Raw genomic sequence first — 144,179 nt, 5'->3', positions numbered from 1 at the left:
TCGAAGACCAAATGCCTTCAATTGGTGTATTTTTCAAATTTAGATGAACTCCTCTAGTACATAAAATCAGGGAATTTTGTCTTAAACAGAATTCCAACTCCAGACAATATTCACTAAAAAGGCCTAAACGCTCAAATAAGTCATGTATTTGCAATAAAATTTCACAGTAAAAATGGCAGGTGTCGGGGTGTCGGGCTCAACGTAGAAGGTTTACAAAGAAGAGCTTCTTATGACCGAGAGCCACTGTAACTGGCTCCAGAAGGTTCCCTACACTGACACATGAGTCACTTTCAGCAACAAAATAATTATTTTGGTAAGTGGTTATAATAAATTGAATTACAAAATTCATCAGTGAGTACATAGCAACATTGAAGGAGACAAAGAAGGAGGGATAGAGAGAGACAGAGTTAGTTCTGTTACTTCTTCTAATAAGGACACTACAGCTATCATACAAGGGCACCCATGGCCCCCACTTATCTTTCCTTCCTCAGGTGCCATCGCAAACACAGCCATACTGGGGAGTTAGGACTTCACCACAGGAAATTGGGGAAATACAAACATTCAATCCACAACGCATTTTACAGCAAGAAGACCTGCAGATCACCATCTGGCCCATCTTAACCTAGTGGCCAACTCAGTATCACCAGTCACCCAACAGTGTGACATCATCGTGCCCCCTGCAGCTGTCCCAAAAACTTGGGATGCACACTCCCAAGTGTGCAGCAGCGGACTTGTCTGGAATGCTTGCCCTGGACCTCTTCATGAAGTGAAACCCACAGGTGGGACATTTTGTAAAATGGATAGCTTGAACTATCGAAAAAAATATCAATATTATCCAAAGCTGGAAGACTGAAAGAATTGGAAAAAAATATCAATATTATCCAAAAATTAAATGAAACTTGAACTATTGAAAAAAATATCAATATTATCCAAAGCTGGAAGGCTGAAAGAATTGGAAAAGATTAGTACATTGTAAAGCTAAGGCTGTCTGCTGGGGGTGTTTCTGGAAACTCAAGGAATATGTTTTTTAATCTTAAAAAGGGATTGAGCTACATATCAAATATCCAGTACAATGGACAGAATTTGCTTGCATCATGAATTGCACAATTTTATTTTTAAAAATGTATCTTGGGGCACCTGGGTGGCTCAGCAGTTGAGCATCTGCCTTCAGCTCAGGTCATGATCCCAGGGTACTGGGATCGAGTCCCACATCAGGCTCCCCACAGGGAGCCTGCTTCTCCCTCTGCCTGTGTCTCTGCCTCTCTCTATATATCTCTCATGAATAAATAAAATCTTAAAAATATACATAGATGATAGATAGATAGATAGATAGATAGATAGATAGATAGATAGATGATAGATAGATATCTTTGGAGCACACTGGTAAATTTAAATATGGGGCTATATATAATTACAAAATATTATTGAATTAATGTTAATTTAGACGTAACCACTGTAAGCTGATTATATATGTTCTTACTTTTAGGAGATTCAGAATGAAGTAATTTGAAATGTCAAATGTGGCAAAACGCTAGAGAAACAATAACTTGATATTTCGAGTTTTGTCAAGCATATCGATTCTCAGTGCCCGTGAGTATATCTTATTCTGCACCTTTTGTTCGTTAGTGGGTCCAGGGCCTCTCCTGACATTTTCTGTTTCATTGTTCTTTATGCCTCGGAGTGAATGATTTGATTTCGTAATTGAAAGCACATCTTTATAAACAACAGCTTGCTGGTAATCAATATGTAATATAGGTAACACAAATGTAAACATCAAGGCATGAGATGGCCTTTGCTTTGGAAATACATTGTCTAGGAGAAGAGTCGTTAGAATTAAACAACGAAGGGCAGAGCAAAAAAATCTCCTTCGACCAAAGTTTCTTGATGACATGACATGTGCCAGTCACAGTTTTAAGTGTGGAGGGTGTATCATCAAACAAAAGAAACAGAGGTTCCTATATGACGTAGTCCTATAGGATCCACTTTCCCGGACTCTCATGCTTGTTCAGTGAAATATGGAACTCCCTCCCCCCAAAAAAATGGCTTGTATAGTGCCTAAGATAACAATAATTAATCTGGTTAATTTACTTTTTGAACCATGTCATAAATAAATGTTTCCGCAAATATATTTCTCCTCCACATAACCAATTTTCCCTGATTTTCACGTAGGAAGGGCATTCGAATGGTTTAAATACTACACTCTCCCTTAAGAAGAGTAATTCTGTAAGTATGTGATATTATTATGCCTTGGGGAATCATAAACTGCACCTCTTTAAAAAAAATCTCTTACTGTTCTTGGAAAAACTACTATGCCAATTGATCAGTGCCTTAGGGAAAAAAAAATTGGGGAGAGGGATCCAAGGCACAGTTCAGGATAGTAATGGAAGGTGAATGACAAGCAACTGGCAGTTTGCTGTGACTCGTGTGTATTTATCAATTTTTCTAACCGGGAAATCGCTGGACCAAATGTGATTTTTAAATTTTTTTTTTTAATTTTTATTTATTTATGATAGTCACAGAGAGAGAGAGAGAGGCAGAGATACAGGCAGAGGGAGAAGCAGGCTCCATGCACCGGGAGCCTGACGTGGGATTCGATCCCGGGTCTCCAGGATCGCGCCCTGGGCCAAAGGCAGGCGCCAAACCGCTGCGCCACCCAGGGATCCCCTTTTTTTTAATTTTTTTTTTTTAATTTTTATTTATTTATGATAGTCACAGAGAGAGAGAGAGAGGCAGAGATACAGGCAGAGGGAGAAGCAGGCTCCATGCACCTGGAGCCTGACGCCAAATGTGATTTTTTAAGGTTCTGTTCATGTATAAAAAGATAAGACATTTCTCACAGCCTCACTTGAAGCATGTTGTTTCAATGTTCTTAACAGAGTTCTCCTGGCCTGAGCCCTAGCGTTGCTGAACATGAGACCAGAACATTCCGTACTGATTTGTTCTCAGCGTGAGAGCAAACCTGATTTCATCTTCAACCTACTGCTTTAATCTGTTCCAGACTGCCAATGCACGCAAAATTATGCAGATCACGGGGCTAATAAATGGCTTTTCTCACTTGCTTGCAATAGCCTTTCTTAAATTTGCTTTATCTATGATCACAGTGTATGAAAAAAAAAATGCATTATAACAGTATAACCATTCCAGTCGATGCACTCGGGAGCTTTCCTTTTTTTTTTTTTTTTTTCCTATGTGACTCCTCCTCTTTATTTTGCCCCAATTTCCTGAGACATCATACAGGCCATGAATTAACTTTAGAGTTGTAAAACTGTGTATTCCTAGGGCACTGGTTGGCTCAGCAGTTGAGTGTCTGCCTTTGGCTCGGGTCATCATCCTGGGGTCCTGGAATCGAGTCTCTCCTTGGACTCCCTACATGGAGCCGGCTTCTCCCTCTGCCTGTGTCTCTTCCTCTCTGTGTCTCTCATGAATAAATAAATGAAAAAAAAATCTAAAACTATGTATCCCTGATTTGGGGCTCTGAAAATATAATTATCACACATTTAATATCTCAAACATGAATATGCAATACTACCAAATGGCCTCCACGTAACTATTAAAAAACACTTTAAAATATCAGTTTAAGCCATTTTAATATAATGGTAATGTTGGTTCTAGTGGTGTAAAATTTGGGGAACTTAAACAAGGTTTCAGATAGAGATATTTTAAAACATTTATGTGCTTAAGTACCATTAATATTAAATATACGATTAAGTATAATTGAATAACCTGCACGTATCCAAAGGGTACCTTGAAATAGGCTCCGACATATTATATGCACTCTTCAAACTAGACTTCAACTATAGATAATAAATGTAGCCTTCACCTCAAAAGTTTCTTCATGGCAGTGAAATTCCTCCTTTACCCATCCCTAGATAACTACTGCTCTCTCTACGCCTACGGATTATTTCACATTTCCTAGAATTTTTATACTGATGAAGTCACAGAGATCACATTCTTTTTTGTCTGATGTCTTTCATTCAGAATAATTATCTCGACATCCCCTCATGCTATTGCCAAAAAGCAAGAGCTCACTCCATCGTTGAGTCGTATCCTACACATACACATCCCACTTTCTTTTTTTTTATATAAATTTATTTTGTATCGGTGTTCAATTTGCCAACATATAGAATAACACCCAGTGCTCAACCTGTCAAGTGCCCACTTCAGTGCCCCTCACCCAGTCACCCCCACCCCCTGCCCACCTCCCCTTCCACCACCCCTAACACATCCCACTTTCTTTATCCAGTCTCCTGTTGAATGGGAACACTTGAACTCTTTCCAGTTTGAGGTCATTACAAATAAAGCTGCTGTGAACATTCAGGTGTGTACATCTTTGTGTGGAAATATTGGTTTGTTCAGGTTTGTTTTCTCTTAGGTAAATAACGAGGAAAGGACTGCTTGGACCATGTAGTAGGTACCCGGACTTTAAGAAATTTCTGGCACCCTATTTTCCAGATTTGTACCATTTATGGTCCTATCAGCTACGCAGGTGTGTTTCAGTTCTCTCACATCCTTGACAACGTTCTTTTCAATTTCAGCTATTCTGATAGGTACGCAGTGGCACCTCAGTGTAATAAAACCAGAATTCTTCTAATAAGTAAGGACACTGAGAGTCTTTTCATGGGGTTGTCATCCATAAATGTTCTTTGGTAGAAGATCAAATCTTTGGGCTTTTAGAAAATTGGGATGTTTTTTTCTTATCATTGAGTTTTGAGAGTTCTTTATGTATTCTGTATATATCCTTTATTGTATGTGTAATTTGAAAATATTTTCCCATTTTGTGGCTTGAATTTTTTGCCTTTGCATTTCATACTGAAGTGATTTCTTATTTCCTCTTTTTTTTTAAGTATAGTTGACACACAATGGTACATTAGTTTCAGGTGTACAACATAGTGATTCAACATCTCTATACCTTGTAGCTTAAATTTTAACAACAGTGTCTTTCAAAGAACGCACATATTTGATTTTCATGAAGTTCAAATTGCCAATGCATTACTTTATGGGTAGACTTTTGGGTGTCATATTTTAAAATATCTTCCTGATATAGGTTCACAAAGATTTTTTTAAACATGATATTTTTAAAGTTCTATATGTTAAAGTTTTACATTTCAGGTTATGATCGATTTTGGATTTTTTTCCTCTGGTGTGAAATACTCATGAAAATTCAGTTTTCCATGTGGATATCCCATTATTCCTGCATTATTTTCTAAAAAACATTATCTTTTTTCTGATTCTCCTTTGTACCTTTATAAAAATAAGTTGTCTATTCATGTACAGATCTATTTCTGGAGTCCTTAATGGGTTCCATTTATCAATTTGTGTGGCTTTATGCTAACATCACATTTTTATTAACTTATAATTTTTTATTTGGCTCATAATAAGTCTTAAGATCAGGTCACACCAGTCTTTCAACTTTGTTCTTTTTCAAAGTTGTCTTAGTTATTCGAAGACATTTTACTTGGTGGCTGGGATTTTGATTGTGTTGACTCTGCAGATCTGGGAGGACCTGGTATCTCAACGGTGTTGTGTCTTCTGACCTGCAGCGTTATTTCTGTCTCTTCCCCTGGTTGGGTAGTTTCCTCACTGGCATTAGCTGACTGGTCCTCAGCTGGATACTCAAGGGAACCTTCCACTAGTATCTGGACTTATTTCCAGGAGATCTGTCCTTCCTGAGTTACTCTGTCCTGCCCACATAGGTGCCTTATTCCTCAGTTACTCCTCTCAATACAGACACTGCTAGGCCCCATTTGGTGCTTTCCACCTGCTTTGCACTCTGAAATTCTTTCAAAGAAGAAAATCACCTTATTTTTTTCTGGCCTGTCGCTGATCATTGTCCATGCCTTGACATCCAGGGCCTAAAAACTATCATGTCATATTATGTGTCCATATGCAATATTTCCTTTGTTAATCTGCACACTGTTGTTTCATCTTGGCTCTGACAATTGCTTTGGCTTAAAATCAAGCATTGCATTTGAAGTAAAAAATCTTTAGACATACTGAGTTGCTTATTCCCTATGTTCACAGGATACGTGATTTTAAACATTCTGTGCAACTATTTATCTGTGAAATAAGACAGTAAGAATTGCCCTGCTTAATCTCAGAATTTTTGTAAGATTGAATGAGTGACACTGAGAGGCCATGCAATGGATTGTCACATCCCCTGTAACTAAGGACTGGGATGAGGATGGGGACAGAGAAAATGTTCATGACTCGTACGCCATCGCTAACAAGGCAGAGGGAGCTAGGAGCCTCGTGTTCCCTGAACACACATGCCTTCCTTCAGCAACCAACACTCTCACCCGTGACCTAAGATTAAACATGTTGTCTAGTATATTGAGAAGATTAATGCTATTTTAATAGCTGATTGCCATTTTAATTAGATATATTTGGGGGATGGAATGATTCCTTTGGAAATGAAAGAAAATAAATAGTTTGAAAAACTACGCTCTATGGTTCAGGAAAGAAAACACACACACAGACACACACACACACACACACACACACAGTCAGAAGCCCTTTAGTTTCTTGGCAAAAAAAAAAAAAGAAAAAAATAAATAAATAAAAAAAAAGAAAAGACAAAGACAAAAGAAAAAACTAGCAGCTAACCATAGTAAATACCGGGTATTTGAAATTATTCCATGATAGTTAATTCTCCTTAAAATCCACTGAGTACAGATAATCATCCTCACTTTTGCAGAGGAGAAAATTGGGGGTTTTATTAGTTTGCTGCATATCACAAATAATAATAATGTGGAGACAGTTTTCTCCCACCGTTTTCCTCCCTTATGAGAGAGATACACAAATTGTTGAAGGAAAAATATCAAATAGCTTTAAAATTCACCTGACTTTCAAGAAATCTGTTTATTTTCATTTTATTTGAATCAAAACCAATCCATATGTCAGAAAATACAGTATTTATTTTCTTTAAAACATATTAACAGCAGAAATTTATCTTCCTGTATATTGACTCAGCAGCATCAAACATAAAATAGGCATAAAATCAAGGTGGAAGAAATGAACCCTATTTCATGTTGTTGAGGCTTATGATCATCATGGACTTGTATAACTTTTTAAAATCCAGACCATGCAAATAACTATACTTTAAATCTCTTTTGAGATTATTTTTCTGGATTATAACTTAATATCCGCCATAGCAATGAGTGCTATGATTTGACTTGATGTGGAATTTTATTATTTTCTTCTCCTGACGTAAAACATATTTTTTTTTTGGTTTTTAAAATGCCATAATGTCAAACAAAATATTCACTACAAATCATTAAGTGAACATACCCTGACCATGGCCTCTGAATTCAGTTATAAATGTACTCAAATACTGTCTGCCCCTTTTATGTGATTGTGTTCTTGTGCTCTTAAATTCTCTGAACAGTGAGTTTCTCATTTGTAAATCTGTCTTATAGTAATGTATTGATGATCATGGAAAATGGAGGGTGGTCATTCAAAATTGGTCCCCTTTCTATGTTTTGTGAAAAAAATCTAAAATACAGAAAAATTGCAAATAGCATAACAACTTCATAGATCAGGATCTATAAATAGCAACTTCTTTTTGGCAGTTATGCCAAAAAAAAAAAAAAGTTGGATGTGAGGACTGAGACATGATTATTTCTCATTATAAAACCTAAATTATTAGATAAATGAGTAGATACAATAATAAAAATAGAATATATGAAGGAGTCAACTAATAAGAAAAAAACAATGGTGGTGGTAAGGGAGAAATCAAAATTATATGCTTAATACATATAAGCTATATTTGGGGGGCAATTACGGTCACTATCTATGATTGAAGTTTTTATAAATTAGCACTACTTTGAAAAAATAGGAAACATATGAAAGAAGGTATTGACCTTCTATGTCTCTAGAGAAATAGAGAAACCTTGGTCATGATCTCAGGGTCCTGGAACTGAGCTTCACATCATTGACATCAGGCTCTGAGCTCAGCAGGGAGTCTACTTGAGATTATCTCTCTCCTTCTCACTCTGCCCTTCCCCTTGCTCATGTGCACATGTTTCTCTCTTTCTCTCTCTCTCATTCTCTCTCAAATAAATAAATAAATAAAACCTTAAAAATTGTAGGGAAATAGTTACATGAAATTTTCCACTTGTAACCCCATTACTCAATAAATATGCATATCCATAATTACTTTTTAAAATTAAGGAAAATTTGTCATAATTTTTGCATAAAAATGATGGCTTTCCTTCCATATCCTTAAAGCTAAAACAGATATAATTACCTTAGAGTACCCATGGCATTTCAAAAATACATATTGGTAGCTATGTCCAGATAATTAAATTATTTAAAAACTTCAAACCTGAGATGATTTACTGCCATATTTCTGAAAATGTGCCTTTTCATAAGTGTCTTGTTTACTAATAGAAGTTCTCTTTAAAAGTTAACTGAAAAACAAATATTTTAGAGCACTAATATGTGAGTAGAATTCATGGAAATAATTTCATCTTAACTTGCAATGACAGTTCGCTGTTTTGAAGTTAATGGCCATTTTTATTTTTCTTTTTTTTTGAGAAGGAAGCTAAGTGCTGAAAACTAATAAGCAGGAAAATAACTACAAAAATTATATAATCAATGTTAAGGCATCACTAAGGTAAGGAAAAGGAGTTGCAAGAAATTGCTCAAACAAATAACCATTTGTATCCATGCAAAGATCTGCACTCAGTGTTCATCACAGCACTATTCAAGATAACCCCAAAGTGGAGACACCTCCAATGTCCATCAAGTATTGGATGGATAAACACATGCAGTACACCCATATGATGGAATCCTACACAGAAATTAAGAGAGACACAAGACTGATACATGGGGTACCTGGGTGGATCAGTCAGTTAAGCATTTGCATTCAGCTCAGGTCATGATCCTAGGGTCCTGGGGTTGAGCCCTTCATCAGGCTCCCTATTCAGTGGGAATCTGCTTCTCCCTCTCCCTCTGCCCCTCCCATGGCTCATGCTTGCTCTCCCTCTCTGTGAATTAAATAAATAAGATCTTTAAGAGAAAGTAAAGAACAACTCAAAATGGCAATATTTTTATGATTAGTTGGGAAAAAAAACTACTATAGGAGTTTAGTTCATTTGAATGGGTTTTTGTAACCAAAACTTCATTTCTTAAGTATACTCAAAGTAAATGCTAATGGCTTATAAATACAAACTTGGATTTTTAAAAAATATACTTTATCATCAACGAATTCGTTTGTGATCTAGAAATGTCATAAGAGGGATGTGAGAAAACACTAATTTGGAGAATATAATTTCTATTCTATAAAAATGTAATTTTTAAAAAAATTCAATAAAGTATTTTTAAAACTAGCATCCAAAAGAGTGAGTACTAAATGAAAAGAAAATGCTTTATAATGTATGTGAGAACATTTCTCACACTAGATGTAGGAGAATCTCTAAGATATTGAATTTCAACAAGCAGAAAGCATGATAAAGTAATCAATGCCAGTGACTAATATGGGAAACAAATACCTATCCATTAGAGTAAAACCTCTGAATTGCCTTTTTTTCCCCTCTTTATAACAATCAGATTTTATTGAGTGATTCTAGGTCCTAAGTAATATGCAACAGCAGTCATATCTCACAGGCATGCTATTAAAGAGATAAATGTTAATTTTTTTAAATAACCTTCACTCAGCCTCTCCTTATATCAACATCTCACATAGCCATAATATGCTCATTCCTACCAAGAAATTAGCATAGTAAAATACAACTACCTATAGATTTTGGCCACATTTCACCAGCCTTCCCAGACTGTATCTTTCTTTGTTCCATATTTAACCCGGGATATCACATTGCATTTAGTAGTCTTATCTCCTTAGTGCTCCACAATCTAAGATAATCCCTAAGTCTTTCCTTGTTTTTCATGACCTTGGCATTTCTAAATAGCCATTTAAAATGAGACAATCCTCTCATTCATTTGGGGAATATAAATAATAGTGAAAGGGAATATAAAGGAAGGGAGAAGAAATGTTGGGAAATATCAGGAAGGGAGACAGAACATAAAGACTCCTAACTCGGGGAAACGAACTAGGGGTGGTGGAAGGGGGGAGGAGGGCGGGTGTTGGAGGGGAATGGGTGACGGGCACTGAGGTGGACACTTGACGGGATGAGCACTGGGTGTTTTTCTGTATGTTGGTAAATTGAACACCAATAAAAATTAATTAAAAAAATAAATAAATAAATAAAATAAAAAAATAAAATAAAATGAGACAATCCTTCACCAAAAGCCTTCAAAGGACCCTGTGTGAAGTAACAGTTGAAAAATACTTCAAGAGTCAGATACAATAGATACAAATACATGTGACATCAGTGATTATGATTTCTGGCTCCTCCATTCATAATAGAAATTATACCTGATTGAAGAATAAAGACTAAATTTCCATATCAAAGTAGACAGCAACAGACTAATTGCATCACTGCATAGCAACTTTAGGTAAACTTTGGATATATGGATAGAGAGTAACTTACTGTATAGCTATGATTTGTCAGTAATTCTAGCTTCTGTAGAAATTGGGTCACTCTATTAATGAATACGTATAAAAACAAATGGTGCCAATAAAGATGCGTAGTCAGTATCAAGTACTGATGGCAGTCGGTTTCTAAATTATCTTTCCTGAAAAGAACACTCTTTACGTGCTCAAAGAACATTTTTCCTGATTTCAATACCATCTCCCATTTTTACGCTTGCCATCTTAGAATGATTACAGCCATATCTGACTATAATGTTAGAAACCTCCACGGCCTTTACTGAAGTTTTATCTACTGCGTGATTGACACCCTTAGCACACAGGGTTGGCATTTCACAATGAGCAAATGTTTATTGAGCCCTCACCTACAAGGCTGGAGATTGAGGCATTATCATCTTGTTCAATCTCTAAAGAATCTTGTTTAAAAAAAAATGTTATTTTCTCCATGCTTTGATAGCTGAGGAAACCGCATCTCAGAGAGCAAAGTAACTGCCCACGTCACATGGCTTGCGTGTGATGGGATCAAGAGAAACAGTATGGAATGTTGGCTGCAAACCCAACCCTCACTGAACTGCATCACAGAATCTATCTGGCCTGGTAACACTGTTACAAGGCACACACCAACTTTCCAATATTATCATCCTTTTTCCAATTCAAAAATTGCATTCTTCATCAGGTTCTACTTTGGATGTGCTCTGCATTTGGCCCATTCGTATACAGGATAGAATTGCAACATGACACTGAAAAAATCTAATTAGTACCAGTGTCTTATTATTTATGAGACTTTTCCTTTCCATTAATGACCTGAAAATCACAGAGTATTCCTCTCCTTCTTCTACCTTCTCCCTGCTTGTGTTTTGCTATTCTCTTGTCTGGACTGAACTGTCTTGAATCAGTATCTCCCTTTTGTCCAGACACTATGACTGCTTCCATGATCCCCCTAAATCTGAGGCCAGACTCTCTGTCATCTTTCAGATTTTCTTGTCTTTCCTTTTAAAGCCTCCAAAGCCATGGTTTTTACCTGCATGTTTTCTATCTTTCTACATCACTGGTTCTTACCAACTTTTATTTTTTAGCTGCTTGTGTCAGGTCCCATAATTCCATAAATGACATACAAAACATTATTTATTGTAACATAACTAAATAGTATTTCTCAGGCAAAACTCAAGAAATAGGGATCCCTGGGTGGCGCAGTGGTTTGGCGCCTGCCTTTGGCCCAGGGCACGATCCTGGAGACCCGGGATCGAATCCCACGTCGGGCTCCCGGTGCATGGGGCCTGCTTCTCCCTCTGCCTATGTCTCTGCCTCTCTCGCTCTCTCTCTGTGTGACTATCATAAATAAATAAAAATTGAAAAAAAAAAAGCTATAAAAAAAAAACTCAAGAAACAAATCCTAGAAAATCAAGATTAAGATAATTTGATAGATAACAAGTAAAAAGTAAAAACGGATGATCACTGAGAGGCTCTCACTCAAGAAGAACACTTTTCTTAAATATTTATTTATTTATCTGAGGGAGAGGGAGAGAGAATGAATATTAAGGAGGAGGGGCAGAGGGAGAAGGAGAAAGAGAATCCCAAGCAGGCTCCCCACTGAGCACAAAGCCCAACACAGGGCTCGATCTCATGATCCTCAGATCACAACCTGAGTGGAAACCAAGAACTGTGCACTTAACCAACTGTGCCACTCAGGTACTCCAGGAGGAACAGTCTTAAAATGGAATATAAAGTACAGGCTTTTATATGTTTTTGATATTTACTTAGCATAGGAAGAAGATGAAATATTTTGAAAAGTAGGAAAATAGATATTCAAAGACAACCTATGTGCCATATGGAAAACAAAAAAGAAACGATTCACTACTATTGTAGGTTGAGTAATACTGTCTAAATAGCAAGTATGCAAATGTAAAATTACCATGGAAAATATGATTTAAAGACAATTACACTGAACAGAAACTACCTGTCCAACCTGTGCAATTCTTCAGAATTAATATAAAGGAAAAGGATTTATTCATGTGAACACTACTTTATATATCCCACAATTATTATTACTTCATATAGAATAGTGAAGCCTAATTAAATATTCTATATGGAAGATTAAATTAAACTTTTAGTTAATATGCATTCATCTAGTTAAATGACTTCATAAGAATCATTATTAAAATTAAAATCAGCATGGGGCGCTGGGGTGGCACTGTAGGTTTAGCATCTGACTCTTGGTTTCAGCTCACGTCATAATTTCAGGATCATGAGTTCAAGTCCCATGAGGAGCCCCACCATGTCTCTGTGGTCAGCAGGGAGTCTGCTGGCAGATTCTCTCCCTCTGCCCCTCCCCCAAATCACATGCATGTGCATGTGCTCTCTCTCTCAAATAAAGCAATAAATCTTTAAAAAAAATAAAATCATCATATTTTTTTATATAGACCAACAAAAGTTCAAGCACAAAAGAAAAATAATTTGGAATTCATAATTAAAAACTTTTATGACTCAGAGAACCTACTAGGAGAGTGGAAAGACAACCTGGAGAATGGAAGAAAATAATAATAATTTATTGCATTTACCTAAAAGGGAATTGTATCTAGAATATATAAAGAATACTTCCAACTCAAAAAGACAATCCAATTTAAAAATGGGCAAATTTGAATACATGTTTCTCAAAAAAAAAAAGGATGTGCAGGGATGTCTGGGTGGCTCAGCGATGGAGTGTCGGCCTTTGGCTTAGGGCATGATCCCAGAGTTCCAGGATGGAGCCCTGCAGGAAGCCTTCTTCTCCCTCTGCCTGTGTCTCTGACACTCTCTCTGTGTCTCTCATGAATAATAAATAAAATCTTTAAAAACAAACAAACAAAAGATATACCAACTGGCAATAAGTATATAAAAAGATGAATGACATCATTAGTCATCAGAGAAATCCAAATGTGAGGAACACAGTCTGGCAGTGGGTCAAATGCTTGAACCCAGGGTTACCATATGACTGGGCAATCTCACTTCTAGATCCACATCCAAGATAAATAAAAACACAAATACACACACACACACACACACACACACACACACACACAACTTTTATGTGAGTGTTAATAGCAGTGTTATTCATAATAACCCAAAGTTAAAAACAACCCAAATGTCCATCAACTGATAAATGGATAAACAGAAAGTGTATATCCATATAATGGAATAAAAGTGTTATAAGCATGCATTGGAATAGTCCGGGGGCATAAAAAGGAATGAAATACTTATGCATGATACAGTGTCATTAAGCTTGAAAATATGATGCTAAGTGAAAAAAGCAAGTCACGAAAGATCATTTAGCATATGATTCTATTTATATAAAATGTCCAAAATAGACAAATCTAGAGAGACAAAAATGATTTCCAATTATGTAGAGGTGAGAGAGTAGGTGGTGGGTGACAGATAAAGAGTACAGGATTTTCTTTTGGAGGTCATAAAACGTTCTAAAATTGTGCTGATGGTTGCACATATTTGTGACTATAGAAAACAACTTCAACTGTACATTTTAAGTGGCTGCATTTTACAGCATGTGAATTCTATCTCAATAAAGTCATTGAAAATTTATTAAAAAAAATTTCAGCAAGTTTTTAAAGTCCATCCAGTATTACAATTTCAATATGTAGCATAATGTAAAATAAAGATCTTACTAATATATTCTAAGAGACATTTTTGTTAACTTCATTAAAATTATTTCACTTGATCTATCTGATAAAAGCAATGATAAAAAATAGCAATAATAACTAAAACTTTTGGACTCTTAAATGGAAAGCATTATTCTAAGAATTATGCACATATTAGCTCTTTTATCCAAATAACCACCTGATAAAGTAGGTTCTATCAATTACCTCTACTTAGGACATGAGCACATCAACATACAAAGATGTCAAGAAACATATTTCAGAACCTTAACTGGTATAGTCAGACGACTATAAAAAAGATGTAATTTGTCTTTTTCATCAGAAGTTTCGTTGCAGTAAGGGTTTTTTTCAGCATTACCAAGTATTTAATGTCATGGTGTATTTCTATATTTTCCAGAATTTACAAATGATCTGGATAAACAGGCTTTATAGAAGTTGTATTAGATGAATATCTATTATTGACTACAACTAGCTATATCAATAATATGATACAGGGTTTTCTAAATAAAGTATGACATCCCTTTTAAAGAGATCAATATAAAAACAAATTAACAAATGACAAATAAAACATGAAAAACAGAACTCACAATCTAAAGAAAAACTGAACAGCAACCCAGAGTTTTATATCAAAATAAATTATCAATCAAATATAAGGTAGAATAAGGACACATTCAGTCCTACAACATTTATCACTCATATATCCCCTTTAGAAAACTATTGGAGGAGATGCCTCTCCAAAATGGATCAGAAAGCCAGCAAAGCATAAGTCATAGGATCTAGAGAGATCTCTAGGACCTGAGAGATCCACAGCAGGATAGCAGCAGAAGGAATCTACAAGGTATGAGTGAAAAGAAATTTAAGAATCGCAAAAATCCAGCAGGTCCACAAAACAACTAAGTCCAAACTGAAATCAGAATGGAGTTATCCAAGATCACAGAACAGTGGCTTATTTAAAACCATATCTAAACTGAGAGAACACCCAAGCACTTGAAATAAATCAAGAAGGGCTACTTTTCATATAGATTTGTTATGAAGAACAAATTATCAATAGCTACACAGAAAACACATACATGCACATAAATGTACAGGCATGCACACTGAGACAGAATGAGAGAATCATGTACCACACACACAACAGTATTTGTCAAAATAAATGAATTTTAGTATATGACATAAGTTGTGAATGACACTTGCATAGCCATAATAGTAAAAAAACAAAACAACTTTTTAGCAAAGTCAATGGAAAGTATGAAAAGGATGTAACTAAAGAAAATGTGTGCAGCTGTTTTATGGAAAATGCTGATGGGGGAGGGTGTTAAAAAGTAAAATCTGTATCTTGCACTGTTGGAAGTCAGTTGATAATACGTATAACTAAAAAATCCAATAAATCACAATATAATTATGTTCTAGAAACATGGATGTGTGTGTGTGTGTGTGTGTATCTATGGGTGTGACTGTATATGGATATGACAATATGCAACTGTGTATATGGTAATATGGACATGTGTATATGAATATAGTAATAGGAATGTGTGTGTACATATAGATATGTATGCGTGTGAACACAGATACGGTAATACAAGTGTGCACGTATATGCGGACATGGTAATATGGATGTGTTTATATAAATATACAGATTAGGTAATATGGATGTGTATACACACATACACGGATATGGTAATATGGTTATGTTTGTGTGTGTGTCCCAATCACAGGTGAAAGGGACTACCTTTGAATTTGGTTGTGGGGAGGAGGACTAGGACTAAAAGGTTTTTTCCATTATATCCTTTTATGAGTATTTGCCTGCTACATATACACACACTCGATGAAAAGTAAAAATTGCAAAAATTATAAAATTAATTTGGAAGAGTTCTCAAAGAAATATGTACCCCCAGAAATAGTTTTTTATCTTTTTTTTTGTTTACATACTTTTTGGTTTGCTTTTCTATTTTTTTGTGTTGCTTTTAAAAATAAGATCTTACAGATAAGCTTCAAGACCTCTCTCTTCTATCAATTTAGATGGATAAAATCCTGAGGATAAGGTGTATCTTTCTTATCTATAATTTTATATATGATCTATCAATGTAGAATACAATGTTTTGATAATTCCTAAGTATTTACATAAATGTTAAATAGTTTCATAAGTGAATCCAAGGTCTCCTGAAAGAATTAATAGATTGTATACATTATTTGAAAGCACATCTGAAATAGCACCGAGGTTAAACTATGATTTCTTGACATTATATTATATAATAAATTCTATGCATTTTACTTACAATAGTCCACAATTTCTCACTTTGTACCTATTAGGTCGTGTTTTATGCAATGAAAATATCTTGCTGACTTCATTTCTTACACAGAGCAGATCAAAAGCCAAGAGGGCTGTGTCAGCAGCAAAAAGTAAGAAGCCATGAGACAGGTGAATGACCCAAGAAAGGCCTAAAACACCTGCTGTCTAGAATCACTTAATGCACAGGCAACAGCCCTTAGACCAAAGCTACCACCATATGTTACTGGAAGTCCACAATGGTAACAGAATCAAAGTTCCATCCACTCAGGGAACACAGGAAACCGTGTTTCGATGTTTAAAATGAAAGACTGAACAGAAAAAAAAATAATAATAAAATAAAATAAAATAAAATAAAGGACTGACATTTTTAAGTTGATATTTCTGGTGTACATCTTCAGCGTGATTTTTTCCAAGGATGTCAGAAAACAAAATATCTACAATTAGGAGTCTCCATTGAAGAGAAAGTTTTCAATTGAAAAAATGGAGTGTATATGCAGAACATTGAAATTGTGAGGTAGAACATTTAGGAAGATCTTGTAAAAGTTGGAAATAGCATCTTTGAACACTCTCCAAGTAATATAAGGCAGGCCAAGCCTGTAAAGTAATTAAATCCGTTAACAGTGGTTCCATGGAAAACAAGAAGCAATCAGCTTTCTGAAACAAATATTTGCTATGAAGCATTACTGCAAACAGAACACAATTCACGTGTGGAAATAAACAGAGTTATCTCGAAATTAGCCTGGAACTTCTTGCTTACATTTTGTCAATGTTGACTTGCATTCTGTTTCCACCCGAAACCGCATCAAGCGATTCTCCCAATAGGCCAGATAGAAATTCTATTAGCTTTTATGGTCCCTGACCCTTATCTGCCCTGGAACTGTGGGAGAATCCGAGACAAGTGAGAAATCCTGACCCCCCGCCCCCGCCCCTAACATACTAGCACTAAATTTAAAACAGATTTTTTTTTCCTATAAATTTAGGTAGATCAAGAATTACCAAATCTCCCTGGTTAGATTCTAGGGTATTTTTTTTAAGCTTCTAATGGTTGAAGTAAATTACTCCCTTGGCTTAAAAAAAGAAAAAAATTATGTTTTATTGGAAAACATCTATCTCCCCGAATGAGCAAGGCCTTGTATTTGGAACAATGAGAAAGGGAGGGACCAAAGCTCTAGACATGGGACAGATCTTCAGTATCCTCCAGTTCCAAACTCTTCTTCCTGGGTTTAAATTCTTTTTTTTTTTTTCCATTTGGAATATTCTTTTACATAAGTACTATACTTCTCCCAGCTTACTGAAAATATGAATAGTTTGAGTAAATAATATAAATCCATTCTAAAGATTAAAAGTCAGCCTACATGTTTGTTTGTTTGTTTGTTTGTTTGTTTGTTTTTACTTTGCCAGCACATCTTCACTGCCCCTTAACATAGGGAACACTGAATTAATCTGAAAATATCTCATTTTGCAACTGAACCTCTTTCGTTGATCTGTCAAATGCCTAAGACCACGAAGGAAAAAAGTACAGAAAGAAAGAAGAGGAGAAAGGGAGGAAGAAATTAAAACAAAGATAAGACAAAAAAAAAATGCATTACCTAGTTGTTGTGAAAAATATGACGCCTTTTTAACACACAGGGGAAAACATGGTTAAATAGAGATTGACTCTATTTGACTAGAGAATCTAGTCCCTTTACATTCAAAGTGGTTATTGACAGACATGCATTGATTGCAATTTTATTACTTGTTTTATCATTGTTTCTGGAGATTGTCTCTGATCCTGTCTGGTCTTTGTCACTTTTTGTCTCTCCAAATTTTTAAAAAGAGGGAAAAAAAAAAGCTCATGTTTATGTATCCTCAACTATAGTTCAAAATTTATCAACTGATGTGAAAAAAGTTTTCAGAAAAATTTCTAAGAATATACACAGTACATAAAAAAGGTTTCAGAGGAATTTCTAAAGTATACCCAGTGCCTAAACTTTATCATCCTATGAGAATATCCTATCTCTGTCTAAGCGCATATGTAGCTCTGAATAAAATGCAACTTCCTTAATACACAATAAAATGTGGATGACACCCTCCTGATATTCCTAGGATTTTGAAGTTGAAACTGTGCACTGGCTTTGAACTATGCACATCAAAATCATCTTAAATTGCTTTTAACAGTGAATATATTGAAGTCAAAGACAGATGTCCTTACTTTGAACTAATATTTCAGAAAGGTATAAGCAGGTAAAAATAAAGTATTATAATGGAAATCAATATTCAGAATTATATATGCTAGTGTAACCCTACACATCTCATAAACATGCATTTGAAAATGTGTATTTGTGACATGCATAACAATTGCTCTTTTCTCCAATGAACAAGGAGAAAAAAAGATATTAGCTATGAAAGGCATAAACTTAAAACATAAAAAGTAAAATTTACTTTTTAACAATATTCAAAAAATAGCCCGTAAATCACGGCTCTAGCTTCAGAACTAAAGTTATCCATCACTCTCCATACTTCACATCTCATGCTTTTCTGCTAATCTAATATCAAATCCATTAGAACGTTGAAATAAATCTAATGTATTAATGCTATTAAAGGAATCATTTAGAAGAAATACGGTGAGTTTTTGCTTGTTTCTCCTAAAATATATAATGCATATGTTGATCTTATTCACTTATAGTTTTATGGATTCAATTAGATCAGATTCTTCAGTTTATTCAGAGATTAAATAAGTTACCTGTAACAACTGAGGAATTGTTCCTACTCGCCAGGAACAAATTGATAGAGTTTTGTTATTCTTTTGGAGTAACTTACAGTTTACTATCCTGTGTTATTTATAAAAGCACTTTAAAGCGGCTACTCTACACCATTAACTGTATGGGCTATAAAAAGTTCCAAAAACAAAATAAATTTTTTTAAATGACCAAAAAAATCCTTTAACATCAAATGAATTTTTAAAAAGGAGTCTGCTACCCGAGGAGAGCCGGTCTCAGGATTTTACTATGTAGATGAGAATCTTGAGTTTCTAAAAAGAGCCTGTTGCTTGCAACGTTCCCCTAACATGCTTGACTACAGTACCTTCCTGCCAGCACGATACTGCTAAACTCTTATCTGCCTCTCAAGTCAAAGGTTTCACAAAGTCGTAATTCCTTACCCATCTCTTAATCCACATAATTCATCAGGTCGTTAATATTCTGTAAACACTTACTAATTCTGATGAATAAGCAAAGGGACCACATGCCTAGATTAGCCCATAAAATGCAATAACTGAACGTTGCACACTTTGATTCTTCACAGTAAATAAGGACGTCAGGTGCCCGATGACACAGAAAACCATCCATTTGAGGCCAGAATCCTTTTCTCCCAAAGAAAAATGAATATTCACTTCTTGGAATGCAGAGAACATGAAGTTAAATAAGAAGCCAGATTTCAGAGCCGTGCATTCCATGGTTACATGTGAGCTACTTACAAAACACCAAAGACATTAGTTAAATTCATACCCTTTCCTAGATTCATGGCCAGAAGATACTTAGATATGTTTTTCTATGAGAGTAAATATAATAATTTTATCCAGTATCTTGTGATAGTAGAGTTTATAGAGGGTTACAGAATTATCCATGATAATCTATTTATCTTATTAAACATGCATTAGGTGAAGCTTATTTTTTGTTTGCCTGATGGGCTTGTTGATTTTTCCCTAAACAGGTGCCAATAAAGACTGCCAAGGAAGAATCAGTTGTGTTTAAACTATCCCATTAAAGTCCATTCATTCGTTAATATGTTATTCATTCATTGTATTCTTTCCTAATAGCTATTATTTATCATGTATTATCGTAGGTACTGGGGTGACAGAGATGAATGAACTCAAGTCTCTGCTACAGCAAAGCTCACAGATGTCAAATCAGGCTGGAAAAATAAAGGCCAAGACCCCAAAGGGTCCTTTCACCATGAAGAAACTTTGGATAGGCGATGGAGAGAAAATAAAAGGTTTTCACTTGAGGGATTTGGAATGGAGGAAATGATACATTTGAAGGGGATAATGACATATTAAAACCATGGGAATGGAAATAAAAATGAACTGGATTTATGAGAATATGTAGGAAGAAAGTATTTAATGAGATTAAGGGTGTGTGTACCTAATGAGAAATAAAAGATTTTTGAATGACTTCTGATTCCTACTGGAGGCATGAGATAGATAATGGTGGCATAAGGGAAGGAAGTAAGGATCCCAGGGGTATCTGATATATGTATTTGTACATTTTAGAAGTTATAACTGGAGGCGATCAGTGCTGGGCATTTGGAATTCACAAACGAATTCTAGACAGGAGAGAGATTCGGGTGTTTAAAAGGCTAAAGCTACACACACACACACACACACACACAGGATGACAAAAAAGATGAACAACAAGTACAAAAACTGTGGCACATCACTAATTAGCGTGAGAAGATGGACATTTTAGAAATTCAGTATGGGATTCATTTTAGGTAGTCGTCAAACTTGATATAAGATGTAACACTAATGATAATTAACATAATTGCTTTTATCAATGATAACGTACAAATGAATTCACAGTAAATCCTGGTCTTGTTATTACAAACATCTGTTTTCAACCATACCTCTCTATAGAGAAACTCCAACTGGGGAAGCTTAATCATTACAAGAGTTTGGAATAATGCAAGGAAATGAATGTTCAAAATGTTTGTAAGTATTCACTATGTTAATAAGCAAAAAAAAATTTTAAGTACATTTGACATTCCAGGCATCATTCCAGGCACTAAAGATACAGCAGTGAGCAAAACGGAAGCTCTCATTCCCTTGGAGCTCATTCTGGTGGAAGGTGCAGATACCCAAGCACTTCCGTAATATAATACGGACCTGTACAATGTATTTTATGACATATAGTACTTATGTACCATGTAGTGCATTAAAAATTCTACTGGAAAAAAAGTAAAATGGGGCAATAAAAAATGAAGGAAGGTAAAATGGAAGCATGTTTTTATTTTTTAAATTTTTTCTAAAGGTTTTATCTATTCATGAGAGACACAGGCAGAGGGAGAAGCAGGCTCCCTCTGGGGAGCCCCATGTGGGACTCTGTCCCAGGTCCCTAGAATCACGACCTGAGCCAAAGGCAGAGGCTCAACCACTGAGCCACCCAGGCGCCCTGAGGCATATGATTTTAAATTTCAGAATAAAGGATGCCTTCCTTAATGACAGGTATCGAAGCAGACAAGCGAATACCAAGATGAAGTGAGCCCTGGGGTAAGAGTATCCTACGCAGGAGATAATATAGGTACAAAAGCAGGAGTACGCTTGGAGCATTCATAAAATATGCAGCTTCTGCTACTATATGGAAACACCTGAGGATGATAAGAAAGACTATGAAACGGCTCTGATAATTATGGCATTTCTGAGCACACTACATGAACGAACCAGATTTTGGAATTTATAAACACAATAGACATATAGACATAACAGTAAGTTTTCTTCCTACAACAATAAAACGACCCAATAACATATATGTATACTTTCTTCGAATGTGAATTTTCTACAATTACCAAGTAAAATGTGTTTCCGTTGAAGAATTCATACTTGGAAGAATTCTTGCACACGGACTAGCACATAAGATGTCCCTGTCCTAATTACAGCGTCTGGTTCTGGTTAAATCCCTGCACGTCTCACCCCAAAATCTGCCCTTCCTACCACATGCCTTGGCAGTGGCTGATGTCGGCAGCAACTCTTTTCCTCAACTACTCAAGAAGCAGTGTGGGGTAGCCTACAGATACCAGGAGGGTGGAACTGGCCTGATGTATGAAGCCATGGTTAGTCCATTTCAGTTGTAACATAAGAATCTGAAACAAGTCCCCCCAGGATGGGCCATGTTGGCATGGGGATTATTTCAAGTTGAAAATAATCAAGACCCAAAAGACTCAGAAAGAAACGCTGATCTTTCCCCTAAATGACCAAAAATAATCTAAACAGAGAACTTGCTCTGGAAGAGAGCTACCGCCAGAATAATATGGACTAGAGGTGGCAAACAGGGAGCCACTTAACAAAATCTGATCAAGGTCCTCTGTGTCCCACTGCTTCTGCGTGCCCCAACAAATATGTTCACCAAATGCTTGCTCTTTTTTTTTTTTTTTGGTCTTCCTGTGAATTGCTTTCCTTCCCTCCCAAGTCTCAAATCCCTACCCCCTTATCCTCAATTCAGGATGATGAAAATACCTCATTTTGACCATCTTTGGAATGTCTCATATTTATGTAAATTCTTCCTGTGTACATGATTGAATTTTATTTCCTCCTGTCTTATGTCAATTTAATTCCTAGACCAGCCAGACAAACCTTAACGTGTCAAGAAAATTTTCATCTCCCAATGTAAGTGAAGTTGGAAAATATACGGGACAGATTTTGTGAGTTCTGTTTCTAGTTGACTCTTTTTTTTTTCTCTTTTGGTTTTCACCTTTCTCATTAGTCCATAGAGAAGGAGAAAGTAGAAGGAGTAGACAAGTAGAACTGACACCACTTTGAAGGAGGCGAGTAAAACTAACAGAATAATTAACCAAGAGTAAGACGATTTTTAGGAAAAATGAGATGGAGGGAAAAGTTACACGCCAAGCCCATTTTTTAAGGCCACACCTGCTCTTCACTCCCGTCTCCAAGCACATTCAGGTCACTTTTCATTAACCCATTCTCATCCACAACTGCTGTAGTAGGCAGTGGCTCATGCTGATTAACCTCACACACTTCTGAGGCACATCACCCACGTCCAAACCATCGCCCTACTCTCTGTCTGTAGACACACACAAGATGCCAGCTCTCCTAGGCTGTGTTTTCATCATCCAGAAAAGGAGACAGTGATCATTCATCCCTACAAAACTTATGCAAGTGCAATGTGCATGTGATACACTTAGGACAGTACTTGACACGGATTTAGTGGTGCATCCGTCAGAACTCTAGAGTGCACACAACCCTCTCCTGTTTCTCTGCATCGTGATTTTCTTCTCTGAGGCCAGGGTTATTCCTTTTAGAGCAGACTTAACCTTAGGACTTGATCTATGGAAGCAATTCCAGATTCTCAGATTCGACACTAGAGAACTCTCACAGGAGACCTTCACTTTGTAAATCCTGAGAAAAGGCTGAGTGACCTAGTCTAAAGGACACGATCACCATACGTGCAAGAAGATGAAGTACTTTAATTGATATACCCAACAGGAAACGTTAAGTTATATTTGAAAGAGAGTCATTTCTTCAGAGAGGGAAAAGGATGCCAGGCAAATAATAGTTAATCTATTAGTAGGATTCGTAGACATACTGGAAGTAGATGCATTAAGTGCATAGATATATATACACTAAGCATTAGATATTTGGATGGGGATGGTGAAACTATTTAAGAAAATCCTTCTCAATATCTTACCTAAAGTTGATTTAAAATCTACAATGGTTGTTATATAGATTTTTTTTATCAATTTAGGTATAATTTGCATATGATAAAATATACCAGTTTTGAATCTATATTTCAATTAATTTGACAAATTTACATTGCTCAGTAATCACTGTCAGAATCAAAATACTGATTGTATAAGCAATATTCTCAAGACCTAAAAATTGTCCCAGGAAATCACCAACCTCCTTTCAGTCCATATAGATAATATTTGTCTTTGGTAGAGTTTCATATAAATGAAACCATACATTCTGTTCTTTTGCATCTGGTTCCTTTCACTCCGCATAACATTTTTGATATCCATCCATGACATTGCATCTCTCAGCAATTAATTCCCATTCACTCCATGACTGAATAGTCTTCCATTGTCTCAGTCTGGCACAAATTGTTTATCCATTTACCTGTGATGGACATTTTGAGTTGTTTCCAGTTTGAGGTTGTTATGAACAAAGCTACTGTAAACACTGATAACCAAGTTTTGAGAAATTACCCGTGTTAATGGAGGTCCTCTGAGAGGTAAGCAACAAAACGAGATGCAAAACATACAATAGATTAATTGGGGAAAATGCACACAAAGGAAAATATATAGGAAGGAAGAAAATATACAGGAAGATATAGAAAGGAGCAGGACCACAATATAGGTCAAACCTCTGTGCAAGAGAGAAAGAAGGAATCAAAGAAGGTCTTGTCTGTCATGGGGTCTAAGATCGTTTTGACAAAGTAGACAGGAAATCTCTGAGCCAATTCACCCGTGAGAGGTTTTCTCTTCCACAGTCCTCAGGAATGAGCCTGCCGTAATCTCTCTGTCACACTGGGACAGTGGCCAAGAGCAACTCACAGGAAACATGGTGTCCTCGTAAACATAGAGCTGGACTTCTGAGCACAGCAGCTGGGGTCATTGGTCAATCATATTCTCACTGTAGGAAATTTGAGAGGCAATTTTCATGGCTACCAAAATATCTAGAAGGGGCACTGTTGAATCATATAATAAATATATGTTTCTTTTCATAAGAAATTGCCAAATTTTTATACAAAGTACCCACACTATCCTAGATACTCAACAGCAGTCTGAAATTCCTAGTTCCTCGCATCTTCACAATTCTTTACCTTTTCAGTATTTTTAATTTTAACCATTCTGATGGGCTCATGATGGTGTCCCACTGTAGTTGTAACTCACATTAAATAAACTATACACATTTAAAATATACAATTGTATGAGTTTTGACAGATGTATATACTTGGGAAAACATCACCATAATTAAAAGAACATTCCCATCATCCCCCAAGCTTCCTTGTGTCCTTTGTAATCCGTCTTTGCTGTCATCCCCACCCTCAGGCAGCCATAGATCTACCACTGTCACTAGAAGTTAGTTTGCATTTTTTAGACTTTCGTATGAAAGGCATCATACAGTATGTACACTTATTTTGTCTAGCTTCTCTCACTCAGAATAATTACTTCCTTGGAGGGTGTTTGATTATGGATGCTATGCCTTTCTGATGAATTGCCTGCTACATCATTATGGAACGTACTTTGCCAAACTGGAATAGATTCTTAGTTGTGAAATCTCCTCCCTCTGATATTAACAGAGGCGCCCTAACTCTCTCATGAGGACTATTTGCATGGTACATCTCTTTTCCATCCTATAACGATTCATCTAACTGCATTTGAAATATAAACAGGTTGCTTTTGGCGAGTATGCAGTTGTTTCCCCCTTTTAATCTAGCCTATATTGTAACAGGACAGTTTATTTTATCTAAATTTTATGTTACTATTGGTATGGTTGGATTTAAGTTGGCCATGTTGATACTTGTTTTAATTTATACTTTCTGAACTGTGTTCCTTTTTTTTCCCCTACTTTCTTTAGATTTAGTAATTTTTATGCTTCCCTTCTCTTTGTACTAGTGTTTTGCTAACTATAAACTTTTTTAGTGGTTCCTCTAGGATTCATAATATTCCACATTAACCTATGATTGTTCACCTTTCAATATTATTCCTCTTTATTAATAGCACGATGCTACAACTGTATCCATATATTTTCCACTCTCAGTTTCTGTGTTATTGTTGGCATATTTTTACTTTCACGTATGCTAAGAACCATGTAGGAACCATTACTACTCTTTGCTCTTTGTAAATAGTAAGTTATTTTTAAAAGAAATTTAAAAATTAGATAAATGTCACATATTCACCATATCTAGAGCCTCTTGTTCATTGGTTTAGCATGAAGTTTCCATAAGGTAGAACTTTCCTTTTGCCTGAAGAACTTCCCTAACATTTCTTATAGTGCTAGTTCATTGATGACATAGTATCACAACTTTTCTGTCTGGAATGTATTTATTTCACCTACTTTGTAAAGGATATTTTAAAGGGATTCAGGCATTCAGGGATGAGTGTATGTGTGTCTGTGTACGTCCTCACAGCAGGTGCCATTTCACCACAGTGGGTTTATATAATTTATGACAAAGGCCTACAACAATTCTTATGTTTATTCTTTTATACTAATGTGTGTTTCTTCCGTGGCTGCATTTAAGAATTTTTCTTTAATTTTTTTCTGTTCTCAGATGTTAGATTATGATGCTTGTGTGTTGTGTGTCATATATGTATATATACTCTAGTATACTCTAGATGGGTTTCCTTGAGCTTGTTAAATCTGTCTGTGGCTTATTGGTTAAATTAAGTTTGGAGAGTTTGGTAATCATGTCTTCAAATGATTTTCTGACTTCCCAGTCTGTGACTCCACTTGCGCATATGTTATAATACTTGATATTTCCCACAGTTCTCTGAAATTCTTTCTTTTTTCTTTCCTTTTTGTTCTCTTTTCTTGACATTCTTCATTTTAAACAGTTTCTATCTTAACATCTTCAAGATCACTGATTTGTATTTATTCTGTAATGTATCTGCTCTTGATATTACCCACTGATATGTTCCTTTATATAGTGTAGCTTTCAACTCTTGAAATTCCATCAGTCCTTTTTCAGATCCTCTTTCACTCGTTTTTATGCTTATTTTTTTCCTTTACATCCTTGAGTATATGGAGCATAAAAATACACATTTTTAATTATTTATCTACTAGATGGACGAGGTCCATCTGCTCTTTTATTTTTGGTTCTGTTTTTAAGGACTGATTTTTTTTTTTCCTTCCAGGTTGTATGTTTCTTTTTCCTCCTACTTCATGTTTCCATTAATTGTTTAAGAAATCCCAGACAATGTTATATGTTTTTGCAAGGGAGGTTTGGCTGTATTTTTCAAGAGTACTGTACTTTGTTCTGGCAGGCCTCTGAGTTCCTCGAAGCTAAGTCTAATCCAATCAAATCTTGTTCTACACTATTTTGAGGGAGGGTAGAGCAGTCTTTACTAAAAAATAGCTTCATTTAGCCCCACTCTTATGGTAGATCCCCAATGAGGACTCTCCTCAATGTCTCTTGTATTAAAGAAGTCTCTCCAACAGGCTTATTAGGATTTAAATCATGCCTGGCCCTGCGTGAGCTCTGGGAACTGTTTTATAATTTTTCTTTCCCCCAAATTAATTTGCCTAGACACTTCGGATTTCACTCTATGATTTTAAGATTCATAATTAGCCAACCACTCCCTATGAAGATTTCCGGAATTTTTTCTAAAAGGCTTCCTTTCTTAGGTGCTCTAGTCTGCAAATGAAATCACTTCAGACTGTGTGAAGTTTGGTCTCATGTTCTTCAACTCAGTAAAATTTCTGTTCTCTATTCTGCTCTCTAGGCAGGTAGAAAGTGTGTATGAGGGCTCTACTCATCTCTCTCTCTCTCATTCTCTCTCTCTCTCTCTCTCTTTTTTCTTTCTTTTCTCTCTGGGATCACAGCCCAGCTATGTCTGTGGTCTGATATCTGAGCATAGATTTTCCCTGCAGTTGTCTAGCTGTTTATGTTGAGAGATTAATTCTAGGCTCACTCCTACCATAAACACAAGGCAAAGGCTTTATTATACAGTTTTAAATTAAATAAAAATTCTCCTGAGCACCACTTTTTAAATTTTATTTGACGCTCTACATGACTAAACATACCGACTAAAAAGTCTTAGATTCTCACAGTAAATGGTGAAGTCTAGTTAAATAATTGAATTCAAAAGCTATTATACAAGTCTCACTTAATTTGGTCTAGTAAAAGTATGTAGAAACAATATAAGGACGTTTCAAGAAAGAAATTTTAAAGTCAGCACAAAGACAAATCATTCTCTGTGACAAGCTTTCCATGTTTTAAAAAATCTACAGTCTACCTAAAAGAACATGGGATGTGTAATCATATTTTATAGGAAACATTACATCTAGAATAAAAGAAGTACCAAAAGAGTTCCCCTTAATTTTCTTCCCATCAGTTCAAAGTACCTAACATTTTATTACTTACATTTAACACCATTTTAGTGTAAAATAATGTCTTTACTTTTAGAGGCCTAAAGATTTAATCAAAACAAATAGTTGGTCAGGATAATACATGTTCAACAAGGAGATTTATTGAAACTGAAATGTTACATACAACAATCCACAATCACAGAAAATCCAATTAGATGGTCTTTACATGTACTTTCATCCAGAGCTGGGATTCCCAACCAGGAAGTAGGGTGTTAAAGAAAAAATTATTCAAGGGTAGTTGTTAAATCATGATCAGAGAGACTTCATCCAAGGTGGGGGGAAGCCTTTCCTGATAGGTATAGAGACCAGTGTGATGGAATCATGCAATGGAGGAGGAGAGAGATCAGACTCAACTCTCAAAAATATACATGGACAAGAGAGGATTTTCAGCCAAGGAGTAGCGTGAAAGTTGTTAAATGGAAAACTATTAGAAGGAAATATCAGAGTAAGGGAGGATTCTGGCTAAATGTACCTGACAGGATTCTTGCTGAAGGCAGCCAGAGTAACCAGACATCCTCTGGGGGATGTTAGAGGATGAGGAAACTGATTGCATATCAAGGGGCATCACCTATGAAGAATGGCTAAACGGACTAGCAAGTTCCTTGCTAAAATTGGACAAAGCAAAGATGAACACAGAAATCCAAATGCTAGGTCTAATTCAAAAAGGGCTCAGGAGTGTTGAATAGTGTTTGGTCAATGAGAGTATATTTATTAGATGATAATCTCTCTCCCTCTCCCTCCCACCTTCCTTTGCTCCTGTGGGCAGAGGACTTGTAACAATATCTAGAGGCATTTTAAATTGTCACAAGGAGTACTACTAGACATCTAGTGGCCAATGTGTGAATGAATATGTAAAGAATTTGCAATGGGGTGCCCAGGTGGCTCAGTCAGTTAAGCATCTGCCTTTTGCTCAGGTCATGATCCCAGGATCCCGGGACAGAGCCCTGCATGGGGCTCCCTGGTCCATGGGGAGATGGCTTCTCCCTCTGTCCCTCACTCCTCAAGTGCAAGCTAGCTCACTCTCAAAAATGAATAAAATCTTTAAAAAAAAGAATTTGCAAATTGAATTATTCTTTGTTCTCATATATTAGAGCTACATTTGTCATTACAAATCATTCAATTTAAAAAACAAAATTAAGTTCAATGATGATATGCTCCTCAGGTCTCTGAGGTTCTTATCCTCTTAAATCTCCCAGTACTTATATCAGGTCCTAATACCCAGGAAAAAAATTCATTAAGAAAATTTATTTTAATTTTAACTTATGTTAAGGGTAGAGAACATACTTTCCAAAAATGTAATAATGTCTCAAAGTGGAAGAAAGTCATGTGTCAAGCATAAATCATTCTGATTATGGGTGTTATGGGATCTCAGATCTCAGCACTATGAAATTTTCCCAACCAATACTGAGATTCAGGAGAAGCAAATGTGGTATTACGGATCCCTTAGTCATGGGAAATTTTTCTATAAAGTGGAGGTTGAACATGATTGTAAAGAAGCAGAAATGCTGCAAAATTCTGCAGTGTCTGAAAGTTTTTAAAAATATTCCTATTACTAAATCCTTTCACCTTTCCATATTTTCCAGTCCATACCACTGGATGTTTTTCTACGATCACATATTTCTGACTAAGTAATAAGAATGGATGCAAAAAAACACTTTTATCAACTAATATTCTTGTTTTTTCATTAGTACTTACTTCTTTGATACACACACAAATTGCTCATGTTTTTGCCTTTTACAATAGAATACAAATCTATTTTAAGAGAATATCCCATTCTAATTTAACAAAATTTGAAACCAGTATCTGTATCCTCTCTTGGTATTTCCCAGTTGTGTTTTAATTCTAAAATGAGACACTCTAAATTTGGCATTTTCTTAACTGACTAATTACTTCAAAAGAAAATGTTAAGGGTAATTTTATTTGACTTCAAGTTTCCAGGGAAAAATCAATCATTTTCCATTTAATATTTATTTACTTAGTAATTATTAATCAGAAACTTAATGTTGTCTGGACTCACAGTCAACTGGGTTTGAGTTAATTGAATATTTTTAATTAAAGTAACTGAACTCCATCTTTCCAACTTCAGATACAGCCCCAAAGGCAGGACTTGCTTAACCGGTTAACCAAAATTAGCATTTGAAGTGATGCACATAACTCTAGGTTTGCAAGGAAAATTAGTTCAGAGGTTAATAATGGTCATTTACAACACAATGGCTTGAGTTTAATACTGCCTTTTTAAGGCTATTATTCAAATTAATAGACTCCAGTACCCAAGCATAGAAAAATTAGTGACATAATTATAAGTAAAAACATTTCACACTCTGAATTCTAATATTTGCAAGGAACAAAAATTGAGAGATAACTACTTCGGTCTCTTGAATCTTAAAGTGCATTTTATAGCTTAAGAAGATGGCCAGATGGATTCTGTATACAAATCAAAGAGTTTTTTATATGCTCTGAAAGTTTCTAATTTCAAATTTCTCTTGACTTACAATCTAAGCTTGCAAAAGCTGAAATGTAATTAAGAAATAAAATACAGCAGACCATGTGGTCATTGCTGATGAATGGTGTGTCTCTGCTACATGAAGTAAGCAGCAAAGCCCAGGACATGGGTTCCACCATGGTCGTTAATCAACATATTCACCCTGTCTGGAGTGCCTGACTGTAATAATAAATGGCACATAACACATTCCAAGTTTCATACTGAAGATTAATTTTATTGAAATCTACCACTAGACCAAAAATAGACAGGCCATCTAAAAATAATTCCAAATTATAACAGGATTGCTAGTGACCTTTCTTGGTCAATAGCTGGGGCAACCTTCTCCATTTCCAAGAGACAGCTGTTTGAGGGATAGTTGTTGAGTGATAACGTAAGGTGAGATGAAAAATATATCCTTTATCATCTACCCAGAGAGCCCTATAGTTTCTACCACTTACTAATTAAAATTGTGGTTACTAGAGATACTCTGGAATCCTGGAGGTGAGGGAGGGAGATACCAATATCAGGATAGGACAAATAAAGTTTCTGACAGTCTTCACGTCGAATAATTAAATTCATTTCAAAATTAGTTTTCAGAACACAGTACTATCATTATATGACACAGATCAGTAGTTTTGAGGAGAAAAAGAAATTAAAAACAGACCCGGTAAATCTGGGGATATGTTAGATCTCACAGAACAAGCCAGGCTGGATATGGAGCATGGGAGCCCAAGCTAGGTTAAGTGGTCTAGGTTGGGGTGAATGACAGGGAGAAAAATCTCCTAAGAAAGAAAAATGAGGGGTGCCTGGGTGGCTCAGTGGTTGAGCATGTGCCTTGGGCTCAGGGCGGGATCCCAAGGTCTCAGCACATGATCCTGGAGTCCCCCACGTTATCCCAGAGACCTGGGATCAAGTCGCACATGGGGCTCCCTGCAGAGAGCCTGCTTCCTCTCTGCCTGTGTCTCTGCCTCTCTTTCTGTGTTTCTCATAAATAAATAAATAAAATTAAAAAAAAGAGATGATTTCTCAAGATTTTTAAAGAGGTTATTCTAAAAGAAAACAGCAGTATTATTTCCTCATATGAAATCTATTTTTAATGTGGGGGAGTATGATCAAGTACTTAGAGGATAACTGTGAAACCAGATGAAACTCATAAAAAAAAAAATCAGTCTTTTAGGATGTCTGCAAGTTTGCAAATTACTCTCTCCAGCCTCATCACCTACAATAATCCTCAAGCTTGCACTGTTATGCACCACGGCCATGCAAACAAAATGGACATTTCCAAACATACAAGATGTTTATCAAGCTTCTGTGAGCTTGTGAGTAACAGGGAGCAGGAAGCAGGGCATTCTCATCTGGAAACATCAGGACCACATTCCTCTCCAGGTCAGGTCTGCTCCTTTTGTGAGGCTTTCACAGACTCCCCAGGAGGCAGTTGCCCTGCTGTCTTCAGTAGTCCAACATTTGCATTTTATTTAGTTCAATATTTAGGTCTTCCTTATTTGTTTCCCAGTTCATTGAGTTCCAAATGCACACTGTATTCAGCAGGTGCTGACTGTGTGTTTGCTGAAGGGAACTGAAGGGTCCCTGGAGGCATGCTGAGAGAGGGAGCTAACACGGGCTGAGCACACCTTCTATCTGCCTCATAGGAACCCTTTCTTCAATGGACGGGCATCCCTCACCTCTACCTGGTATAGAGCCCTGTGTACATCAACTTCACTTGCTCGGCTTTCGTCTCTATATGTGAGCAGACAGGTGACTTCAGAAGTTTAACAAGCAGGCACCAGTGTGTACTCTAAGCAGGGAGGATTACTCACTATCGCCACTGAGAGGAACCCAGCACTAATGGGCTCGCTATCATCATTGGCTACCATTAATTGCTATTAAGAGCGTATGTTTTTGTCGGGGGCAAGAAGGGCTAACGTTGACTGGGGGATGCACTTAGTTCAGTACATCAGTGGTTGCTTGGTTTGTAGGCAAATGGAAGATTGCAGAGGCTTTGCAGTTAAAAGCTGAAATGTTGAGGTACCCTGGTGGCTCGGTGGTTGAGAGTCTGCCATTGGCTCAGGTCATGACCCTGGGGTCCTGGGAGCGAGTCCCCCTGCAGGGAGCCTGCTTTTCCTTCTGCCTATGTCTCTACCTCTTTCTGTGTCTCTCATGAATAAATAAATAAAATCCTTTTTTAAAAAAAACACTGATATTTAGTCATTTGTTGTGGTTTTTAACAACATAAAGAATTTTGCTATTTTTTCTACCTTTTTACCATGTGCACTTGCACATAAATACTAGACATCAATAGTGCTAAAACATAAAAGAGTTAGCTTGAAAACATTCACACTACAGACACTAAGACGAGAATGGAAATACACAGAATTTAAATTGAAAACAGAAATACATGGGGATAAAAGGTACAGCATAGGGAATAGAGTCATTGGTACCATATGGGGACACGTGGTCACTGCACCTGTGAGCACAGCATACTGAACAGAGTTGCCTGGATCACTACACTGTACACCTGACACTACCGGTCAACCATGCTGCAGTAAATAAGGAAAACAGAGGAAATGGAAATATATAGACTGAGACTTCTTACTCTTGGTTTTCATAAAGTCGAATAAATATTACACCTTATTAACTTGGATGGTGATTAGGATATGAAGCTAATGCATGGGTTTCATTTTAAAATTTCTGTTTTTAAAACATTTCATCACAATGTATTTATGGTCAGAAAAACGTTCAGAGATCAAGGATACATTTCAATGAATTTTGACATCTATTCGCCCACGGGGCCATAAGACACACGGTCTCTGTTTCCAGCCAATCACAGCAGTTTAGCAGCAACACTATTTGATTCCTATCCATACAGATGAATTTTATCTCCATGTGGATTTCCTTCATGGAAATTCATCAGTGAATTCTTCCGTTTTCCTCCTGTTGCTGACTTCTAGTTTCACACCACAGAATCACAAATCTACTTGGGATTTCAGTACACATGTGTTCCGTGCCGTTGGATGGAAAGTACCTGTATGTCTATTAAGTCACTGTGGTCTCTAGAGTTATCAGGTGTGCTGCTGCCTCATTGCCTTTATGTCTGGGTGATCTACCCAGTGTTGAGAGTGGGGTCCTGACGTGCCCTACCATTATGGCACTGCTGTCTGCTTCTCCCTCCGATTCTATCAATATTTATTTTAAATATTCATGTCCTAAATGTTGAGTGCATATATATTTACAAGGGTTATAACATCTTGGTCAACTGATCCTTTTATCACTGCATAGTGACATCCTTTTCCTCTGGTGACTCTTTTGGCTGGAAGGCTATTTTATCTGATATAGGCACAGCGACTCCCCCTCCCTGTCACTTAGAATTTTCATGGAATGTCTTTTTCCATCTCTTGAATTTCTGCCTATGTATGTCCTTAAAGCTTAAGTGGGTCTTTTAGACAGCACATTGTTGGACTGTGTGTGTGTGTGTGTGTGTGTGTGTGTTTTAACATTCAGGCATCCTCCATCTTTTGACTAGAGATATCAGTCCATTTATGTTTAAAGTAACTATTGATATGTCAATAGTTTTTACCACTGCCATTTTGTTGTTTGAGTGATATATATTGTATGAATGTATACATATACCATATATGCATTTAGTTCTTTTATTCCTTCCTTCCTTCCTCTCTTGGTCTCTTCCTTTGTGATTTATATTTTGTAGTAGCATGATTTAATTTGTTTCTCTTTTGGGTACCCAGATTAAGTTTCCTTGTGGTTACCATGAGGCTTACCTTAAACATTTTATAACAGTCTATTTTAAGCTAATGACAATTTACCTTTGCTCACATACAAAAAAACCTCCACTTTTAGTTCTCCCCCACTACCCCATTTTTTTTGTTACTGATGTCATACTTTTCATGTTTTTTTATACTGTGAATCCATTAAAAATTATTGTAGCTATAGTTATTCTTTTTTTAAAAAATTATTTATTTATTCATAAGAGACACAGAGAGAGAGGCAGAGACACAGGCAGAGGGAGAAGCAGGTTCTCTGCAGGGAGCCTGATGTAGGACCCGAACCTGGGACTGGGATTACACCCTGAGCGAAAGGTGCTCAACCGCTGAACCACCCAGGCGTCCCAGCTATAGTTATTCTTAATATTATCATTTCACAAGTTTTATAGTAGATATAAATGTGATTTGCATATACCATTATAGCATTAGGGTATTCTGAGTTCGGTATGTATTTACCTTTACCATTGAATTTAATACTTTTACACATTTTCATGTTGGTACTCAGTGTCCTTTCACTTCAGCCTGAAGTACTCCCTTTAGTATTTCTCCTAAGGCAGACCAGTAGGGATGAGGTCCTTAGCCTTTTTTTACTCTAGGAATGTCTTTATATCTCATTTCTGAAGGACAGTCTACTAGATCTAGGATTTTCTTTCAGTATTTAAAATGCCCCATTTTTCTAGTCTTTAAGGTTTCTGTAAAGAAATTTACTCTTTGCCTTGGGGATATATCCCTGTATGTGATGAGTTGTTTTTCTCTTAATGCTCTCAAAACTCTGTCTCATTATCTCTCAACGTTTTTATCTCAGTGTGTCTTGGACTAAGCTTCTTTGGACTGATTTGGGGTCTTTTGAACTTCTTATATCTGAATATCCATCTTTCCCCAAGACTTGGAAAGTTTTCAGCAATTATTTCTTGAAATAAGTTCTCTGCCTCTTTCTTCCTTTTTGTGATGGGACTTCCATGATGCAAATGTTCATTTTCTTGGTGTCTTATAATTCACATAGGCTTTCTTCACTCTTACATTCTTTTCTTCTTTTTGTTCCTCTCACAGGTTAATTTAAAATAGTCTGCATTAGATTTTGCAGGTTTGTCTTTCTGCATGATCAAGTTTTTTGCTGACATTCCCTACTGGATTTTTCAATTCTTTTACTGTATTCTTCAGCTCTAAGGATTTGTTTGGTTCTTTCTTTATGATTTCTATTTCTTTATAAAAATTCTTACGTTGTTCATCTATTGTTTTCCTGATCTCTTTGTTGTCTGTGATCTCTCACCTTTCATTAACTTTTTTTTTTTATGATGATTATTTCATGTTCTTTCACAGGTAAATTGTAGATCTCTATTTCTTTGAAGTCAGTTACTGGAGCATTATTAGTTTCCTTTGGTGGTATGATGTTGGCTGTAATTCCACAATCCCTGGAGTCTTATACTCGTGTCTGTGAACTTAAAGGAACAAATACTTTTTCTAGGCTTTTTTGGAGTAGGCATGGTCTGTAAAGGTTGAGATAGATCATTTGGTCCCTGGGTGGATGGGAATGCCTCCAGGACTTCATTGCAAGCCATTCTTGTTATGCAGATCTATTCCGTTTTTATCAGACATTCAACATATTACTAAAATAAATAACTAATTATTTTAGTTTCACCCATGTATGTTTTCCCCTAAATATCTATGTCTGTTATAATGTTACTTCTGATTAGCAAAGCAATGCTTTAATGAATATGAAGATAAAAGAAAAATTTAAGATTATTCTTGGCTTTGAGAAGCAAAGAAGCACTTTATTAATTTTCTTGAACTGTGATTCCCTACTGTGACATTAACTCATTTTAGAACTGATGGCATTATAGTACTTATAACTTGAAAGGCCCATGAACAGGATCTAATTTAAACTTTTCAATATCACATAGCTTTAAATTTCTTTACACTGATACTTTACTTTTAAAATAATATGTCTACCAAAATAGTATAAAAATAATAATAAATTGCAAGGTTTAAAAATTTATATTCATCCAATACCTGCAGCTGTTCATCAGTATTATGTTAACATATATAAATGTGTAATTATATATTTGCCTTAATAAAATAGTCAAAATCTATATATCTGTTACAGTTTGAACCAATTATTGGGAAACAGACCTGCAGTTATCAGTGTGGCTTTTTGAAAAACTAACATTAAATTCCATTTCTGAATTCAATTGGAGAACTCCAACTTTACATGAACTAATCTAACCTAAATTCCTTACACTGAAAGTGAGAGAACTGAATCTCAGGAAATGAAAATAATTTTGAGCTCCTAAAGATATTTAAAAGTAAATTAATTAAAATTATTTGATCAATTACTAAAGCAAGAAAGAAGTGCTCTGAATGTTTGTATTTGATTCAGACTTCTCAGTGGAACATTTTCATATAATAAATACATACTTATCTTTGTTATCACTGTGGATGATAGCAAAAATCAGAACAGTGTTGGGAAGAAATGTGAGGTACAATTGAAAAAGATATAAATGGAAGGTTAAGAGAAATAATTGTGAAATGAATACAAATAAAAGTTTCAAAAGCTATTCTGTAAATGGGCTTAGAGAACTAGAGTAGAGGTCGGGAATAATTGCAAGGCCAAAATTCTATTTAACATTGATTAGGAAGAAGTAAAACTCACTATTTGTGGACAGCACAATAATGTGTCATATATGGAAAACCCTAAAGACTCTACCAAAAAACTACTAGAATCGATAAATGAATTCAGTAAAGTTGCTGGATTCAAAATCAATGTACAGACATCTGTTGCATTTCTATACACTAATAATGAACCAACAAAAAGTGACGTTAAGAAAGCAGTCCCATTTACAGCTGCACCAAAAGCAATAAAACATCCAGGAATAAACTTAAACAAAGAGGGAAAAGATGTATACACTGAAAACCATAAAATACTGATGAAAGAAAATGAAGACAACAGAAGGAAATGGAAAGAAATCCCGTGCTCATGGATTGGAAGAACAAATATTGGTAAAACGTCTATACTACCCAAAGCAATCGACACATCTAATGCAATCCCTATCAAAATACCAACATCATTTTTCACAGAGCTAGAACAAGCAATGCTAACATTTGTATGAAGCCATAAAAGACCCCAAATAGTCAAACCAAACTTGAAAAAGAAAAACAAAACTGGAGGTATCTCAATCCCAGCTTTCAAGTTATATGGCAAGTAATTAAATTACTTGTAGTAATTAAAACAGTATGGCACTGGCCACAAAAATAGAGACAGAGATATATGGAACAGAAAGAAACCCACAATTTTTTGGTCAATTAACCTTTGACAAAGGAAGAATGAATATCCAATGGGAAAAAGTCTCTTCAACAAATGATGTTGGGAAAATTATACAACTTGCAAAAGAATGAAACTGGACCACTTTCTTTCACCACACACAAAACTGAACTCAAAATGGCTTAAAGAACTAAATGTGAGATCTGAAACCATAAACATCTTTGAAGAGAGCACAGGTAGTAATCTCCCTGACATTGGCCACAGCAATATTTTTCTATATATGTGAGGCAAGGGAAATAAAAGCAAATAAACTATTGAGACTACACCAAAAGAAAAAGTTTCTGCACAGTGAAGGTAGTAATCAACAAAACTAAAAGGCAACCCACAGAATGGGAGGAGATACCTGCAAATGACATGTCTGATAAAGAGTTGGTTTCCAAAATATAGAAAGAACTGATGAAACTCCATACTCCAAAAATAGTAATCCAATTAAAAAATGGGTAGAAGACCTGAACAGACATTTCTCCACAGAAGACATCCAGATGGCCAACAGACACATGAAAAGATGTTCAACATCACTCATCATCAGGGAAATGCAAATCAAAACTACAATGAGCTATCACCTCACACCTGTCAGAATATCTAAAATCAAAAACACAAGAAACAACAAGTGTTGACAAGGGTGTAGAGAAAAAGGAAACCTCTTGCACTGTTGGTGGGAATGCAAACTGGTGCAGCCATTGTAGAAAACAGTATGGAGGTGCCTAAAAAAATCAAAGCACAACTACCCTATGATCTAGTAATCATAGTACTAGGCATTTACCTCCAAAATACAAAAATTCCAATTCAAACAGATATGTGCACCCCCATGTTTATTCCAGCATTATTTGCAATAGCCAAACTATAGAAACATCCCAATTGTCCATCAACATGAATGGATAAAGAAGATGTGATATATATATCTCAAATATTCTTCAGTAATAAAAAAGAATGAAATCTTGCCGTTTGTAATGACCTGGATAGAGCTAGAGGGCACCATGCTAAGCAAAATAAAGCAGTCAGAGAAAGAGAAATACCATAAGGATTTCACTCATATGTGGAATTTCAGACACAAAACAAATGAGCAAAGGAAAGAGAAATAGGGAGAGATAAACTAAGAAACAGACTCTTGTCTATAGAGATGGTTAGTAAAGAGGAGGTTGGGGGGATGGGGTAAATAGGTGATGGGGACTAAAGGTACATTTATCATGATGAGAAGGAATAGCCTATGATAGGATGCTAGGAGATACAGCTCCTTCCACCTTTGAAGTTAGACAGTGGCACAACTTCATAAGTGTGTGCCTTCAGCTCTCCTTCTAGTTCTGCTGTAAGTATTTTATGGACAAGTCTGTAAACCTGCTCTATGGTTGTTGTCACTCCCGGTCCCCATTCTTTTTTTTTTTTTTTTTTTTTTCAAAAGACCAGTTCTTTTTTTTTAATTTTTATTTATTTATGATAGTCACACAGAGAGAGAGAGAGAGGCAGAGACACAGGCAGAGGGAGAAGCAGGCTCCATGCACTGGGAGCCCGACGTGGGATTCGATCCCTGGTCTCCAGGATCGCGCCCTGGGCCAAAGGCAGGAGCCAAACCGCTGCGCCACCCAGGGATCCCCTGGTCCCCATTCTTCACTTTTGGAACCCAACAATGAAACACTGCTATACATCTTTAATCATGAAATATTTGATACAGATGAAATAATATATGCTAGACATAGAACGTAGAGATAAGACTATTAAAATTAACTGTGTTTAACTGTTTGAAGGAATACCATGGGCATTCGAGGAACCAGTTTAGCCTGTGTATCTGTGTATAGTCCCACGTCACTACCAACTTGTAGTAAATCCCTCACTAACAGGCTTGCTGGTCTCCCTTCCAAATTACCCTCAATGCCTCTTCCAGGCTCTGAAGCCTATATTTCTTTGACATTCATGGCTTCATCCCCACAATTTCAGCTTATGTATGGTTTTATTCTACATTTGCTGTGGTGAGTTTTTTGTTTATTTTTAACAATATATCACTGACAGTTTTTAAGATGACCAATTTCTAGTTCCTGGGAAAGATAAAGTTCATACCCCTCAAATCAAAGTGGTTTACAACCAAACAAACAAAAAACCAAGGCGGATGCTTATAGAATTTTTTGACCAAGAAAACAGTTTTAATAAGGATGAGGACAAGGACAAGGAATACCTATTTGGGTAGGTACATAATGCAATGGCTAAGAGTTAGGTCGAGGAATCACACAATTCTGGACTGAAATCTCTCTTACCACTTACTAACTCTCTAATGTTGAACAAATTATCTATTCTCTGGGTCTCAGTTTCTTCTTCTGAGATTACAATAAGAATAGTGATTATACTAGCAAAATATTTTTGATACACTCCAGAATTATAAATATATTTGCAAAACTACATCAAATTAAAGAAGAATCCCTATGTTAGTTACTTTTTAAAAATTGTTCTGAAGACACTTTCTTTAAGATAAGTAACCACACATTCAGGTTATTTCAGTAGAATGCAAAATACAAAAGATAACATAAGGTCAAACTATTTAGAATAAGAATAATTAAAGAGTAATCCCAGTGCATTATAAATGGGAAATTCTAAGGATTTAGAAAGTATTTTTTATAGAATTCACTATACATCACCTTTGGCATTATGAGGAACTATAAATCATATTTAATAAAATTTGCAAATAAAATCATATTTTAAATATATTTAACGGGTGTCTGTATAATGGGAATTTACTATACTTACTTAATGATACTTAATGATATTAATGGCTTGTTATTTATGATGTCTATCAAAATATAAACTTAAATGGTATTAATTAATATAATTAATGATATTTCTATAATGTTCTGGCATTTTTAATAAAGAAAGGCCGGAATGAATTATAATAAATTTATATATATTTATATAAATTTACAGCAACACGAGCAATCAGGAAACTTCTAGAAACAAGTGATTTTAATTTTTATCATGTACTTAGCTTGAAGGAAAGATACAGTTAAATCTCTTTACTGACTGAATCCCACTACATTCAGAAGAGGCTAGAGACCACTTTGTTATATACAGGAAAGTGCCCTTAACTTTATGCAACATTATGAGAAAAATAATACCAGAAACCAAGGGGGAAAAAAAAGAGTACAAATTATATCATTTTGACATTTATCATTATCACATTGAATCCCACATAGAAAGCTATGACAGCAAATATATTGACATTTTTCTCAAAACTAAAACCTATGTATTTACTCTTCCTAAGGGAATATTGAAACAAAATATGATCTAAGGGAGGAAATACTTGAGAACTCCAAAATCTAAAAGACCAAAGGGATATGACCCCTAAATTAAATTAAATTTTAAGGATAAAAGGTTTCAAACATTTCTTTTAAAAGCAGGAAATGCATACATACACATAGGAATTTATTCTACAGATGTACCTTCACAAATATAAAAGTGACAAAAGAGCAAGTCTAGTGTTGGCACTATCTCTGTTATAAAAAAATAAAGGATTGAAAACAAATTATGATCTCTTTACAAAGACATACAAGTCATACGATGTGGATTTTATAACAGGCTTGTCAGTCATTAATATATATTATACTAATTATATTACTATATTTCTTTTGTATACCTACACACACACATGCATCTACAGAGAAAGAGAGACAGAAGCTCATTTTAAGCGTTAGCTCATGTGTCTGTGGGGGCTAGAAAGTGCGCAGTCTGCAGGACAGGCTGGCCGTCTGGAAATCTGGAAATGCAGGTGCGTTGATACTATGGTCCTGGGTCCCAAGGCTGGGCACTCAGGGAGGGTTTCAATGTTGCCGTGCGAAGGTAAGATTCCTTCTCCACTCCCACCACGCACACCCAGGAAACCTCAGCCTTTGTTAAGAACCTGAACCAAAAGTTCCCCTATGTTATGAAGGGTCATCTTCTTGACCTACAGTCAACTGATATTAAATGTTAGTCACATCCAAAAAAACTCCTTCACAGCACTATCTAGGCCAGCCTTCAACCAAGCAACTGGGATCAATGGCCTAGTTAAGTTGCCATACGAATTCAATCATCACGGAAGAAAGAATACAAGCTTTACATCTTACTACATAAAAACTCCAAAATAGCTCAAAAGTAATTAGATTAATAAGATAACTTAGCAAGGTCATTGAATTATTTAAAAAATTGATTTCGTCTCTATTCCCAAGAGATGGAAACCATTAATTTAGCAAGAGATTTAAACCTACCTCTTTCATTTCTCAATATATAAGGTTGACATAAAATCGGTAACATTATAGAAACTGAAATGAAATATTAACCAGCCTAACATAAAATCTGCATTGTATCTGTATTATAGAAATTGTATTTCTTTGTATGAATTATAAATATAGCATAACTTATATTGTTCTCAGTAATTTTTTTTGAAAGAACAATGCAGGAAAAACTAAACTTGTTTCTTTTCTGCTTCTGTTTGTAAAGTAAACCTGTGGACTACAATCCCTACTAGAAAGACCATTGTGCCAAAGGGTAATGCATTCTTTATCTTCACTAATATTGATGGATTTCTTTATTATGGGATCCACGATTTTTCACTCCGTTCAAAGATGTATGAGAGTGTTTACCTCTTCATACCCTTGTTAATAGTGTATGTTATCGAATTTTGGATTTTTATCAATCTGATAATTGGAAAATACAGACTCACAGTGGTTTAATTACAATTTCTGTCATACTGAATATGAGCACATTTTCACACATTTAAAGAACATTTTCTCTTTGACATATTTGTTCATGTCCATTGCCTGTTGGTCTATGATATTTCGGTCCTTTACTTTTTTATATCTCAAAGACATCCATGCACATCAAGGACATGAGACCTTTCTGTACAATATGGTGCATATGTTTTCCCATTTTGTCACACATTTTTTTTCTTTATGCATGGCTTTTTTGTCAATCCTAGCTTTTTCATCTTTTTTGTGTGTTGCAAACCACATAAATATCTGAGAACATCGTCTAGGTTTTGATTTATACTTGAACTTTGCCACCTTGACATTATAAAAAAAAATAGCCCATATTAACTTACAATCAGTTTTCACTTTTGCTTTTAAATCTTTGAGGTAATTGGAGTGTGCATGTTGATTCAACTTTGTTAGGGGTTGGGAGAGATAACTCTTCCTTACAAAAGGATTCTAAATAATATTGTTGAGACAACCCCTCCAGGAGTTTGGGCTCAATCTTCTTCCTTTTAACTTGAGCTGGTCTCAGTGGCTTGCTTCCAAATTTACTGAGTATAGAAAGGAAAAACACGTAAACTGTGGAGTGAGAAATTTGGTAAATGTTACCTATCATTCCCAGTACTATGCGATGGGAAAGGAAGTTCTCACCTCTGGGGTATTCCTCCCCAAAACCCTAATTCCAGTTTAATCATGAGCAAGACAGCAGACAGATCTGAAGAGGGGGTTCCCATATACCTGACCTGCATTCCTCAACGCTCTTAGAAAAGACGGATGAATAAAGAAAGACCCAGGCTTTCACAAACCAGAGAAGACCATGGAGGTATGGTGACCAAATGCTGTGTGGGACCTGCTGGGATCCTGGACAGAACAGGACAGCAGTGGGACCCGGGGGAAATTCAAAAAAGAGCCAGGACTTCAATGTTGACCTATTGGATTTTTTTTTAAGATTTTATTTATTTATTCATGAGAGACATAGAGAGAGAGAGAGGCAGAGACCCAGGCAGAGGGAGAAGCAGGCTCCAGGGAGTCCGATATGGGATTCGATCCTGGGACTCCAGGATCATGCCCTGGGCTGATCCCGACCTATTGGATTTAACTAAGGCTCCATGGCAATGCAGACAAGCTGGGCGAGATGCCACCAGAAACTCACACTGTCTTTGCCATATTCTTGTGAAACTAAATTTATTGTAAAATAGTTTTGGGGGCTGCCCGGGTGGCTCAGTAGGTTAAGTGTCTACCTTTGGCTCAGGTCATGATCCTGGGGTCCTGGGATTGAGCCCCACGTTGGGCTCCCTGCTCAGCAGGGTGTCTGCTGCTCCCTCTCCCTCTGCCGCTCCCACTGCTTGTGCTCTCACTGGTGTGCGCTCGCTCTCTCTCTCTCTCTCTCTCTCTCCCTCAAATGAATAAAAATATTTTAAAAAATAGAATTTTTTTAATCTATTGTTACTCTCCTCTCTCCCTTGGTTGAGAAATTTCTTATACCATATTCTGAAATACTATATTTATTTTAATCTATTTCAGTAGGTTTGGAAATATTGGGTTTCTTTGTTCTGTCTGCATCCTTATAGAACTGAACCAAACCATCAATTCCTGAGACTCTGGTACATTTTAGTATCTTAAGAATTAGGACTCTGGTTCCATTCTTCCTTTTCCTTGTGTACATGCTTGTTTTCCATACGACTGTTAGAATTTTGTGTTCTTTTACTGTTTATAGTATATTGATGGTGGATTGATGTTGTTGTTGTTGTTGTTTTTATCCCAGGTCTGCCTCTCATGGGTTGGCCTCCCTGGCACCCCGTCCCTCCCAAGCCCCCGTACCTCCAGGTTCCATGGGAGTCTGTGTCCCTGAACACCTGTGTCAGGCTCACCTGCATTGGTTCTTAAAGATGCAAATATAATCATTTAATTAAAAAGTAGTAACAGGGGTGCCTGGATGGCATAGCTGGTTAAGCATCCACCTCTTGATTTGGGCTCAGGTCAAGGTTGTGGGAATGAGCCCCGCATGGAGCCTCACTTTGGGCATGGAACCTGCTTAAGATTCTCTCTCTGTATCTCTCTCTGCACCTGCCCTTCCCCTCACCCCTGCTTTCTCTCTCTTAAAAACAAAAAAAAAGTAGTAATAGTCTTACCTATTCCCTTCCCAACCTCTATATTTTATCCTTCTAGGTTAATATGTCTGTTAATACTTCCATTAGAGTTCAAAATATTAATGGTCATGGAGATGCTCCTGTCTGTTTTCTGGCTTCGGTCATTATAAATCCACATTTTGCCTTTCAGCATGTTAAAGCTTTACTGTGATGTGTGTGTTTAAGATATTTTTATTGCTACCTATTTTATTGACTATGGGATTTTTTTAGCATTTTTTAAAAATCAAGAACAACATAGCTTGAAAATTTTCAAATGCCTTTTTAACCCCTGTAGAGGTGGTAATCCTGCAGTGTTTCTCCTTAGATCGGTGACTAAGATCTATTAGATGTCTCTAGCGCAGCACAGAAAATCCCCTTGGCCTCTCCGTGTGCTCTCATCCCTGCCACCAGGACCAACGGCAGGCAGGCTTCACTAAGGTTTGCACAAATGGAAGCTGACAGAGGCTGCCCGGGGCCTGGGCAGTAAGCCTCCCCCTCCCTCTCACTGGGGTGCCGGTAGGAACAGATCTATACTCATGCATGCTCAGCCTAGAAATGCAGGGGACTTGGGACCATGAGTTACCCCTTTGATTAATGGAGCATGAGAACGGATGATAAATACTCCCCATTTTCTTGCCTTAAACAGGCAAGGCACAAGAGACATATTTCATGACATTCCTGAGAAGGTCTTTAGGGTCAAGAAACCAGTAGCCATAGGCAATGACCAAATAAATAGCATGTGCCCCCCATACTCCCATCCATCTTCCATCCATCTCTGTTCTCACTTCTGCTCCCTGGGGTCACATCCTCATACCAAATGATTCATTTTGCAGGAAACCAGAATAAGATAATGATAAATCATACACATGCATTTTCTAATACTGATATATTAGTATGTATCGATAAACTTTAAAAAGTAATAGAAATTAGAAATATGAGGGCTTGTCAATTTTAAGTGAATATAATAAATGGACAATAGGACATAAATATAGAAAGAGAGTTCTGGGGTGGAGACAAAGATTTGAGACATTTTAGCATGAAAATGAATGAGTCGATGGAAAAAGGTCTAGAACTATAAGGCGGAAGCCCAAGTCACTGGAATAAAGATATATAAAGGATACCACAGCCTCCTGCTGCAGAGACAGAATCGGGCCCCATGCCTGCCTCCCTGTGACACCAACTCTTGATTCACAGCCTGAGTTGAGTCTGACTGCTCTCGGGCCCGTGACCCAGCCACAGGACAGTCTGGAGAAGCACATTTCTGTGACAGGAGGCAGGTTCTCCTTCTTCAAAGATTCCCAAGTTGAAGGATTTCCTAACATAGTATAGAGATCCACAGTCTTTGGCACCTCCTGAAATAATCCTATGTTTTACTTTCTTTGGGGTCCATGAATTGTTATTGGGGTTATGATAACCGTGTAAGATATGTCGGAAAATTTTATATCCTCTGGAATCGTTTTTAGCACCTAGGGATTGTCTGGTCTATGTAGGCTTGGTGGGATTCACTTTTAAACTACCTGGACCTAAAGATAGATGATAGATAGATAGATAGATAGATAGATAGATAGATAGATAGATAGATAGAGATAGATAGATAGATAGATAGATAGATAGATAGATAGATAAACTACCTGGACCTGCTGCTGTTTGCGGAACACAGCCCTTTGAACACCTTTCCAATTCCTATTATAATTATTGGTCTGTTGAGGTTCCTATTTCTTGAGTCAATTCTGGTTATTGATATTCTCTAATAAAACCATGTATTTAGAAAAAGAATAGAAGGGGATAGATAGTAGAAGTTATGGGGAAGAAAACAAGAGTGTCACAGGCAGCAGGTAAAGGTAAAAAGTTATGCATAGAAAATATTTCCATTAATTTAACTAATAAAGTTTTTTTTTTTTTTTTTTTTTAGTCTTAAGGAAAGCAATCCCATTAAAAACAAAGAAGGATTAGGACAGGTGTCTCTCATTGGCCTTATCAGTGTCGGCAACCTGCTGTGGTTCCGAACCGCTATGTCGCTATATCCCCCAAAATTCATAGGTTGGAACTCTAACCCCAGTGTGATGGTGTTAGGAGGTGGCGACTTCGAGGGGTGCTCAGGTCATGCAGGTGGAGCCCTCAGGAATGGTATCAGTGCCCTTAGAAAAGAGATCCCAGAGAACAACCAGCCTCTTCTGCAATGTGGGGCACAGTGAGAAGGTGCCACAAACCAGAAAGGGGCACTTGGACTTCCAGACCCCAGAACAGTGAGAAAGAAATTTCTGGATTTTCATAAGCCACCCAGTCTGTGGTTTGTTAGAGCAGCCCGAGTGGCCTGAGATAATACAGCACATCCCACTTTCTCTCTCAGTCTTCCTTTTCCTAGCTGCAGATTTCAAATCATCTGAGATTCTTTTGATTTACTACGCATTTTCTCAGAATGCAGTAATATAGTATGGAAAGCCCAGCTTCACCAACATTTTGTTCAAATGTAGGAAAATTTTGCATGTATTTAATACATATATAAAAATATCTATATATCTACATATACTATATGTTACATTTTTTACAAGACATTCTAGAACTCTTACTCTGTGTGCCTGAAAAAAAATTTCTCTACAGCATATCCAAATTAATGAAAACCTAATTCTGGCCCCACATGCTTCATACTTATAAACACAGGCGATTCATCTCTACATCTATCGTCCAGTACTTCTTCTTACAAACACGTCCTCAAGAATGAATGAGTGCATAAAGACAAGGCAATAAAGGAGGAGTCTCATAAGTGGAATTTACTCTTAGCTCTATATGAAATAGACCATACCTGAGGAAATAAATGAATAGTTAAAAACTGGTAACTGTCACTCAAAAATGGCTTTCCATAGTTCTCCTGTCACTAAGACTAATGAATATCTAATAACAACAACAATGCAAAACAAAACCAAAACCAAAAAGCCAAAAAAGGTGACACCAGAGAAAAAGTAAAAAAAACACTTCTCACAAAATTTTAGTGCCTGTGAGGTGAATAATCAGAGCAGGTATGATTAGAGGATTCCCTACTTCACAGTTTAACATATTTGAAATCATACAATAAATGTTTCCTGTCCACCATGGAGTTAATCTAAAATTCATAAATGGAATTCAATTTGATCTATAGATTAAATTGATTTATAGATTAAATATAATCCCAATAACATCAGTAGGTTTTTTGCAGAAATTAGCATGATGATTCCTAACTTTACACAGAAATTCAAGAAACTCGCATAGCCAAAAACAGGAGAAAAAAAAAATCACTGTAACCTCGAGACTTACTATAAAGTCATAAAATCAAGACAATGTGGCAATTTCACTTCTGGATATATATATCCAAAGGCACTGAAAACAGGATCTCAAGGAGATATCCACACTGTCATGTCCACTGCAGCATTATTCACAATAGTCAGGATATGGAAGCAACCTAAGTATCCATCAACAGAAGAAAGGATAAAGAGAGTGTGGCATGTATATACACAAAAGGAAATACTATTCAGCCTTACAAAAGAAGGAATCCTGACATTTGCAACCACATGAATGAACCTGGAGGATGTTGTACTCAATGAGATAAGCCAGACACACAAAGACAAATACAGCATGTTATCATTTATATGAGGAATCTAAAATAATCACACTCCTAGAAACAGAAGTGGGATGGTGGTTGCCAGGAGCCAGAAAGAGAACAGAGTGGCATTAGTCAAGGGGTATGACGTTCCAGTTATACAAGATGGGTAAGTCCTGGAGATCCACTCTACAGTGGAGTGTCATAGCCAGCAGTACTGTATTATATACTTGCTGATAGGGTAGATCTTATGTTAAGTATCATCAAAAACAACAATAACAGTAGTAATGATAAAGATGGCAGGAGTGGAGTCAACTCTGGAAATGATGGATATACATTTATGGCCCCAGTTGTGGTGATGGGTTTCACAGGTATATGTGTATTCTTAATTCATCAAACTGTATACAATAAATATGCATGCCTTTTTGTATGTTGATCATACCTCAATGAAATGGATGAAAAAGACCATATGGTACTAGCATGAAGATTTAAATACAGATGAATGAAAAACTCAGAGTCCAGAAATAGGTCTACACTTATATGTACATTTGCTTTTTACCAAAAGCACCAAAGCAGTTCAATAGGGAAAGGAAGTCTTTTTGATAAGCAATGATGGGTAAACTTTAAATAACAATGGGAAGGGTAAATCCTACTAATGGATAAATTGTGGTCTATCCATACAACAGAATATTATGTAACCATAAAAATGACTAAGCGCTGGGACAGACTACAACTAGGAGAAACCTCACAGAGTAATGCTAAGTGCATGAGGTCATGCATTAAAGGTCACATATTATATGACTCCATTTACCGAAATATCCAGAGCAAGCAAAGCCACATAGATTGGTGGTTGCCAGGAGCTGGGGAAAGAATAGTAGAAAGCAGCTGAATAATGAATAGGAGTGCCCTTTTGGGGTGATGAAAAATGGTTGGATGCTAAATAGAGTTGGTTATAAACCATTGTTAATATACTTTTATGTTATGAGAATTTCATCTGGATTAAAGAAAATAAATTTTTGCTACTTCTTCACACCTACACAGAAATTAATATAATATAAATCTCATTATAATTCTAAACTTATAAAGGCACCCCAGAAGAATCTTAGGAGAATATCTTCATTACTGGAGGATGAGCAAACTTTCTTGAGAGAGGTCACGGAAACCAGAAAGAGTAAAAGAAAAAGAATTAATGAGACTTTAACAAAATTAAAACCTTACTCACTAAAAGTCACCACAGTGGAGGATGGAGGATTGTGCAAGGAAAATAAGAGAGAGAGAGAAAGAGAGAGAGAGGCAATTCAAGAAACAAATTCTAAACTATAAAGAACAAAAGGATGGTCACCAGAGGGGGGGGTGGGGCATGAGGGAAACAGGGGATGGGGATGAAGGAGGGCAGTTGTGATGAGCACCTGGTGTTGTATGAAGTGTTGAATCGCTAAATTCTATACCTGAAACTAATATTACGATGAACATCAACTAACTGGAATTTGAATAAAAACTTTAAAAACAATAAAAATGATAAATTTATGTGTAAGAAGTATATGAAAAATGATTGTGCAAGCCTAAGACTTGAAGAAAAGACATAAATCATGCCTCTGACAAAAAAAAAAAATAAGTATCCAGGATGTATAAAGAGCTCGAGGTGTAATGCTCAAAAAAGATAAACCAATTAAAAAATTAGAAAGGAGCTATTCGAATGAGACATAAACATGTGGAAACGCACCCATTACATCCAGCATGTAATGGAAATTAACACCACTGAAATATCACTACAGAGAATTATTACTGAGCATCAGATGTTGAAGATTTCAACAGCTGGAGCTCTTACATACTAACCAGGGAACAGGTAAAATGGTACAACCACCTCAGAAATAGCTCTGGCACTTTCTTATCTACACAGATGTGCTCCATAAACCAGCAATTCCAATCCTAGGAACTTATCTAAGAGAAATGAAAACATGTTCAGAAGAATTGACAGTATTCAAAGTCGTTTTTATCCATAATAGAAACACTAACAAAAGCAAAAACCTAGGAACAACCCAGATGTCCATCAACATGTGAACCAATGAACACACCAGAATATTCATGCAACGACATTACGCAGAACAACGACGACACCGGCACGACCTAGTGATACATGCAACATCGTGGATGAATCTCAAAAACTTCAGGTTTAGTGCCGAGAGCGTCACACAGTAGGATCATCTCATTTACCTGGCATTCTAGAACTGCAAAGACATTATCTGTGGCAGAAAAACAAGTCAAAAGTGTACTTGCCTTTGGAGAGTGAGAGCCAGATATTTACCTGGCAGAGCCACAAGGGACCTTTCTAGAGTGCTGGTGGTCTTCTATATGTTACCAGATGTGTAGATTATGCAGGTGCTTGTGTTTGCTGATCCTCGGGTGATACACTCAAATACATTTGTTTGTATAAATATTTTCCATAAAAAAGATGGACCTCTAGTAAATGATATGCATGTGGAAAACTGTAAAGTGGACTGTCCTGCTATTCGTTATTTAGGTGGAAATGATTTAAAAGCTGCCGACTGGTGGGTAGCTGGAAGGAGAAACAGCTATATACATAGACACATCATAAAACGAGCCTGGTACACTGTTTCTGGTAGAGACGAGGTAGCTGGTGACTTCGTCCAAGCATTTAAGGAAGAAATAATAGTGATTTTATGACCATGTTCCCAGATGTCATAAAAGAGGAATGATTATCTGAGGAGAGTATAAACTTGACACCCAACCTTCAAAAGGATTAAAAATATATAGGCACCAATCTCTCCCACGATATATAAATGCAAAATCCCTGAACACAATATCAGCATATCAAATACAGCAATATAAAGGACAATACATCACATGTCCAAATCCAAAAGAAACAAAGGTTGATTACATACATAATACTTGTTAATAGTGAGATATTTAAAAAAATAATACATAGCTTTGATGAAAGTGTAGGAGAACAAACCTTCACATACACATATTGGAATTTTAATGGCCACACATTTATAAAGAGTGATTTAGGAATATTTGCCAAAAGGGGCTTTAAAATGTACATATATATTAACATTATATATCTACTGCTTGTCATTTATCATGAGAAAAACTATATAATCTTTACAAATAAAACATAACTTTGTAAAGTGCCTTTGTATATTGAATGTCAATGGGATATCAAGCTATGAACACGTTTTATAAGTTTTAACTCACAATAATGAGAATAATTATATCTTGGTGCCCAGTGATTTTTAGGATTAAGTTGATTTCCTGGCACCAACCAAAAAGAAAGCTCTGAACTCAAAGAATTCCATATATAGATATAGATATAGGATGTGTAGATACATGCTATATCTATATCTATATATACACATTTAAAAAACAAACTTTTCAAAGATGATAGTTACTAAAAATCCTTCTAGCAATCTTAATAACTCTAAAGACTGGGTAGGACATATAATTATGGTAAAATTTCCTTTTCCCTCAGAAATATTCTCCACAAAGGCAGAAGAGAAGGAAAACGAGCTGAATAAGCATTAAACCAGAACGGGAGGCACCACAGGTACTCTGCTGAGAGCCCGGAGAAACAGAAAGGACTGGCACGGTTGGAGCAAGCCCAGCAGACATGACCCATTCCTGCATGTTCTCAGGATGAACACTACCACTAACCAGTCCTCAAATAGGAGCACTCGGCCACACCGCTTGTCACACAGAGGTCATCCTAAAGCCACCTACTAATTCAGATCACCACTGGGGTTGGCTAACTAACTGGCCTTATCCAAAGGAAAATAAAACTTATTGCATCTTTCCAACAAGAGGCAGCTTTGCAACCTGAAGCAAGATGCCCACTAATGTTGGCTCCTCATCTTCCACGGAGGTTGGGAGATGGGGGACTTCTCTCCTTTGCTGCATTTCAAGGGGCGGTCCCCCATGTCCTTGAGAAAGACATTCATGGATGCTATAACTGGCCAGAGGTCTGTATAAAGTCTTCTATCTCAAAAGGGCAGGGAAAGAATTTACAGTTACAAGTTTTCTAAAGCAAAAGCTCTAAGAAAAGGGAGGGAGCTGTATCTCTCTCTTTGTTCCAAAGAAATGTTTATTTTTTACTTTTTTTATTTGTATTTACTCTTACTGGTTACCAGCATGCTGTGGACCTTTTTTTTTTTTTTTTCCTCTCAGAGGATATTAAGGAAGGTCTGAAAAATAGAAACTTATATTAGCAATCTTCCCAAATGATTTCTTCTTGGTGAGTTTTTTCATATCAATGCTAGCTAACCTTACAACATTTCGAGCCAATGAAATTGAAAAAAAGGAAACCAGAGATTTAATAGATCCTTAACATCTGTGGTCCCCTAAAGGCTCAAAAGTAGTTTATCTCACGTATTTCTAATTTAAAAATTCTATTTAGTAGTTCCCATTTTAGCCACATATACTTCTCAGAAAAGCAAGGAACTACTTTAGAATATGATCTGTTATAGAGCATCAAATGTGAAGTTGACAAATCTTTAATTCATTCAAGAACAGGAAAAAAAGAATTGAGATTCAAGTTAGGTTAAAACTGAATGACAGATACCACAGAAGAAATATAAGTAAAGGTGGTCTCTCTAATGCAAAACATCTGAATTAATAATTTACTTAGAAAATTCTTCTTTATATTATATTTGGATAGAACTCCCTACACATTTGTGACTAAAATAGACTCAAGCTTTATAAAAGTCTCAAATTCTGCTTTAATTATTCTAATAGACAATTTTTTGATTTATTTTTTATTGGTGTTCAATTTGCCAACATATAGAATAGCACCTTGTGCTGATCCCATCAAGTGCCCCCCTCAGTGTCTGTCACCCAGTCACCTCCACCCCCCATCTACCTCCCTTTCCACCACCCCTAGTTCATTTCCCAGAGTTAGGAGTCTCTCATGGTCTGTCTCCCTTTCTGATATCTCCCACTCTTTTTTCTCCTTTCCTCTTTATTCCCTTTCACTATTTTTTATATTCCCCAAATGAATGAGACCATATAATGTTTGTCCTTCTCCGATTGACTTACTTCACTCAGCATAATACCCTCCAGTCCCATGCATGTTGAAGTAAATCGTGGGTATTCGTCGTTTCTAATGGCTGAGGAATATTCCATTGTACACATAGACCACAGCTTCTTTATCATTTATCTGTCGATGGACACCAAGGCTCCTTCCACAGTGTGGCTATTGTGGACATTGCTGCTAGAAACATCAGGGTGCAGGTGTCCTGGAGTTTCACTGCATCTGTAACTTTGGGGTAAATCCCTAGCAGTGCAATTGCTGGGTCATAGGGCAGGTCTATTTTTAACTCTTTGAGGAACCTCCACACAGTTTTCCAGAGTGGCTGCACCAGGTCACATTCCCACCAACAGTGCAGGAGGGTTCCCCTTTCTCCACATCCTCTCCAACATTTGTGGTTTCCTGTCTTGTTAATTTTCCCCATTCTCACTGGTGTGAGGTGGGATCTCATGGTGGTTTTGATTTGTATTTCCCTGATGGCCAGTGATGCGGAGCATTTTCTCATGTGCCTGTTGGCCACGTCTATGTCTTCCTCTGTGAGATTTCTCTTCATGTCTTTTGCTCATTTCATGATTGGATGGTTTGTTTCTTTGCTGTTGACTTTAATAAGCAAAAGAAACAGTCAACAAAACTCAAAGACAACCTACAGAATGGGAGAAGATATTTGCAAATGACGTATCAGATAAAGAGCTAGTGTCCAAGATCTATAAAGAACTTATTAAAGTCAACAGCAAAGAAACAAACAATCCAATCTAATAGACAATTCTTAAATTTGTTCTGTTGTCAAGAAATTAAATGTGTTACAATAGTCTCCATAACACACGTTGTGATGGCAACTATTATTTTCTACTCCTTTTGTAGACATTTCATGCTCTTTCAGCTATACCATCAACATGCACGGTGAGTACTATTATCTTAATATTATATATGAGCAAAGAGCAAAACACAGAGAGTAAACATACAACTATCATTACAAGTGTGGAAAAAATACAAATACATACATGGCTATTCATCACAGCGTTGTCTGCAGTAGCAATAGATGAGAAATCAAATTGTTTGTCAATAGAGGAAAACCATACCAAGAGATTTTATGCTGCTACAGAAAGAAAGGAGGGTAGTTTCTATAATGAAATGGAGTGATCTCCAAGAACTACTCATCGCAAACAACAAGACCCAGAAAAGTTTTATGATATGTTACTCTTTTGTAAGTAGGGGAATATTATATATGCAAAATGTATAATATATATTATATATAATAGAGCTATATATTAGACTGCACATTTATTTTATATGAATACATTAACATTTATTATGTAATAATATTAATTATACTTATTGATCCTACTTAGTAAAATGTACTAAAACAATAATCCATATGCGCATTTGCATATTTGAGTATATACAATTTATATAAAGATATCTTTATATATGAATTTGTTGGTACATGTATTAGATGCCTCTCAAAGGCATCAAAGGATGCCCAAAAGGTGATTAATGTTAATAGCCTGTAGGAAAATAATTTGGTGGATGGCAGTTGACAGTGGTATGAAGACTTTTCACTCAATATCCAGTTCTATCTCTGAAATTTTGAGCCATGCAAATGTCTCACTAATTTTAAAAGTAACCAAAATTTTAAAATAAATTAGATACGTAATATATATAATGAATATAAAGAGGAACGTTACATAAGTTTTTCACTCATAACTCTATGCTCCCCACATGGCATCTTGTATATTTAACAATTCAGAAAAAGTCTACAGATATTATGAATAGTCATACAACCTAAATTCATACATTCTTTCAAGCTCCAATCATTCCCATCCTCATCAGTCTAATTACTGAGAACTAAATATTATCAGGGTTTGCTGTTCCAGGAATACCTGGAAAGCCCACCGTGCTTCAGGCATGTTGCTGAAACCACAAAGATAATCAATCTATCTTATACTAGTAAATGGATAATTAGCATGAATTCATCAGGAAAAATGGTCTGCTGTGTAGAGCAATTCCCCTCTCTGGAAAAAAAAAAAAAAAAACTCTGATTCTAATCTACTAGCATCAATGCTCTTATCCAGGGGCAGCTGAGAACTATGTTAGAAAGATGTCCTATTTAAATGCATGTCACTCCCCAAAAACATACAGTCTTTGTTTGTATTTGTACCAAAAAAATGAAGTGAGATGACAGTCATGTTTTTCTCAGCTGCAAACATTTTATTTCTCCTGGAGTCAATTTGGGTGATGGCTAACGTGGCCACTAACAAAAACTGTCCAGTGGACAACACCTGGCAGTTGATGTTGATGTAAAGGCACTCATGTTCCTGAATATTCAGTGGGAACTATTAGCTCATGATCCTGCATCAGAATCAGGAAACTTGGATTAAGTCGCTCCGACCCACGGTCCAGGGTTGCTCCCAGATGGATTGGGTTACCAGGTATTACCAATTAATTATAGATGTATTGTGGAAATATTTAGTGACAGATTATTTAAAAAGTATATTATTTTTATCTGCATCAGGTTAACTTAACACGTAGTGATGACAATTTCTACTTAATTCCCCACTGTTAAAAAAGAAATACAAAAGAAACGCTCTTACTGCTATGAGAGGAACCCTTAAGGACGGCCCTCTCACGGTGTAGTCTCCGTAGGAGTGTGTGCATGGGCTCTAGAAGGATGGAATCTGGGCTCATCTCTGGTGCTTCGTATAAGACACGGAATGTATGAAAGAAACAACGTAATGATATGAGAGAAAAACACCAGAAGTCATAGATGCGAGGGGCCTATTTTTTTGGCTTAGTCATTCGCTAGTTACTTGTCCTTTGAAAACTGAAAATGTTAGGATATTTTGAGATACTGCAAAATTTAATTTTAAATCAGGAACCACTGTGGTATCCCACCCAGTGCGTCGAGAGTCTGCTTTGGCTCCGCTGTACCTCGTGGGAAAATCCTGAACTTAACCCTCCTGCCCTCTGAAGAGAAATCTAAAGCCAGAGATTGTTAAGGGGAGAAATGCTTTTCTGGATTCCAAATGTTTTTCTTCGCCTATCTTGTGAAAGCCTCAGAGATTTGAGGCTATTTTATCAATTAATTAATGTATTTATTTAAAGATTTTATTCATTTATATGACAGAGAGAGAGAGAGAGAGAGAGAGCAAGCAAGGGGGAGAGAGAGAAGCAGGCTCCCCGCTGAGTAGAGAGCCCCATGCAGGGCTCGACCCCAGGACCTTGAGGTCATGACCTGAGCGGAAAGCAGGTGCTTAACCCACTGAGGCACCCAGGTGCCCTTTGAGGGTCTTTTTTTATTACGGTTTTATGTTTTTTATTTTTTTAAGATTTTTTATTTATTTGTTCATGATAGACACACAGAGAGAGGCAGAGACACAGGCAGAGGGAGAAGCAGGCTCCCTGCAGGGACCCTGATGTGGGGACTCGATCCTGGGACCCAGGATCATGACCTCAGCCAAAGGCAGACGTTCAACTGCTGAACCCCCCACGTGCCCCATGGGCCAGGCTTTGGCTTAAGGCAGTGTTGTGGCTGGTTTGTCCCTCCGTCCAGCCCACCCAGACTTTCTCCACATCGGCAAGAAGGCGGTTTTGCTTGTTTTTCATTCATGTATTTATTACCGGAATAGCCTCTTTCGTGCCTTTCAGGAGGTTTTCCTTGGCATTCATCGCTTGGCTGACTGTTGTAGGAAGTCTTGCTTTTGGCCAGTCCCAGCTTGTGACCTGCCTTCCTCACCAAACTTACTAACTTTTACCTTGTGATGTAAAGTGAGAGATGTGTGACTCTTCCTTTCACTCGAACACTTCGAGGCCACTGGATGGTTACTAACTGGCTTGACTTCATCACTGTTCTGTCTCAGGGACCAGGAAGGCCCGAAGAGCGAGGGGGAGACAGGGGAGCTCTGGCTGGTGGAGCGAATTCACCCAACATTTAGTGATTGTCTGGGGGCTGCGTGTGTGGCACCCCAAAATAATTACAACGGTGGCATCCAAGACCACCAATCCCAGAGCAACAAACAGATATAATAATAATGAAAAAGTTTGAAATGCGACAGTCACCGAAATGTGACACAGAGACAGGGAACTGAGCAAATGCTGTTGGAAAAATAGTGCTGATAGATTTGCTTGACACAGGGTTGACACAAACCTCAAGTTTGTTTAAAAAAACAAAACACCGGGGATCCCTGGGTGGCGTAGAGATTTGGTACCTGCCTTTGGCCCAGGGCACGATCCTGGAGACCCGGGATTGAATCCCACGTCGGGCTCCCGGTGCATGGAGCCTGCTTCTCCCTCTGCCTGTGTCTCTGCCTCTCTCTCTCTCTCTGTGTGACTATCATAAACAAATAAAAATTAAAAAAAAAAAAAACACATCACAAAGTACAATAGGATGGAGCACAATAAAACAAGGCGTGCCTAAAATATTAGGCACAAAATATTTACCTTCAATGAAGCTTCCCTTCGGACTCCAGTGACCTTGGGAGGGAGAAGCAGGATCCATGCAGGGAGCCCGATGTGGGACTCGATCCCGGGACCCTAGGATCACGTCCTGGGCCCAAGGCAAGCGCTCAACCGCTGAGCCCCCCAGGCGTCCCTGAGGGTCCCTGTTATGACTGCAGCAGAAAGACAAAGCAAGGTGACCTCTCCGGGGCAGAGGTCAGGGCACAGCTCTGCAGCCCCCTGTGCCAGAGAGGCAGAGGCAGGGAAGGGAAGGACGGCAAGGCACTAGAACAGCACCAGAACCCACAGCCATAATGAGGGGGAATTCCAGAGGTTCGGACTCAGACTTGTCCAGCCACAGAGTATGGGCCGTGAGAGCAGTGAAGCATCAATGCTGCGGGGCAGCTCCGGGGCTCGGGAGCCTCCTGGGTCACACTCGGGGGCACCTGTCTCCCGAGCCTGCGCATCACCTGCACGCAGACCTCCACCTGTTGCAACAGACCGGGAGGGCTCGGCCACGGTGAAAGAGGGAGCATTTGGCAGACGAAACTGAGCTGATTCAATACAAAGCATTTTAAGCAACAACACAAAAATACATTAGGATAAGACGGCTTCGGTTTGCAAATATGAAAAGAGTCGCATCTACTTTTTGCACATTGAAGCTGTCAATGCCAACCGTGTAATTCATGTCACAGCACAGCCCTGAGACTTTGTTTCCTGCAAAATCACAATTTTAAATATTGGCTGCGCTGCCCTTAGGAGGGGGGAAATGTTATCCTTTAGACACAACACTTGGTGAATTAATGAGTGTTTTAAAAAAGCAAGCACTTATCATCACGGATCCACATGAAGGATAGACATTTCAAACTTCTGAATCCAATATTATAAAAATAACAAAACAAATTTTAAAAAATGCAATTTAGTTTATTTCTAGCCCAGACTCTTAAAAACAGTACAGTAGAACTAAACTTTGAAGAGATCTCTTTTCTCATTAGGAAGAGTGCAGTAATCAGGCATGTCACTTCCTTTCTCTTTTGCATGGATTTGCATATTACCCTCTCTACAATAAAAATCTATGGAAAGGGAAAATAAAAACAGAATACAGACTGGATGTTTTACTACCCAAAACTCATTTCCAGCAAGAAATCCCAAGTGAATTGCTAACTCTAACCTCATAACTCATCAAACATCAAGCCTTCTTAATATCCAATAGTTTGCAACTCAAAAAGCATGGGAGAATAAACCGAGGAGCATTTCAGAACCTCCAAATACAACTGGCCCAGAAATCTGTGTTTAGTTCCTTTAGTGTAGGGCAAGAATACTGGTATTTTATTTTATTTTATTTTATTTTATTTTATTTTATTTTATTATTTTATTTTATATTTTATTATTTTATTTTATTATTTTTTATTTTATTATTTTATTTTATTTTATTTTATTTTATTATTTTATTTTATTTATTTTATTTTATTTTATTTTATTTATTTTATTATGTTTTTTAACACTGGTATTTTAAAATTTCTACTACGTACTAGTGATGAGAACCACCAAATTCAATGATACCAGGTGTCTCCTATCTCATGGGTCCTTAGGCTGGTTTGCTTCCTTAGAATAAATCCCTTAAAAAAAAAAAAAAAAAAAAGGAAATAAATCCCTACCTGAGCATCACAAGCTTCAATCCCATCTGACATCATCCTCATTTCAAGCTGGTGTACCTTTGACGGCCTCTGATTATTTGAAGTAATGCAGCCATACAACAGCCTCACGCTTCTTGCTTTGATTCAATTCATTCTAACCCAATAAAACTTTTTCCAAACTCTGTCACTTGACAGCACTTTAATATCACTTAAATATTTGCTTGGTTCAATTTCAGGTAACAGAATATCTGTATCTCCAGGGAGGTGGGGGGCATTTCGTAAAAAAAAAAAAAAAAAAAAAATCTACACGTGATAGATAAAATGTAGAAATGAACATATTTAAAATTCACGCCTAATCAGGTATGAATTAAAAGAAAATCTCTGGAGGCTAATAAGGAAGCAAAAGCAGAAAACAGAGGTGTGAGAAAACGCTGGGGTTAGTGCAAGCCCTACAGAGAAGAGCACACAGAGGTGCCCACGAAGGGGTGGATTAGGTGTGAGTTCGGTAAAGCCCGACACCTGGAAGCCACAGGTGGTCAAGGGAAGAATGGAGCCAACAGGCCAGAGAGCAGGGGCCCTGGCCGGGCTTGAGGCAGCTCAGAGAGAGACAAAGGCCCTTTCAGACTCTGGCACACGCAGGCCTCAGGACCGCTGCTGGACGTCGAATTCCAATGGCACACAGTGTGGCTACATCTGCCCTTTCTTACTGGTTGCCCCGAACACCGAGCAGAAAGGAAGTCCTCAGAAAACAAGTACATCGCTTCAAGTCTCCAAGAAGAAACAAGGATAAGTCATTGAATAACAATCCCACGAATGTGCCAGAAAAATCATTGCGGTGTGATATGTAAGGATTCCACAGCTGTGTTACTAAGTTAGTCTAAAAGTACGAGAAATAGGATTTTATTTCAAATTTATTATTCTAAATTATTTGAAATATATTATTATTTGAAATATATTATTCTACCCCATTGGCTTTTCTCTACATTAATACTATTATTTACACAACATAAGAAAATGGCGATTAGTAATAATTAATAAAAAGACTAGTTCAACAATATGTGAAAGAATATAGCCATATTTTATATTTCTGTCTGTCCGCTGATGTAGAAATGTGTCCATTCTTCAAACTCCTCATATACGCTATATTCTTGTATATTTTTAACACACATAAATATATGTATTTTTTTAAAGACTTTTTGTTTACTTGAGGGAAAGAGAGCACACAGGAGTAGGGGCAGGGGGAGAGGAAGAAGCAGACCCCCCCAGCTGAGCAGGGAGCCCGATGCAGGACTCAATCCCAGGACCCTGAGATCATGACCTGAGCCGAAGGCAGACACCTGAACTGAACCACCCAGATGCCCCTAAATGCCTATCTTTTTTAAGTAATATAAATACAGTAGAAATAATTAATTAATTAATTAATTAATTAATTAATACAGTAGAACTGAGCATTTAACAACAAAATAGAATGATACATTTCTTCCTGTCCCATGACCTGGTAGGAAGTTTACTCTAGTTCCTTTTGTAGGAACTTCGGGTCTCCTGTTTTTCTTCTATACGAGGGTAAAATTGAAAGTAGTTAAACATCAGATTCAGGTGTACTTGCAGCTCTGTTCGGAAACTGATTCCTGGCGGTGTCTAATGAGATGACCTCAAGCTAGATTCATCTCATAAAAGCACTTGAGCATCAAATGCTTAGAAATTTACTTACTCGCAACATCCTATCTCTAACTTGGAGGAATGAGTCTCTAGCTTTCCAGAAACATCCATCCACTTTGCATCTTCCAGCTTGTTTTGGTCAAATAGCTGTTTGTCACTGAGATCTTTTGCACCAATAAATCCACCATGTAGACATTTCCATCTAAAATGTCAACCACTTGTGAACATGCCACGGCACACTGGCTGTCATCAGAAGTTAAACCCCCTCTTTCTCAGAGAAAATGGTTTTAAAGCACAGATACCATCTCACTTTGTGAAATTGAGGTTGGCTTCCAAATATTTTGCGGTTTTAATGAAAAAAATGAACTTTTTAATTTACACTATTCTAATAATTTCTTTTGAGTTTGGAAGCAATCCCCCCTCAGTTATTTTTTTTAATTCTATGATTTTTTTTTTTTTGCAACTTTTACATTACCTTGGATTGAACAACTCGGGTGCAGTTGTTTATCCTTCCTAGATACCCTATGGTCAGAGATCATATCACAGTATGGGAGAAACAGCATATGAATTTTTGACTTTCTAGATCTTTCTCGATTAGCATCCTCAATCTGCTATCACATTAGACAAGGATGCATTTTGCATTCACTTTGAATAGATGATTTCATGGCAGTTGAGTCGTGTAACATCTTCTCTATGACCAACAACACTGACAACCAACTTACAGATGCACATATAAGGCCATCTCGCTCCATTACAATAAAGTCAAAAATCTTAAAAAGGGGCTCTGCCTATTTTAAGAAAATCATAAAGGGACCAGAAGCTTTTACTAGAAGCACATGATCTCATGCATAAGCAAACACACACCTTCTCAACAGCATTGTACAAAATGTTTGCAGGGTGTTAAGGAGGCAGCACCATCTCATTTTCATGGTTAAGAACTTTAGAGATGGAATGGACTTTGCCAAATTCCACCATTGCACTATCTACCGAATATGCAACATAGTTGAGCAAAGCTTAGTTGGCATGCAGATATCACATCGACCATCTGCTGTTTCATTAAATGTTCACAGAAAACAAAATGCACCTTAAAACAACATTTTTCAAATCAAAGGACCTACGGAAGCTTGTCACCTGACTGGTCACTTGATGTACCTCAGAGAGTGTGATCATAGTAAGATCTGCTTTACGTGCATGGTATGAACCCAACACGTCTGTCATCAAAATGCCTCCCCTGTTCACCCGCAGGACATTTTAGTTGCAACCTCTCAACCAAGGAGTGCAACTTTCACAGATGAAGCAAGAGTGTGATACGATGGCGTGTGACTGCGGGTAAGGAGGGGCCAGGCTAGTTCAGAAGCCACAACTTTCTAACGCGCATCAGTGGCTTTCTGGGAGACAGAACCTGACTGATTTCAAAGTATATGTCTGGCTGTCCTGTGTTTGTGACAACCAGTCTCTATTTGTATGATTGTGCGGGGAAGAACCAGGCCCTGGGTTCTCCCCTGCACCCTCAGTGGCGTGTTTGGTTTGGAGTACTGACCACCCTCATCAGGCACCTATGGTCTTCCACGTGCCATTAAAGTAAGTGCTTTAGCATCGTTTTCCCTGATGTTTGGGGCATGCAGGTGTTGGTACTGGTGATCATTCTTATTTTCATGATCTGAACTTTCACAGGACGCGGTCATGGTATTTGCAATGTTGAAATTTGCAAATGCAAAGTGCACCGGCTACTCTACAGACACATGTTGGGGGGGAAACATGTGCAAGTCAGAAGTGTTTTGGTACAGCACGCTTTCAATCTGCTTCCTGTAACGCGGAGTCCCAAAGCTGACACCCAAGGAAAAGGAATACAGCAACTATTTTTTTTATTTTTTTTTTAAATTTTATTTATTTATGATAGGCACACAGTGAGAGAGAGAGAAGCAGAGACATAGGCAGAGGAAGAAGCAGGCTCCATGCACCGGGAGCCCGACGTGGGATTCGATCCCGGGTCTCCAGGATTGCGCCCCGGGCCAAAGGCAGGCGCCAAACCGCTGCGCCACCCAGGGATCCCGGAATACAGCAACTAAACTGCAGGCGGGCTAAAGTGCCTTAGTATCTAAATCTCACAAGGACACTGAACCTGCCATTCCCCTCTTGGTCTCCCTTCACAGAAGCAAATCCTTGCTGTTCCTGCTCTTTATGAAATATGGGTTAATATCTAGGGCCAGAGGCTGTCTGTGTGTCCATGTGCACGACTGTCCTCACATCCCCTCTGCTGCTGCGACTAGCAGGCAGGGCCTCCTGTGCTTTCCTATCACACAGTCAAAGCAGCAGATCCTTTTATTTCTTGGCCCTTAATCTACAAGAGGGGAGATCCTTTTATTTCTTGGCCCTAAATCTACAAGAGGGAAGATACTTTTATTGGCCCTAAGTCTATAAGAGAGGAGATCCTTTTATTTCTCAGCCCTAGATCTACAAGAGGGGAGATCCTTTTATTTCTTGGCCCTAAGTCTACAAGAGGGGAGATCCTTTTATTTCTTGCCCCTAAATCTACAAGAGGGGAGATCCTTTTATTTCTTGCCCCTAAATATATAGGAGGGGAGATCCTTTTATTTCTTGCCCCTAAATATATAGGAGGGGAGATCCTTTTACTTCTTGGCCTTAAATCTACAAGAGGGGAGATTCTTTTATTTCTTGGCCCTAAATCTACAGGAGGGGACTTGCATGTCCTGGGGATGCTCACAGCCAGGGTGGAACTGTGCTACCCCCGGAAGGCGGTGGAGGTGGGCCTTCACCTAGAAACCACCTAGCATTTTCAAAATCCTCCCCTACCCACCCCAGCCCAGCAGGCTTCCTCGCTGAAAATGCCAGTGGTATTTTGGTATCACAGCTCCTAGAGGAAAGAAGTCAGAGTGAAATGTGTGCATCCGTCGTGTCTCATCCCTGAAACATTTTGTGTACAATTCAGTTATCACATTACAATGGCCATCAGCTGATTCCTCCTGTATGATTGGACTCTAAAGGTTCATGAGCAGAAACTTCTAGTGACAATTAATAGATGAGAGACTGATGAATATGACAGGAGAAACTCAGGGTTTTCATGTAAGAGTCATTTTGTCCTTCACGGCTTGGTACAGGGGCCGTGGCACCACTTCCTTAGCCCTGCAAATAGAACACAGGATATGGTATGCTCGGGAGGCACAGGGCCCAAGAGGGAGCAAACTGAATTTAAACAGCAAATTAACACACATGTCCAGAAATATACCCACTCTTGTCCACTGCAGACATGTTCACACATATTGCTGACCAAGGCCAATACACTATTACGTAAAAGCATTCAACCTTCCTTGAATTCCTTCAGCACAGAATATGCCATCTTACTTTTCTTACATTTAAATCTACCATGTATCTCAGTTTTAAATGACACAAGTTTTCACAAAACCAAGCTGTCATATGAGGAAAACCAGAGAGTGGTGTCGAGACCACCTTTTCCTTGACCTGGATTTTGTGGTGAAATAAAACACTTGCTCGTTTAGCCACTGGAGTAGACTTATCTATGTACAAACGTGATACATGTATGTGATAAAGCCGGTTGTGGGTACAGTGAGATCTACATAATGAATCAAGATCTTTCATAATGACATCTTTCTCAACGGCTTTAGTTTGAGCACAGCAAACAAGAAAAAGAAAAAAAAAAGGAAAAAAGTAGTTAAGCTAATATTAAAAAGTGCTTTGATTTTGAAATAAAAAATATAGAGATCCTTTAGAAACGACAAATACCCACCATTTGCTTCAACGTGGATGGAACTGGAGGGTATGGTGCTGAGTGAAATAAGTCAGTCGGAGAAGGACAAACATTATATGGTCTCATTAATTTGGGGAATATAAAAAATAGTGAAAGGGAATAAAGGGGGAAGGAGAAAAAATGAGTGGGAAATATCAGAAAGGGAGACAAAAATATAGAGATCTTAAAATTTAAAAAGTATAATTCAAAAGCTGATTATTTTCTTAAAATTGAAATCTGCTAGGCATGGCATAGATACAGTTTGATCGGCCTACAAATGCCACCTTCCCTCCCTCTGGCTCCTGGGACTGTGCTTGGACCCTGGGTATCTTGCCCCACTTGTCATGACGAGAACCTTCCACCTTCATTAGCGTTGGTGTGCCAGCGCTTGACCATCTCTGAGGGCTGATTGGCACCATGCTCTCTCCTGCTGTAAGGGGCCCTTATCAAAAAATAAAGCCTCCTCTGTTGGATGCATTTTCATAGCTGCTTGGATAATTTTAATGTGTTTTTTGATGCATGGGACATTTATGTTGTCAGAACAACCATTTTACATGATTTGTACAAGAGCTTTTGTGGCTTTTAAAAATGATTCTAAAAGCCAAGAGAGCTTAGTATGAATGATGGGTAAATGGGCCCAGTATGAGAAACTGAATATCAGGGGAAAGTATTTTCACTTGTGAATATAATTATTCTAACTTTCGTAAGGCCTAATCTTCCAGTTCTTAAAAAGAACAGTAGAACTGGACATAGGATTATAGCTTACTGAGAAATGATATATTTCGAACATAAAATAACCACCGGAGTATAATAATACATTACATTTGTACCTAAGTGATGGTTTTCAAAGTAGTGTTACCTGCATTACTTAATTTGACCCTCACAGTCACCTTGAGGTTTAGGCAGGAAGATACTCTTATTCTCACCCCACAGATAGAGAATGGGGCTCAAGTAGGACAGGACTATAGGGGGAATCCGTATAATCTCTCCTTGGAATCCTTAGGCTTAAATATCAAAAACTCTATAGTTGGAAGGAGCTGGGGCTTATTCCATCCAGCAAGATGATCCTTGTAGGAAAATCCTCAACACTCTGCAATTCTATGTACTAGAGAGCTACACGGAGACACTAGAGAACGAAGCAACAACAAGAAAAGTGGAGGCGAAGCCGTGAAAGTGACTGATTCGATTCCGGTAGAGAAAAGTTCTATCCCAGTAGAAGTCTTATCAAGGAGAAGTTCATAAACGATCAAAATGGGCAGGTACAGGGTGTCCGCTATGTCTAAATGTTTGTGTCCTACCCCAAACTCCTGTGCTGAAACCTTAACCCCCAAGATGATGTTGAAGGGCAAGGGGAGGGGTGCTGGGAGGTGACAGATTAGGAGGGCAAAGTCGTCATGAGGGGGTGAGTGCCCTGATTAAGGAAGGCTCAGAGATAACCGCCCCCCCCCCAATCACAGCTCATCAAGATCATCTCCTGAGAAACCAAAATGGTAGCTTCATTATACAAACGCCAACTATAGGCGTTAGCCTGTTTCTGGAATCTCAGCTTTGCCCCCAGGTATTATTTGGCAACCACTGTTGTCCTTTGTGTAATTTCAGCAGATTCATGACTTCGTGCTCAGATACTTTAGGCAAATTCCCTTTCCTTCTTTATATTTGCCTTGCCTTTTGTTGCTATGTCTGTTTTTATAAACTTGAGAGTGTGTTTTTCCAAGGTCACAAGTAGTTGTCACTGGAGTCCAAAGGGAAGCTTCACTGAAGGTAAATATTTTGTGCCTAATATTTTAGGCACACCTTGTTTTATTGTGCTCCACCCTATTGTACTTTGTGATGTGTTTGTTTTGTGTTTTGTTGAGGTTTGTGGCAACCCTGTGTCAAGCAAATCTATCAGCACTATTTTTCCAACAGCATTTGCTCAGTTCCCTGTCTCTGTGTCACATTTCGGTGACTGTTGCATTTCAAACTTTTTCATTATTATATCTGTACACTGATCTGGGATTGGTGGTCTTGGATGCCACCGTTGTAATTATTTAGGGGTGCCACACACACGGCCCCCAGACAATCACTAAATGTTGGGTGCATTCTGCTCTGCCAGCCAGAGCTCCCCTGTCTCCCCCTCGCTCTTTGGGCCTTCCTGGTCCCTGAGACAGAACAGTGATGAAGTCAAGCCAGTTAGTAACCATCCAGTGGCCTCGAAGTGTTCAAGTGAAAGGAAGAGTCACACATCTCTCACTTTACATCACAAGGTAAAAGTTAGTAAGTTTGGTGAGGAAGGCAGGTCACAAGCTGGGACTGGCCAAAAGCAAGACTTCCTACAACAGTCAGCCAAGCGATGAATGCCAAGGAAAACCTCCTGAAAGGCACGAAAGAGGCTATTCCGGTAATAAATACATGAATGAAAAACAAGCAAAACCGCCTTCTTGCCGATGTGGAGAAAGTCTGGGTGGGCTGGACGGAGGGACAAACCAGCCACAACACTGCCTTAAGCCAAAGCCTGGCCCATGGGGCACGTGGGGGGTTCAGCAGTTGAACGTCTGCCTTTGGCTGAGGTCATGATCCTGGAGTCCTCACGTTGGGGTCCCCGCAGGGAGCCTGCTTCTTCTTCTGCCTGTGTCTCTGCCTCTCTCTCTCTGTGTCTCTCATGAATAAATAAATAAATAAATAAATCATAAAAGAAACAAAATGGCAGAGCCTGACCCAGAGCAAGGCCCTAACTCTGTTCGGTTCTAGGACGGCTGGGAGGGGGCAGGAGGCTGTAAGAAACATCTGAAGCAGCAGAGGCTGGTTAGCGGGTTTGAGGGAAGAAGCCTCCTCCACCACGTGAAAGCACAGGTGAAGCAGCAGGGGCTGATGGAGAAGCTGCAGCAGGTCCTCCGGAAGACCCGGCTCAAGAGTTCAGGAAGGTGGAGGCTACACTCAACCCCAGATCTTCAGTGTAGACCCCACAGCCTTCTGTTGGAAGAAGATGCCATCTGGGACTTTCACAGCCGGACAGAAGTCAGAGCCTGGCTTCAAAGCTGCAAAGGACAGGTGCGGACTCTCCTGCGAGGGGCTAACGCAGCTGGGGACTGCAGATGGGAGCCAGGGCCCACCCACCATTCTGAACGTCCGAGGGCCCTTCCGAATGATGCCACATCTACTCTGCCCGTGCCCCATACATGGAACAACACGGACTGGGTGGCGGGACATCTGTTTACAACGCACTTCGCTGAATACGAAACCCACGGCAGAGATCAAATGCTCCGAGAAAAGGATTTCTTTCAAAATACCGCTGCTCACTGACCGTGCACCTGGTCACCCAAGGGCTCTGAGGGAGACGGACAATGAGATTAACGTGGTTTTCATGTCTGCTAATGCAGCATCCATCGTGCCGTCCGTGGATCAAGGAATCATCTCAACTTTCAAGTCTTATGACTTAAGAAATCCATCTCGTGGGGCTATAGATGCCATAGATGGTGATTTAGAACATTACATAAACTTGGTTGATAAAGCAGTGACAGGATTTGAGAGGAATGACTCCAATTTTGAAGGAAGTTCTACTTAAATAAAACACTATCAAACAACATCACACGCTACAGAGAGATTCATGAAAGGGAGAGTCGATCCACGTGGCAAACTTCATTGTTCTTGTTTTCAGAAACTGCCAGGGCCACCTCACCTTCCCCCAGCACAACCCTGATCAACTAGCACCTCTCCACCCTGAGGCAAGACCCCCACCAGCGAAAACATCATGACTTGCTAAAAGCTCACATGATGGTTAGCATTTTTTTTTTTTTAGCAATAAATTGTTGTTTTTTTTTTAAATTAAGGTATGCACATTGTTTTAGACATAATGCTTTATTGTGTTTTGGCTCTACCTTGGTCTGGAACCAAACCCACAATATAACGAATCCCAAATATTTGATCATCCTCTTCATGAGCTTATGTCAGTTTTTCTCTATAAGGACTTACATAATTTTCCTAGAATTAACCCTATGCCTATTATAAGTTTTATCAGTACTCTAAATAGAAGTATTTAGTTCCATTCTTTTTTAAGCTCTATTTCATGAATTATTTTTTTATTTAAAATGTGAACAATCCAATTAAGAATAAAAACTTTCTTTCTAACCTGTCATTTTAAACATTATACAGATATGTACGTATTCTTGCCTAGGCTCTCTCACGCAGTAATCGATGAGGGAAGTGATGTCACATGCACCCTGATTTTTGTCTTTAATAAAAATATTTCCAAAAAATGTACTGTTTCCTGTATTTTCGGAAGATCAACAAATTAGGTGGGCTGCCATTTTTCTCTATCTACATAGATAAATTTCTGATGCATTTTACCAAATACATTTTCTGTATCTAATCTATTTTTTTTTTTCATTTAAATTCCCATTAGTTACTGTACCATGTAATATTAGTTTCAGGTGTACAATATAGTGATTCACCACTTCCACCCAAGGCTGGTGCTCATCACAATCAGTGCACTCCTTCATCCCATCATCATCTATTTCCCCTCCTCCGACCCACCTCACTTCTGGATCTAATTTTTAAAAATATATAATTTTTACCTTTAAAATGTTAACTTTCAAGTTATATGTTTTACTTTAATTTACTTTTAAAACTATACTTTTCATTACACATTATTATACACTATTTGCATAAAGTTTACTATTTTAGATCACCTTAACAGTTTGTAATGCATAAAGATATTTTGACTAGTTTTTTTAAATTTTTTTATTTATTTATTCATGATAGTCACAGAGAGAGAGAGAGAGAGAGAGAGAGGCAGAGACACAGGCAGAGGGAGAAGCAGGCTCCATGCAGGGAGCCCGACGTGGGATTCAATCCCGGGTCTCCAGGATCGCACCCCGGGCCAAAGGCAGGCGCTAAACCGCTGTGCCACCCAGGGATCCCTGCATAAAGATATTTTGAAGTTTCGGTGAAATGTTTATATGAAACCCTCTGAACCTGACTACTTTTGTTATAGTTGAGAGTGAAGGAGTAAAGAAGTCAATTATTATCATTTTATACATTTATTAGATGTTAATCAAGCTCTATTTGAGTCTACTATGATTTTATACAACATTGGCCATTTGTCTCTATAAAGAAAATTATGCTGAAAAAGTTGTTGAAATCTATCCTGGATTTTGTTTGCTCGTTTGTTCACATCTCTACTCTTAGAACATGTGCACCTTTTGCATTCACATGTATTTTTCTCTTTTTATATTTTATTATTTTTTGACCAAATTGAACTTGTTATTGGTCTCATATTATTTCTTTGTTTCATATCGGATCAATTTATTTTTACTGTTTATTATCTCCTCCCTTGAACTTGCCTTGGGTCAGTGGTTGTTTCACTAACTTCTTAATTCTTTGGTCATTAATATTCAGTCTTTCTTTTTATTTCCTTCTTGATTTTAATCTTTTAATATTTTGCTTATAATACTTTACCAAATCCTTCCTGGTTTGATACTTAAATTCTTTATTATCATTTAATTCTAAAAAATATATTATTTTAATCCATAATTTAATTAGAAGTCACTTTATTCAGGTCTTAAGATATGTGTTTTTTTTTTTAAATTTTATTTAAATTTAATTTGCCAATGTGTAGTATAATACCCAGGGCTCATGACATCATGTGCTCTCCTTAATGCCTGCCACCCATTTACCTTAACCTTTCACCCAAGACTTGTGTTTTAGTCTATCTTAAATCATTTGTTTCTAATTATAGTGGTTTGTGATAGAAAATAAGTGTGTTGTATTGGTTCTTTCAAATTTAATGAAACTTACTTTGTGACCTAGTGTGTGTGTGTATTTACATAGAAATGATTGCATCTTGTTAAATTCATAATTCAAGTATTCTATAGATTCTTTTTGATATAATTTACTTCTGAGAGCATTCCATGTGAATTTCTCTGTAATATTGCATGTCTGTCAAATCTTATATATTTTCATTTTACTTTTTTAAGGTCATTATTAAGGTATAATTTATATACCATGCAATGTATTTGTTTAAGTGTAGAAATCATTGAGCATTGACAGATGAGTATATTCATGAAATCACCACAACAATCAAAAAATCACAGTATTTCCATCCTCCTCCTCAAACTGTTCCTGCCGCATTGCAGTTCGTTCCATCCTCTGCGATTCCAACAACAAATGACTTGCTTATTGTCACTATACATTAGCTCCCATTTTCTAGAATTTTATGTAAATTGAATCATACAGAACAGACTCTTTCTTGTTGTGTTTAATTTAACATGATTCTAAGTTTCATCCATACTTTTGCCCGCATCAGTAGCTCCATTTTATTATATGAATATGCTCTATTTTGCTAATTTTTTCACATTCTGATAGACCTTTGGGCTTTCTTCGGTATTGGCTATTGTGGGTGAAGGTATAAATATTCAAGTACACATTGACTTTTTAACTTTGGTTATCTCATTGGGTGCACAGCACTAATTCACTCTGGTTTCATTACTCTCAATGTAATTATGATAGTGAGCACCTGTACATATTTAACTATAATTTATATTTATTTATGTTTTGTGAGTTGTTATATCATACATTTACCCTTTGTCTTTCTCCTAGTTCCTCCAAATAGCCCCTTCTCCCCTCCAGGCTATGCTGTGACCACAGTCACCCAGACAGAAAACACCATACACAATGCAGAGCTCATCCCAGGATTGCTCCAACTGTGGACTAGCCCTCCCCACCTCCCAGCAAAACTCAAAACAAACAAAAACAAAAGTTCTTATTCACTCCCCAGTGTCTTCAGTTTTTGCCCCCCCCCCCCTGCTTTGGTTATTTTTGTCACTGTTCATAGATTTTATAGAAAATGAGCTTCTTTGCTTGGACCTTTGCTTAGACCTTTCGCACAAGCAAAACTCAGGCTATGTATTTTCTTTCTCTCCAGGTATAGTTTAGTTCATTATACATTTTTCCATGGTGATCATAGGTCTGTGATGGAGAAATGAATGAATGGGTTCATGAATGGGTCCATATCCACCCTCTGTTTTCATTCTTCATTCCTGTCTTTCCCCACAGGCAAACACTCTAGTGCTGCCTATGGATGCATGGCAAATTAAGTATGTGAACTTGTAAAACATGCATTATTGTTTGGAGTTCATGCATTTTAATTCATGTAATGGCATGATATTATAGTTCTCTTCCTTTTTAAAAAATAATTTATGGTTTATATAATTATATATTATAATTATATATATATATTTATATATAACCAGTATATAACCAATATAATATATTGGGTCAGACTGCAGTAGGGCTGTAAAGAAAAAGGTGGGGGGCAGTGAATCTTCAATCAATATAATTGGTTGATTATTATATTGCAGTGTGTACATATAATCTGTTTATTCTAAGTAGTGTGTAGCACATCTTACTATTACTTTCAATTTATCTATTCTATCCCAGATGGACAAAAGGGTCCAGTCCCCACTACATGAACATGTTGATAAATGTCCCTGTAAATCTTGCCTTCCGAGCACATTTGAAATTGTTTGCTCAAGAATGGAATTGGGGTTTCTTGGCACATGCATATACTTAATTTGACTAAACCAGGTCAGGTGCCCTCCACAGTATGTGTGACGTACAGTTTCAAATTATTACGTGGTCTTGGTGTATTCTTTTTAACCGACGTTAATGGTTTTCGCCTTAGATTTGCCTTTGATTTATGTTAATATTTTCTATCATCTGCATGTCCCTAGACTGAATTTCTTATTTTCTTTCCAATCTTTCTATGTCATTATAATCAATTGTGTCACTTGTAAATAATGCATAGCTAGATTTTAAATCCAAACTGAGAATATCTGTTATAAGGCAAATTTAACTCCTGTATATTCATTGTTGTAGAGGCCACTGTTAGGCAGCAGGCTTGGGCAATGTAATCTTGGGGAAGGCAAAAGGGTCCACAGCGACCACTGAGCTGAGGCAAATAGGCTCATTAAGCCACAGGCTGTAACGGCCAACGGGCTGCTGGAAACCAGGCACAGTTACCAAAAAAGAAAGAATTCCATGCATTCCCAAACCTCCTCACTCCACCCTGTAACCAGACAGCCCCTAAGGCAGTCTGTCTGCTGCTGTCCTCCTTGCCGCACCCTTGCCATCTATTAAACAACCTTCTATCTCTTCTGTTCTCCTTTGGGTGAATCTTTCACTGCCAGCACTGCCAGCCCCACACAATCTGATGCCCCACGTTTGTTGGCCTGCAAAGGAGAACCTGTCGGCTGGGCTTCTCCTCAGATTCTCCAGGAATTTCCTAGGTCTATCCCTCATGGACCAACTGTATATACACCTTGGGTAACTGATAATATCCAGAAGAGGTTATTTCTTGGTGAGCATCCATCGGTGGGGGTGGGAGTGGGGGAGTTAGACTGCTTTTGCCTGAAATGGTGAGGGATTCACTGCCCCCCACCTTTCTCTTTACAGCCTTACCGCAGTCTGACCCTAGAACTTTCCAGACAACTGAGGGCCTCCAGCCAGGGTGGCTCCTTGGTGCCCTCTGAAGGTCTGAGAGCAAACAGGTTGGACTGCCCACAGCTATGAGGGTGAGGGACCCCTCCTTCCCCTCTCCCACTTGCTCTGTAGGTCTCCCAGGGTGAATCCACCCAGGACAGGGATGCTGGCTGACTCTCAGCTCCCTTGCTTCTTTTGCCTCCCACTCCATTCCTTTGCTCCTGCTGATCCAGGGCCACTGTCTTGATCCACAGGCAAAATGCATTCCTAGGTGTCTGAGTGATGGGTCCTGCCCACCCCTCCTTTCCCACACCAGTTTGGCCAGCAGATGTCTGGCGTTCTCTGTTGTAGGGGATGTACTGCCATCAGCTATGACTCTCCTGGTAGGACACCCAGTAGAGTCAATTGCCTTCCAGAAGGTCTGATCCTTTTTCTGGCCAATGGGATGTCCTGACTGTAAGCATGACCACGGGTCAGGCTCCATTCCCTTTGATGAGACATCCCTTTGGGAATCAGCAGCTGGTCTTCCCCACTATGGGACAAACTCCCTCAGACGTACCTTCGGGCTGTGTTTTTAAAAACTGTAACAAATTTGACCCCTCAAACCTGAGGAAAAGCACCATATCTTTATTCAGTGTTTCCTGACCCCAGTACAAACTTCCACACCAAGAGGTATGGCTCCTCCATGAAATTTGTTTTTCGAATACTATTTTAAAACTTGATCTCTTTTGATGGAAGTCCTCTGAATGGTCAGAGGTCCCATACGCACAAGCCTTCATGGCAGTGTCCTAAAAACCCAGCTCTGCAAAAACTCTACAATGTGTCTTGATGGGTTTCATGGCTGTGATTCTGCAGACATTCTAGAGCCGAATGCAGACAGGCTAATTAACCCACAGGCACTAAACCAAAGGCACAGTTCCTATGATTACCAATACAAGGGACAATTCCATGGTCCCCATACTCTGCCCTATAGTTATAGCCCCTCACCACCACCGCCTGGCAGACAGTCTCTCCCTGGCCATCCTGCCCACTGCTCTCTTGCAGTATATTCAATAAAGGTCTATCTCCTTTGCTCTGCCCTGGGTGGTTTCTTTCACCACCTGTGTGACTGGTCCCCACATCATCGGGATGCCCCACAATTGTTATTATTGGTCTTTACTTAATATTTGAAACTTAATTTGTCGAATAAGCTTTATTTGTATGTCATTTCTCCCACTCTCCACTTTTTGGGTTCAAGGTTTTTTTTGGGGGGGTGGGAATCTCTTTAACAGAATCTCTTAGTGTTCTCTGGGCCATGAACCTTTCTGTGTTGAAATCTACGAGTATCTTCTCAGAATGTTTTAAAATGCACAAAAAATACACATGTCTTATACACTATTTGTTAGTTTTTAACCACTTTCTTAATTTTCTTGGATTTCTGCACATTTTTGATGATTATTGATCATCTAGTCATCTTTTTATTGAGAATCTGGTTTTGCCTGCCATGGATGCTTTTTGTTATTGTGCAGCAAGGGTGTAATGTACTTCCAATAGCCATGTGTCAACTGCTTGTCTCCTGGTCACAGAGACCCCCTATCTCTAATGGCACTTCACCTATGGAGCTGTTCCATTTTTCTCTTCCCAGTGACCAAACTCATTGCTTTATCCTTTTCCATTTACTCAAAACCACTCAGCCATAAAAAGATGACAAAGAAAGGAATCCTACCAGCTGTTTTGATTGCAACTACCCAATTAAATTCTTCCCCTCTTTGCAAGAATTAGAAGCCTTAAATATTCATAAAACAAAAGGACCCAGATTCTTAAAATGACCAGTCTTGATTCAGCAATTGAAAATGACTGTTTTTTTTTCTTTTTTCATTCATTTACTTAACCTGTCGTTTTAGTTCTGTACTCACAATATGAAAAAAAAAAAAGACAAAAAAACCCACATCACTAAGGATCCAGTTTGGAAAATACAAACACACAAATTTTAAAACACTGTTGATAAAAAGCAAAACCATTGTACTATAGAGAATTTATTTTAAAAAGCAATTTACTTGTCAGTCCTTGGAATGTCAGGTTATGAGGATCAAGTGGTTATCTGATCTGAATCTCACATACATATTTAAGAGATTTTTAACAAGATGTACAAAGATTGAATTTATTGTTTAAGAGGCCCCCAGACTAATACTGATAGACTTTCAGATGGTCCCATATACATTAGTCTAGTGGTTATGCTCCCTTATACAAAAATTTCTAAGACTATCACCACATGTCAGTAGCATAGCTTCCAAAATTTGGGTTAATTAACTTACTTAATTATCAGTGCTGTAAATAAAGAGTGGAAATTTTCATTAAATGGTTTGAATAAATTCACAAAAGAGCTGTTGACACCTGAGCTCTGTTTCTGGGTCTCTGTTCTGATCACTAGCTTTGTATTAGATAAGACAAGGAAACACCACTATGGGCTGAGAACGTGCCAGCTGTGAAGAAAGTAAGCATAAACCTCTATTCCTCTCAGGTAATGAATTTCAAGTTCAGCGTCCCTGATTGGACAGCAACATGACATGAGCATATCACAAATCTGTCCCGACATGTGACACAGCCAACTGTGTGCAGTTCTTAGTGATGACTTGTGTGGTTGATCCCGGCTGTGTGCACCCAGACTGTGGTAAACGCTCCCCCTGGCACCACGCTGTTTCAAAGCAGCTAGCAATTAAGGGTCCTTAGATTGACACTTTTCCAATGCTTTCAGAAGTAGCATGTTTGGAATTGTTTATCCTTTTCCTAAAAACAACGACAATAAAAACAACAAAACTGTATAATTTCTCTTAATCTTAATGATTTAGGTAAGAACCTCAGACTTGGAGATTTAGTTTTATTTTTCTTTTTTTATTCCACCCCTTTCCAACCACGAATTTATTTTTTAATATAAATTTATTTTTTATTGGTGTTCAATTTGCCAACATATAGAATAACACCCAGTGCTCATCCCATCAAGTGCCCCCCTCAGTGCCCGTCACCCAGTCACCCCCAAACCCCGCCCACCTCCCCTTCCACTACCCCTAGTTCGTTTCCCAGAGTTAGGAGTCTCTCATGTTCTGTCTCCCTCCCTGGTATTTCCCACTCATTTTTTCTCCTTTCCCCCTTATTCCCTTTCACTATTATTTATATTCCCCAAATGAATGAGACCATAAAATGTTTGTCCTTCTTCGATTGACTTACTTCACTCCGCATAATACCTTCCAGTTCCATCCGATGTTTATTGAGAGTATTTGCAAGCAATAGCAGAATTACACTTACACATAAAATACCAACATCCTGCCCCCCTTCAGGTTGCACACACATGCACACACGCATACACACACATTCTCTGGGGGGAAGGGACTCCTGACACTGAAATTATGGTGCCAGCCAGGGCTGGGGTTTTATCTGGTGGCTCACCAGGGAAGCACCTGCTCCTCACCTCATTTATGCAGTTACTAGAGGGATTCATTTCCCTTGGGGGGATTGGACCAAGGGCCTCAGTTTGTAACTGCTGTTGGCTGGAGGACACCTGAATCCATTATCATGGAACCCATCTCCACACAATCCCTAGCTTGACCAAAGCCCACAAGAGAGAGGGCTGGCTAGCAAGATGGAAGTTACAGGTTCATGTGATACAATCATGAAGTGAGAATCCATCCCCTCTGACATAATCTACTCGTTACAAGTAAGCACAGCCCAGTCCATAATCAAGGGGAAGCTATCATACAAGGGCAAGAAAATAAAGAACACTGGGGGTATTGTGTGGTCTGTCTGCCACAAAAGGAAAAGCTAACTAACAAAAGTGAGAACTAAGAGTCAAGGATCAAGGCGATATACTAGGGTACAATTCCAATATATTTCAGATTAAATGTAAAGTTCTGAATGAATAAAAGGTTGGTAATAAAAAAAATCTCATTTGACAAAATAACTTAAGACATACATTTACACAGAATATTATGTAGTATTTACACTCTTTCATCTCTTTAAATGTTATTCACCATAATTTGAACTAACATTATCAACAAACACAATGCAATGATCACTTCATCCTTTAAGTTCCAAAGTGATTCCTGAATCAGTAAGAAAACAATATTGATTAGTATTGCTACATCACTGACTTTTTACTGTTAAATGATTACTTAAAGTTATTCATCCATGTGTAATATCCAATAAAGAGCTAAATGGTTAAACACATAGTGGAACTTTTTCAGTACATATCTTGCAATTTAATTTAAAGGAAAGAAAAATGACATGGAAAAAGCCTGCACTTAGGGGAGAAAGTGTTGTCATTTTTAATTTTCCGATTCCTCTTTCCCACAAAATCAGCGTGTTTTAGCACAAAACCACAGGATAAATAGTAATCCACTACTTTAAAAGCCCAAATTGACTGATCTTGCTTGTCTGGCTGTGTATTCTTTTATTTAAAGATTTTATTTATTTATTTGAGAGAGACCGAGAGGGGAGCAGCAGAGGGAAAGAGAGAAGCGGACTCCCCACTGAGCAGTGAGTCTGATGCTCCTTGGATCCCAGGACCCTGAGATCATGACCTGAGCCGAAGGCAGACACTCAGCAGACTGAGCCACCTGGTGCCCCGTGTCTGTGTAGTCTGATAGCATTTTGTGAAATGTTTTGATTACTCACTTTTTTTTTTTTATTTTTCTTTGCTCACCTGAACAATCTGTATACTCAGTATTTATGAAGTTTTCTTTTTCAAGAATTTGTTTTTATTTTATTCATTAAATTATTGACTTTATTAAATATATTTCCTTTTCTGTGTATTATGTAGATTTTGACAATTACACATATTTTATATTTTATATATTTTGACAAATACATATATTACTGACTCTAAAGAAATACAAACCTACACATCCCTCAACACATTCTCACATTCTTCGAACTGCCTAATATATGCAATAAAAATAAAATGTTCGATATTGCTTTTGTAAGCTGTTTTGTATATAGTTTATTTTTTTTTAAATTTTTATTTATTTATGATAGTCACAGAGAGATAGAGAGAGAGGCAGAGACACAGGCAGAGGGAGAAGCAGGCTCCATGCACCGGGAGCCCGATGTGGGATTCGATCCCGGATCTCCAGGATCGCGCCCTGGGCCAAAGGCAGGCGCCAAACCGCTGCGCCACCCAGGGATCCCTGTATATAGTTTATATCTAATTTCCTATTCCTTACTCTTTAGGTAAAAATAACAAAGATCACAAAGTAAAGGAAATGAGTCTAGGTGTGCGCATTTGTGCATTTGCATCTGTCAAGGAGTCAACTCGTGAAGATGATCTACTTCATCTTATTCATTATAAGGGCAGCTCCAAGGGAATATTGACAAAAACACAACTAAATAGTAACCTTGTGTATCAGAAGTTATTATTCTGCTACAGAACACTGATCAGAATTTAGTGTTCACTTATTTCCTTTTATCTTTAAGGAAGTAAATATCTTAATGCTCTGTATGTTTTGACTTCCACGTGAACCAGGAGGTATCAAGCGACCGTCACACCCGGGAGACAGGCATGCTTCACATCACATAGGACATCCTAAAGACGTGCTCATGGCTTGATATGTTCTCTTTGGGTCCTAATCCCTTCAGTTCTACATGCCCTTAGATTCCACCTTCTTTCCAAGGCTGGTGACAACCCCCCATTCTGGTTCAGTACCCTTTTCATGACTCTGATCCTCAATTATGTAAAAATATGCTAACCCAAGGAGGGAGGCTTATATGCCTTCCATTACGAAATAACAAATATTGTGGGGGCAGGGGAGTAAACGCTGTAACAGCAAAATGCATGGTTTAGAAATATGTTTTTTTCCCCTCACAAAGTTATTCTTTAAACTGCTCACACATACTAAAAAAAAAATGGTTAAATTCATCTCAGCCTTATTATCAGCAAAAATGTGTATAAGACTCCAAAATACACATTTAATCACGAGTATGGCTTAATGGAAAAAGTGCTATAACTATTCTTCATTAATAAAAGCAAATTAATAGGTAGAAATGACTTTTATCCCATGTGTAATGCATCTATGTAAGTTGACTGTGTCAAGTAGCTTGTGCAAAAGTAATAACAGACTTGGGTTCTGTGTTAAGTCTGTACAGTATCCTACACCTCACTTAGCACAACAGTGTTTACTGAGGCATCACAGGGCACTGTCCACTTTCAAGAAAAGTTGTCCGGATATAGTTTTATCACTTCTCTTCCAAAGTTGCTTCTCCCTCTAGATAAATAGATATAGACAGTATCACTTGGTAAAAGTTTAGTCATAAAATGAAAACTATTTTTTTCAATAGTGTTGCATGGTGTCATTTCAAATATATCATAATATTTTCTACCTTTTGAGACATATCTTTTTGGTTACTACAAGTTGAGTTTTTGACTACATCATGTTCTTCTGAAAAATTTTCCTTTGTTATCAGGTCCCCCACTTCAATTTTTTTCTATTAGAATAACCTGATATAAAAAGTGAAAACCAATGAGATTGCTGTATTTAAAAATGAAATTGTGGCTTCATTGTAAAGAGAGATTTTACAATTCTGAAACATTTTCTCCTTAAGCTCTGCTTTTCTGAGTGCTTATATTTTCTTGAACCATTTCCACATTGCCCTGGGACAAAAATAAGACTCCGGTTCCATAGATATATAATTTATCTAGTGCCGCTCACAAATTCATGGTAAGTACCTTGCATAGCGATGTGTATTAAAAATATTTTATTTTAGGAATATAGTTAGAGACATATTTCTTCCTGAAAAAGATATTTCGCCTCTATAAATAGAAATGGAATGCTACTAGCACATTATAGTTAAAAAGATATGATCAACAAACACAATAACTTGATACTTCAAATCATGGCACTTTTGAGTCAGTACCAATGTTTATGGGATAATAAAATTATAGCTCACATTTCTAAGAATAAATGTAACCTCATGAGAATAACTTGAATAAAAATGACTAAATCATATCAGCCATATACCAAGTAAGAATAAATTTAAGATGTTCTAAAATAACTATATCTACTCAGGAAAATATAAGGATCATTTTCAACTGAAAAGTTCTTAAAATAACAAAGAAAATAATAGTTAAGATGAAGGAGGAGAGGAACTAAATCATGCTTTAGATGCAAACACAAACTTCACTAAACTACATGCAACTTTAATCTTAAACAGATAGTCATTCAAGAATGGAGGAAGTCCATCCAGCAGGAAAGAGATTATTAAATAGATATAAAATCTACAGAAAAGAAACCCTGTAAATTATCTTTGCATATGCCATATAGACCAAAACCTAAATGAAGCAAAAGAAGTTGTAAAAAGTCAGTGTCTAGCCATAAAGGCCTAAAGAAAAAGAAATCTCAAATAAACAACCTGACTTTACACCTCCAGGAATTAGAAATAAAAGAACAAATTAAACCCAAAGCCCAAAGTTCAGAGAAGGAAGGAAATAATAAATATTAGAGCAGAAATAAATGCAACAGAGACTAGAAAGACAATAGGAAAAAATCATTAAAACACAGAGCTGCCTTTTTGAAAAGGTAAAACTGACAAACTTTTAGTTAAATTAACCAAGAAAAAAGTGAGATGCAAATAAAATTATAAATGAAAGAGATGGCATTGCAAATGACACCAAAAAAATATAAAGGATAATAAAAGGCTACTATGAACAATTTTTTTTTTAAAGATTTTATTTATTTATTCATGAGAGACACAGAGAGAGAGACACACATACACAAGCAGAGGGAGAAGCAGGCTCTATGCAGGAAGCCCAACATGGAACTTGATCCCAGGTCTCCAGGATTAGGCCCTGGGCTGAAGGTGGTGCTAAACCGCTGAGCCACCCGGGCTGCCCCTATGAACAATTTCTATACCAAGAAACTGGATAATCTTCCAAGACTGAATCATGAAAAAAAAAATCTGAATAAACCAGTAATAATTGAGTGGGTTGAAACACTAATTTAAAACCCAGGATCAGATGGTTTCACTTGTGTATTTTACCAGGCATTTAAATAAAAATTAATACAGTATCTTTCAAATTCTTCCAAAAAAATTGAAAGTGACGAATATTCCCAAACTCATTTTATAAGGCCAATGTTATCCTCATAACAAAGTCGGATAAATACAAGAAAATATCCTGATCAATTCTCAACAAAATACTAGCAAACCAAATTCAACAGCATATTGAAAGGATCATTTACCATGATCCTATAGGATTTATTCCTGAGAGGCAAAGAGAGTTCAACATATGCAAATCAATAAATGTGATATACCACATTCACAGAATGAAGGATAAATATAATATACCCATATCATTGGATGCAGAAAAAGTATTTGGCAAAATTCAATGTACTTTCATGATTAAAAAACCAAACAAAGCATTTGACAAAGTGGGTGTAAAAGGAGCATATCACAACATAATAGACCCTGTATATGACAACTCTGCAGTTAACACTGTACTCAATGATGAGAGATTGAAAGCTTTTCCTCTAAAAACAGGAACAAGACAAAATTCCCCACTCTCATCACTTCTATTCAGTACAGTACTAGAAGTCCTAGCTAGAGCAATCAGACAAGAAAAAGAAATAAAAGGCATCCAAACTGGAAAAGAAGAAGGAAAATTGTCTATACACATAAAAACTAAAGATTCCACCAAAACTTGTGAGAGTAAACAAATTCAGTAAAGTTACAGGATACAAAATCAACGTTAAAAAATAAATTCCATTTTTATATACTAACAATAAACTATCTGGAAGATAAATTAAGAAAATAATCCCATTTACAATAGTGTCAAAACAGTAAAATATTTCGGAATAAATTTAATTAAAAGGGTTAAAGATTTGTATACTGAAAAAAAAATAAGACTGATGAAAAAAACTGAAGACAAATGGAAAGGTGTTCATGGATCAGAAGATTTAACAATGCGAAAATGTTTACACTACCCAAAGTTATCTGTAAATTCGGTGAAATTGCTATTGAAAATTAATAGGACTTGTCATGGAAATAGAAAAAAAAATCCTAAAATGCATATGGAACTACAAAAAAAATTTTAAAAATTCAAATAGTCAAAGCAATTATGAGAGAGCAGAACAAAGCTGGTGGCATAACACTTCCTGATTTCAAACTATATTACAAAGCCCTGGTAATCAATGCGATATGGTGTTGGCATAAAAATGGACACAAAGGGTACCTGGGTGGCTCAGTAGATTGGGCATCTGGTCATGATCCCAGGCTCCTGGGATCAAGTTCCGCACTGGGGTCTCTGCCTTGCAAGAACTCTGGTTCTCCCTCTGCTCCTCCCATCATTCATTCCCTCTCTCTTTTTCTCTCTCTCAAATAAATAAATGCAATCTTTAAAAAAGAAGACACATAGACCAATGAAACAGAATTGAGAACCCAGAAATAAACTCATGCCTCTACAGTTAGCTAATATTTGAGAAGAGAACCCGGAATACTCAATAGTGAAAGAATAATCTCTTCAATAAATAGTGCTGGGAAAACTGGATATTCACATGTAAAAGAATGAGATTGGACCCCACCTTATACCACTCACAAAATTTAACTCAAATGGATTCAGACTTAAATGTAAGCCTGAAGCCATAAAATTCCTACAAGAAAACACAGGGGAAAAGTTCCTTGACATTGGTGTTGGTAATGATTTTTTGATGTGATGCCAAAAGCACAAACAAAAGCAAAAATAACTACATCAAACTAAAAAGCTTCTGCAAAGAAAATAAATCAACACAACAAAAAGGCAACCTATGGGATACAAAAAAAATACTTGTAAGCCATATGTCTGATAAGCGGTTAAGATCCAAAATACATAAGAAGCCCATACAACCTAAGGGCAAAAGAAAACACAAACAAAACAAATAAATAAATTTAAAAAATCCTATGAAAAAAATAGACATTTTTCCAAAGAAAATATACAACAGGCCAATAGCAACAAGCAACATGAAAGGTGCTTAGCATCACTAGCCATCAGGAAAACACAAATCAAAACCACAGTATATCACCTCACATTTTTTAGAACTGTCACTATTATGAAAAAGACAAGAGATGACAATTTTTTATTAGAATGTGGAAAAGTAGAAACCTTTGGGCACCGTTAGTCAAAAAGTAAATTGTTGCATCCGCTGTGGAAAATAGCTCCTCAAAATAAGTAAATAAAAACAGAACTGACCTATGATCCAGCAATCCCACTTCTGGGTATACACCCAAAAAAAACCAAAATCGGGTCTTGAAAAACTTATCTGACCCTCATGTTCACTGCAGAATTATTTACAACAGACAAGGCATGGAAACAACATAAGCATGCGTTACTGGATGAGTAGATAAAATAGAATAGATATTGATATGTGTATCAGAGTATTATTTAGCCATTGAAAAGAAGGAAATCCTGCCATTTGTGACAACATGGATGAAATTGGAGGGTATCATGCTAAAAATAAAGTCAACCAGGAAAAACCAGAAAAATGAATAGTGGAGGGTCTTACTTAAATGTAGAGTCTAAACAAAACAAAACAAAACAGAAAAACAGAAACAAAAACAACAAAGAAAAAAAAATGATAACAACAAAAAACTTCATAAAAACAGAGAATAGACTGGTGGGTGCCAGGGCCTGAGGGTGACGATGGCCAAGGTGTACAAACTTCTATCTATAAGATGAGTCAGTTCTGGAGATTTAATATATCGCTGACTATAGTTAACAACACTGTCTACTTTGCAAGTTGCTAGGAAAATAGATCTTAAATGTTCTCGCCATTAAAAAAAAAAAAAGGCAACTCTGAGAGGTAATGGATGTATTAACTGATCTTCCCGCAGTAATCATTTCTCAATATATACAGATATCAAACCACTGCATTTTGCACCTTACACTTACACTATCTTATATATCAAATGTATTTCGAAAAAGCTGGAAAAAATGAAGATACGCCATCATAAAATATATAGAGTCTACAGAACTACACTTTTAAAACTATCCAATAATCTTAACAGTGGGAAGATATACAAAGGAAAAAGGAAGAGTGAGCAAGGCAAATATAAAAGAAACTGCTAAAAATTCAGAAGTATAAGAGCATAGTAATCTATTAGGGGGAAATTAAATACAGCATTTACGGTACAAGTAACTGTAAAGATATTATAGGTGAGAAAGCATTTTTTTGCAAAAAAGAAAATCAGTTAAGAGGCACTTCTAAAATTTATTAGGTCAGACTCTCAGTCCCCTCCACTGCCCTTGGGGATGCTACAGTAGCGTGATCCCGGCCTCAGGAGAGGGAAAGAGCTATATCTGTTAAGTCGCGTGTGAGCTCTTTTCCCTGGGCCTCCACTGGCTCCAAAGAGGTTGGGGGCAGGTCTGAAGACAGGAGAGTGTCCGGGACAACAGGGGGTCGGGGAGGTAACTGGCCGCTGTAACTGTGAGCAACCAGGAGTATGCAGTCCTCTGCACCTTTCTTTCCCAGGAACAAAACCTTGAGGATGTGGGAAAGAGACAAAATCTAGTTCCTTCAGCATATCGAGAACAATCTCATCGCAAGCTTGGTAACTGAGGATTTAACATTGATCCCTCTGATTCACCACACTGGTGAATGGAAAGCAGAGCCATCTGATCACCCTAATCAATTCAGAAAAAGGCTTTAGACAAACATCAGCGCTCGGTCTTGACAACTCAAAACTTCCTCAACCTGAATAGAGTATCTACGAATACATTATCAAATAATAGTATGATACGATCACTGATCAAGACAGGAATGAATACGTGTGTCCTCAGATCAGGAAAGAGGCACTGTCCTCACCGGGAAGCAAACAACAAAAACAGATAAAAGACACAGAGATTGGAATGAGAAAAAAAAAAAAAAAAAAAAAGCCTGTATTTATTTGTAGCCGACATGACTATCTATGCAGAAAATCAAAAAGAGCCTGCAAAACAGCTCTATTGCTAATGTGCAATTGAAGCCAGGGCACAGGAAACGACGTCTAAATATACAAATTCAACTGTATTTCTCGGTAATAGCAATGAATAGTTGGAAATGGAAATTTAAACGAGTACTATTATAATGTGCATCAAATATATGAAACACTTAGGGATAAATTTAACCAAACGCATGCAAGATTTGGATGCTGAAAATTATGTAGCCTTAATGAACTAAACCCCACACCCAAACTAATAGACAGATATGTCAAATTAGGAATCAGAAGACTTAAAAACGTAGAGACCTCTCCTCTACGCAAATTAATCTATAAACCCAACGCAACACTGATCAAAATCCTTGTGACGTTTTAATAGACACCAGCAAGCTGATTCTAAAATGCATCTTGAAAATACAAGGACCTAGGTTAGCCAAGATAATTTGGGAAAGAAGAATAAATTGCAGGGCTTAGACAATCTGATTTTATTTTTTTTAATAATAAATTTATTTTTTATTGGTGCTCAATTTACCAACATACAGAATAACACCCTGTGCTTATCCCATCAAGTGCCCCCCTCAGTGCCCGTCACCCAGTCACCCCCACCCCCCGCCCTCCTCCCCTTTCACCACCCCTAGTTCGTTTCCCAGAGTCAGGAGTCTTTATGTTCTGTCTCCCTTCCTGATATTTCCCACTCATTTCTTCTCCCTTCCCCTCTATTCCCTTTCACTATTATTTATATTCCCCAAATGAATGAGACCATATAATGTTTGTCCTTCTCCGATTGACTTACTTCACTCAGCATAATACCCTCCAGTTCCATCCACGTCGAAGCAAATGGTGGGTATTTGTCGTTTCTAATGGCTGAGGAATATTCCATTGTATACATAGACCACATCTTCTTTATCCATCATCTTTCGATGGACACCGAGGCTCCTTCCACAGTGTGGCTATTGTGGACACTGCTGCTAGAAACATCGGGGTGCAGGTGTCCCGGAGTTTCATTGCATCTGCATCTTTGGGGTAAATTCCCAGCAGTGCAATTGCTGGGGACAATCTGATTTTAAAGTTGCCACAACACTACAAAATTCAAGACAATGAGGTATTGGCAATAGGATATATATATATATATATATATATATGGAACACAGAGTACCCAGACATAGATAGACCCACAAATACCGGTTCAAATGATTTCTCCCACAGATGCCGAGACATTCAAAGGAGAAAGGGTAGTCTTTAAAACAAATGGCAGTGACACAACTGGACAACCGTATGCAAAACAGAATAAAATCATGTCCCACAACTCACATCAAACTCAATATGCTCAATATGCTCAAACTTGATATAGATCATAGATCTAAGTATAAATCTGTAACACTTTTACCCCGGGTCCCCAGGGGAGGCACTGCGGCAGAGAGGGCGCCAGGGCCCAGAGAGCTGTAGGGCAGGGGCACAGGCAGGGCGCAGGCCTGGAGCTGTGACAGCTCGGTGGTGCGGGGGTGCAGGGCCGCCGGGTCCCAGGGCTGCAGGGTCACGGGATGGCAGGGTCTCAGGGCCGCACAGTCACAGGGCCACAGAGTCCCTGGGCCGCAGGGTCCCAGGGTCCCAGGGTTCCAGGGCCCCAAGGCTGCAGGGTCACAGGGCCTCAGAGTCACAGGACCGCAGGGTCATGGGATTGCAGGTCACAGGGCCACAGGGTCCCAGGGCTGCAGGGTCTCAGGATCCCAGGGTCCCAGGGTCCCAGGGCCACAGGGTCCCAGGATCTCAGGGTCCCAGGGTCCCAAGGCCGCAGGGTCCCAGGGCCACAGGGTCCCAGGGACTCAGGGTCCCAGGGTCCCAAGGTCCCAAGGTCACAGGGTCATAGGGCCTCAGAGTCACAGGGCTGCAGGGTCATTGGACTGCAGGGTCGCCGGGCCACAGGGTCCCAGGGCCGCAGGGTCCCAGGGTCCCAAGGCCGCAGGGTCCCAGGGCCACAGGGTCCCAGGGACTCAGGGTCCCAGGGTCCCAGGGTCCCAAGGTCACAGGGTCATAGGGCCTCAGAGTCACAGGGCTGCAGGGTTATTGGACTGCAGGGTCACCGGGCCACAGGGTCCCAGGGCTGCAGGGTCACTGGATCGCAGGGCCACAGAGTTCCAGGGCTGTAGGGTCACAGGGCTGCAGGGTAATGGGATTGGAGGGTCCCAGGGTCCCAGGGCCTCAGAGTCCCAGGGCCACAGAGTCCCAAGGCCTCAGGGTCCCAGGGCCTCAGAGTCACAGGGCTGCAGGGTCACGGATCACAGGGCCGCAGGGTAATGGGATTGCAGGGTCCCAGGGCCACACGGTCACAGGGCCACAGAGTCCCTGGGCCACAGGGTCCCAAGGCCTGCAGGGTCCCAGGGCCGCAGGGGCGCTGACCCCGAGGGCCTACCTGTGCAGGCGGCAAGGCCCACGTCCCCGCCAGGCATCCTGGCCCTCAGGGCTCGGGGGCAGGGGGGCTCGGGGAAGCTGCACGGGGCGACCTCGGGTCAGGTGAGGGGCTGGCCCAGTCCGTGGCCGCGTGTCTCCCTCGCAGGGCCCCAGGTCTGGGACGGGCTCCCCTGTGAGGCCTAAGGAGGGGGTCCCGGGCTCGCCCGCCTGCGCAGGGTTGGTCCTGGGAACCCCTGGGATGCCCGGCAGGTGCCCCGGCAGGTGCCCCGCTGGCACCTGGGGCGGCCTTGCAGCGGCGCCACCTGGCGGCTCTTCCCAGGCTGCACCGCCCGCTCGGCCCTCCGGACCCTCTGGCCACAACGCACTGGGCCGTCCAGCCCCGGGGTAACCATGGCAACTAAAAGACAAGCACTTCTCCAAAAAAAAGGCAAACAAGAGTGGGTGTTTAACACAGATTTGCCTGACTCTGATGCCCACGCTTTTGCCTCCTATAATTCATTGCTTTCCAGATGGCTCTCCGCCAGATGGCTCAGGTCACTGGGGTCAGAGGTAGCCCTGGGCCAGAGAGGACTATACAGGTGTACAGATCCAAGGGGTGGGGGCGTGGGGCCGGTTTCCCCATGAAATGCCCTATTACATCCAAATAATCTTTCAGAATGTATTTGGGATTAGCATATACAGCTATTTTTAACAGAGAAAAGAAATTTAATATGAATATGGTCTAAAATGAATTTTCTTCCTAATGCAGATCCATGAAAAGAAAATCACCAACAAGCAAAGATATCTTTGACACATTATTAACTTAATAAACACTTTTAGTATCATGCATACCATGAATCCATTTAAAATTGTACCTATTTGCCTACATATGATTATATACATAGAACAATATTTCTTACCTGTGTTCCATGAACACTACCCACAGATGATATAAATAAATAAATAAATAAATAAATAAATAAATAAATAAAAGAAAGAAAGAAAGAAAGAAATGGGGGCACCTGGGTGGCTCAGTCGGTGAAGCCTCTGCCTTCAGCTCAGGTGATGATCTGGGGTCCTGGGATGGAGCCTGGAGTCAGGCTCCCTGCATAGAGGGGAGTCAGCTTCTCCCTCTCCCTCTGGTCCTCCCCCTGCTTGTGCTCCCTCTCTCTCTCAAATAAATAAATAAATAAATAAATAAATAAATAAATAAATATCTTAAAAATAAATAAAGAAATAAAGAAATGAAAGTTTCCGTTGGTTAAGATTTAAAACTTTGAAGGATGCCTTTATACCAGGGACTGCAATCTGGCAGTCAAAGGATAAACCAAGGTTTCAAATATGTCCTGTTTCTGTTTTCTTCCCACCTTGTTTGGCTAGTATGCTATTTTCCTTGACTTTGTCTTCATGTGTTGTTTTGTGGAGTCTGAATAGTTTTAAGGGAAGACAACCACAGGCCACATCCCTCACCATCTTCAGCTAATGTCCCTTCACACTTCCGATGGCATTGGGGTCTGTGTGCCGCATAGCATGGCCTTCCCTTAGTATCACAGGGGGTGTGGCAGTGCAGGGCTTACTTGAATATAAAAGTTTCCAAAAAAAGTAAAGAAATAAGTATGTTCCTATGTTTTATATTAAGTTCACTGATTTAGATTTACATACTAATATTCATGAAAATACCATGCCTACATCCTGCAAACAACACTGCCTATTTGCAAATTTCCCAACGCCAGCTGTTGCTCCTCTAGCCTTCCCTTCCACTGTTTGCAGAATTTCTATCATTATTTCATTGATGTGTTGCCCCCTTCCCAGTGTTTCTTTGGAAACGCCAACACAGAAAAACAGTTGTAAAATTTTACCAAAGCTGTGAAGTGATTATTTATGGTCGGTAAGATATGCAATGAGGAGACTACATGGAGTACACAGTGAGCAACATATTGAGACTCCTCTACCCAGTGTGAAATAATTCCACATATGTGAGAATCACATGCAAAACCATAAGTACAGGCCTCAGACCACCCACCCCGAGGAGTTCAGAACTGATCTACCCTGAGACTGCTTTCCCAGCCGGTCATCTGGGCACCTAACTGGGAATTAGAATTCCTTCAACTGATATAGACATTTCCCTAAATGATAAACACAGTTCCCTGGGGCTGTGTGTGTGTGTGTGTGTGTACAGTGAGGTTTATGCCAAGCACCTGTTTTCTGTCTGAGGGTCTGGGATTTTGGGACATGTGGGCAAAGGCTGCCTCTCAGTCCAGTCTTCAGCGGAGACCTTGTGCGTACCTGGCAGGGACCACTCTGCAGGTGTCGTGATGCTGTGTGGCCAGAAGAATTAAGCAAGTCTTGTGTGACTTCAGGGGGAGGACCCATGGAAGCTTGTGCCCAATCCTCTGGGCTTGGCTGCAAGTAAGTGACTTTTCCCCCTGCTGGTTTTGCTTTGTATCTTGTGCTATAGTAACTGTTGGCTGTAAGTACAACGCTGTGCCGAGTTCTGTGGGTGTTTCCACAGATCACCAGACCTGAATGTGACATGGGGGCCAAACACACACCCACACCTTTAACTTACCTGGAGAGAGTCCTGGTACTAAAATACGACTGTGAGCGTGAGGAGAAAAGCAAACAGCAGTGAGTGTAAGGCCACCATCCTACACACCCCTGCTGCAGCCCTCCCCACCACTGAGCATTGTGGGGAGCAAGGGGATGTCAAGGCAAAGAACGTCTGAGTGAGACAAGCAGAATGAGCGGGAACAATAATGAAGGGGCCTGTGAGTTGGAGGAATTACCAGATTGATCAGATTCACCCTAAGATTGAAAATACTGCATAGGCGTTATATATATATAAGATACATAAGATGGGCAGATCAGATTACAGACTGCAAAATAAATAAATAAAAGGCCCCAAATCAGAGTAGTATGGAAGGTTAAAAGCACTCAGTATAAGAGAATATGAATGCTTTTTAACATGAAAAGCTTAAATCCACAATGAGGACAGAACATGTGTGAATATTCACACTGCAAGGGACTCAATAACCTTCCTTTTGAAGCACACAGTACAGACAATGCAAGGAGACACAGAAACACACGAGCAGGAGACTTTAAGATGCTATTCTCAGTCTGAGGGCAGGGGACGTAAAATACGTAAAGAGATGAAAGCTTTCAACAACAGTATTAGTAGGGTAGGTCTTGTAAACAACCACTGGACTCTACCCTTGGGCCGCAGAGCAAGCACATTATAGGCAAGTATTCCCCGCACAATCATAAAAGGTGATGCTAGATCACATAGAGAAGTATAGGTCATTCCCATTAAGCAGAAACTTTTCAAGCAATGATTTCTGGTCACAATGCAATAAATTCAAAGGTACTAACAAAATGATAGAAAAGTTCTTCACCTGGAAGTTTAAGGCTTACCAACCCACTTCTGGGTGAAAGAGGAAGAACAAGCTAAAATTAAAGAATTTTTTAAAACTACATCCGTGATGGATTACTTATCAGGATTTGGGGGGTGCATCTAAAGTAACGGTCAGAGAAAAATGTATTGCCTCCCTACTTTATCCATAAAACTGAAAAACTAAAATAATTTAATGCCCGACTCAAAATAATAGATGAAAATGATGAATTAAACCAAAAAAGCATAAGGAATGACATAATAAAAATAAACATACAAGTTAATAAGGAATATGACAGAAAAAATAGGTCTAATTAATAAACTTAAGGGGTTTATTAATTGCAAAAAAAAAAAAACACTAGCTAATTTAATTGAGGGAAAAGAAGGAGAAAGTACAAATGTGTGAAATAAGAAATGACAAGGTAGAAATAACTATTGAAAATAAACTTTAATAAGTCATGAGATGATTGTGATGATTTCTACGTAAATTAATCTGATACACAGCTAGAGGTGATGGAGTTTCCTAAGAAACCACAGTGTCACAGAGTTTAAACAGATCAGTTTCCATAGAAGAAAGAGAAAATTGTGAAGGAATGCACCTATACAAAAAGGCACCAAGCTTAGAGACTTTTACAGAGGACTTTGACCCAAATTTCAATGACAGGTATTCCCAGTAGCTACATTATTCCACAGGGTCAGAAAAAAGAAGGAAACTTTTGAATTTTTTTTTTAAAGACAAATATAACATTGATGCCTAACCCAGATAAAGACAGAACAAAGAAATAAAGCTACAGACCAACACATTCATGAAGATCAATGCAAATATTCTGAGCAAAATATAAGTAAACAGAATCCCTCACCACTTAGAAAAAATAACAAGCCATGGCCAGCTTGCATGCCAGGAATTCAAGCTTAGTTAGTACTACAGATCCAGGAGCATTATATACAATATTAACACATTTAAGGGAAAAAATATAAACGATCACCTCTATAGATGTTCAGAGACCCTTTGTCAAAACTCAACACTTATTTATGATAAAAACACTAAGGAAATAGGAACTGAGAGATACTTTAACATGATAATATGTAAATCAATATATATATGTGTATATAGATGTATATATATGTGTATATAAATATTTGTGTATGTTTAGATATATTTATAACTTACTCTTATTTTTTTTAATTTTTTTAATTTATTTTATGATAGTCACAGAGAGATAGAGAGAGAGGCAGAGACACAGGCAGAGGGAGAAGCAGGCTCCATGCACCAGGAGTCCGACGTGGGATTCGATCCCGGGTCTCCAGGATCACGCCCTGGGCCAAAGGCAGGCGCCAAACTGCTGCGCCACCCAGGGATCCCTATAACTTACTCTTAAAGCTAGTGTTTTTTTTTTTCTTTTATTCTTTATTTATTTATTTATTTTTTTTTAGAGAAAAATCAACCAGCATTACAACCAAGATGAGGAAAAAAATAAGGATGGTCACTATCTCCACCAGAACTTAACATCCTACTTAGAAGAATAGCTAGTAGGGCAGCCCGTGTGGCTCAGCGGTTTAGCACCTGCCTTCAGCCCAGGGCGTGACCCCGGGGTCCCGGGATCGAGTCCCACGTCGGGCTCCCTGCATGGAGCCTGCTTCTCCCTCCGCCTGTGTCTCTGCCTCTCTCTCTCTCTCTCTATCATGAATAAATAAATAAGACTTTTAAAAAAAAAAAAAAAAAAAAAAAAGAAGAATAGCTAGTATAACTGGACAAAAGAAGTGAATTGGAGACATAAGAATATGTAAAGGAAAAGTAATGTTATCTCAATTGCAAATCGCAGGACTGTAAACCTGTAAAACCTAGAGTGTCCATGATAAAACTAACAAAACATTACAATAGTTCAGTGAAGTAGCTACTATAAGAGTAAGATAGTAAAAACTGTAGCCATGCTATAAATGAAAATAATGAATTTTAACACATGATGGTAGAGGAAAGTTTATCTAAAATAGCAACAAAGTAGACAAATAATTAGAAAAAAGGTAATAAGAAATGTGTAAGACCCATACCATGAACATTTGAAAACAATTCGTAGAAGGCAAGAGTAGATTTGAACAAATGAAAACCATTCCCTTTCCTACAGGAGGGCAAATCAACATTATGAAATTATCAATTCTCCCTAAATTGAATTAACTTCAATGCAATGCCAATAATAAGCTTTTCTTTTCTTTTCTCTTTTTTTTTTTTAAGAGAGGAAATTTGAGAGGAAGGATAGAGGGAGAGGGACTGTCAAGCAGAGAATCTCCACACCTAGTTCAAAACTCAATGTCTCACAATCCTCAGATTATGACCTGAGCTGAAATCAAGAGGCAGAGGCTTAACTGACTGAACTATCCAGGTGCCCCTCTATAAACTATTTTATGAAGAATAAATAAATAAATAAATAAATAACAATTTTATGGAGTTAATCTGATACAAAGTTCAGATGGAATAACAAACATGAAGGAAAAGCCAGGTAAACACTAAAAAAAGATAACCATGGCCCTGCTAGATATTCATAGAATTTTCATGTCCAATACATGATGGTATCTGTGCATGAATCACATATAGACAAGTGGATTCAAAGAGAAAGTCTGGAATTAGACCCAGTTACACATGGGACCTTAGAATATAACCAAAGTGGAATTTCAAATCACAGGAGTATAGACGGACTCTTTTTTACATGGTGTCCGGGCCAATGGGCAGTTATCTGTAAAAGTGTAAAATTTGATCCATGTCTCAAATCATTCATAAGAATAAACCCCCAGTGGATTAAGAAACTAAATGTAAAAATGGAAGCCACAGAAGCACTGGATAATAACATGTATAAATTCCTTTTTAACATTGGTGTAAGGATCAGCTTTCTAACAATACTTCAAAATATAGATCCAAGAAAAGACTGGTAAATTCAGCTACATGCAAAAAAATTAATTTAAAAAAATGCATGAACTGGCTCCTTGGTGGCTCAGTCAGTTAGGCATCTGACTCTTAATCTCAGCACAGGTCTTTTTTTTTTATTTTTATTTTATTATTTTTTTAAAATTTATTTATAATAGTCACAGAGAGAGAGACAGGGGCAGAGACACAGGCGGAGGAAGAAGCAGGCTCCATGCACCGGGAGCCCGATGTGGGATTCGATCCCAGGTCTCCAGGATCGCGCCCTGGGCCAAAGGCAGGCGCCAAACCGCTGCACCACCCAGGGATCCCTCAGCACAGGTCTTGATCTCAGGGCCATGAGTTCAAGCCCTGCATTGGGCCCTCCACACCCAGTGTGGAGCCTACTTTTATAAAGGGGGGAGGGGCATACCAAAACAGCATAAACAAAATCAAAAGACATTATATCCTGGGAGGCAATATTCTCAACATTGCTAGCAAAGAGCTAATACCACCAATACAGAGAACTCTTAAATATTGTAGGACAAAAAAATAAAAACCCAAGAGAAAAATGTGAAAATGTAATGGACCTTTCACAAAGACAAAGAAAAATGTTCTTCAAACATGAGCAACTGTTCAAGCTCACTCATTTTTAAAGAAATACAAATTGAAATTACACTGCAATAGTATTTCTCACCTATCAGACTGGTACAACTTTTTTAATTATATGAAAACACATATAATTAAATATGTGCTCATATTAGTCGGCTCCTGATTCTGTCTGGAAGCAGAAACTCTTATATATTATCAATGAGAAGTCTAACTGTTTCACTCCACCTAGAGGGAAACTATCTGATACCTAAAGAAACCCAAACAATCAAATAACGATCTACATGTGCACTTAAGTTTTGATTCAGGAGTCCTATTTCTAAGAATCTACCTAGAAGATGCCGCCACCAATACAAAAATATAGATGCACAAGGTTCTTCATGGCAGCATTGTTTGTAATTCCAAATTCCGGAAAGAATCTGAACTCTCTTACAGGGAGAGTGTTTGAAAAACTAATAAACTACAATATGTCTACACAATGCAATGCTAATCAACCGTTCTTTAAAAAAGATCTTTCTAAATGACTATGAAGTGATTTTATTAGAGTATACCGTTAAGTAAAATTAGCAAAGCACAAAAGAGTATTTATAGCATGCCAGCATGCAGAAAGGGAGCTGTACTAAATACATAAGCATATGCTCATTCATGCAAAAGAAATACAGGCAGGTATGGAATTGCTGAATCCCTATTTTATATTCCTGAAGCTAATATAACACTGTATGCTAGCTACCTGGAATTAAAATAAAAACTTAAAAAAAAATACAGGGAAAATAGATCGGAAAACATAGCGACTGGTTACTCATAGGCAATGGGTGGGATGGGGGTGGAAAGAAGAGGAGTGGAAGAGGATGGATGAGGAGGGAGCAATGCTGCATGGAGTGTAAGTTTTCGTACAGCTCTGACTCTTAGAACCAAAGGAACATTCCACATATCCTTCCTATACTCAAAATCAAAGACTTAAACACAACCGGCATGTGAGGTGAACCGAAAAATGCCACGTAAACCCCAACAAAGGAACCTGACTCTCTTACAGATGGAAAAGGTTACTCCAGTGGCATGAGCGCAGAACACCAGGAAAGCAATCTCTTGACCGGATCCTATAAAGCTATCTCAAAAGCAGTTGTCCCTTAATGCTGTGGTTTAGTGAATCACTACTTCTCATGGGTCAACCATTCTGAAACTCCATCTGGGTCTTCAAATGCAACAAATAAATACACACAACACGGTGAATGATGAGCAGGTGCGTTACTGCAGAAACGTGAGTTGATGGGTGAGACAAGGCGGGGCTAGCGAGATGCCCTTGGGTTGCTGACCAGGAATCCTCGGGGACTGTGTCCTCAGGGGACATGTGTATGTACACAGACACATGCATGTCCCTCACAGAGGATTCAGAAGCCCACCGGTGTGCCCGTGAATGGCTTCCTATACACGGTATTTCCTATTTCTTGCAGCTGAGAAAGCCCAGAAGTTGTGACTTACTGTGGTTCCTCTTATCTTAGAAAATGAAAACTTCTCTCATGCTACATCCCTAAATTCGCCCGCTCCCTTTAACATAGAGCTAGCTCCTTAATCAAATTGTCTGTACTTGACCTCTTCTCTAAGACACTCACACTCACCTGGCTTGCATGGCAACCACTGAAACAGGAAAAATGCTCCAGTTGAGGTCATGAACAGCTGTGTTCTGAAGTCTACAGTCCCTCTCAGGGTGCACATGACTGTCTCTTGACCAGTCGGCACCATCTGACACACTCCAGAGCTGGGGCTGCACATGCAACTGTATTTTCAATGCCTGCACTTGAATATTTAATGTATTTATCCCAAACCCAACTGGCTGCCCTTCCGCTCAAAGCCTGCTCTTCCTACAGCCTTCCACCCACAAGGAAGCTCCGTCCCTCAGGATGCTCATCCCAAGCCAGACCCCATTCTTGCCTGTAGTTCCCCATATCCCATCAGCATGTGCATCAGGACCAAAGAATTCTCCTCTCCACCATCACAAAACCCTCCTCCAAATGGTCTTCACTCACTCATCTGCAAGACCGGAAAACTCTTACCCTCTTGTTGCCTACTCAGGAGGCATTCTGCCTACTGCATTTGCCTATATCCATTTTTGCCTACTCAGGAGGCACAGAGAACTTCTTAAAAGTAAACTTTATATTGAGGGTAACACATTGGCTTGATGGACTCTACCAAGTGAGCACCCTTGTATTACCAGACCCCCCAGGAGAGAGAAGAGATGCAGGTTACAGGCCTCCCAGAGACAGGCCTTGAACCCAGCATCTCTTCCACAAAAGTGGTGGCAAGGCTAGTGTGTCTCTATTTTTTTTTTAAGATTTTATTTATTTATTCATGAGAGACAGAGACAGAGAGAGGCAGAGACACAGGCAGAGAGAAGCAGGCTCCATGCAGGCGCCCAATGTGGGACTCGATCCCACCCTGGGATCACAGCCTGAGTCAAAGGCAGATAGATGCTCAACCGCTGAGCCACCCAGGCGTCCCTTGTGTCTCTATTGTTAAGTGGTAAGGGTTTGAAATGGGAAATGAGTGGAATCATAAATGTATGACCTTCATAAGTGGCTCCCTGGAAGCAAAGGTGTTCTGTCCGTGTTGTCCTGTGGGAGTTAAAGTCCATTCTTTCTCATTGATACATATGCCCCCTTGTACCAACACTGCAAAGTGCGCTTGTCCAGAAGAACCTCCCTTTTATTTCCAGTTGGGGGCAACTCAGAGTTACTTTGTCATGAGCACGCATATGACATCTTTCACTGAACAAGCATGTATGCTGTTTTCACATTTGCACACGTCCTACAAGTGAGCCCCTGGCCCAGAACACGTTTATGGCATTTCAGCCTCGGTGAAAACCACATACATTTTCCAGGGTGGCCCATCCCAATTTCTCTCTCAACGGTGGCTGCTTCTCGGGCTCATGAACACTTGGTATTTTCAGGGTATAAATTTAAGCCACTTTGGCAGGTTTTGTCTTACTCTGATGATTATAGAAGTAAGCATTTTTTAAAAATTTATTGGCCATATTGAAATCTCCTTTCACCTACCCTTCTATGTAGGTGATCTGTTGCTTATAAGGGTGTGTAGAAGTTCTTTATTCTGCTTCTGTGTCTTTTGTCAGATATGAGTATTACTAACACCACGTCCCACTCTCTGGATTGATTTTTCACTCACTTTAATAGTCTTTCTATGTTGAAAAGTATCAGTTTAGTATAATTTATTGGTATTTTCCCTTATGGTTAGTCCTTTTTTTTTTTTTTTTCATCTCGTGTAAGTAATTGGTGTCAAGTCACATTTCATAAAACTTATTGGAGTAATCGGAATAGATTTTTATGTATAATCTCATGTGTCAAGATGTTTAAAAATGAATATCCAATTGGCCTAGTATCATTCACTGTAAAAAGATCCCCGTGCACCACACTGCAGAGGCATGACCGTCATAAATCAAATGACAGAGCATTTTCAGTGTCTGTATCTGAGTTTCCCACTCTGTCTCCTCCATCCATCTACTTCTGTGCCAACACTGCAGTCTACAAGATTCCACTTGTATAATAAGTCTTGATATTTGATACCAAGAATCCTTCAACTGGGTTTTTCTTGTTCAAGATTATCTTGGTAAAAAAAAAAAAAAAAAAAAAGATTTTCTTGGTCATTCTTAACCCTTTGAATTCTAATATGAATTTCAGAATCAGTATGCCCTTGTCAAATACGTTAATATATACACACAAACGTACCAACTAGCTCCTGATTTCAGCTGAAATTGCATTGAATGTTCGGGCAGGTACGTAGAGCACTGAGTCTGTACGTACTAAGTCTTCTAACCCAAGAAGCATTGTGTATCCCTCCATTTCTTTAGGTTTTCTTTCATTTGCTTGTATCTTGTAGTTTCCTGTGTGTAGAGCTTGCACATCTTTATTAAATGCATTTGATATTTATTTGATGCTTTTGGATATCTTATAAATAGCATCATTTTAACATTTTCTAATTATTTGCCATGAGTGTGGATAAATAAAATTCATTTGTATCTGGCCTTATACCGACATTTGTGTTCAAGTTGAACTTTCCGTTCATATAGATTGCATATTCTTTTGGCGTTTTGAAAAATCATATTCCTATTCCTTACATTCAAATCTATACACCTGCTGCCTCCATCCCATGCTTTATTTCTCTGTGACCTCCTGTACAATCCTGAGTAGAAGCGGTGAAAACAGGCACCCCATTTCATCCCGGATCACAGAAGAAACATTTTCATAATTGACCAGGAAGTATAATGTATAAATACAGTGTTTTTCTTACTGTGGTTTCCTTATAAGATTGAGCGTGTTTTGTCGATTTATACTTTGGTAATGGTTTATAATTAATAGCTTTGAGTTTTATGATAGGTTTTTCTGCATCCACTGAAGTGAGCTTATGATTTTTGCTTCTTTATGTACTTGATGGAAAGTTGTATCACTCAATTAACAAGTTTCTTTTTGTTTTTCTTTAAGCAAAACTCAAAGGAAGTGCTTCCAAGGAACAAAACCACCTGATTTGGATTTGATATTGTCTTCATATACCATGATGTTAAATCTGCTAGGTTTGTTTTTTCTTTTGCTCTGTTTTGTAAGTGCAACGAGCTTCTAACTTTCCAGGTTTTCCTTCTGGCCATGTCCTTGTCATTGTGCTTTTGAGTTATGTTGTTCTATAAAAGGTGTTGGAAACGTCATCCCCCTTCTTTCCCTTTACATTCTGTAAAAGACTATGAGGAAGACCACTGTCACCCCTTTTGTAAACGTCTGGAGAAACTCACTGGGGAAATCGTGTGATTCCAGAGATTTCTTCCTAGGAAGTCTTTTGTTAAAATGTCAGTGTCCTGAATATAGAGTTGTCCAGATTTTTCTAATTCTTGTGTCGGTAATTGTACTTTTTCCATACATTTGTTCACTATATCTCAAAGTTTTAAATTATTTAGCATAGTACACCTTACTTTTTTTCATGTCTGCAAAAATTAAAGTTCCATCTTGAAATCCACTTTTAATTGTATGTATTCATTTCTGCTCTTTTTTATCAGCCTTGGTAGAGTCTATCAATTTGTACTAAGGTTTTCAAGGAATCAACTTTTTACCTCACTGTTGCTGTTTTTTTTTTTTTCTGTATTCTATTTTCTGATTTTATCCTCTTTTCTTTGCTCTTTCTTTCTTTTCTACTTTCTCTGAGTTCAATTTGCTATTCTTTTTGAAAATTCTTAAAATGGGCACTTAGTAACTTTCAGCTTTTCTTTTCTTGTCATCTCCGCTCTAGAGGTATACATTTTCTTCTGGCTACAGTTCTTGGTATCTCCACAAAGATTTCATAGATCTTCATTATTATTCTTTTCACATAATTCTAATACTCATTGTGGTTCTCCTTGTTCTGTAAAATTATGTTTGATATATTTTGGAGTTATGTTATTATGAACACAGAGACTTAGTTCTTATATCTTCCAGGTGAGTTAGCAACTTAATCACTTTGAAATGTCACCCCGCTTTTTCAAGTAATTCTCCTTTCCACAGTGTACTCTGCCCAATAATAGGATGATGGAAATGTTTCTTGTAGTGTTTGCACTTGATTTTTCTTTTACATCCTTTCATTTTCCGATTGTTATTCTCAGTGTATTTAAAGTGTGCCTCTTATAAACAACATATTTGTACTTGATATCAGTATATCCCATGTTCCATTTCTACCACTAGGTACAGTGGGGTTTATATGCTACTTTAATATTTTTCTACCTCAACCAATTTTTGTTCATCTCTTTGTTATTAATCAAGTATCTTTATTATGTTAGAATTCACTTGTACCTATAAGTGATTTTTTTTTTTATTTTAAGTGGTATCACTAGGGATGACATAGAACAGCTTTATTATTTTTAAAATTATATATATAATTATATATATATATATATATATATATATATATATATATAGAGAGAGAGAGAGAGAGAGAGAGAGAGAGAGAGAAAATGAGAGCAGGGAGAGGGTAAAGGGAGAGAGAGAGTCTTGAGCAGGCTCCATGCCCAGTGTGGCGCGCCACGTGGGACTTGGTCTCATCATCCTGACATTATGACCTGAGCCAAAATCAAGAGTCAGACATTCAACCAACTGGGCCCCCCAAGTCCCTCATGATTTATTAAATAAAATCTAACATAAATCAGTGTTTTTACTTCATTATTACAATATGGACACTATAATTTTGTGTCTAGCACCTTCTATGGTATAGTTCTCATAAAACAATAAGGCAGAAAGGGATGGATATAGATTAGAAGCAACAATTCCATGGTTCTAGAAATCAACCGAGGGAAGACACAAATTGAGAAGCATTTCTTTTTAAAAAGCTAAATGAGAGTTTGTGATAATAATGGGGGAAGGCAAAGACATTTTACCTGGATCCAATTATTTTCAGTGCTTAGTTCCATCAATGACAGGTGTAAATCTGCCAACCATAAGATTTATTACATATGTAATAACTTACATTTGGGTTAGGAAGACAAACCCATGGTTTGCCAATTGAAAATTCATGAACTCAAGCAAGAATAAACATGAAAAGTTCCAGGAGGTTATGGTCTCTGTGTTGGAGTTGGCGAAAGACCAACCAGAAATACAGTGGGGAGATCCGGGCTAAGAAAGAATAGAAGAGCAGAGATACCTTCTGCAAACATCTCGGATTGATTGGAACAAGTGTGCACTCCCTCCAATACAGCCTGGGGTAGGGAAAGCAAGGGAGACGAGACCTTGAATGTGTTCCCCACCAAAACACAGACTAGCCAGGAAATGTACAAACTTGAGGTGTTTAAAAACAACCTTGGCCAAATACCTGACTGAGCTCTACAGAAACCTGGACAACCTTTTGTGTGTTTAAAAATAAATATAAGAATGTCAGTGTCAATACCTACTGCACAGCCATGGAAACAACAAAAAGAAAAGTAACCCATGGAATGGGAGAAATTATTTGCAAACCACCTATCTGAGAAGGGGTTAATATCCAAAATGTATAAGGAACTCAAACAACACCATAAACTCAAATAACTTGATTTAAAAAGGGCAAAGGACCTAAATAGACACTTTTCAAAAGTAGAAACGTATAGGTTAACAAGAAGAAGAAGAGGTAGTCAGCATCACTAATCATCAGGGAAATGACCAACAAAACCACAAAGAGATAACACCTCACACCTGTTACAATGACTGTCATCAAAACGACAAAAGGCAACAAGTGTTGGCAAGGATGTGGAGAGAACAAAGCCGTGTACACTGCTGTTGGGAATGCCAATTAGTACAGCTACTACGGAAACAATATGGATGCTTCTCAAATAATTGAAAATAAGCAACTACCATGTGATCCAGCCATCCCACTCCTCGCTCGGTATCTACCCAAAGGAATTAAAATCGGGATCTCAAAGAGACAACTGTTCAATGCAGCATCATTCACAATAGCCAGGATCCAGAAACAGCCTGTCCTTCAGTGAATGAATGGACTAAGAAAACATGAGAGTACATGCATGTACATACGTGTACAATGGAATGCTATCCTGCTGTAGAAAAGGAAGGAAACTCTGCCATCTGGGACCACGTGGATAGAGCCAGAGGACATTATACTAAGTGAAGTAAGTCAGACAGAAAGAGAAACACTACATGATTTCATTTATATGTGAAATCTGAAATCGTGAAAGTCATAGAGGCAGAGGAGGGTGGTGGTTGCCGGGAGCTAGGGGGAAGGGAATGTTGGTCAAAGAGTACACATTTTCAGTTATGCAGGATGAATAAATTGTGAAGATAGAAATACTGTTTTGTATACTTGAAATGTGCTAAGAGAATCAACTAAATCTTCCTACCACACGCACACACACAGACACACACACTAATCATAATGACGTAGTGGTGATGGAATGGTAATTAGTTTGATAGTGGTGACCACTTCACAGCATACCAGTATATTAAAACATCAACTTATACACATTAAACATACACAACATTTATATGGTGATGATATATCAATAAATGTGTTGAAAAAAATCATTGTAATCCCTAGAGCAACCACAAAGACTAATGATAAAACAACATAGCTAAGAGCAGCAAGAGAGGAAATAAAAGTAGCACACCATCAGGTATCTGGAGGACCCCCAAGGAAGATAGAAGAACAATAAGCATAAGACATAATACGTACATGATATCCGTAAAACTGGGGCATGATTCCAACCACTGGATAGTTACATTAAGCATGGATAAGCCGAACATTTCAATTCAAATACAGAGGCCATGTGACTGGAAGAAAAATCAAAACCTATAGCATGCTGACTACCGGAGACATCATTTGTATCCAAAGATACAGGTTGAAAGTGGAGGAACAGAAGATAAATGCTTTGCGAGCAGTAGACATCTGGCTGTTACGTCTTTGCTTGTCCATTTTCACTTTATTTGAATTTATGTAGCTTCTTGAGCTATTTTCTGTATGACGTTGCCCTTCTGAAGTTACCCCGTCACTCCAAAGCAGATGTACTTCGAAACATTTATCTAAAAATACTAATTAAATCATATCACTACTTAATTGTGCTCAAAACTTGTGCACGGGTTCCTATCTCACACTACGTAAAAGACAAATCTTGACAGCGAGCTGCAGAGAAAGGAAGGTCTGCAAATCTCACTTTACCTTTCCAATTGCACGTCCTACTAATATCCAACCAGCTCCTTTGAAGCACCTGCAGTACCTTCCTTGCCATTCCGCAAACTCCTGCCTTACGTATTTTGTATCGGCTGTATATCCTGCCTAAAATGTTCTTCGCCCACAGCCATATACACAGCACCTGCTCCCTATTCTCCTTCATGTGTTCTCTTAATTTCCTCAGTGAAGCTTCCTGTGACCACCTGATTTCCAATGATATCTGAGTGCCATTGTACTAACTTCTTCACTTTCCTGTATTTTCACCAGAGCAGTTCTTATCACATAGCCCGGCAGATATTTTGCCATTCGGTACCTTATCTAGCACTCCAACCTGAATGAAATGTCCAGAAAGGCAAGGGTTTTTGTTCTCTCCAGGTCACTTCAAGATCATTGTGCTACGACAGTGCTGAGTGCATTGTATATTTTCGGTGTAATGAATGAATGGGTTCTGAACCATTTATGAGATTGTGTTTTAAGCTAGTTGGTGCTTTTTTGAAACATTAAGCACAGAGGATATGTGGTATTTTAGCAGAGTCTTCCTAATTATTTTCTGAGTCTACTAAACATGCTAATTGAGGGCCTACCGATCCTACTTTGAAGATAGACTAAACTGTATCATGACTTACACTTTAAATAAAATAATATGAATAGTAAGAAAACCTGAATGGCTGCATTTAATTGTTTCCTTTCATCATATACATATAAAATATATAAAATTTATTTATAATATATATATATATAAATTATACACATATATAGTGACTATACATTATATACACTAATACTTTTAGGTTCACAAAAAAATTTAGTGGAAAGCACAGAGGGTTCCCTATATCCCTGCCCCCTACACATTTATCACCTCCCCCACACTGTCAGGATCCCCCACCACATGGTCCATTTGTTACAACTGATGAACTTACACTGACATGACCACCCCATAGTTTACATTAGAGGCCACCTGTGGCAATGTCCAATCTGTGGGTCTGCACAAACGTGCAATGGCATTTATCCATCATTATAATATTACACAGAGTAGTCTCACTGCCCTAAACATTCTCTGTGCTCCACCTGTTCATCCCTCCCCTATATCCTCAAGTCCTGGCAAATGATGATCTCTCTAGTGTCTCCATATTGTGCCCTCCAGGGTCACATGGCTAGCCTCCTACAGCAGGTAGCCTTCTCAGATTGGCTTCTTTTACTTAGCAATGTCCATTCAAAACTCTCCCAAGTCTTCTCATGGCTTGAGGACTCATATGTTTAGCCCTGAATACTATTCCGTGGTCTAAAGGACCACTTCATTGTATGTTTAAATGTCCATTATTTATCAGTACTTGTTAGTTGTTTAAAACTTTGCAAACTATTTTTTAATGGTGTCAAGAAGTCTCTAGATGCTTCCAAATACTTGGGTGGCCTCACTCTCAGAGTTAAGTTACACACACAAAGCTAGATGTCCATGGCACCTGTAATACCTTAGATTGAATCAACCATTTGCTAAATACTTTTGTTTCCCAAGGACGACCTATCTCAAGATACTGTATTAAACGGCCTACAGGACACTGCACTGGAGACAGTTTGGTCACCAAGAAGGCTCCGAATCCATTGACTCTTTGTCTTCTGTGGGTGGAAGGATACTGGAATATTCTCTTGGCAGACTAGAGTAGGAACTCTCAGAGATGCTGCATTCCTTCCATCAGCTGTATTTTGTATTTAGGTCCCTAAGCTGCTACTCTCAGGTATCTCTCTCTGCACTGGGTAAGTTCTTTTTTTTTTTTTTTTTTTTTTTTTTTAATTTATTTATGATAGTCACACAGAGAGAGAGAGAGAGGCAGAGACACAGACAGAGGGAGAAGCAGGCTCCATGCACCGGGAGCCCGACGTGGGATTCAATCCCGGGTCTCCAGGATCGCGCCCTGGGCCAAAGGCAGGCGCCAAACCGCTGCGCCACCCAGGGATCCCTGGGTAAGTTCTTATTAATGAGATTAACTTCTATTAATTTCAACTCATTTTATGAAAATCTAGCTGGATAGTTATCACATAAGCATTTAAACTGGAAATCGACATGTATCCATGAAAATGTAATTCATAACATCTTCTAAATTTATCTTTCCTTTTCCTTTATCTCTTTCCTCGTTTTAAAGCAGTAAATATATTTTAAACTGAATTTGACTCAGAAACTCTTTCACATCTGGAATTCTTTTGAAAATCTGTTGAAATCTGAATTATTGACAAATTAAATGCTCTTATCCCTTCGTGGTCTCATTTATGGCAAATTTACCAGGATGATTCTATTCCAAATAGGCTAAATGAGAAAAATTTATAGATAATTAAGTGTCAGGTGACATCTAAGTCATCTTGTTTGCCAGGTAACGCTAAAGCTTAGTAGGACAGGTGAATCCATTTTGTTGTTGCTTTTCAGAAAGAATAGACATCTGAAAACTTGTTCTTATTTTTTAAATTTACATATAAACTGTTTTACTACTAGGAATGACAAAAGACTATGTGGGTTTAGCAAAGTAATAATAAATTATTATTTTAATTATTATTTATTGCCATTATTTTATTTTTTATATCTATTGCCATTATTATTCATGCCTTGCTTAACATGCTATATACTGAATCTACTTCATCAGAATGGAAGTTATTTGTGGAAAGCAAAGTAGACTTAAGACAAAGGACACATTCTTTAAAACCTGTTGGAAGGATGTTTTTATAATACTTTGTTTCTCCCGATAGTGCTTTGCTATGGTGTGTAAGTTAAATTAGCTTTGAAGCAAGCCTGGGACTTGAATGAGACCATTTTTCATCTCAGGTGTTCATGACTCCCAGTTTGGACTCAGATCATTAATTTTCTATTTTTGTTTCTGATTTCCACTTAAAGTCTGAACCCTGGGAGAAATATGTTGTGTGGGTATCAGATTTTTCCATGGGATGGGACAACCTGGGCTGACTGGTTTCACTGCAACATCTTAAGGATGAACCCTTCCAAAGGAGGCTAAGGCGTAAACTAAGTGCAAAGTGTTTTCTGTGCTTTGCCAAGGTAACCTGGCTCATGGAGAACACATAAAAGAAAGTCTCATGACACCAATCAATGTTCCTCATCACTCACAATTAGCAAGTCAGTCGGAATCTTGAACTCTTTCTTAAAGTAACAAATGTTGAGTGCCAGCTAATTTTACATACAAATTCTAGCAATATTAACAGATGGGTTACTTCGACTTTGGTGCTAATTGTCTTACTTGTAATTTATGTTAATTCTATATCTGAAAGTCTAAAAAGGAGTGACAGACAAGAACATTCTTTAGGACAGTGGATGGCAAAATTTGTGGTTTTCTTTTTACTCCTATTTTGTTTTAAATTGCTTATAAAGTAATTAGGAAAAACTGTAAGCATTTCTAAAAGCTCATACTTAAAGTGGTTCAAGATTTTCTTTAAAAAACAAAAAAGATTTCCTTTGAAGCAGCAGTTAATCATCTATTCTGACAAACTGATGGATTTTTTTTTTAACCACCAGCATCATATAATTTCAGAGCTGGGATGACATTAGAGATCATCTATTCTGTACATCTTAATTTTAATGCTAAAGAAACCAAGAGCCAGAAAATGTGATGACCTAAGATCACATAGTTAATTTATTCTAGGAGTGAGTCTGACCCTTTGAATCTATTCAAGACATTGTGAGTGCCTCAAGTGGGAAGTTATGAGACTTTGCCTTTTTAAAAGTTAAAAAACAAATTGTTATAGGGAATAGAATAAATTCATCTAATACAAGTAAAAATAGTGAGAAATTCTTCATATTAGTCATCAGAGGAGAGGAATTCAGGGTCTAGTTAGTGCTTATTTTATTTTACCCTAGCAGTAGACAGAAGCAAAATAGGAATGATGGTGCATAACCCTCTAAAACTTAAATATGGTCCATAAGGGTAACTAATAAACATTTAAATTTGTAGAGTACTATATGTTTTTCAGAGCCCTAATGATGCTATTACTTATCTCAGCCTCAAAGCCCCCGCTAGGTGGCCAGGGTGGGTCCTGGGGCCCTCTGGCTGCAGGTGTGGAAAGCCAATGGCCCAGATTCACATAGCACCCTCCAACAGAGGAGATTCTGGGATCTCAGGCCTTGTGGTGAAAATCAGATCATAAAGTGTGTTGTGTAGCCTGCAAATGAGACAGGGTATTTGGGATTGAGTGTATCGGTCCCTATGTCCACATAAAGGGAAAGAAACTAACATCACAAGTTTGAGAGACAATGGGCCTTTTGTGCATTTTCCTCCTTATATCAGGTGTGTCTATGAATCAGTGATTCACACACACCAACCCATGTACACGTACTCTGTGTGTATATCTGTGTGTAAATTAAAACATGGGTCATGCTCTCAGGGGAGCTTTAATTCATTTTTTCTAGAGCTCACCTGATGTCGGCTTTGTGAATGTCCGATTGAACCACCAACAATAATTCTGTGGTGGTTCCTCCCCCATCCCCTTTGCCACACCCACAATTTGTGTCCTATTTCTCATCACAGGCAAGCAGATCTGAAAGCGCAGTAATACAACCTGCCAAGCCACCATACTCTTGTTTGCCGTGTTTTCCTGGTCATGCTCACAATCAGCCTCTCCCTCCCATATTTCTTTCTCTTTAGCTGGAGGTGATATTTAAGTTGGTGGCTTGGGCCATTGGTGGGGGTCACAGAGCCTTTCTGGGTATCTCCCATGTGTACAGGAAGTTTATATGTTGATAAGCTGGATACTTGTTAAACTGTCTCCTATTACAGGGGGTTTCAGCCAAGAAAGGGTAGGGAAGGGTAGAGGGTCACTTCTTTATCTTCCCCTACAGTAAACCACCCATTCTACTGCACTTGGCCCTTCTTTGACTGCACTCATGCAGACATGTACACACACTCACATTCACACACACAAACACACAATGCTGCTTTACACAGTGTTCTTAAGGTTTTGAGATGGAATATGCAACAAGATATATTCTTTCCTCCAAGAGTTCCTTCATTTCTCACTTTTCACGGAAACTGGTGACCGTCAGAAAAGTTCCTAAGGACAATAACCCCCTCATGGTATTTTTCTAGTCAAATTCTCTTCCTTTTCAAGAATCCTCATTAATGAGATATTCTGAGGAAATTCCAATTCACCCTGTTTAACAAATAGTCTACTCCGCCCCTCTGGAACTGGTTGGTGGCCCATTTCTCAAACTGCTAATGCCGAGTTAATTGGTTGCTGAAGTCAGCTGATTCCAGAGCTATCAGCAGAAATTGTGACATTGTTTTAAGATCTCTCCTGAACTTGCAGACACATACATTAGAAACTAAATGTCTTTATCTAATTCACGAGACAATTACCCATTCATATAGGGCGCTATGGTGTTAGGGTGCTATTCTAATAAGCCCAATCCCTCTGTTTTTCATTAGTGTTGTGAAAATAGCTTGTTATCTTATGGCATGGGAATTTCCCCTAAGCACCTAATAACTCACTGAGCAGTTAATCTCATTCTGTAGCTGTTGTTTATAGGGAAAACTTGGCAAAGGTTTTCATATTAAGTAACACCACATCATTAACATTTATATATATGTGCTTCCCCTGTCCTAAATAATTTTGAGCCTACTGCCCATTGTATTTTCCACACTGACATAGATATCCATTGTGTCAACCCCGTTGTCTTATCTGGACCCCAACGTGACTAGCAGAACCCATCAGAACCAGCTAAGGTGGGCTCCATACAGCCAGAGGCAAAGTGGTACAGTTTTTCTACTGCAGATACAACTGCTCCAACCTCAAAGAGATCATCATGCCTTTCCTATTAGCCTAATATCATAAAGAGTCAAGTTTAACCATGCAAATATTCATACCCAACTGATTCTAGAATCTGGACATCAAATGCCCCTGCCATACAAGGACATTGAGAGGTGTTTTTTTTTTTTTTTTCTTTTGTTTTGTTTTAACCTATATGTTGGATATTTTGAGTGGTTAGTGTTTCTTCCTGTCCCCAACTCCTACACCTAAAAAGAATTAAATACACATTTTAACCAACTGAGCTGCCCAGGCACCCCCTTTAAATATACATTTCTATCTGAATTTCACCCTTTGAAGGTAAGTGTAGCTACTAATAAGAATATGGGAAAATTAGGAACCATCTTATAAAGGGTGGTTGAAGTATTAGAAGAATAAGGACTAATTCTTTCCTTCTTCCCTCTTTCCTCCTCTCTCCTGAAGAGCACAGCTCCTGCTACAGGACAAACACTCTTACACAACAGCCAAGTCAACAAGATCTCTGCCCTTTGTGGGGCTCACAGTAGGAATGTAGATAATGTAGGGGGTGGTCATAAGGCAGGGAATTGGGTGGCCCTAGTGGCTGAGAGGTTTAGCGCTGCCTTCAGCCCAAGGCCTGATCCTGGAGACCCGGGATCAAGTCCCACATCAGGGTCCCTGCATGGAGCCTGCTTCTCCCTCTGCCTGTGTCTCTGCCTCTCTCTCTCTCTCTCTGTATGTCTCTTATGAATAAATAAATGAAAACTTAAAAAAAAAAAAAAGAAGGTGGGGAATTTGAAAAAGTTGACAGAGATCCATATAATGGTAAATAACAATCCACATCTCAGCAGAAAACATAAATAAATGACTGGTAAGAATGTCAGGTGGCACTAAAAAGAAATGAGCCATCAAGCCATGGAAAGACACCGAGGAGCTTTAAACACATAAAGGCTGTGAAAAGAAGCCAGTCAGAAAGGGCTACCTCCTGTGGGGTCCCAATTACATGCCAACCTGGAAAAGACAAAACTATGGAGACAGTAAAGAGATTAGTGGTTGCTAGCACTTGAGGTTGGGGGAGAATGAGTGGGTGGAGCCCAGAGGGTTTTCAGGCAGTGAAATAGTCTGTGGGACACTATACTGGTGGAGCCACAGCATTACACATTTATCCAAATCCAGAGAGTATGCAACACCAAGAGTGAACCCTAATGTAAACTGTGGGCTCTGGGTGAAGACGATGTTCATTGTAGGTTGATCGATTACAACAAACGCTCCGCTCTGTGGGGGATGTTGACAGAGGAGGTTATGCATGTGTTGGGGGGTGGTAAATGGATCATCTCTGTCCCTCCCCTCAATTTTGCTCTCAATTTTGCTCCAAGCTCCATCTCAGCCTTTGCTTCTTAAAGTACCAAATTCCTCACCAGCCTACGAAAGGGCCCTCCATCCATGTGCCTCCCTTGGATTCTCCCCATTACATTCCTCTGGCAGATGGAGGGGAGCTGTGAGCCCATGATGCTCCAGCATGTGTCCTTACAAGCTGAGGCCAGGAAGGTGGTAGCAATGAGGAGACAGATGGATCTGCAGCTAAGGGAGGTCCTCCCTCAGGCTGAGGATTTGAGAAGACTTCTCAGATGCCTTCCACTGGGAGGAGCACTGAGTTTCTACTAAGTTTCTCTGGTTTTAAGGAAGGGCAGGCTGAGACTACCATTAGCTGAACACCAAGGCTGGCCTACAGCTGACTCTGGTGGACAGTCCCCAAACCTCACCGCCTGGGTGAACAGACAGTGCGTTGACACACCGGCGTAACATCCTGTCTCTGGTTCAGTTGCTGGACTTTAATTCAGAAGTGCATCTCACAGAGGAGACTGTAATAGCCAACAAATAGTGTAATACATGGAAGCACCATAAATTGTCTAAACAATGTGCTTTTTTTTTCCTAATGGGTTCCACTATCCATTAATTTCTTCCAGAACTGCCTGGTTTGGGAAGGTGAGCATTCTTTTCATTTTTAAAAATTTAAATGAAAGATATGGAGTTCAGAGAAGGTAAAATGATTTTTCTGTGGTCTCACTAGAAAGCAATATGGCCCTGAAAGCTGCATAATTGAGTCTAAGTTTAACATTTAGGTGTGAAAATCTCAAGATTTCCTATTTTCTTTCAAATCACAAATTATTTTTTCTCAGGTCCTCGCTCAGTCTTGAAAGGACGCCTAACAAAGGGCTGGTGAACAACATTTCCCCTTCCCATCTTGCTCTCTCACCCCCAGGGAGATTCGATGCCAATTTGCCTCCTGGATCTTACAATTCAGACAGACCCGAGGGCAGAGCTCAGAAACAGTGGTCTGACCTCACTATTTCACATAATGTCTACGGTTCTGCCTTCTCTTTCTCTTCGTTGAACACACTTTAGCAGTAGAGAAGCTGCCTCAAAACTTTACTGCAGAAGGGTGTCTTCTGTTCTGACACGGATGAGTTGGACTGGAGAGTCCACAGACAGGAGAGCGCCTCTTTGCTTCGTCCTCCTCAGTGGCCCCAAACCGTCCAGCCCCATGGCCTTCTCACTACCAGTCATATACAAATAACCAGCCTGACGGTCTCTGTACCTGAGTCTTCACCAAGTATTAGGCCATGTACATGCACCTTGCCCCCATTCCATGACAGTTTGGGAATATTATCACTCTTTCACCGCTGAGGTAATGGCGTCACATCCCAGAGCGTCCGTCCCAGTGACTTGTCTTCCATACCAAGCAAAGCAGTAGCAGAACCTCACGAGTCAATTATGCTACTTACTCCCTCTCTCTCTCCCCCCTCTCTCTCTTTTCAGTTTTACCTATAAAAGATTTAATCATGCAAACCTCTGACTTTGAAAACTAAGTGATGTGAAGGCAACATCTGCCTCTTTTAAACCTCACAGGTGTCATATTTTAATGTCATACCATAAAGGCTTCATCATAAAACATGTTCTCTGTAACATGTCAAGTAATAGAGCAATAAGTGATGCATTTTGAACAAGGATTATTTCCATTTTTATAGATAAAAAATTAAAATTATTATTTTTTTTTACCAATTCACATTTTAGCAAAGAGAAGAGTCAGCTCTAATATGCACTTCTAATATGGAAATCCCCATCTTCATTGTCTCTGCCTTGCTCTGGTTTTTCCACATTGCCTCCTCTACTTATGGGTCAACCAGATGTCTCTATTTTGTATTCTTCATAATTTTGGTGTCATATTTGAGGAGATGGAGGTACCAAGGACAGAAGAGGGGAGAAATGCAAAAACTTTCAAGCTGTGGCTTCTTGGACAAGAATGCTCTCCTGAGACCCTACCTTTCTGATTACTCTTTTCCGTGGCTCTTCCCTTTCCTGCCTTCTCCTATGTTGTTGATATGAACACTGTCCACTACCCCTGTGTTTTTCCTTCACATCCATAGGTTCTCATTACATTATGTCATCCATTACTCTGGTATCAACCAACCATCCTCATGTTTAATCTAGAAGGCTATTATCCCATCCAACAGTGCCAACGGTTCTCTCCACCTAGATGACATCCTAAGTTTAAAGCCATACTCATTGCTACCTATCAACTAGGTATCCGACTTCATTATTTCTTAAAATGCTACTATCATTCACAAAATTTAGAAATTTTCTTTGTGTTCTCCTTGATTTATCCCCCGACTGTTAAGTCTTGTTCTAAAGTGGTTCTAACATGTACATGGCAGGATATGAATATGTTGCTTATTTTAATAGGAGCAAAATTGTTCGCTATCTCTTCCTTTTCATTGTTATATTAAGAGAAGATGATCCAATTCTTTGCCTCATTGCTGATAAAGATGGAGATTACTCTTTCCTCACTTCGAAGAATATATGCACAAAAAATATGAATCAGTTCCAACTTATAATTTTCTAAGTTTAATAGGACATAAGTAGGATGACTAAATATTCCAGTTGGGCCAAGACAATCCCATTTATGCTTTGTACATAGTGTAATTATCAAAAGTTATCTCGGTCATTTCTAGAAATGTCCTAGCTGGGTCTTTACATGCCTATCCTCACCATAATGGTCTTTTGAAAAGAAGACAGAGAAGAGGGTTTTATTGGGCAGGTGTGGTGACAGAATGGAGTATGAACCTCAGATAGGTTCTTAGGTGGGTTCTATGTGGCATCAAGTCCACATTAGCTTCTATGCTATTCTTTAATCTGATTTGCACCCCATCTCATTTGTCTGAGAAGTTTCATGCTTAGAGGTTCTTTAAACTGAAATGTTCTTTCTCCTTATGTATGCATGCATGCATTTCATTTCATTTCAGTCATTGCCTAAAAATTAGCTTGTCAGAGAGCCTATCTGTGGCCATCCTATACTAAGTAGACCCTGTTTCCATCCATCTCTATTTAGGCCAATTAAGTTATTAATAAAATATATTCCTACTGCACATATCATGGGTGTCTATTTCTATTATCTGTATACTGGCTGTATCTCCACATTAAAATTGAAACTTAATGAGAGAAGGGAATTTGTCTGTTTTGTTTTGTTTTGTTTCTGCTACAACCCTAGTGCCTGTAACAGTGCTTGGCACTTTATGAAAGCTCAATAAATATTTGTTGAATGAAGAAACACATTCATCTTGCATAGCAGATGTCAGATTAATCTCCCAAATGCATATATTCAGCATCAACCCTCTTCTATTCCAGTGTTGTATCAGCTCTCTATTCGTGATCAATTAAGCCAGAAGAATCTTTACCTGATATTTCAAATGTTGTTGGGAAGTGGGAAGGGAAGGGAATTACCAATATTTGTAAATGCAAAGATTAGGTTATATATATGAAAGTAATTACACATGAAGATCAAGTTGAGAGGAATTCTATAACTTAGAAATATAGCTACTACAGGAGACTGGGTCCAAACCCAGAAAAATGCTATGTTGTAATAATGACATTCACTATAACAACAACAACAATAACAAAAATTGAAACTTATCTGGTCTCCTATCAGAAGGCCTTGGAAACTAAGGCCACTTGTAAAGATGACTTCTAGAATCCCTTGCTCAATTTGCGATGTGTTATGAACACTATTGACAAAAAAAAGAAACTATTTTAATAGAACACTGGAAATCACATTGTCCTAACATGCAGCAGAAACATTGGGTCTCTTTATCTTTTCTAGAGAAGAATTAGGAACACAGAAGAGTTATTTTCAAAGAATGCCTGATGAATATTCATACATGAAAATAACAGGTATCATTTGTGCAACAGAGAACATAAGCAGCACCAAACATTTTAAACAACAGAGAGTTGTTTTCTAACAATATCAGAAAAATCTCTTTAAATATTGGAGTTGCAAAAATGGGACAGAACTTTTTTTTTTATTAAGATTCTATTTATTTGAAAGAGAGAGTTCAAATGGTGGAGGGAGGAGCAGAAAGAGAAGTGAAGCCTGATACAGGGCTCCATTCCAGGAGTCTGTGATCAAGACATGAACCAAAGGCAGATGCTTAACCAATTGAGCCACCCAGGTGCCCTGACAGATACTTTTACACATTCAAAATATTGGTAACAGGAATACCAGGATGAGATGCAGAATGTGGCAAAATACTGAACTATAGTAAAAATGTATAAAATAACCTCACTTAAAGAGGTGGGGAAAAGGGTACTGAGCTAAATTGCTTTAGAAACAAGTGGAGTCCATAAGAATAAAGGCGAAGGAAGCTGTACAGAAGCACTGTACTCCAGCTGAGAAGGTTGTTTCCTGTGGGGTACAGGATGATAATTTTGATACTACTGTACATGCATCCTGGAACGGAATAATTAGACAAAAACTCATGTTTAGCTAAAAATATATTCTCATGTGTACATATATTTTTATAGATATGTGTATATACATGGATTAGTGCACACCCATATATTTCCTTGCTTTGCAGGCTGAAGTCATCCGGTGACAATGAGAGTGTCCAGTAGCAATGAGCACCCTTAGCAACCAGATCTTGGCATATAATGTCATTCTCATATACAAGCAGCCAAGACTTCCTGGAGAAATGACTATTTCCAGGACTAAGGTTATATATATATATACATATATATATATATATATATATGATATATAAATGATATATATAAGATATATTATATATATATGTGTGTGTGTATATATATATAATATATGAGGGGACAGAGGAGCCCATTTCCAATGAAAGAGCTTCTAATGGCCAAAGCAATAAAATAAAGTAGTATTGGATTACACAGGTCATTAAAATAAATATCCATGACTCCATAGAGAAATAGAGAGACAGATAGGGGAGATTTCAAAAAAAGGTTATGTATCCCTCAAGGGGATACAGCATAACTCTCCATCCTCAAGCGTGCCAGTGTGTACTGACTTCCTTCTAAAGGGTGTGGAGTGCAAAGGCAGGGGAGGGCACGCCCATTGTGGGAAATCCTGACAAACACTATCTCAGCCAGGTAATCAAGTTAGCATCAACAGTGATGTCCTGTTGGTAATGTATGTCCTTGAAGTGACATGGTGAAGCAGAACTTTGTTTCTGTGGTGTTCCTCCCCCAAGCCCAGAATCCCCGTATAATCATGAGAAAAACATCAGACAAGTCTCAGTAGAGAGACCTTCCACAAAACACATGACCCGTTGTCCTCAGATTTGTCAAGATCATCAAAAAACAAGCAAATTGACACATGCTGTGTGACACAGCATCACAGCCAAGAGGAGCCTAAGGACACATGATGACTCCACATAACATAATATCCTGGAACAGAAAGAGAACAACAGGTACTCTACAGAAATCTGAGTAAGCGTGGATTTTAGTTCAGGCCAATGCATCAGTGATGGTTCAATAGTTGTAACGAGTATCCCATTCCCATGTCAGAGGCTGTAGGACACCACTTGGGGGTTGCCCTGAGAATGGAGTGGACCACCAGGAGCTTGGAAAACAGGTGTGGCAACACCAGGAGAATGAGGTGTCCCCTGATTCCCACTGGAAGAGAGGATCACTTTATTTGAATATTTCCTCAGCTGGCAGGGAACTGAAAGGCTCAGTTCCACTACTCAGTACCCACTACTGAGATACTCAGTACCCACTACTGAGAGAGAAGCAGGAACGTCATCTGGTCCATTTAAGAAGGAAGGTTGTTTGACTAGGGGACTTTATTTGCAGGAATTTGGGGGGAGGAGACCTTGGGAGTTCAGCCATTCAAAACCCTCCCAGCTTCAGGAGTCAACACTGTACCTAACATTAATTTTGGTCTTAGGGCAGCCCGGGTGGCTCAGAGATTCAGCATCTGCCTTTGGCTCAGGGCATGATCCCAGAGTCCCGGGATTGAGTCCCACATCAGGCTTTCTGCATGGAGCCTTGGAGCCTGCTTCTCCTCCCTCTTCCTATGTCTCTGCCTCTCTCTGGGTGTGCTCATGACCAATAAATAAAATCCTTAAAAAAAAAATTGGTCTTAGGGCCAAGTGAAGTGCATGTCACCTCCCTGTACTATCTTCACGATTCTCACAGAAAGCTAAAGCTGTGCACAAACTAAAATTTCATTAGAAAAAAAAAAAAATGAGCTCTAATGACCAAGAGAGAGCCCCAGTGTTAGAAAATATTAGGTAGAGAGAGTGTCTGGGGTGGATCTGTGGTGGAATAACTTGAAGTTCTCATGGAAGTTGCAGGTGTAACTAAGTGTATCAGGGCTACACGATTAATCATGTAACATTACCTACGTGCGGGGATGCCAAGCTCCATTAGTGTTCAAGCGCCCAGGCTCTGGGTCAGGATGAGCATCCGTAGATCCTGCTGGGTCAGGTGTAAGCTGGGCTTTCTTTACCTTCCCTCTCAGCTGCCCTTATCCAGCTCAATGGATATAATAACTCCACATCCTCAGGGTGCATAATAGCAGTATCAATGTGGATGCTTTTAATAAATATCAAACAAGGTGATGCCCAGATAACCGTCCCACTCCCTATCTATCTACCAGTCTTTCCCTGGTTCAGGTTGTTTCCCTACTTAAAAATACACACATTTTTATGATAACTTTAGAATCTCTCAACCTAACTCAATGTGATTGTTAAGTATGTCAGCATTTCCATCCTTTATTTGCCTGTGCTATCGCCTGTCAGTGTTTTAAAATAATTACCCCATCCTCTCCCATTCCCATATATGCTTTTATTAACATCATCCCCTTAATTTTATCTGCAGCTGTGATGTTTCAAAACCCACTTCAGATGCCACCTCGGTAATAAATAATACATAATTTCTTGTTACTTCCAGCAACAGCAGATCATTCCCTCATTCAAATTAGTTTTGCATTCTTCTTTTACGATTCTTAATGTACCCACCACATTATGTCTTGCGTTTTATTTATACGTGTGTTTTTATTTCAATGGTTAGATAACAGACAATAAGGCAAAATTTCTTCATTTCTCACCCGATTTTCTTTCACATCACTTGGCAAACTTTGGGTCTGCCTTCATAATAGGCATTCAGTAAATATGAATGGGTTGATGAAGGCAGTTATACTTCAAAATACTTTGATTTCATATGGTCAATATCTCTGCAAATACCATTTGGATATTTGTGAATTCTTGAGCTGATAGATACTTAAAATGCAATTACTGTCAATTTGGCTCTAAGCCTCATTGCTGCAAGATCAAGACTCACAAGCAACATATGCTTACCAATGATTAGCTGTCAAATTCAAGCAAAAATTACAGCAGAGAGCAAGCAAGACAAACCATTTGGAAAATATAATTTTGGCTTTGTAGCTTTTTCTGTTTACTACATCTTGTTGGGTCATTGTCAATTGGCGCCAACTTTGAGACAGTTCTTGCAGGAATCTACCAAGCAGAAAATCTATATATTTTAATATGTTTCTCCTAGCCCTGGGGTGGCAGTCATTTAGCTGCAGCAACATTGATTCACAAACCCCACGCTAGTTATTTCCCTAGCTTTGTCTCAGTGCTCGAGTGTGTCACATTCCCTTTGGAAGTTGTGTCAAAATGAAAGATCAACACCACTGACAGTGTTCAGATGTTTTGAAATGTACCAGTAATTCACAATGTTATTAATTTCTGAAACAACAGCCCCTCACGCTTCTGAAAATAAAACCATTAGAAGCATTCTCACCATCAAATGAACTCGAAGAGCGGAATATGTTTTGTGTATAGATACGTTAGGTTTATGGTTATAGAGACATTTTCTATTAGAAAGGTGCAACTGGAATCCCACCATCGTAGATAATGCAGATAAATTGTGGAATATACACATTTTTACTAACTGGCATTAAGAGATGCCCTGAACTGTGTTTGAGGTATGACATTGACTATAAAAATATAAAAAATGTTACTGATAAAAAAAGCCATCTCAACAAAAAAGCCACAGACTCTAACATACACCGAATGGACTAAAATATCTAAAATGCCCTCTTCTGGAATACTCTAGAAAAATCTCTGAGACATACCAGCCAAAATTTAGCTAATATATTTGACACACCATTTCAAACGAATTTATATATACAACTTAATTATATATAAAAATAAAATTATTATACATATAAAAGCTAAATGATATAGATTTGCTTGAAAACACAATCATATAATTTTAAGTATCCTTCTGGTAAAATTGTGTTTCTTCTAAAAGCATAATGTGATTCAGTATATTTATAATACAGAGAAAATATTTCTGCAATATAGGTAGGACTATAGTGTCCTTATTTTTGTATTTTTAGGTCTGTATTAATGATATCCATTTTTAAAATATTTATTGAATTTCCTTGATCATATTTTCTATAACCATCTTCCAACTCTCCTTCATATGCAGAAGCACGGATCACTTAGTTACAGACTTTTCACATGTCAGGAATTTGAGGGATCATTTTGTGACTTGGAGTGACATCCTCAGAAACACACTGACCCACTCAAGGTCAAACTGCACTCCTGGTGAAGAGCACGGTGAAGGGGTCCAGTGCTCAGGAGGAGGTGTACCAAGAGGACGGCACGCATAGGAAAACAACATCTCAGCAACAAAAATAAGGATACAAATGGCCCCAGTGCTAAAGTCTATACACTTTCAAGTAGAATTTCAAACGTTTGGGTCCTTTTGTTTCTGGGCCTAAAGAAGACTGGAAGAAGCAAGCTAGACTTCTGGAGGATGACGGATGTAGAAGCAGAGAGCCGCGAGCAGGAAGAAATGAGGTTTGGCAGCACCAAATAGTGTAAAACACAGACAGAGGTGCTCTGAAAGGCCCATTATGATTCTGGCCTCGTACATGACAGCGCAGATCATCCCAGGCACGTTCCCAGCTCCTGGAGAGGGTTGCATGTGTGGTTCGGTACAATAAGGCTGGACTGCGCTGTCAGAGATGTTCACACTGTGTCTGTGCTTATGGAGAGGGGAAGGCGTGCACCACACGCATCCGTAACAGCTGATGTCAAGTGCATGTCCTGATAGGATAACTTTCAGCTTCAATGGATCAACCTCATTCCCTGGCCATGCTACTAAAATACGACAGTAATCTATCACATGCACACCTTTGGAAGGTTAAGAAACTGAGTAACAGAAAACGAGCAAGAAAAAGAAAAAAAGCAAAACCTAGTATTGCCATAGCACTGAACATGGAAATACTGTGTGCTCGCGTGCATGCATGTGTGCACATAAGCATGCGTGTGCGTGTGTGCATGAGGTAGAGGAAGAGAGAGAAAAAGGAGTTGGAGGGCATATGAATTTTACTTACTGATGTATTCCACCTGCTGGACGCCGGTACTCGCTCAATCTAATAGGAAAAGAGTAAGCTCAGTTTGCCAACAGGACAAGAATTGTTCAGGTGAATGAACGTGGGCAACATGCATTCCGTTATTTTATGAATCCACCTGCGCCTACTTCCTCACCTACATTTCACCTTCCTCTAGAACTTCCCTGGATCTTGCCTGACTTTCCAAGAAGCAATTCCCGCATCTCTTTAGAGCTTACATCAAATCCATGAGTTGATGCAGAAGACCAACGATGGAACAGGTCACTGTCTCTAGGCCTTCCCTCAGAAAAGAAATCAGAAGACTACATTGCAAGGGAAGGGAGGAGGAGGAAAGAACAGGGGGATGAAGAAATCCAGGCATGTTGTGAGATTACCTGCAAGGCCTCACCAAAGAACAGTGCAGAAGGTGGGATGGCGGGTGGGGGCGTAAGGGGAAGACCCAGAGCAGCCAGAAGTAATCAGGATGTTTGAGGGACAAACAGAAGCTCATTTTAAAAAGCAAGATTCAGTATATTTGTCTCAGAAACACAAATCTTTCCACCTGTCTCTAAAATAATCTTTGCATTTTGTCTACCTATTTATTCTCATGCCTATAATATCTTATAAAAAGATAAGGGAGTTTCTTCTAAAATTTATAAAGAGCAAAGTTATACCTGTTAAAAACTTTCAAAACCCTGGCATTTGTTTTTTGTTTTTTGTTTTTTTTTTTTCCTAGCTAGAATTATATTGTGAAACATAATAAAAAATACTGGAGTATACGGAAATACCTGAGCCATAAAGATAAATCATTATGAAGACTGGAGTTCCACATGTAAATGGCATCGTTGCTAATTCCATAAGCCAGTGTTTTAACTGTGTTCAACTTTGCTTTTAGTGGGTAATTTAATTGTGCAAAGATTTTGTTTGTCCTTTCCTTGTTTAAAAAAAATTAAATTAAAAAATTCAAAACTATTTAATACTAGAGATATTCATTTATCTCTACAGACTCCATTGTAATTGTAATAATATCCACCCTCCCCAAAATTCATATATGGATTTGGGCGTGTCCCCAGTCTGTCTGGGGCCAGAGGATATTTTTCTCTTTAATGTAACTAGATTATATATGTTCTGGTGTTCTTTGCCAGTGGTGTCTCAGAAGGGAAGAAAGTCCAGAACTGGTGCCCTTGAAATTCTGACTCTGACAGTTTGCAAACTCTAGACACAGGCAGGATCTCTCTAGTATGAATTTGTTCGACAACACTCAGCCTCAAGAAATGTCTCCTTTTTTCTTATTTCTCTGACACAGTTTGCTGTGTCTTAAGCTCCAGTTTTTCAGGATGGACAGAAGGTTCAGTCTCCGTCATCATTTGGGTCTTTCCATCAGCCTTCAGTTAGATCCTAAAAGAAGCCCACAGCATAGGTAGGTGGTCCCAGGAGAAAGAGGGAGCTGCGACTACCATCTTGGTGTCACTCCTAGGATAAGATGAAGGGCTCATGCTTGCCTCTTCATCAGGCTCTGCAATTCCAAGCGCATTGGGGGTGCCTCTCACAGCCCTACTCCCACTAGCAGGGCTCCTCACAGCAGACCTTCACAGCATCCTAGTTGTGTGCAGTTGGGGGTACCATCTTGGGTGGCTTCCCACACCCAGACCCATGGGTGCAACTGGGTCTGTGTAGAGGGTCCTGTACTCCGAAGGCCCCTGCACTGAGACTTGAACGCTCTGCAGTTGAAGTCCCAACATTCTTAATATTTTTGTCTTTTATGTTTTGTAGTGAAATCTGATAGGGACATGGAGCTTGTGCTGGGGGCTCAGTTCCCACAGAACCTGCCCCCTGCCATGACTTCCCACCTTCTCCTGGATGCCTGTTCCCCGACCCGGTGATGCCCCGAATCCCTGCAACTTGCCCCTCCTCCCTGACCAATGACAGCCGCTGGCCTCCCCCAAGTCTGGGCCGGGACAGGGCATGGGAGCCAGGAGGGGACACTAGATGTGTCCGTAGCACATCTGAATGATTGCCCCCACGGTGGAGGGACCATCTGGGACACCCAGATCCAACGTCCACCTTGTTCCAGAACAGAGGGAGCAATCTTTTGGTGGTCACCAGTCTGCTGTACGTTGGGACAATGGTCCTCAAGGACAGGTTCCCTTATCTTTCTCTTCCAGGTCTCAGCTTTGTTCTGACCTCCCATATTCTTCATCAGTTCTAATTTTGCAAACACTGTAATTCTCCTCTGTGCTTACATATGTAATACACTAAACATTTCCATGAATAAATGTTTAATTGCCAAATTAATGCATTTAATTGAGAAAATCCAGCCCATTTGTGCCTGCTAGCGTCAGATGGTGCAGGCATTGGGGTACCATGGTGGCCCCTACGTGCAAGGGTTCAGAGTCTGCTAAGGGACGAGGCCAAGCAGTCAGTAAATAAACCACAGCAACATATCAGGCACTTTAACAAGGTCTGTGGGTTTCCCATCTCCAGAACCCAACAGGATAGAGTCCACCAGTTCAGTAGAAGAGGGAGGCCATCCAGTCCCGGAGAACCATGTGCACCATGTCAAAACACAGTCGGTCTCTTCAGAAGCCACTTTCCTTTGACCTCAAACCATGTCATCTCTTCAAATAGGAGTTAGTCATTGTGCCCACTCATCCTCATTCCTTATGCTCTTTGGACTGTTGTTCTACGGTTTTCTATTGTTCACTAGCGTTGCTGTGTAGATATTATTTATATATCATTACGGCCTGACTTCTAAGCTCTCTGCCACTTAAGGATAGTGGATATAATTTTGGTGAGACATGTTAAATAATCTTTCAAATGGTAGTCATGGCAAAGCCCCCCTTTGGAAATATCTATCGCGTCCCTGCCCGACCCACCCTCCCTTCCCCTGCCCCTGAGAGGAGTGCTATTTTGATTTTCATCACCACTGATCAGTTTTGCTGCTTCTGAGATTTCCTATGAATGGAATCAATCCGTATTCATTGGTTTTTGCATGTTTATTCTTTTCCTCGATGTATTTCCCATTCTATCTATCCGTGCTATTTCACATAACTGCACTGTTCTTTTTTTTATTAATTTACAGTGTTTAATTTACAAATATACCACAACTTATTCATCTCCTCTCCTGACAGTGGACACTTGGGTTGCTCTTATTCGGGGGCTATAAAAGAACCCTGTTAGCATTCTTATACTTGTCTTTTGAGGATGTACAGACACATTTCTCTTAGGAAGACAGACTGGACAAAATCACTATGCCATTAACTAGATCACTGGCTCTCAAGTTTTTGGTCTCAGGAAACCTTTATATTACTGTAAATTACTAAGCCACCCCTCCTCCCCCTGCAAATCCTTTATGTGGATTATATTTACCAATATTCAATGTATTAAAACCTAAACAGATTCCAATTTCCAATTGTTTTGGGTATATGTTCAGAGGTGGGGTTGTGAGATCATAGTTTTAATTTTCTGAGGAGCCTCTATACAGTTTTCCATAGCGATTCCACCATTTTACACCATACAAGGGTTCCAATATCTGCACATTCTTACCAACGCTTAGTATCTTCTGCTTTTGTTTTTTGACAGTAGTCATCCTAACAACAGGAGTGAAGTGATACCTTATTGTGGTTTGGATTTGCATCTCCCTGATGATGAGTGGTGTTGAGCATCTTCTCACATACTGTTGGCCATTTGCATATCTTCTTTGGAGAAATGTCTATTCAAATCCTTTGCCTGTTTTTTAAAACCAGGGGCATTGAGTTGTATGAGTTCCTTATATATTTTAGATATCAACCTCTTAACTATACATATGGCCCCCATTCCACAGATCACCTTTTCACTGGGTTGTTTCTTTACCCATCCGTAAGCTTGCTATTTCGATGTAGCCCCACCTGACTGCCATTTTTGTGGCCTGTCTTTTTTTTTTTTTATATTGTACACTTAAAAATGTGTTAAAAGGGTAAATTCCATGTTATGTGCTCTTGCCACTATAAAAATTTAATTCTGTTATTAACATGTAATGGATTATTGCTATTTTAAAATAAATATATAAATACATACTCGAAAAATAAACATAGGAGAAAGTTAAATATTCAAGATTGTAAAATAACAAATCCATTAATGTTACACAGTATCATATGCTATACAGTTATGTTTTATATATTATACATTATGCATTATAAAAGTACCATCATATTAGCCTGATATGGCCATTGGGGTAATACAGGAATAGGAATGTAAATATTTACACAAAGTTCTTTATTGTATATGTCATTCCTCAGAACAGAAGTTAAAAAGGAAATATGAATACCAATGAATGAATGGGAAATGTGGAAAGGAGTGCTTTATTTTCAGAGTTTTCTAATACGGACAAATTCAAGTGAGCTCATAATTAAAACAAATAATCATAATGTAAGCCAGCCAGAAAGTATAAGAGATTCTAAGAAACTCATTAAAGGAAAAATGCAATATTCATTCCATGGACTTCAAGAACCTATCTGCTATTATTTATCAGATTTTATTGTGTGGGACATAAAGAACACGGTAAACGCGTAGCAATTGCTTAGGTGGTTTTACTGCTCTCAATCCACCTTATTTCTTTTCCTTTGTGCTGCGGACAAGGGTGAGAGGTGACAGTCTGAGAGGGCAGCAGTTTTTCTTTCTGATCCCCTCTTCTGCTGAGTTTGATGGTTGACTGACCTTGGTGGTAAAGGTTAAGTTTGTGTTGTAAATCTAGGAGACTAAGGAAATAAGAGAAACACTAACAATATTAAGCAATATAAATGGTAGTCTGGCTTTGAGCAAATTACAAATTAATTAGACTCATAGCACTTGTGTTATTGTAGCAATGTAATCCCATCAAGTGGCTGGCTGGGGCCAGCTTCCTTAGCCTAAGTTTTCATAGGGCTCTTGTCTTCATCTTCAAAGCTCGGAGACCTGCATGCTGAAAACCGCAGGAATACGGGGAGATGAGGAGTTGTTTCATATCAATCCTGTAGCTATCTAAATATTATTTTGATTTCTGGGTTTTATTGTTATTTTTATGTTTGTCTTTCCTAAACACGACTATTAATACAAAAATTGAGCTAATATTTACTGAGATGCATTATAATAAATAGCACTTTTCCAAATTATATGCCTTTTTTAATCCCTACTTCATTTTCATGAAAATAAGAACTTAAATCGCACTTAAAAGTACATTAATAAAAGGTTTGACATTTAAACACTGTGCAATTGTGCAAAATACACTTTCACAGAAGACCCTGTGATAAAGATAGCCTGCCTTTATTAAAAAGTCTCAATGAGGAAGATTGTAATCCTCTAGAGAAGAGAGAAGAAAATTATTAAAATCACAGGAAACTGAAGCTGAAAGGAACCTTTAAGATTTGGTAAAATGTCATTTACCTTTTAGGGAAATTTTTTTTCAAAGTGTAAATATGTATGAACGTGAATAGTTATTGTGAAGTTCCCAATGTTTCCAGATAAACGGAGAGCCGGCCTTAAAACATTTCCAGTATTAAAACACAACACAACACAACAGTTCTCTGGTTAGTTGCATTTACCAAACAGAATCTCTTTCTATGATAAAATAATGAACACATCCAGTCCAGAGTAATCAAAACCCCAAAGCAATTTACGACCTCCCTCTTTTGTACTCTCAGGGCTGCACAAACAGGTCCCCCAGGAGCTGAGTGGGCCTGTCTTCTCTACCTTGCAGGCTAACCCAAACCCCGAGCAGACTGGCAGTTGGCCCTGCTGTCCCCTGGAAGTCACAGCAGGGGCACCGTGAGCCAGCAGCACATTTTCAGACCCAGTGGATGTTCAGGTATGACTTTGTCCCATGGGGTGTTTTCATCAAAGTCTCTGAGAAGCCCCACTCTGGCAGCACTGGCAATCTCCTGCTGACAGTTCATTTGAAGCTGGAACATTGTCTCCTGTACCTCAAAGTCTAAGGTTCAGCCTCCAGGAATCAAGGGGCCACTCACCGTCTGCTTCAAGGCTGCCCTCTTGGACAAGACCTCGCACTTGTTCCATGTGAACTCCTTCCATGCTCTTCACTCAAGCAAACACTGACTGTGCAGACAATCTCAATGCATTAGCAGTGCCTGTTTACTCCAGGCTCAAAGCACCTAGCCAGGTAATCACTCACTGAGCACCTCATGACCCCTGCCCCACGGAGGAAACATGTAGATGCTCCATGAATCTCATCTGACGTAGGTGAAGGGAGAAATACTCGCTCTCCCTTTCTAAACTTGGGTGGTGAGGTGAAGCTTACAGCATACCAACAACTAACTTCAAATTCTCCTAACCTACATCAGTGGTTTTTTCTGGCTTCTCAAACTCTTTCATAGCCTGGAATAATATGAAGATTTCAGGGTAAAGATCCAAGTGACCTTGACTTTTAATGTAAGTAATGCTTGGTGGTCTCACATCTCACATTTGACTAAGTTAGATTCAGCCAACATGGAGAATCAGAATTTCTTGCAATGTTTTGCTACATGTCATATTTTTTATGACCCAGTTTCGTTTCCACCCCCCAACTTTCACAACTCCTCTGTAGTACATTTTAAAGGCTTTGTGAAATCTGGCCTTACCTCTCTCGAAACTATGAAAGATTATGTGGAATTGTTAGTGAGCTGTGCTGTATTCCTACCTCGTAGTGGAGGAGCACAGTGTTAGGGACAGTAACGCCCTCCTCCAAAAGATGTTCCTAATCCCCAAAGACTGTGACTACATCCTCTGACATCCCAAAAAGGACTTTGCAGAGGTGTTTAAGATTTTGACATAGAAAGAGTATCCTGGATTTTCTATAATCATAAGTGTTCTTACGTAGAAAAAAGGGAGGTTCGAGGTTGGAGGGTTGGAGAAGGGGTGTGATGTCAGAGGTAGAGTTTGCAAGAGAGAGAGATTTGAAAAGGTTACATTGCTGCCTTTGAAGATGAAGAAAGGGGCATGATTCAAGGAATGCAGACAATCTTTAACAGATGAAAAAGGCAAGGAAACAAATTTTCCCGTAGAGCCTCCAGAGGCAACACAGACCTAGTCACTGATTTTGATCTGATTTCTAAAACTGCAAGAGAATAGATTTCTGTTATTTTTAGCCACTAACTTGTGGTAGAGTTGACTCTTAAACAATGAGGAAGTTGGGGTGCCAACCTCCTATGCAGTTGAAGATCTACATATAACTTTTGACTCAATTTGAACTACCAATCGCCTATGGTTGACCAGAACCCTTACCAATAATACAGTCAATTAACAACATTTCATATGCTATATGCATTATATACTATGGTCTTACAATAAAGCTAGAGAAAAGGAAATGTTATTAAGAGAGTCTTGAGAGAAAATACATTTAAACTACTGTACTGTAAAAAAAATGCATATAAGTGGACTCATGAAGTTCAAAGCCATGTTGTTCAAGGGTCAACTGTAATTTGTTACAGTTACAAATTACAACTGTAATTTGTTACAGGAGCAATAGAAAACTAATTGAGGTACACAACCCTTCACTATGAGCCAATGAAGGGGATGCTTAAAAGATCCATTCAGATGGCTAAATATTGGTCCAATGGATTTGAACACCATAGATACTCGCAAGTGAGTCACACACCAATGGTCTAGATGCAAATAGGCTGTGGCTGGCCCAAGCCACCCGAGGAAAAGTTAAACATACGACATTGGGCATGAGATGACTACCCAAGAATGTACAGATATTTTCCAGGTTCCAGATATGGAAACCCTTAGAAGAACATCAGCCACAAGCTCTTTTGAAGAATATCTACATTGCATGGTTTCTTATCAGGAAAGAGGAGATCTTAGGGGCAGAGCCTGGAGGTAAAAATCTGTGAGCTACAGTGGAAGTTGAGGAGAAGTTAAGATGCCGGTTGGTTAAGGTGTCTCCTTTGCTGAGTAATTTCATTTGGAAGCCTCATCAAGGGCGAGGAAAGGGGATATGTGAGCAAACCACAAATGTCCCACGTGAAAAAGAGTTAGCTTGCAGTATGCATTCCTCCCCTCTACACACACAATCTTCAAAATTAGAACTCTACCAGAAATATAAGGACTTTCTTCATACTACCCTTCCTTCTCTATCTGTTCAGCTGTGGGGAACTTATATCCTACCAATAATAGCTACTGAGTGGAAAACGAGGCAAAGTATAAAACAGGAAAAAAAAATAGCTAAGGCTGCTTTTCATTGTGGATTTCCTATTTTGAACCAAGTCTGGTTATAAGAGGATAGAAGCTTTAAATTGGAAGAGAAAGATTTGATATTAGACAGGACTGAATTATTTTATTATCTGGAAGCAAGTGATACACTGAATACACCTGTAGATTTCATCCAGTTCTGAAGAAAGAGTCCAGAGAGAGGGTGTGTGGAGAGGAGCATGAGGGATGATCCAGTTGGCTTATGTTTACAACATACAGACTTTGGCTTATTACATATGTCAAATATGTAATAGAAAGGTTTTATTTTTCTTTAAGTGTAAAAAATATGCATAGGTAGTATGTGAAAATGATAATTCTTTCAGTTAAAAGTATAGAGACAAAATTTCAATTGTCCAGATAAGCTGGCATAATCGCATGTTCTCTTGGAGAGCACTAATTTAATAAGATTATTTAGAGAAAGAGCCTGATGCAGGGCCCAGTCTCATGACCCTGCAATCATTACCTGAGCCAAAACCAAGAGTCATATGCTCAACCGACTGCTGCTCCCATTTACAGGCTATGGAATACACGAGACCCACCTTACCCAAGCCAGGCTGTGTGCAAAGCATAGAGCAGTTATTTGCAAAGAGAAGACAACCTGCATGTGCATTACTACTCTTTATTTTTCTCATAATCGCCTGCATCAGGAAGTCAAGGGGGTTTTATAATCCAACAAGATGGCAGGGTGATAATGAGAAAAAAGGTGAATATTCTTTCCCCTTGGCTCCCATCAAGTTGGCCTAGAATGTGGTGTCCATTGTGGCCATCAGATATGGAAAGATGGGCTGTCCACATCTGTCAGGTGTCCAGGGAATGGTAATGACAGTGGTAGAGGACACGGAAGGAGCCACAGTTATTCTGAAAGGGAAAGGTGTTACTACATCATTTAAGAGGCTGACAGTAGGTAGCACTGGCCATTTTTGTCCAGAGGAGTCATTGACCAGAGGCCAGTCAGACAAGACAGAGGCTGGCACATCATAGTCACAGCCCCTGGCTGGATGTACACACTCCTGATGAGCCCCCGGCTTGCACACAGGGAAGCAGGCACGAACCCACTCACACATCTGCAATGCCCCTATATATCCATTTAATGGCAATAGTCTGATTCTACCATTTGTCTTTGGTGCCAAAAAGATGTGCAGATGCATTTTCCTACTGTCCCCACAGTCATAAAAAGTCTCTTGATTCCTTTAGTATCTTGATTCCTTTTAATGGCTGGGGAAACTAGCCTTTCCTTCAGCATTCCACACCCCTATGTATGTGCAAGGTATATTTTGCTGGGAATTTCATCTGGATTTTTATTTTGTCACACAAGTGGTTTTTCAGTACATGTTTTTTTATTTTTTTTTATTTTTTAAAGATGTTATTTATTTATTTGTCAGAGAGAGAAAGAGAGAGTGCAAACACACACAAGCAGGGGGAAATGAAAAGAAGGCTCCCCACCGAGCAGGGGTGCCTGACATGGGACTCAATCCCCAGACCCTGAGATCATGACCTGAGCCAAAGACTAAAGCTTAACCAACTGAGCCTCCCAGATTTCCTAGTACAACTGTGTTTTAAAATTTCAGATCAATGAATTAAGTCCATCTCAGAACATATAATAGACTTAAAATAAGACACTCTGATTGGCTGCAGGATTAGGTGGAAAGAGACACTGAGTGGCCCAGTGTCACCCTCTGAAACACCCCTCTGAATCAACATGGAATGAACCAAGAGGTTATACAATAGGACACAGAACTTGAGATCAGGGATTCTTCTAGATTAGATCTTTTTCTAACACGGTAAGTGACTCTCACCTCTTCATCCCCTGGGCCTTACTTTTTCTGTCTGCCAAATACGAGGGTTGTACTAGACGACCTCTTTTCTAATCTAATTACATACATCTAATACTTGATGATTATCCATGACCTGTGACTAATTTAGCCAGCCCATTCGACATAAGTGCTCCCAAAGGAAGCTGTCAGTTTGATGTACATACATTTTCCCAAGGATGGCTACCTGCGTAAGAAAGAAGGTAAATGGTGAACCATAAAAATTAAGTTACTTCAGGTATTAAGATACAACCCAGCATACCTTTAAATCAAGGAGGCTGGTTTTGGTAACTCAGTAAGTAAACTCACCTTAGAAGAAAGGTAAGAAGATGAGAGGGGAACAGCATTACAGAAGAGTAACTCACATCTAGGCTTTGGGTTTAAGATTTACATATTTATTTTTAGGGGGAAGCCAAGGGCAGAGGGAGAGAGGGAACCTCAAGCAGACTCTATGCTCAGTGCAGAGACCTATATGTAGGGTTCAATCTCATGACCCTGTGATCATGACCTGAACCAAAACCAAGAGTCAGACGCTCAACGGACTGCACCACCCAGCACCACCGTTTACAGGCTATGGAATACAAGAGACCCACCTTATCCAAGCCAGGCTGTGTGCAAAGCATGGAACAGTTATCTGTAAAGAGAAGACAACCTGCATGTGCATTACTACTCTTTATTTTTCTCATAATCACCTGCATCAGGAAGTCAAGGGGGACTTATAATCCAACAAGATGGCAGGGAGACAATGAGAGAAAAGGTGAATGTTCTCTCCCCCGGCTCCCATCAAGTTGGCCTAGAATGTGGTATCCATTGTGGCCATCAGATATGGAAAGATGGGCTGTCCACATCTGTCAGGTGTCCAGGGAACGGTAATGACAGTGGTAGAGGACACGGAAGGAGTTACACGGACTCTGAATTTTTAGCCTGGAGAACACCTTAAAGAAGACATAAGAAGACATAGCAGTTGCCTTTGATTCATGCATATCTGCTTTGTATCAATGGATTACCTGAGTTCTGCTTTATCTTAAAGATATCCAAACTGATTAGTGGACCTGGGGAGACAAAGTATCCATACAACACAAGATGCTCAAGCGGATCCTGCAGCCTATGTGCCGCAGATGCTACAGGAAGGTTTGAAATACTGGGTGTCGTATTTAGACAAGACAACGCGCAGGCTTGCTTCTGTTTCATTGAGCCAGGGAAAAAAATAATTACCCAACTATCACCTAGGATTAAGTTCAGCTGCATATGAGAGAAAATCCACAATACAAGTGGCATAAGTTTCATATCAATTCTCTGCTGGTCCATATAAATGTATGGAAAGTGCCAAAGTCAGTAAGTGCCCCAGCTCCGCTCACCCCCTACCGCCCCTACGACTTGTTCCCAGTTAAGGAGGGCTTCTCGCCTGCCGACCTTTACATTCCAGGCCTCTCTGTGTATACACACTCCAGGCAGTCCAATGAGAAACAGGGGGGAAGGGGCCAGCTGTGTGGATCAGATGTCACTTCAAGAGACTTTTTTAAAGTTTCCATTTGATATTTAGAGGTCTAGCTCCATGCCAGGAGGTCACTGCAAGGGGGTATAGGAAACACGGAGTTTATTCTGTACAGCCAGGCACCAAACTAAAACCGTGGAAAAGGGACGGAAGAGGGAATTAATATTAACACAGACTGTAGTAGTTGCTGCAATACCATCTAAATGAGAGTTGATATGCTAGACAGACCTCTCAGTACATAAGACAACCTTCCTCCAAAAGAGAAACCACTGAAGGATGTCATCTCCTGCTTCAAATGGGGAAAAAGGCCTGGAAACACCATAGGAACTCAGGAAAAACAGACATCACCAGCCAACAAGTCATCTGCAGCGACCCCTGTTATACAGTGAGGGATGATAGAGCCGGCAGGTTTAAATAAAAGGTAACAAAAAATTCAAGTCAGACATAAGAAGGCACTTTTTCATAAGCACTATGACAATAAACACTCCACAAAGCCAATGGGCCACTTAAATATATATATTAATGCACATTCAAGAAGCAATTAGCTACTGTCTTGGAAAAGCCAGGGTGCCCAAATTGATAGGTCTTGTTGAGCCAAAGAGTTTATATTTTTCTACCTGTGCATTAAGCAGAGCACTTCTTTTTATTGTTTTTTTTTTTACCAAAGAAACTTCAAAATGAATAATTTACCAATTACAGGGAGAGAAATATAACTTCATTGATGACAGTGTTGAGCAAGAACTATTAAGCACTTGGTGATGAACAGCTCCCACCACTTTCATCAATAATAACCCACTTGTGACCGTGCGGCTGCCGAGTGTACCGAGCCTCATTTTCTCATCAGAGAGCAGGAGAGGCGGAAAAATGCATAATGTGGGGACTGCCAGCAAATGGGGGACAGCAGGGATTGAGGGGAAGGTGTAACATTTAAACTATTGGTTAACTGGTCAACACTTAAAGCTCCAAAAACTGAAGGCTCATCCACAAACATGCCCTCAGCCGGGGCTGGAGGTTTTGAACACTGTGACCACCTAAATGTCCCTTGTAAGGAACCATATATAATGAGCAGAGACTCAAACCAAGGATTTCTCCCTGAAAGACCATTTTTCTGTTAGGACATTGGAATAAGATGCACTGCAGTAACACCTTGCGTCGCACATTTAAGAAACACAGTAGGAGTATAAAGAAGAAGAAGAAAAGAAGAAGAAGAAGAAGAAGAAGAAGAAGAAGAAGAAGAAGAAGAAGTAGTAGTAGTAGTAGTAGTAGCAGCAGTAGTAGTAGTAGTACATGGTGTCAGGTACAGACATGCTTTAGGGAATATGTTGAGCTGGAAACTTCTAGAAAAGCTGCTGGCTCTGCACTCACCATAGACAGGGTTCCATGTGGGATCACGGAACACCACAGAGGTAGAAACCCCTTTAATTACTTTCCACCACACACTTAGACAACAGAGCACTGTTGCCACATCACAGATGAGAAGCCCCAGAAATTGTGGATAAATGACTTGATCCCACATCTGCAGGAGCAAAGTCCCAAAACAAACAATAACTGGGCAGTAACCAGGCTCCTCGCGGCGCAGAGCCCGCGGCCCTCTCCGTGAGAAGTGCCCTGGCCGAGGCTAGTTCTCGCAGAAGCAGAACGACAGGTGAAGGAAACTAAAAGGAGACATTCCCTTTGGCATTTTGCATTTTAACCCAAATGCACCACGTGGAGTAGAGGCATTGCAAACACTGGGCCCTGCATTGCTTTAGTCTCCCGGCTCAGAGAGAGGTGGGTGCGGAGATTTTGTTTTTAAACAGTAAGATTTATTTATTTTTATTTTTATTTTTTTATACAGTAAGGTTTAACGCTTTATGCGTGCCAGGACCTTCAAAAACATCTTGGGCCTGCAATGACTCCAGACAGTCAGTGTCTGCATCAGGAAGAAACGAAACTGGCTCTGGCCAACTTAAATGGAAAGGAAACGTCCCGCAAGGGGCTGGAAGTGTCCGTCGGGGAGGCTGCAGGACTGACCTTGGGCCAACGTGAGCAAACGCAGCAGTAAGCGCCCTGGGAAGCACCTGTTGGAGTGCCAGGCCTGGAGAGGCATGAGGCTGGGCGGGGGGGAGCGGGGGGGGGGGGCGGGGAGGTCTGGGCCACTCGAAGCTTCTCGCCAGCCTGTCACCCTGTCACCAAGATGCATGTGCACGGGCTTCCACCATGGGAGCCAACGAAGCCACGTCTGACAGTCGCGTCTGGCAAGGACCTGAGCTGGGGCCTCAGAAGGAAGAGCCCAGGTACCAGGTCCTGCAGGCCAGTGTCCCCAGCGGAGCAGGTGTCTGCTGCAGGGCCAGCAGCCGGGCCAGCCCTGGATGTCAGGGTCGAGCCCCAGGCCTGGCACTGGGCCCACTGAGCGACACCGGGGGTGGCACAGGCGACTGCTTGCGGCTCGGGTGGCCTGTCCTCTGGGACCGCCTGCTTCCTGGGGCCCCCTCTCAATGACTGCTCACATGAGACTCAACGTCCTCTCCCTCTGGTTGGGTAATCGGCGGCCCAGTGTGCCTAGGCCCGAAGGGTTGGCCAAGATGCGGGAAAGTTCCAAGAACACTGGCACTGCCTCCATCAGCCTGCTCCGTGGGCTTGCTCTGACCGGGCACCCCACAACGATCCTGCCACCCCGCCTCTCCCAAGGCTTTGAGCGCAGCGCCAGGGCCCACCGTCCATGTGCTGGGGCAGGTGCGCGCCGCCGGGCCCTTCCTGTGGCGGGATGACACTCATAGACCTCAGAGCCCTGCCAGGGAGAGCTCCCCCCGCCAGGTGGCCAGGTTATATTTGAGCAGCATGACCACAAGCCACCCTCCACTTTCGGGACAGGTCAGCAGAACACGCCACATTGTTTGCTATCGGCATTACTTGGCTTTCCCCTCCACTGCACTGGATCAGGGCATGTGGGACTCCAGGTGAAGCCATGAGGGTGGGTTACGGGAGGCCCAGGGCAGGTCAGAGCAGGCAGGGTGGGGCTGGGTGTGGGGTGGGTGCACACAGCCTGCCCGGGACAGGCAGCAGAGCCCCTTCCACCTGCTGAGGCCCCACACCTTGCCATAAGCCCTGGTAGTAGAGCTCAACAAACAGAGGACAACAGCATGTCTCTACAGGTCTGTGGGATTTGGGCCAAAGTTCGAATCCAGGTATCTTCAGGCCAAGCAGATGCCCCTGAGTGTTTGTTGCTCCAAACTGTCTCTGATATCAGACTCATCTTAGGATTGTTAGTAAAAAGGTGTTTGCAGATATGACCGACATGCGGGACGAGGTAGGGGCTCACTACAGAGAACACAGCTAGTCTTCCCCCAAAATCAGTCTTTCAACTGAAAGAAACAAAGGAACAAGAAAAGAAACAAGGAAATAAGAAACAAGGAAATAAGCCAACAAACAGACCTAAAAAGGCAGAGATTTCCTTTTTTTTTTTATTTGACTTCTTGTTTTATTGCCAATTTTGATTTCTTTCAATTTAATTAATTCGCATATGGTGCGTTATTAGTTTCAGAAGTTGAGTTCAGTGATTTATCAGTCTTTTTTTAAGATTTATTTATTATTTATTTATTTATTTATTTATTTATTTATTTATGAGAGACACACACACACACACACACAGAGATAGAGAGAGAGAGAGAGTGTGGCAGAGACACAGGCAGAGGGAGAAGCAGGCTCCATGCAGGGAGCCCGATGTGGGGACTCGATCCCAGGACTCCAGGATCATGCCCTGAGCCGAAGGCCGTGCTAAACCAATGAGCCACCCGGGCTGCCTGATTTATCAGTCTTATATAACACCCAGTGCTCATTACATCACGAACCTTCCTTCGTGCCCGTCACCCAGTTACCCCAATCCCCACCCCCCTTGCGTCCAGGGACCTTCAGTTTGTTTCCTGTGGTTAAGAGTTTCCCATGGCCTATCTCCCTCTCTGATTTTGTCTCTTTTACGATCCTCTGTGTTGTTTCTTAAATTCCACCTATGAGTGAGCTCATCTGATGACTGTCTGTGATCAGAGGCAGAGATTCCTACTCCATCCCGTAGTCCTCGCTAACCCTCCCGCAGGTGCTCACGCACACATTCGAAGGCACACGCTTTGTAGCACATGACAACTTGCCCATAGCATCTCTTCTCACCTGAGGAATGAAAATCAAGCCTTAGACATGGTTCACAGACTGTGAAAGCTACAATCACAGGCCTTTCTCTGCTCTTTCGGCCAAGCTGGGAAGCCACAGATACCTCCCAGCAGGGCCCTTGTACACATCGGGGGTCAATCCAGAGTTCCTGGAGGCCATTATGTCGCCTGTGGGAATCTGTTTTTCCTTTTTACAAGATTAACATTTGCTTCTTCTTGGCTAAAAATAAACAGTTAAATCAGAGGTGTGAGCAAAGTCACCTTCTCTCATAGGAGACATAAAAAGAGGGAGAAAAAAGGCAAAGGAAGGTGCATCCAAATTAGTCATAATAAATTCCTTGCCCCAGTATCTCCATAGATTTGATTTCTTTGAAAACTATGATAAAATAAATAGAATTTTTCCCTGAAAATCATTAAAAGATAATATTAAAATATGATTAAAGTGCATTTTTAGCATTTTTTGTAACAAAATATTTATTGGCATTTTGACTCCATGAAAAACTCAAGATTTATTTTTCACCTGAGAAAAGTTTTGACCTTAATAACCTCAATCCATATGCCCCCTTGGTATAAATGCAACTAGATATTTATCTCCCCACAAGCCAACAGCAATTTTTGCATAGAATGTGTCAAATAAGTTTTTCTCTATGAATTTGGTGTTTTTTTTTTATTTTAAATGCCATTTCTGATTCTTGAAATTTATTAATCTAAAAACTGCTTGGATTTACTTTCACCTGGCTTGTAAAATCTTTTCATTCTAATCACTGTTAATATGCTTAATTAATTAAATTCACTTGGGCCTTTCAAAATGAGAGGCTTCATTTCTAAGTATTCAGAAATGACTAATTTTCAGAATAACTCATGGAAAGTTTTAAGAAATTTTCTAAGAATAAACGAGCACAATTTGTGTCAAATTGGAACACAGCACAGCATCCTTAATCTAAGGTGGAATTCAATCAAGGGAAACGATTTAGTGACAAACCAAAGCATTACACACTTCGATATGAGGGCTTCATCAACGATTTTCGGTGTGTCCTCATTGTGAACACTGAATAATATAACAGAGAGGGGATAGTGTTTAATGCCTGGGTTTTTCTGATTCTACAGAAAAGGGATATATTCAGGAATATATCATTCTATAAATATAAGACGCAAGGTGAAACTCAATTTTTAACGTTTTGGCTAAAGTGCAGCTTCTGGATCGGCTCAAATATCAGCTTCCTGCATTCTCCCTAAAGTCTGTCAACCCAACATATGCTCAGATGGTCACGAATCACCCACTAGTTGGCAACACAGGTCCCGACGCTATCATACCCTCCAGACCCCGTTGGAGAAAAATAGATGTGTACCGCTACCTAAATCCGGAGTCAAGTCCATGTGAGAAACGTGATATTTATACAATACACCCATCCTCCAGGTAACTGGAGTCAGCACAACTGGCAGCAGAGAGAAAATACTCTTTGTTTTGTGATGAGGCGGCCACTAGACACATGTACCTGCTGAGCCCTTGAAGCCAACTGGTGTTGCCGCAGAACTGAGCATTTCATTTCAGCTACTACCAGGTAAGGCTCATTTACACGCCCCACGTGGCTGGAGGAGCAGGCCCGCCAGGATTTGACCTCACGTGCCTTGGGGACATGGTCTCAGACTACCTTGTCTTCGTCAGCTGACGCTTTCCTCTTGCTCTTTCTCTCATGCATGCATGCACCACATATGTTTTCACACACCCAACTTTCACAGAGCTGGGTGACACTTGGAAAACCATTCCTATGAAACCAGCCAGTACATTTATTACTGGATATCACTCAAATACAAGTTCTCTATGACAAGAGTCATCATTTTTTTTTTTTTTTTTTGCTCTTGTAACGTGTAAAAGAATTTTGGAAAATAAGCTATGTATTCAGACGTTTTAATCTGAATCTAAAATGTTTATAATAAATCGAAATAATTACAAAGAACATAATTTCTGATGTTGCAAATATCAACACTGAAAAATAAAGCTGTTATATCACTTTTTTTTAAATATCCAGTAACATCCAAACCTCACACACTGTGAAACTCATTGTTTCCCATTTATAAATAGAAACAGGCTCTTCCTTCAGAGAAAGAAATCATAGATTGCTACTTTGTCCTCTGTGAACCTGAAGCTCTCTTGCATTTACTCCACAGAATTTTGTCCTGATGTGACATGTTTCTACTCTTTAAAGTCTTGACTGATCACCCTACTATATGCTTCTGAAAACTGCTTTTATATTTCATGAGTCCATAAGGCTTTAAAATTCAACAACAACGACAAAAACAACACAAGTCCTGGTTTAAATTATACCGGTCTGTCAGCCAGACTGGGTTGAACAAATACTACCTATAACATAGGAGTTGTCCTCAACTCCCTAACACATCCTTGCTTGGAGTCCTTGACGACAGGTCTGGGCGCTGCCACAGCTTGTCACGTGCAGCGTGAGGACCCTACTCAGGGTCCTGTAGAAAGGTTCCGAGTGAGAAAGCTCTCTCAGACACTGGTGGCTGGTGTAGCCATGTTTTCTCTGAGGAGCCCTGAGCATGAATGTCCTGCAAAGAGGAGGTCCCTCTTTCTATCTGGTGCTCAGATCAGCACCAAATCCAAAGGTCACTATTAACATACTCCCGTCTTCATCTCTTTCTCACATTCTCACATTCATCCTCTATGCTATCTGAATTTTTCTTCCTACCTTATACCTAGTCTGAATTTTTCTTCCTACCTTATACCTAGTCATGGTCAACTTCTTCTTAACTGGGCAAATAGAAGGAAAAATAAAACAACTCCCCCTGTCTTACTGATATAAGTGAATTTTTGAATTTTCACGCTGGTTCAATCATGGTGAAGGCATAGGAGAAGGGTGGGTTGGGTTCAGCCTTCCACTAACCTTCCCTAAGACACCTAATGTCACACAAGACCCTTAGTCCACCTGGGGGGGGGGGGCATTGCTGATCACCTGCTGCTTCATCCATGAATGGTGTTTCTGCTGCCTCACGTGTTGGACTGATGAATGCATTAGGTAGACTGCATTAGATGATTTAGCATTGACCATATTTCATTTTGTATTTCTTTTTCTTTTTTTAAATTTTTTCTTTTTTTTAAGATTTTATTTATTTATTCATGAGAGACAGACAGAGAGAGAGAGAGGCAGAGACACAGACAGAAGGAAAATCAGGCTCCATGCAGGGGGACTGATGTGGGACCCGATCCCGGGACTCCCAGGATCATGCCCTGGGCCAAAGGCAGGCGCCAAACCGCTGAGCCACCCAGGGATCCCTTGTATTTCTTTTTAAATGTATGTATTGATGATGTTCACCTCAAACCATTTACAAATTGTTAAGGGTACAAACATAAAAAGCACAGATGAGAGAATAAAAAGAAATACCTCCTTATGCCCAACTGAGGAACACACTTCCTTGGAAGACCACATATGGAATCCTAATACTTCAGAGTATAAAGGACTAATAATGTCACCCAAATTCACTGCATCTCTATTTAGGGCTCTTATTTTTCCTGTAACCCCAAAACTTCTAAATGGCAAGTACAATAAAATATTTATTACCTGTGGGCAAAACAGTGAGTAGAACAATCTGAAAGGCTGAAGCCATTAAAACCTTCATGCTGGTGCTGCCTTGCACATTGTTAACAAAGTGCTTGAAAGCAAAAACAAAGAAAGAAAGAAACCAATGAAACGGGAAAAATGTGAGAATCAATATCACTTTCAAATGTAACAATGATTTTTGATGTGTATTCAGTGCTGTGATAATAAACTGAATGATATGGGCCAACTTACCCTGAAAGGACGCAGTTAGGAGACAAGTCATGACTACCGAGAGCCAGAGACAAGATAAGAGCTCACTGCACAGCAAAGCCAGCTTAACTGCCTCTCATTTTTTATTGATTGTTCCACTTTCAGCATTTTATACCACTTAGCTAATACATGGCTAATTATTTTCCAATGGCTTCAGAACACACGATGATTTATTTTCAGAGAATGCTGATGCATGGTGTGTATCTTAAATGTAATGTCTTCAGAGCTGATAAAGGAGCATATTTATTCAAAGGTCTAGAGGTTTATAGTCACTCAGCTTCTAATTATCCATGAATGGATGTTGTGCAATACACATCTACAATCTCTCTACTGATGCAAGAGTAGACAATAGTCCCAACTATGTGGCTTTGAACTACAAATTGATATGACTTTGAAGTTAAAAAAAGAAAAAAAAAAAAAAAAACGCTCTCCAATGGTATCTATGAAATGCAATGCCTTTTCCTATACTGCCCTAGTGAAGCCATCAATTTCCCGTGCCTGGTTTTCATGACTTTCTTTCTCATATGTGAATGTGCTAGAGGACTTTTTAACCCAAGCTTGCCACTAGCATGATTTATAGTGATCTGGAAAAACACGGAAAGCACTATTTGCAGCTGTTTACTCATCACTGAGATTGAGTGTACATCCTCTTCCAGACTCTGACCTCAAAGTTCAGCATGTGGGACTCAGTCCATTTGATTTACCAGGTGCTTATAAGGCAAATATTCTACTCCAAGAGTATTGATTATATACATTTTTTTTCTTTTGAAGCTACTTTCTTGATCTTGTGCATACAGTTTTCTTCTCATGTATAAAAGGCATGTTATGTCTCTTAACTAATATACTTTTATAAAGTAACATGAAGTCAAACAATAGTTGCCCAGAGCTTATCACATATACCTAGAATTGTTTTGTTTTTTGTTTTTTAAACAAATATCTGATGCCTCTCCAGGAGGGGAAGATGATACCTCCCTTCCCCATTGTCAGGTCTGGTATGTGACTTGTTTTTGCTCAATTATGTAAAGTTTATTGTGAGCATCACACTTGACCATTGATTAAAACTTTTCAATGGAGTCACAGGTATGAAAGAGTTTTGTATAATCAATACTGGGATATTATTTGGTTCTCTAAAGATAAAACTCAATGAGCTCAAATTTTGAAATAACCCTTGTCATTAATTTAGAAATCTGTAAGGCCTACCTAGTTGCAACTACTCTATAATATCTTTCCTGGTCTCTTTGAACAGTGTCTCTTCCTCCTTGTGAGTCATAGTCCTGTGTGTCTCTAGAGCAACAATGTCACCTCAGCCTAACAAGAAATCTTACACAATCATTTTCTCGACCACATAACAAGCCATTCTAAGAAGGGGCATTGCTTTGGCCTCCACAGCACCTGGACAGTGCTTGGGACACAAGAGCTATACTATAAATACATACTATTTTTTTTAATTTAAATATTTTATTTATTTATTCATGAGAAAGAGAGAGAGAGAGAGAGAGAGGCAGAGACATAGGCAGAGGGAGAAGCAGGCTCCATGCAGGGAGCCCAACGTGGGACTTGATCCTAGGACTCCAGGATCATGCCCTGGGCCAAAGGCAGGCGCTAAACCACTGAGCCATTCAGGGATCCCCAATATATACTAAATTTAATTAAAAACCACCAAGTACATCATTTGTGACTTAGGCTGAAATCTTGAAATTGTAAATTTTGACTTAACACTTTAAATAAATAATGAGTATGACCATAGAGATGCCACAGAAAAAAAAAAAAAAAAAGAGATGCCACAGAAATGTAACTTATGATGTGAACTTTAGTGGCAAAGAAATCTTTCCATAAATTGCTAGGACTTGAATTAATCACCCCAAAAGGAGTATCAAAAGTAGTCAGCATCAATAAAAGAAGGAAGAAAAAAGAAAATGGAAACAAATGAAAATAAAAATACAGCAGTCCAAAACCTCTGGGATGCAACAAAAGCAGTCATGAGAGGAAAGTGAATTATAGTACAGGCCTGCCTTAAGAAGGAAGAACAATCTCAAATAAACAACCTAACCTTGCATCTCACCTAGAAGAACTAGGAAAACAAAACAAAACAAAACAGCAACAACAAAAAACCCTAAAGCCAGCAGAATAAGGAAATAAGATTAAGCAGAAATAAATGACATAGACACTAAAAAAAAAGAACAGATCAATGAAATGAGGAGCTGGATCTTTGAAAAAAATCAATAAAACTGATAATCCTCTAGAGTCAGACTTATCAAGAAAAAAAAAGGAAAAGACTCACATAAAATCACAAATAAGAGAAGAAATAACAACAACACAGAAATACAATTATAAGAGAGTATTATGAAAAATATTATGCCAACAAACTGGATGACCTAGAAGAAATGGACAAATTCCTAAAAACATATAAGCCACCAAAACTGAAAAAAGAAAGAAAAGGAAACTTAAATAGACTGATAAGCAGCAAAGAAATAATCAGTAATCAGAAAATAAACAAAAGCCTAGAGCCAGATGGTCAATAATAAGCAGAGGAAAGAGAAATGAAGAATACAGATTTACAATTGCATCAAAATTAATACAATAACTTGGAATAAACCTATCCAAAGAGGTAAAGGACTTGTACTTGGAAAACTATAAAATATTGATGAAATAAACTGAGGGTGACACAAAGAAATGGAAATGCATTCCATGTTCATGGATTGGAAGAACAAATTTTATTAAAATGTCTATACTACCTAAAGCAATATACACATTTAATGGGATCCTTACGGAAATACCAACAGCACTTTCCACAGAAATAGAACAAACAATCCTTAAAAAACAAAAAACAAAACAAAACAAAAAAAACGGAATAGCCAAAGCAATCTCAAAAAAGCAATTCCAGACTTCAAGTTCTATTATAAAGCTGCAGTAATCAAAATAATATGGTACTGACGCAAAAATAGATACATATATCAATGGAACGAGTAGAAAGCCCTGAAGTAAACTCACAATTATATGGTCAATTCATCTTTGACAAAAGGAGAAAGAATATCCAACGGGAAAAAGAATATATCTGCAAATACTGTTGAGAAAACTGGACAGCAGCATGTAAAATAATAAAATGACCACTTTCTTATACCATGCATAAAAATAAATGCAAAATGGATTAAAGACCTAAGTGTGGGGTATGAAACCATAAATATCCTATAAGAGAACATAGGCAGTAACTTCTTTGACATCAACTATAGCAATTTTTTTCTAGATAGCTCCCCTGAGGCAAGGCAAATAAAAGCAAAAATAAGCTACTGAGATTATATAAAAATAAAATGATTCTGCACAGTGAAAGAAACACTAAACAAACCTAAAAACCTGTGGAATTTGCAAAGGATGTATCTGATAAAGTGTCAAAATATGTGAAGAACTTATATAACTCAACACCCCAAAAAACACAATGCAATTGAAAAATAGGCAGAAGACATGGACAGACATTTCTCCAAAGAAGACACAGATGGCCAACAAACACATAAAAGGATGCTCATCATCACTCATAATCAGAGAAATGCAAATCAAAACTACAATGAGATATCACTATTAGCTAAGTGCTAAATGACTAAAATCAATACTAGAAACAAGTGTTATTAAGGATGCCAAGAAAAAGGAGCCCTCTTCCACCACTGGTGGGAATGCAAACTGGTACAGCCACTCCAGAAAACAGTATGGAGCTTCCACAAAAAGTTAAAAATAGAACTAACTTATGATCCAGTAAATCACACTAATAGATATTTACCCCAAAAATACAAAAAAAAAAAAAAAAAAGAATTCAAAGGGACACATGCACATCTCTGTTTATAACAGCATTGTTTATAAAAGTCAAATCATGGAAGCAGCCCAAGTGTCCATCCACTCATGAATGGATTAAGAAGATGTGGCATATATACAATGGAATATTATTCAACCATAGGAAGAATGGAATCTTTCCATTTACAACATGGTTGGAGCCTGGCAGTATGATACTAAGTGAAATGCGTTAGCCAGATAAAGACTAATATCATATGATTTCACTCATATGTGGAATTTAAGAAATAAAACAAATGAGTAAAGGGAAAAGGAGAGAGAGAAACGAAGAAACAGACTCTTAATTATAGAGAACAAAGAGATGGTCATCAGAGGGGAGGTTCATGGGGAGAAGGGGAGATAGATGATGGGGATTGAGGAAGACATCTGTGATTAGCACAGGATGTTGTATAAAGTGTTGAATCACTATATTGTACACCTGAAATTAATATTACACTGCATGTTAACTAAAATATAAACTTTAAAAAACAATAAGTACTCAGTGTCATAGAGACAGAATGTTGAATGGTGGTCACCAAGGCCTGGGGTGCAGGAAATGGGGAGTTTTTCGCAGTAGGTATAGAGTTTCAGTTTTGCAAGACAAAACCTTCTAGAAATCTATTGCGAACAATATAATTGTTCTTAACACTACTGAATTGTACACTTAAAAATATTTAAGATGGTAAATTGTGTGTGTTTACCTAAATTAAAACTGTAGGTTTTGTGGTTGTAAAGGACCACTACTGAAAGGAAGGCTGAAATATTCTGACTCTGCTCTTGGCCCTGCTCATGTACCTTTTCATGGATTATTTAACATCACCAGGCTTTATCTGTAACTTGTTTAGAGATCCAGAGAAATGACTCTAGCACCTGGGGCAAGAACACTGAACCAGGTTCCAGCATCTGCTTAGAGGGATGTCATGTTGACAGTGACTCTTCATGCCCCAGCCTCCACCAGGAAAGTCTGGATGCGTGTTTCCATTTGCTCTGCCCCTCTGGTGTATTTAGCCTTCCTTGGAAGGACTCCAGGTGTCTACAGATGGCACATTCCCACTGTTACTCCATCCTCTTAAACAAACAATCCCGGAGATTGTAATGTTTTAAGAGATTCAAAGTCCCCTCCTTAAAAGTTTCTAAAAATATATCTAATTAAGGATTTTAATTTCTCTGAAGAGAAATGTATAAATGTACAAATGGAACTTGACTACTTTATTACAAGAGGGCCAAAGATTCACTCTGAGCAAAAGTATCTAAATGGTGACTACCAGCCGAGTATGCCATTTCTCTTAGCTAACATTCTACAAAATAAAATTATGACTTTAGATTAAAATAAACAATAAAAATAAAT

The sequence above is a fragment of the Vulpes vulpes genome, chromosome 7 (genome assembly GCF_048418805.1).
Source record: "Vulpes vulpes isolate BD-2025 chromosome 7, VulVul3, whole genome shotgun sequence".
NCBI classification, from domain to species: Eukaryota; Metazoa; Chordata; class Mammalia; order Carnivora; family Canidae; genus Vulpes; species Vulpes vulpes.
Note: the sequence above shows the minus strand (reverse complement) of the source record.